The sequence below is a fragment of the Hippocampus bargibanti genome, linkage group LG14, assembly GCF_051943395.1.
Source record: "Hippocampus bargibanti isolate YZ-2025 linkage group LG14, ASM5194339v1, whole genome shotgun sequence".
Lineage (NCBI taxonomy): Eukaryota > Metazoa > Chordata > Actinopteri > Syngnathiformes > Syngnathidae > Hippocampus > Hippocampus bargibanti.
In genome coordinates this window covers 6,950,785-7,084,586 of record NC_142747.1, presented here as the reverse complement: position 1 = coordinate 7,084,586, position 133,802 = coordinate 6,950,785, and the positions used below count along the sequence as shown (strand labels likewise).

The window sequence follows — 133,802 nt, the reverse complement described above, 5'->3', positions numbered from 1 at the left end:
TAACAAATGTTACACTCTCTTCTTTCATCAGAAAAAAAGAGTTAATTCCTAATCCTAGTAATCCTAGTAATATGGATCTGGAGTTATTTGAGCTTGAAATGGAGGCAGCTGTACAAAAGGAAAATGGTGACCCCTTGTGTAAGTGAAAAACATGCCAATGGTCTGCCCCGCGCTTTATTGGCACCCCCTGCATGATAAACCAAAACTCGGACAAATTCGGGAATGGCGCTCCACGTCATATTTTGAAATATGGAATAAATTCTGGGGTGGCAGTGAATAAGTTAAAAAGGTTGTGGTTTTCCTAAGTGAGCAGCGGTTACAATTCAGTGGACCTCTCGCCATTTTGGGGTCTTCAAAACACAAAGTATCCACCTTTTCACTACATAAGTATAGTAGGTCCGCTTTTCTCTGTAATGTTTTTTTTTTGGTACATCTTTTTTCATCTCCATTTTTCAGAACCTGTAAAATACATCCCTGAAAAAAAACATTGATTCCCAAAATTATCAGATTGTTGTGAAAAGATATAAGACATTTTTCTTTCTATTTCCCTCCTCTCCCCCTCAACATTCACTAACTTTGTTTTCCGTCATTTACGGTACACATGGTAAGTATTTTTAATTGGCGTGAGGATTATGAGGTGGTCGGTGGTCAAATTCTCCCTTTTAACATTATGCACAGTGAACCCTCAGTTTACGAACCCCTTGGCTTACGAACTTTTCGGTTTACGAACTTTACATTTATGAAAATTTTACCTTGGCATACAAACTATTTTTCGGGATAAACACGGAGCTGCCACAGTGAGTGATGTGTCGTTCGTGAACGAGCCCGTTCTCCTAAAAACAAAATGGCGTCTTCGGTTAAAGCCACGTGATTGGTCAAGAACCGAGTAGTGGACTAGGGGGGGGGGGGGGGTGTTAAACATTAAAGAGACAGGCAGACAGAGAGAGAGTGAGAAAACACACACACGAAAGGGAGATGACAGAGCTTGAAACAAAAAAAAAACAAAAGTGTGAGAGTGTGAGAATAGTGAGAAAATGTAGTATCCCAGGCTCCACAAATAACCCGCACAAATAATCTGTAGACTTGATGCAAAAAGCTATCAACCCAGCTAAACAGATCACAATTGATGAAGAACTAGATACAATTATCACAGAGAAAGCACCTGCAAGGGATCATTCCTCAAGATAGTGAAAGAAGCCTATGTTCCTCATCAAGTGTTTAATGCTGAGGAAACCGGACACTCCATTCCATCAAGCCATTCACGACCATCACAAAGGTAAATTAAATGACTTTATTGTACAGTACAGTTTATTTCTTTAATCATAATACTATAGCACATTTATTATATGTAAAATAAGGTATATTTTGTGTAGTTTTAAGGCTTAGAAAATTAGGATATAGAAAATGATCTTTTATGGGGACCTGGGAATGTATTATTCTCATTTTAATGGTTTCCTATGGGAAATTAATTTTTGGGATATACACTTTTCACCTTACACACTCTGTCTGGGAACCAATTAAGTTCGTAAGCCAAGTCCCACTGTATTCAATTATGGTGTTGTGGTTGTTAGTACATGACATCCGTGGCAGGTTTTTCCGCCTTAATTCCAGCGTCCATTATTGTCACAGTGCGCTGGTTTTATGGCCCCTTGCCACACTTAAACGTTAGTTAACACTCCATCCAGCCTTTACTTCATCGTCAGTCATTAGCCAAGTGTGACAGGCTTGTCTTATTAGGCTCCGAGCTTCCCTGCACATGCTCTTACCAGCCCCTTTAATGAGCACTTTAGACCATCTCACCTCCTCCTGCTGATTTATGACTTTTTTTTTGAGGGGGGGGGGTGGGTTTTTTTTTGTCTCAGATGAGAGGCCCCTGCCAAGCCGCCAGCCTTTCCTGACTTAGGCAGCTGCGTGAAACATGGCGAGAGGTGTGAACCCCCGAATTTAATGAGCCCATGGCGCAGGCGGATTACACGGTGGGTCAGAGGTGAGGGGACGGCGGCCGGAGAGGCTGCTCCTAATATCCGTGAGGCAGATTAACGGAGAGGAGATTAAGTGTGTCAGTGTCCATGAGAATTCCATTCGACCGTGCTGAGAGGTGCTCGTCCCCACCCCGCCCCACTCCTCCAAAAAGTCAATAATCTGTGTCAGTAAATCAAATTCAAACTCAAACGTTGTCTCCTAATATGTGCTTCCATTCTGGAGTTATTGGAGTTCGAATTTTTTTAATATCCGAGTGTCAGACTCACTTTATGAATGGAGCCAAAATTGGTTTACTGGAGAGTGGAAAAATTCCAAATTTAAAGTCGGATGTCTCTATGTAGGGAGGAGACTGGGTCCTGCGTTATATGAAATTAAAAATCTGAGTTTGACTTGGAAGATGGACATCTGAAAAAAGTTATTATTATGTCTTATTTGTGTTTTTATTTACCATCTGTCATGTTTTGCTTTGCAACCAACGGGTGGCACGGTAGGGCCCCGCCTGCACCTGCACAGATGTTTTAATCTTTTTAATCAGTGGCAGTTAAAAGGACTCCCGGCACGACCATTCAGTGTCGGCTCATTGTTTGTTTCAACATGTCAGGTTTGTTTCATCTTGTCATGTTTTAACTCATGGTTTTGTTTGCTACTTTGGACCTTTCTGTTATGATGACTTTGTTGTTTGAGATTATGTTCCTGATTACAATATTTAATACAATGAATCAGATATATGATGATCCTACCTCCTGCCTATATTTTTGGGGTCCACCACCACCACCACCACCACCACTACCACCACCTTGCAAAGCGTGACACCGTCAAAACACTCAAATGAAATATTATTACAAATCTCTCCCAATTTTATGGCAGCACAGTTTGGCAGTCATTCAAAAAAAATATTTCAAATGTAAACTGAGATGACACAAAAAAATGAACGTTTACTTATCAACATTGTATTGTAGTTATTAATTAAATTTATTTTTTAAATAAATGTGACGTTCATGAGTTGAAAAACATCTTTAAAACTTCAGCAACATAAAAACTATCCACCCGGTGTCAATGTGACTCAGCCCATGGAGTTCCAATTGGAATTGGATTGGCAGGAAAATGGTTGAATCCAGAAAGTCTCTTTTCTGACCACGTTGGATTTTTATGACCATTTTTAAACCTCTTTCTGTGGTGTGATACATTCCAAGTTGAAAAATCAAAACATAATATTTTGCTGCCGTAAAGAAAAATCATATTTCAAAACTGTAATTCAAGACCAGAAATTCTGTTTCAAAATCAACAGATGTACCTCCACAGCTGAACAGGCAGAATTTACAGTAGCAAGATAAAAGAGATTGACTTTGAAAAGCCTCCTTCGGTCAAATTCCCAGAAGAGGCACTGCTTAAATTATAAATCTGCAGTCAGACGGCTAAGAAAGTATGAAGTACGAAATGAAACTCACCACAAAGGAGGTGAAGGAGCCAAGTTTGGCCGTAACTCTTCTTCTCTGACAGGGAGTATTTCTCACTTTAGGAAAAAAAATTGAAATAGCAGTCAGGCTAAAAGTCAAACTGCAGAGGGTGTGGTTATCGTCGTAATCCATCCATTTGTCGGCCATCACAAAATCAAAACACTGAACACATCTTTTTGTTTTTGTCTTTGCCTTGACACCCCCGTCTGCACACGCCCCCCACCCCCACACCCAGACTTGACCCCAAATTCACTATTTCACATACACACAGTCAACCTGAGCTTCCCGAAAGGCCCCCGCGTGACGTGCATCCATCTGCCGTCGGCACCTGCTCTTCCCCATCCGCATACTCTGTAAAGTTTGTACTAAGTTCATCCTGTCTACTTGATATCTAATTTTAAGCAGAATCTTTACTTACAGACAGTGTAGGTGTTTCAAATAGCTCACATGTTTCGGCGACTACTTCCGCCTTCGTCAGAGAGACTCTGTAAAGGGTTAACTCGGGAGATGAAGAGAGCGTTACCTTCCAAATTCTTGCCCTGGATACAATTTTCGGTGGGGTTGGCATCATCAATGTACTTTTGGTTGAATCTTCCTTCACATTGGCAGACAGATGGTTTTCAGACTTTATTTTGCTGTGGTTATCAAGTGTGACATCAATCAAGATTAGAGGGGCCCATCCCAGAAGAGGTCATGATATTTTTTTTCTTTTCTTTCCCCACCACATTTTTTGGTGCTGGTCTCTGCTTTTTGTCCAATTTCTTTCTGGCCTCCAAAATTTATTGTCAGAGTGGCTTGCATCTTATCGCGTGTGTTTGTTTTGTTCATGTACCATACATGGACTTTTCTATCCTCTGGCAGCTGTTGCCAATGCAAGCAGCCATGTGACTGTATTACTTTACCATTTACATCAAGTTAGCACAGGCTATGGCCCAATGTTTGTGTAAAAGCTGTGATTGCTTCACAGTTTCTTGATTTTAATCCACAAAGAGTCAAATTGGTTGATTCTACTTTGTAAAAATACATTTATGTATCCTGTCCAGGTGTACAGAACTTGAAATAAATCGTGAAACTGTTAAACTCAAGTGTTTTTAGCCTGCAGCAAAAATAAAGAGATTGGCCCCACTGTTCCAATATTTTTGGAGAGCCATGTAATTTTGGCTAATAACCCTCCAATTATTTCCATTGAATGGACCCATTGATTTTGTTGCAAGTATTTTCCTCTTTCAAAGCTGTTTGTCCTGCACGGTTACTGGGTTCAGTCCTCCATTTAGCTGGTAATATGCATCTCTCTCTGTCTCGCTCTCTCTCCCTGTGTCACGCTCTCTTTCTCTCTTTCTTTCTTTCTTTCTTTCTTTCTTTCTTTCTTTCTTTCTTTCTTTCTTTCTTTCTTTCTTTCTTTCTTTCTTTCTTTCTTTCTCTCTCTCTCTACCCCCGCCCCCCACCTACCTGAGGGGGGATATCTAGGTAGCCTGCTAACTGAATAACTAGGCAGCTAGCTAGACAGTTAGCTGGCTAGCAAGCTTGATGGTGATCTATCTACAGGTATGTATCCATGTACTGTATTTATATCTATTAGGTCATTTCCGACATTGTCGAAAAATATCCATGCACTGACAAAACGCTTTGACATTACAACTTTATTCTTTAAAATTGTGGAATTTATAGTTACATCCAGACCATGTTTTTTTAATAAACAACTTTTAAATGTCTTAGTACAAGGGATCGTTTTGTCCCATGTGTGAAGGGATGACAAATGGGTCCACTGTGTCCCCAATTTAAGACATCCTTGGTTAAAAGTTAGCAAACCAGTGCTTTTGAAGTTTATTTTTATCCACGTTAACAGGCTCGTAAAATTCCCAAGCGGGCGACCACCGGTCAACCCTGAGACAGTGACTTCCACAGTTGGGACAAAAGGGAAACAGATATGAATCATCTTCCTTTTGTCCAGTGTTTGTGAAACAGAAGCCTCTCGGTCAATTTTCAGCTGTCCCTCGCAGGCCTGAGCGATTTATGGAGGCCAGAGACGAGGCCCGGATCGAGCAGATTGTTCACGGAGCTCCGTTGTCGTCTCAGTGGCACAAGGACAGTGGCGAGGGAAGCTGGAAAGAAAGCCAGAGATCATCATGAAGACATCACTTGTCTCTGTCTTCACCTCACATCTGCCCCCGAATCTCCCCACAAAGCTCATCCTGTTCCGGGGAGGAAATCACACCTCTGGGATTAGACGAGCTCCAGCACATATCTTGTGTCTTGTCACTGACTTTTGCTTTGGCGTATTGTCAGCAATGCTGACGCACAGACAAAACACAGCGCAGGACCGTCGCCCGCCCAACCCCAATCCCGGCAAGGATAAGAAAAGTGTCTTTCTTTGTTGACATATTCCCGTGGCTCCACAGTGATTATCTGCTGCCGATTACGAACCCTGCCTCGTGCCAAATTTCTGAAGGAGCGCACAAACTATTGCGGTGTGGGGAAAGACGATGTATCATTTTTTTACTCACTTTTTAGGACTCTTAGAAGTATTGGGATGCAGCTCCTGATCCATGAATTACTCTGTCAGAGGTGAAACAGCAATTCTCGAAAAGTCGAATGATGATTTGGCTTGATAAACAATTTGATTGATTTATTCTTGTTTTGCCCTCCCATCCTTAATTCTGATCTAAAGTGCCTTACCTTGCCTTCACCGTGTGTGCGTGTGTGTGTGTGTGTGTGTGTGTGTGTGTGTGTGTGTGTGTGTGTGTGTGTGTGTGCGTGTGCGTGTGTGTGTGTGTGTGTGTGTGTGTGTGTGTGTGTGTGTGTGTGTGTGTGTGTGTGTGTGTGTGTGGGTGTGGGTGGGTGTGGGTGTGTGGGTCTGTATCGATACGCGTGTGTGTATTTAACTGTGATAGTGTGTGAGCGTTTGTATGTGTACATCTGTGTGAGTGTGCATAACCAACAACATTGCTTGTCGGTGTGCACGCAAGCAAACCATCTTAGCAGATATTCCGTCCACTCCTGCGACATCGATTCAAGCAGATGTATCATCGAGAGCCGAGCACACATCTGCAGCTTTTTTTATGACGGGAAATATATCTCGCCGGGTTTATTTCTGCGTTGTGAGGGATTCACGCTGACCTACGGTTGGTTTTCGGTTTTACTACGCATGAGCTGAGCAAGAATGCACATTGCGCTTTATGGACTTCACGTTTCAGTTTGGGATTGACTGAATTGAAAATTTTGAGTTTGAATTCTTTCATCCGTTCATGTCTCCTCATCAGTGTCACTTTTTGGTTTGCGACCAACGGGTGGCACTGTAGGACCCCGCCTGCAGCTGAACACGTGTTAGTTGTTTTAAATCAGTGGGAGTTGTCATTGTTATATTACGATTTTGTTTGCTACTTTGAACCTTTTTGTTCTGTTGACTTTGTGGTTTGAGTTTCCGCTGACTTTATTTAATACAATTTGCCAAATACACCATGCTCCTCCCTCCTGCCCGCATTTTTTAGAGTCCACCACCACCACCACCTTGCAAATCGTGACAGAACGTAAAATGCACAGGATGTCAAAAATACGCCGGGTGAAGCAGGATTGCCATGGCAACGGGATGCAAGAACCCAGCTCCCGTGATGGCTGTCGACTTGTGAATGGACACATTCCTCATTGGCGGGATGTCTAGGTGTTGTAGGGGGGTAGTGGGGGTGTTGATGGTGGTCGGCAGGGTGTTTACTCCCAAAGGGGTCTGTATAAATAGTAGCCGGTGCTGTTTTAAGGACTTCCTGTCACTCGCTATTCCATAAAAAGACTAGTTAAATAAACAATCGCTTTCCCATTGGGGGCCGGTCCGGTGTCTGCACGGGCCAGGGTTCATTCCAGGACCCCCAACATGTGTTTTTTTAAAGGAGTCATGGCACTCTTGCAGGTCGCCACACTCTCTTTCATTTCCACACACACACATGCACATGCACACACACACACACACACACACACACACACACACACACACACACACACACACACACACACACACACACACACACACACACACACATTTCTTGGTCATCCCTCATATAAGCTGGAGGCACTCGGAATAGATCAACGTTACACCTTGTCATTTTCCAAAGATAACCATGGTCCCTTATGATCAAGTGTGAATGAGTGAGACGTTACACACACACCAAAGGAATTTCAAGGAGCCCGCGACGGATAGTATGATCCCGCCGCAATAATGCAGAAAGCAGATGGGGAGAGGCGCTAGCTCACAAGACTCGCACACACACACACACACACACACACACACACACACACACACACACACACACACACACCTACACCCTTGTGTCCATATCATGATATATGTATATATATATATATATATATATATATATATATATATATATATATATATATATATATATATATATATATATATATGTAACGGAGTTGTACACTTAGGTTATTAAATTATGAAGGAAGTGACGCAACGGCGCACAGTGTGGCACTATGTCCCGCCCATAGTTTCCAGAACAATCTCGAGGAGATTCAGGGTGAGTCGCAATTTTCTGTTGGTCTTGATTAACGCGCATTTTCATGACAATATCTTATTTTGTTTCCCCTTTTTTACTGTCTAGTGTTATCTAATTAGTTCCCTTATTCATTCGAGTCCAGATTACTTTTTGTGTCATTATTTACTTCACGTTTTGTCGAGTGGAACTTAGCTTCATAGTGCTTTTCTATTGCGCAGTTAATCACAAGACGAAACCCATGCGACTTCACCCATCCCTTCTGCCATACTGTGTTGCAGGTAATAATTGTTTCATTTCGTTTTATTGAACAATATTTAGTTTCTTGTGTCGTGTCTCATTTGCCCGTGAGTGTCCGTGGCTGGTTGAACTGTGCGCCAGCCATTACAAGCGCACCGCGTGTTCTGCCGAGTCTCCGCCCATGATGCGTTCAGGGACATCTTGTAAATAACAGTGAACTTGTGTTGTATTCTCTTTTTCTGTAAATAACCACTATGCGATCACACGTTGTTAATTCTGTTTTGTTATCTACAATGTTTTGCATTTGAGAACAATCTCGAGGAGATTCAGGTTAATCACAAGACGAAACCCATGCGACTTCACCCATCCCTTCTGCCATACTGTGTTGCAGTGTTGCAGAAATAAAAGAAATAAAAAGACACATCCACGCGTCTCGTCTTCATTAATACGGCAGCATCGTGGAGATGAAGACAGTCACTGTTGTGACACCCGTCACATATATATATATATATATATATATATATATATATATATATATATATATATATATATATATATATACACAGTAAAGTCTCGTTATATCGATATCGGATATATCGATAGTCCCGGTTATATCGATGCTATTTCTATGCACGCACGGACAAAATTACATGCAAACAGGGTCGGATATATCGATAGTACCGGTTATATCGATATTTTTTCGGACTCCCTTGAATATCGATATAACGAGACTTTACTGTATATATATATATATATATATATATACCGCTTATTCCTCATTAGGGTCGCGGGGGTTGCTGGAGCCTATCTCAGCTGTCTTCGGGCACGAGGCGGGGTATATATATATACATACAGTAAAGGCTCGTTATATCGATATCGGTTATACCGATAGTACTGCTTATTACGATACTATTTCTATGAACTCAAGGAGAAAATTACATGCCCGCAGGATATATCGGATATATCAATAGTCTGGTTATATGATATTTTTTCCGACTCCCGAGAATATCGATATAACAAGACTTTACTGTATAGCCTCCGTGTTGAGGGATTTGTTGAGTGTATGCCGTAAAGGTGTGACATTTTCACACCGCGGCTTTATGTCTTCTGCTGCGTTGAGTCAAAATGGAAAAAAAAATAGATGTCCGCTTTAAACATAGCTCATAAGTAAAAGTTTCAGGACAAAAAAAAGTTTACAAAAACATGGCGCGTTGGCCTACAAATTCGCAGCTATAAGCAGGACCATGACGGTGGTGTATGTTGGAGAAAGATGAGGGGGGGTGTTATCTCTCCCAGAGTGTCTTTTAATAGCACTGGAGGTGAGGGAATGAGCTGCTGGCAGAGTCAACGGTGGGCCAGCGCTGTTCTGCTCAGATCATAAACACTCCGTTGACACTTTTTGCCAGCTCGTTATCCTCATGCCGAAGGACGGCCGGGTCGCAAACCGCAAGAACCTCAAATGGACTCCTGTAGACTGCCAGCACACTTAAAATACAAAACAAAGATCAATCATTTACATCACACTTACCACTTCATAATAGGAATTACCCATACTTCATTGGTTATGAAAGAAAAGCGTGGTTGAAATGGAACTTTTGTGACGGACAGTAATCATCAGGGAAGCATGGTTGTGTCTTGGTAAGCACAATTCACGTTCAGGGTTCAAATATGCCTGACAACGGGGTGCTCTAATTCGTCCGCACAATAAAAAATAACCCTGCCTACACGCTGGCTGTCACATTTGACTCCCACCCGCCTCGCTTCACAACCGTTCTCTCAATGACATGCACTCATGGCGGAGAACAAGGCACTCTAAACAACTCAAATACATTGTCAACGGACTGGTTTTCACGTCTGTATTTTATTTATTTATTTTTCCACATCTCTACTTGTCTGTCTTGTTGAGATGTGCACCCATGGCGGAGAACGTGAACAAGCTTCAATCCCCTGTTCGGATCCTGGCTGTCACGTCAGGCATTTTCCCACACCATGTTGGTCCACCTTTCTCTCTTTGACATGCATGTACTCATGGTTGATAATGATGCACTCTAAAGCAGCCACACGAGTAGAAATACCCAAAGAGGAGATTTGTTTTGGGGAGTGCAGGCATGTGATTTGAACCAAAAAAATTGATTCAAGTTGAGATGTTTCTGTTTTCTCTGAAGTCCTCAAACGCACATGAAAGTGCTGTAATCTGTTGACATGGACCAAACAAGCCTCCTATCACTTAAATGTGGGTCAGAGGTCCCAGCACACATACGTGAGTAAATACCGCTGAGATTGTGGGGGGTGAGTTGAGGGTGAGGGCGCTGTTTGTGCTGTCAGCTTTAGTTCCCAGCGGTGGCCCCTCCTGCACGGCTGGCCCCTCCCTGGCCTTTTGTGTGCGAACCCCAGCTCCCCTGTGGACTCTCTGGCCTTTCACGTGCGACTGTGTCCAATCACCACCACCCCCTCATTCCCCAAACTTCAGACGTCTCCAAGCGGCCCATCACACCGAGAGAGAGACGAAAAGATGAAGCACTCATAAAAACACGCCCCCCTCATAACCCCACTACAAACAAGTAGATACTGGCTCGTCATGTTTTGCAGAAACTTCCTTTAATGAATCACAGAAAAAAAATCCTGTTCAAGGTCACGGGTGAGCTGAAGTTTTTCCCTGTTGAGTTTGGGAGAGAAGAATTTTGTGCATCTCTCTGTGCCATGCCGCGTGATCTGGTGCGCTGAAATGTTTCCTTTGATGTGTGTTTGGTACACCTGACAATTTTGTGGCTGAAAATAAAATTATCGGGTAAATGGAAGTATTCTACCTCCTCCTTAACTGTTTCTCGTCTCTTTCCCTTTCCGTGAGACATTTGCTGTTCTGTTGTCTTTGGACCAACCGAGGGTGCACCTGCAGTCTGAGATGTGTAATGGCCTCTATGATCATGTTGTTGACTCATGTACACATGTACAACACATGCTTGTGTCGCTGCCCCAGTCGACCAACATTCAGTCACACTGCGGTGCCAAAAAATGACCCTCACCACACTCCATATTTAATGAGCCCAGTCATGAACATCATATTATTGTGTTTTTTTGATGATGCAAAACACACACACACACACACACACACACACACACACACACACACACACACACACACACACACACACACACACACACACACACACACACACACACACACACACACACACACACACATACATACATACATACATACATACATACATAGATACATACATACATGTACACATTTTGTACTTATGCATTAGTCACTAATGATTAGTGCAAACTTGTGTATTTATACATAAATCGAAACAATTAAGTGACATACGTTTTGTTTTCTATTATTAAAAAAATATACAGCAAAAATGTTATGCAGATGTTCTGGATCAGGGTGTTCAACCACAAGGTCTGTCATGCCACCAAAATATTCACTTAGATTCGCATCTCATTTTCCGTACCGCTTATTCCTCATTAGGGCGGCGGGGGTTGCTGGAGCCTATCTCATCTGTCTTCGGGCACGAGGCGGGGGACACCCTGAACTGGTTGCCAGCCAATCGCAGGGCACACAAAGACATACAACAGTCACTCTCACACTCACACCTAGGGACAATTTGGAGTGGTGAATCTGCCTGCCTGTTTGCCTGCAATCTGTCTGCCTACATGTTTTTGGAGTGTGGGAGGAAACCGGAGGACCCGGAGAAAACCCACGCGGGTCCGGGGAGAACATGCAAACTCCACACAGGGAGGCCGGACCGGGACGCGAACCGGCGACCTCTGCGCTGCGAAGCCGGTGTGCTAACCACTCGACTACCGGGCAATTCGCGAAGATTGATTGATTGATTAATTAAATTCCTTCTAGTTCAACTTGGTGTCCTTTGTGAAGCAGGTCACATTGGCAAATGTTAAGTCGTACAATCCATGCAGGCAACAAACTCCCTCCTCTGCCTCCTCGACGCTGTCCTCTTCATAAATTCGACCTTCTGTCTCCGCCTCCCAACGTCCCACTGTCCCTCCTCCCTCTCCTGGTGGGAGCAACGTGCGAGCGGGGCAGGGACATTCCAGCCTAGCCGCTGCTGCTATGATCCTCGGAGGTACTCCACACTGGCTTCAGAGGTGCGAGTGTAGCGGAAGACCGCCTCCGATCAGCGGCTCCTGACAAGTGAGCGGCGTGTTGCCAGAAAAGCGGTTTTTTTTTAATTCACCCAGTGGAATAACTAGTGAAAACTGCTCCATTTTCCATAACTAGTTCTTTTCCCACGGAATTTGTCACATTTAAACCGCGGAATTTGGGACTTTTAGGCTGAGCTGAGAGGCTCCACTCTCACCGGTGCGGTGGTCTCCGTGTCGCTCGCGTGGAATGGAGGGCCCCGCGTGGATTTTCCTCCGTGAGAATGCGTTTGGCTGCTGACAGGTCCGCCGGCAACCAGTGCTTCTGGAATAAAGGTAGGACATCGTCGAGGGGTGTGGGGGAGGTGCTGGTCGTCGGGGCACGAATGACCGGATGGCCGTTTGTTTGGCTAGCAGAAAAGTTTGGAGAACAGCCCGGGGAAGTGGTGCGAAATGGTCGTCTTAAGAACCGAAAAGACACCGGGGGAAAACTCGCTTCGTGGCCCACGAAGATTAACCTAGAGCCAAGGAAATTTTAGAGTTGAGGTTCTATGGAAGTCTTGTTGACAGAGCGAGCAGTGAATGTTTGCGATGGCCGTGGAAGGTTCACTCAGGCGCGGGCATAGTTAAGATGAGGCCCGGGGAAGGCAACCCTTGGTGACGGGAGTGTGGTCACGAAGCGGCCGGACAAGGCACGTTGAAGCCCAGGGAATGTTCTGACAAATAAATACCAGAGCAAAGATCTGGTTAGTTGAAAAGTTGTATGACTGGATTGATAAATGCATTTCAAGCAGTTTTTTGGAATAATTTGATATTGTCTCCACTATTTACCATTTTAGGTCAACTCAAGAAAATAAGGAAATATGCAGAAAAGATGCCAAAAAATATACATTGAGGATCACCTAAAATGACAAGGTGAAAATTACTTTTATAATGATTTAACACAACACAGGTAATCCTCATATAAACTTTTGTAGATTTTTTTTAATGATGAAATAAAATTTTAAAAACATATGCACACAAACAAAAACAGTTTTGGCTCTTCACATTGACATCAGATTACAACACAGTTACTTACGGGACAACTCAAAATGACTGAGATGCAGAAAAAAAAGTATTTTTGATCCAGAGAACATGTCTAAAAGTTGTTATTATTTCCTCAGTGGGCATGCAAACATGGAGCGTTGAATCATCACTTTGTACCAAAAGAAAACTTAGAGTTACACTTCGGGGAGCCATATTTCCGCCACATTAAATCTACCGCTGAAACATTTTGAGTTTATATCTCAGCTCAGAGGTTTGATTGTTTTAAATCGAGCATGTGACATGATTTTATGTCCAAAGAACACTTTTGATTGAGTGTAAGGTCAAATCTGAATGATTAAAAGTCAATTTATGTTAAACATTATACAAAAAGGTGCGGTTTCAACTGTGAATTTGTGTAGATGTCAACAATACTTGTCATATATTTACTGTACATCCAATTCATTTTTTTACTGGAATTCAGGGTAATTATGATAATCCAGTTTGACAGCTCTGCCCAAATCAGGAGAAATTGACCTTAAAATAATGCGATCCTTTATTTATTATGTTACATTCACATCATCACTGTTACAGTTTAAGTATATTGCGGGATAATGAATTGCCATTTACTTTTAATGTATTATGATTATTAGTATTATTAGCTTTTATTGTCAGCAAACTAAACAAAGAAATGATGGTGAACAAAGGATTCAATGAATGTGGAGCATCAATGCGACACACATGGCTGCCCGTGCATAAAAACCGACTGAGTTCAAATGCTGGCCGCCGCTTTGTGGTGTCAATAGGCGACCAGCAGACATTTCCGACATGTTTCAAATCCTTTCAGGGATCGCTGATATTGGCTAGTTGCTCTTTTGTCACGTGGAATCACACGGAAATCCTCATTATGAAGTTTCCTTTCATTTTCTTCCCCCTGAAATGTTGTTAAAACTGCCATTTTAGCACAAATTCCCTCCGAGCGTCTTTATCGTCGAATCAGAGCACCTCCTTTGTCACGTGCACGTTCATGCAAACAAAAAAATTAAACAAGGGCATTATTTGAAAATATAGACATTTTACATCTTCCAATGCATTTCTATGGAACACAGCTTAATAAACAAAAAAGTCAAGCAAAACGCATTTTCAATCTATAAATGCATCATTTTTTTCCCCGGCAAAACACATTTTAGGAATGATTTCTAGGAATGGTCTGATAAATAGGTTGATTTATTATCAGATATACTGTATATTGATAGATCAGCCTTTCCCAAACTTTTTAAGCCATGCCCTTTAACATCCCAACATAGTTGGAGCACCCCCCATACACCATATATAAACAAACAAAAATAGAAACTAAGACAAAAATATTTCAAAGCAAAGCCACTAGTGGCTCTTAAAGTCATCATGTTTAGTTACACAAATAATTGTTGAGTTGGTGCAACTCCTTTTCCTCTTCACTTGCCCTCAGAATTGAAAAACATCAACATTGCCATTCATGGCTGAGAATTGCGTGCTCTGTAGTCATGTAAACTTGCAAATAAAACAGTTCTCACACCTCCAGGGGTGCGCACCACAGTTTGGGGAAGCCCTGTATGGACCAAGTCAAATCCAGCATAAACTTGTCATTTTTAAATCCTCAAACTATCCATCACATATTTAATCCTGCGATGGTAAACATGTCCATTAGGAAGTCCTCCTGAATCCTGTCTTTTGTTTCTACAGAGGGACATTAATAAGTCATTAGCCAGCCTGACTCTTATCGTACAGGCCGACAACAAAGCACAACGACGCCATTAGGAGCGTGCATATCCACTTTTTGACTATTAGTGATCTCGCTAATGACAAACATATGTTGCCATAGCAGAGCTATGTTAAGTAGGCAATTTTCAATGCGAGTGTGTAATGGTACCGAGCTCACACAGGCACACATGCACATTAGAACCATGTTAGACCTTTAACGTCCACCCGCTGGGTTTCCATACCAACAAGGACAAGTCGTAGTACTCTGTGCAATCAAGATTAGTATTTTTCCTCCCCCCCCTACATTCACTTATCAAAAAGAAGACAAAAAAATATTTTTAAGCGTTTTCCTAGCAAAGTATGTTACTTGCTAATCACGTTAGCTTGTTAACGTGTCTGTTATGGTATGCTCATTCAGTTGCTGCTTAGCATTCATCTTAATAATTTGCTAGGTACGCCAATGGACTTCATAGCTTGCTAATCAAGCGAGGTGAAACTTCGAAAAAGGGCTGCTTGTTCTTGTTTTTTCTTTGTTTATTTAGCATAGTGCAAGAGAGTGAAGCTGCAAGTGCTGGAACAGGATTCCACTCCATTCATTTTCTGAATCTCTTATGCTCGTTTGGAGCCTATCCGAACTCTCTTTGGGCAGGAGGCAGGGGACACACTGAACCATTTGAAAGCCATTCACAGGGCACACAGATAGGAACACTCATCCACACTCACAGTCACAACTTGGGACAATTTTGAGTGTCCAATTACCCTCTGATAACATGGTGTTTCAGAAAGAGCAGAAAAAATACAGCCTGCAATTTGTGTACAGATTCGTGTCCAGGCGGTGCACCTCAGTTTTTAAAATCAAAGGCCTAAATCAAAGCATGACTCACTTGTTTATTTAAGCTCGCACTTGATTCTGTCACAGAGTTAACCTCGCCCTCAGAGAAGTCCTGAGAGTCATAAAAAACGCCGAGATAAATCTCCGATTTTAACTCATCACTGTCACAATATTTTGACATAGGGAATGACTGGTTCTCCAAATCACCTTCTGAATCCTAAATGGTGAAATGATTTAAATTTAGCTTCCCTACATTTTGACCTCTTCAACCTCTCAACCGAGCGCTGCTTGTTAGCTAACACCAGCCACTGTATATCAAGGCCCGGGCCCCTGCCGGGTGGAAGCTGTGGGGGGGGGGGGGGGGGGGGCACCGTGCCAAAAAGCCCCCATGATCAGGGAGCCTCCGGGTGTTGATTGACATCACCCAGCAGGCAGGAGGAGCAGAATGGGGTGGGAGGAGTGGGTATTTGTCGACTGGATATGACGAGCCATTTTCAAATTTGAGTCCACGTGATGGCAAGCTGGTGAGGGCACACTTTCATATAAGAAATTTAAACATTTAATCCTTTTATATCCCTCCTGTAACCTACAGTGGACAGCTTATATTGTTTAATAAGCTGTCGACTCTAGTAACTGCAGTCCCCGAAAGGGTAAAGGGACTTTGATGCTTTTTTTTTTTTACTTGACTCTCTTGAAGTAAGGGAAAAAATCAATCCATTACCTGAGCCGCTTATCCTTACGAAGATCGCGAGTGTGGTGCTTGAGCCTATCCCAGCTTTCTTTGGGCAATAGTGAGGTTATGCCCTTTGTGAGGTGGTTGCGAGTCAATCCAAGTGTTAAGAAAAAACGTTCGGCAAGTACTTGCGCAATGCAACATTGTATTTATGAAAAAACATTCCAAATTGCGAGGTTTGTGCTCTTTCTGAAATGCCATAAGATGCCGCAAAAACCCGATCTGAATGTGACAGTAAGCCAGTCATTGGTGACAAGGAAGTACATGGGGATGAAGTGTTTCAACTGAGAGACAAGCTTCGTTTTGTAATGTCATTTTGATTCACCCTATTAATATCGGCAATTATATAAAAAAATTAAGAGAAACATGGGCTGGGGCAATAGTGAAGGCAAACAAGCAACCTTTTTTCAAACAGCAGGAACAGATGTTCCGCAACAACCGCTGGGAGGCAGGGAGAGCGAGGCGGTACCGGTTGGATGCGGGCCCGGCTCGAAGGTCTCCTTCTTCTCTGAGGTTTTGCTTGTTCGTGTCATGAAATACAGACTTGTTCTAAATATACACAGAGAACGATAAGGGGATTCAAACCACAAACATACAACTCAAGAACTGATCGTGAAAGTCGATGTCAAACCAGGTCTTCTTCAACTCGTCTGAGCTGCCATGAAGCCGCCTCCTTAAGCCGCGCTATTTGAAGTGACTGTAAAAACAGATTATTATGTACTTGAAACTATCTGAGGGAGCGCCTTTTGGCGAGCCGGAATGTGCCGTATGTGCATCGAATATGTTTCAGAGCGCCACATTGACCAGACCGAGGTGAGTGAAATGGTGAGCGAAATGGTGAGCTTTGACGCAAAACAAAAAAAAATACATTCTCATTATCTGGGATGGTCGGGATTCATTGTGCCTGGTACTGACTCAAGCTCTTCTGCGCACTCAGCATCTTCGCGTTTGTGTGATTCCCGTCAGTGAGCCGACTAAATATGCCTCGGCGGCAGTAGATGTTGCCTTTTTTTTGCAATAGACCGCAGTTTTCTATTTCAAATGTTTCGAAAGCCAACGAGTCACATCTGAATTTGGTTTTGGCGGAGACCAGCAGGACTATATTCAGGCCAAAGCTCTCAGCCTTGGCGACTGATTTTTTTGTTCCGGCGGCCTACTGGATAGGGAAGTAACAGGTTCAACACAACATTGGTGATTTGGGAACAATCTGAAATATTGGTCTCTAGCAACAATGATTGATTCACTTGCGGTAAACGGTAGCAACTTGCAAGTTACAAAACCACACATTCTATTATGGTACCTAATTGTGTAATACTACAATATTATTTATTATATATAAAATATTATGTTCTACTTGTCTTTTTGTATGTCATGAATCTAAATAGTCGTGACCAAAATTTGAGCTGTTCCATATTCAGCCATTTTTCCTATGTACTCCCCTCTTTTTTCTTTACAGTAGCAGGCAGTAAGCATCAGACAGCAGATTCGAAGAGATAACGACTCTTGGAATTGCCAAATACGCTAGTAAAGATCGTTGCGACTTTAGACAATCATACCAACTGTGATATTTAGACAAAACTCAGTTTCCTGATCTGACTCCAACATAAGATAGTGTCTGACCCCCCAAATGTAAATAAATATTATATTAAGGCTGATACAAATGCCAGTTAGGTGACTGGTTCAAAGGGTTTTTTGTCCTTGGGTCATTGTCTTCTAAATGCTTCTAAAAGTGAAATGGAAATGTTCACCATTCTAGTTGTGCTGCTACGTTCCACAGTAGCAGCATACAAAACATGGCAAGCCTTACACGACACTGTGCGTTCTCTGTTATTATGTTTCGCTTGTTGTTGCAAACCCTTGTTATTTTTGGCCCCGACCGAAACATGTTGGACTTTTTAGATGTTCTGAACCAGTGCCAGAACTGAAGACGCGGCTGTTGCGTCTGTTTATTGACACCAGACGGTTTGTTTTGTGATCTTCCGATTGGTGCACAACAATCAAGAGCGGCGAGGATAAACATTTAGACAAACTATATGGAGTTTGCGCACCCTGTTCGGGAATGCATATTTGTCTTTGGGTGCTGGTTTGTTTGGGTTTTTGCAAGAGATTTGTGTGCTGGTGAGGAAGACTAATTATATTTAACCTCTTTACAAATGTTTATTTTTGTTCTGGCGGGCCAACCGGAGCGTTTGCAGAGCAGGTTCTCCATCCTGTAAATCCTTGCCCTCCCCTTGCCCTGCAATAGGAGCACCATGAATCCACGTCAAAAGGCCTATTTATCAGAAGGTCCTCCCATAATATGTTGTCTTTTGACTTTCTAAAAAAAAGAAAAGAAAACACATTGATAATATTTGTTTTGAACCTTTTTGGGCATCGGCCATGGATCTATCAGGAAGAGGCTAACCAGACACTGTTGTCTGACGCTTGTTGCTGCAGAGACGTGCACTGATGAAATCCAAGAGTAAAGGGGCATGTGGCACAGAGCAGCTGGCTCAGATCATTGCATGCCCAACACAACTGATTCCAACTCCCCTCGGTGAACCTGGACTTCCTGACAAACTTGATCCTCCCCTTGCATCAACGCCTTTGCCCCATCATCTCTGGAGTCAAGGCTGGCTCGCAGGAATGTCTCACCTGGCTCAAGGAATCAGACTCTTGGCACATGTCAGGGGTATTATAACACTCCTCGCGGGCAAGAGGGCCCACTTGAGCATTCCTCTCTTACATCGGAATTACCTTTTGGTCCGAGCAGGCATCCCGCTGTGGGCTGAAAGGCCTGTGAAGTCAGCTTCAAGGACCCCAAGCACTCCCACAAAGGCTCTAGGTTGCTTGTTACTTTGCAAAAAGTCCAGAGGTGGCCTTGTATGGCGGCGATACTCTGGGATCCGTTTCCCGTGTCCGAGGCCCTTATTGAGTTTCGTCACTGTTGGCTAATCCGCTCTTGGAGGACCTTGGGAAACGAGCGTACCTCCCACAGACCCCGTTCCACCCCCCTCACGGATTCCCAAGGGAAACAAGACATTGCAGAACAATCTCCAATTAAGAGCAGCCTCACATACTGTACCACCCAGCTGCGGTCTTGCCAGCCTCCTTCCCTTCTTTAGCCTTTCTGCGCCATCGGCCAAAAAGCCTCAGGGTACAATTTACGTTGTCTACCGAGTCTCAGTCCTGGCACTTTTGGGACAGATTTGGGAGGTGTTGTTGTGGGGGATATGAGATGATTGAAGTGGGAGACTGTGTATGCTTGGTCAACAGGGCCTTGTGGGATGTGACTGTTATTGCTTGTTCTTGATCCTGCATTGGATTGGATTGGATTGGATATGCCTTTATTAGTCTCACAGTGGAGAAATTTACATTTCACAGCAGCAAAGTGATGAAAGGAATGAAAGTAGAAAAACAAAATACATGAGCTGCTGGAAAGGCAGCCACTCTCGCGGCGCCATCTTGAAGTCAAAATAACACATGGCATCACAGCCATGGCTTCACGGCCGTGCCATCTTCGGGCCTCGAGACCCACCTAACCTCACCGTCACCCTTTGTGCCGCCGCAGTCGAAAACTTACTGGCCAGCACAACTATAGCTTTTGACATCACAGACACTTTACATGAACTTTCTCTTGGAATTAAACTTTTATGTGAATGTGTCACCACAGGATAGACACATTCAACAGTTCGTTTATTGGCAGCAGTGAGATGCTAATCAAGAAAATGGTGTTGAATGGCAGGAGGGCACAGCGGGCAATTGGTGCTTGAAAATTTTTCACCCTTCCGAACCCTCATCCCCTTCTACATCTTCCTGTCTTCTTGTTTTTGCATTTATCTCACATCATTGCATCTGCCCTTTCCGCTGGTTTTGCCTCTGTGTTGAGTTGAGGAATGTAGACTCCCTTTGCGCATCTGAGGGGCGAGTGCCGGCAGGTTTGGGGTATAGCCCGCTGGTCGGCTTATGCTCGCAGGTCAGATTAATCGACCGCCATACCAAGAGTGACATTAAAATCGTCTCTTAATTGCCTTTTCCCTCAATGCCAAGTTGTCTGACAATTGTCTGGATTTGGTTTCTGTGTCTGTGTCAGTGCGGTGAGGAGATTTGATCTCATTCCCACTGGCCCACATTGTTTGTCGTATGCTTCCACCCGGCTGTGGCGTCATGTGAAGCTGAGTTAAGAGCACCAGTTTCGACCTGTTTTGCCTCTGCCCCGCGGCTCTTTGATGCTCCACCGCATTGCCTTTTATTGTCCCTGTTTACCCAAAGGGACAGGGATATGGGCTGGGCCCACATGGGGGCTGATGGGGCTTTAAGGAGTTTGTGCAGGTGCTATAACACCCCCCCTAAATGCCCCCCCCTCCCCGTGCTACTCTTCTGCTTTCCCTGAGGGCAACCTGTCAGTGTGTTTATTTTCTCCTGTGTCAGGACCTTAGCTCCCTCTTATCCACTGGTGGGGGTTATGGATGGTGCCGTGCCTGCTTTGGGATTCCGTAGGACAGTGAATAGAAGGTGCTGTCTCTGACGGGGAACACTTCATTTTCATGACATGACAGCTTTGTTGGCAAATTGTATAAAAAATAAACTGACTTTTGCCCACAAAGAGATGAGATAACATTTGCATCTCTTTCATACTTTTTAGATCAGCCTAAATGCTAAGTGCTAACTTTAGCCTTTATGCTAAAGTTACATTTCAGAGTTACATGCTGTATCCGGAGCATTAAATTGCAGCGAGTTCACTCAGTACAAGTCACTTTGGTTGCCATAGCAATGCCCAAATATTACCTTTTAGTCTATAATACTTTTGGACATTCCTTCTGTGTTTTCATCCCTTAGCGTTGTTGCTAGTGCTGTATTTCACAGTTTTATGCCATATCTGGGCAATTAAATTACAAGGAGTTGGTCTTAAAATAAAGTGATTCTTTTGTTACCTTAGTAATGCCGGTGCATCTGCTTTGAAGTGCGCAACATTGTTTGGATCTGTATACCTCTACTCTGCTGTTCGTCTTAAGCATGCTTTACTCCTCACTGATAATGCATTGCATGCAGTTATATAGTAAAAAGAAAAACAAAATGACTATGACTAGTGCTGGTATTGTTGCTTCACAAGCTCCTTTCTGTTCTATACTGAAGGTAGGGCACTCCGAATATCCCTTTTGTTGCGCTAGCAATGCAAAGCAATGCGCTAGCATTGGTTTTGTCAGAAAATATAGTTGCAATAGACCGGTAGTGCTTGATGTTGAAATAATATGACGGTTTATTTTCGCCACAGTGGGGTGAATTCACTTGTCAACACTTGGAACCAAAACACAACAATTCCTGACTGCTGCCTTATCGTATCAATGGATGGTCTTGACGGGACAGGTTGCCTAACCCTCAGCATGCGTTGCCGCCAGCATCAGTCGGACCCACGCTAATGGGATTCTGGGGTTGACACAGGATATCTTAGTGTTTTATGTGTGTGTCTTCATGGTGACGGATATCAGAGAAAAGTCAAGCAGATAGCTGGGAAGATGGATGCCCCCGTGCATTTCCTTCGCAGCGCCAGATGGACGGCCCGATATGCAGCTGTGTGTGTGTTTACACAGCCATAGCGCTCACAGAAACTGAAGGCGGTTATCACATAGCGAAGACCTGGTGCAAATTTTTGTGCCCAAGGGCCACTTTTAGCTTTTTTTAAACTGACAGATGGGCCTGGTCATTTGCCGATGTTAACAAAAAAATATGTACACCAATGAGTAGTTTGAGTGAAATTGAAACACATCAACGAATTGAAACATAAACAATGAAAATGCATTTAATTCACCATTTTGATGAAAAAAGGGTGACACTTTCCCCACTCCCACTGTGAAATCCAGGGATCCCTCTTGTCTTATTATTGTTATTATATATCATGAAACCACCAAGCTGGGGGCCTGTCCCAGCATGTGGCGTGGCAATGCGGGTTTTGATGTGAGACGGCATAAAATATTCTTGACGCCAGATTGCACAGTAGCAGGCTGAAATCCAAACATCATTGCCTTTAGTGCTTGCGTTGTTGGTTTAAATACTTCTACACCTGTTTCCCCAGGAATGTGTATGTGTGTGTGTGCGTTTATGTGTTTGATTGTAATATTATACTATCACTGTTTTACAAAATTACTTTTAAAACACAGACTAACAGTATTGATGGTGAATAATCAACATTTGTCAGAAACAGCTTTTATGTAGCATCCCAGCAATTGCATTAGCTGTGCTTTAGGACACTCCCCCCAATCCTCCTTCTCACTCCCTGTAGGACTCCCATCCCGACACTTGTCATCTTTTTAATTTGCCGCCGCAGCTTGGCTCTTCCGCTGAAGCATTGGTATCAATATCACAGCTGGGCGGCCATTGTGGTGCACAAACCCAGGTTACCGTGCAGAAACCCCTGTGATCAAAGCCTGGCCCTGGATTACCCTCGGAAAGTGGAGGATAAGTGGAGGAGATGTGGGTGGGGCTTCAGGGGGGTGCTTGAAAAGGAACATTGCTTCTTATTCCGCCTCATTTTTTGGGTTTGGTCAAGCCATGACCGCTGGGGGACGTCAGGCTACAATGAACCTATGGGGGCGCAGAACAGTGTGACATGAGAGTGATAGAAAGAGAGTGGTCGACATTCCCTCAATTGTGATTTGTGCCAAGGAAGTACAGTCCTATTACCAGGACCTGCCTGTCACCCAAATTAATCTCATATATCACTTAATGGATGATCGATGTTTGTTAAACACCAAGTGAAGTGGGCCCCTCTCTTTCCTGTATTTGTTTTCTGTTGCCCCCAAGGTGAAAAAAACTATTGACGTCCTTGCCTCAGAGGCCGCCAATGGGTCAAGTGGTGCCACGTGAAGATTAGAGAGATGCTTTCCATTGTCTCCTATCGTCGCCGTGGCTGCAAGCTGGTCTCTGACGTCTTTTTTTTCTTGCTCTTCCTCTTCTTTCAGGTTGGCCAATCGGAATAGGGTGTGAACACCGGCTGATCACGGCTGCCTGCAGGGGTCCAAGGGCGCCATGGACAATGGCCTCAGGGTACTCCTGTGTGCTTTACTGTGTCTTAGCCAGGCCCTGCTCCTCAGCTGCACACGTCAGTTACCTTTTGTTTTAACCACACAATCACCTCATATTTTGATTGATTTTTCTTTCCAGTGCATCAGACTCTCTTGCATAAATACGTTCCGAGTGGTCGTTCGTAAGGTGAATTTGTTCATAAGTTGCTTCACTGCAATATTTTCATACTACTACTACTACTACTAATAATAATAATAATAATAATAATAATTTCATTTTAAGCGACTTTCAAAACTCTCAAGGTCACTTTACAGTCACAGGATTTTGTATGGAATGTATGTTTAAGTCAAAAACTGAACAGGGAAGTATAAAACACAGACACTCTACCAGGCGTAAAATAAATTCACACCTACTGTAGTACAACGACCTATATCTTTGGGTCTTCAGTAAGCCATTACTGAAGCTGCTGGCTTCAGTAATTCAGTAAAATAATCAAAATTAAAAATTAATAAATGGTTACAAAATAAATTGTCTTATTATTGGATTGGATTAGCCTTTGTTAGTGGAGCAAATGTACGCTTCTCAGTTCATTCAAGATGAAATGAAAAGAAGTAGAAGTCAAAACAACAGAAAAAACTAAATAATTAATGTGACACAACACAAAAGACACATTCAATCTTAAGCACTGTGTGCACCATCTTTGTTGTATGAAGCAGTTCTAGATGAAAGAGGAGCAGATGAAAGCGTCCTTTTCACCAGTAGATCAGGGACAACATGGTGGAGTGTGCACGTCTGCTACAAGCTAAAATTGAAAGCAAACACGAAGCTGTAGCATCCACTGACAAAACGAGATTGTCTCACATCTTCTGTCCCACGTAAATCCGCTTCAATTCCAAGTACGCTTCAGCTCTCTGTGATGAGGCTCAATTATAAAATCATTGATTGCAAATTATTTTATGGACCCCAACTCATGGACACCTACAGGTCCAGTGACCCCAGTTTGAGAACCACATTTGGCTTGTCAGTGTTAACTTGCTCTTCCTCTGATGTCTATTTATGAATCTGCCTACTCGTCCATCTAGTCAGGATTTACTGCATACCGGCAATGTGGTTTTACGGTTTTACTCCCTCCACTCATCATCTACTCTCTTTCCCTCCTCAGTTCAATATCCGTCTTTCCGCTCTGAGCCCGCCTCATTGGTGCAAAGTCCGGGTTCACCGGCTCGCCTACGCTGCGTCGCCGACCCACCTTCAGCGACGCTGTCCTGGGTCTTCCAGGGCGCACCCCTGCTGCCCGACGCCCTCCCCGACATGCAGCTGAATGGCGGGACGCTCGCCATCGCCTCCTTGCAACGTGCCCATGTCGGCGTCTACCAGTGCGTGGCGCGCTTGGACCACGGGCTGGCTATTGCCAGCCGGTATGCGCGTGTTGACTTGGCAGGTGTGTGAATTTTTCTTTCCACTCGTTAAAGCACACCTTGTACTTGAGTGGAACAACGATACATGTGTTCTAAATAAATAAATACAGAAATAAATAACACATTCTCAGTTTGGCACCAGCAAATTCACCTTTTTCTCCCTGATGCATTGTAAAATACATTTATTTTTAAATGATGTATTTTTTAATTTGCGGAGCCAATATGCGAAACACCTTATGACTGTATATATTCCTCTTGATTTAAAAAAATAAAACAAAATGTCATAAAAAAAACTATTAATCAACTAACCAATCGACCAACTAATCAATTAACTGATTAATCAATTAATTGGATTGGATTGGATTAGCCTTTATTAGTCTCGCACTGAAGAAATTTATATTTCACAGCAGCAAAGTGATGAAAGTCAGAGGGAAGTAAAAGAAGAAGTAGAAAAACAAAATACAAGACCTCCTGTAAAGGCAGGCACCATTTTGAAGTCGAAACAAAAAAAAAAACGAAAAAACAAATAATGTGACACAACACAAAAGACACAGACAGTTTTTCAATCTTAAGCACTTTCTGCACCCTCATTGTTTCTTAAAGCAGTTCTAATCAAAGAAGAGAGATTGAAGCGTCCTTTTTACCAGTGGAATGTGCACATCTGCTCCTAGCAAAATATTGAAAGCAAACATGAAGCTGTAGCATACATTTACAAAAGAGATTGTTTCACATCTCCTGAGCCACGTAAATCAGCTTCAATTCCAAGCCGCAAACAGTTTTACATAGGCACCGGCGCTCTGCGCTGATGCTCCTTTTCTTCTCATCGCGGGCGCCTCACGCCATGCATCCATTCAGCTGCAGACTGTCCAACAGCACCGACCTTTTCGTTGAACAAACCCGGGCTGTGAAAATGCTGCCCATGACAGGCACAAAAAAGCACAATTACCCAAGAGCTGTCCAGCGATGACAGTCAAATGGCATTCCTCCCAAATCAAAAACCGTGCTTGCATATTCGTGGTGCTGACAAGGTGCAACCTCTCAGCAGAGTCTCCTTTGTGAATGTGGTGGCCAAAAATGCTGAAAAACAATCCGTATCTGTTCCACACATCGCACATCATTTCAAATTGACACAAAAACAACAAAAACAGCAAGGCTCATGACAGCACTTGATGACGACTGCCTACACGGACGCCATCGTGGACTTCTTTTAATTAATTCTTACTTAATTAATCACCTGATTATTTAAAAATTCAGTGTAGTTGTGGTGGTCATCAAACTCAAAAACAAAACTCACTGTGGCGAGCCAGGAAGTTCTTTTATTAAACGGCCCGAAGACGGCTGCCGCTGAGTGGCGACAGGAAGGAAGCAGAAAGAGTTTTGACATCCTTAATGAGCCTTTGGGTTTTCCTTTCCCCAGTCATAACAGCACTTGTCACTTCCTAACCTTCCATCTCCGTTGGGCCATTCAGAAATCTCAGAGTACAAAGACAGCCGGCGGCGTTCGCTGTCCGTCCACGAAGGCGACGCGGCAATCATCGAGTGTCCTCTACCCGCTAGCGTGCCGACGGCCTTGCCCAGGCTACGAGTGAGAGGCGAGCGCGTGGACTTATCCTCAGGTTTCCCCCCGGCCTTGTCATGTTTCCTTCAAGTCAACTTCCAACTTGTTGTCCGACAGCTGGATTTTCTCTTATTTAGATGACTACTTAGTCCTTCCGTCCGGCAACCTGCTGATCCCGTCTGTATCGACGCGGCATCAAGGTGTTTACAAGTGCGGCTCGTACAATCCCGTCACGGGGGAAACCGTCATGCAGACCCACGGTACCAAAATCTCTGTTCGACGTAAGTCTCGTTGGAACTTAAATCCATGTATTTATTTATTGTTATTTTTATCATCATACATGCATACTGTACAAGCCTACTGAATGTTCTTGCTGTTTTTTTCTCTTTTTTTGTAAGCTTAGTCTTATATTGTATTATATGTTATATTATTTGTATTATATTATCTGTACTATATTATGACCATGTATATAGCAGATAATGTTTATTCAATTCTCAAATGTTCATTTATTCATTCATATCTTGTGTTATTTAGTTTCTAGTTTATATGAATGAACATAGCAACTGACTATTCCAGCCGCTTTTGTTTTCTGAACGATCCCCATTACGAGATTAATGGAGGCTTATTTTATTCTATTTAGATGCAAACTCCTCCTCCTCCCCAGTGCGAATAGTTTACCCCACCACTCCCAAGAATGTGACGTTGCAGCAGTCCCAATCGTACACGCTGGAGTGCGTAGTTTCTGGAAGTCCGGCACGGTCGTCCACGTGGTTCAAGAATGGTGAACAAGTCAGACTAGGACCTTCGCTGCGACACCTGCATGGCAATTTGGAATTTGTCTCAGTGACAACGGAGGACATCGGAGTATACGTTTGTGCTTCCGAGGGCAAGCAAGGGACAGTGATGAGCGCCAATTACATCATTAACGTTCTTGGTGAGCACTCAGAGTTTTGATCGTGGATCCTGATTTTGTGAACCATTGTCCTAAACGTCTGATGGGAGTCTTCCACCCTGTCCCTGTGCAGAACCCGCGGCCATCTTGGAGGGCCTCGTTGACCTCCAGCAGGCCTCGCTCGGCTCCAGTGCTCGTTTCAGCTGCTTGACTGCAGGCAACCCCGTCCCCCACATCAGCTGGCTCTTCAACGCCAAAGCCCTCACTGCTTCGCAGCGGGTACGAATCTCCGGAGGCCAGCTCGTCATCGCGGGTGTGGTGCAGCGGGACCAAGGCGTGTACCAATGTCTGCTGGACAATGGCATCGGGTCGGCGCAGTCATCGGGAATGCTGAGAGTGCAGTCGGGTATGTTAATCATCTCTACTGCCTTTTAACAGTAGCGGGCAGTGTATTTAATCGCTAGGGCTTCAGTAGTGCTACGTCTGAATCAATCCAGACTGAAAAAAAGTGTGGATTTACTAGTAAATACACTTTAGCCAGGAAATAAATGACAGACCTTTCTTAATGATGTCCATTTTATCTTGAAAAGTCCATGTTGAAAATGGCATTAATAATAAATATCCAACCAAATCAATTTCTTCTCCTTCAGCCATTGTCGGTTGACAAAACTGCTATTAAATCAACACAATGTATTTGCTTATGAAGCTCGCTGCCGTGTGCTTGCTCTGGCCAGAATGCTCTTGACACTAGTGGCTTGTGATCAAAGCAGCACTGACGTTGACCAGCGCCTTCAAGAAGGCGCAAGTTCCCCTTTTGGTCTGCCAACCTGAAATGTGATTGGTTAGAGCAACAGTTTGATTGACACATTTGATGCAACAGGGGGCGCAGAACTGATTGTGAAGGTGTACAGGTAGATTTCTGACCCTGGTCACAAATCATGGCTGAAATGTGATTGGTTCAATGCTTAAATACGAAAACACACATCTGGAAGCAGCGCAACAGGGGAAAAGCAATGAAAGGATGCTGAAAGAAAACTTGGAATTATTTAATAAGAATTCATGGACAAAATATAATTTAGATTAGTATGTGATTCGGCTATTTTTAGGCAGCAGAGAAGGCCTTGCAGTTCTTGATGGCCCACCACTGCTTTTTAAAGAGACCCACAATTCAGTGTCACAGATACGAAAGGGTAAAATTTTATGTTGCCGACCCCAAATGTCCAAAAATAAAAACAATACCTGCATTTCTTCTCCAAATATTTTGTTATGTATGATATGATGCATGTTTAACAAAAATAAAACAAATATTCAGGATTTTGTCATTAGGAGATACTGAACTCACACATGCAAAAACCTTCATTTTCAGACATTGTCAGGAATCTTAACACACATACACAACTGAAAATTGGATTTGCATTCTAACAGCAATTTTGAAATATTTTATTCCGAGTGACTTATTGGTTTATATGGATGCTTCAAAGAGTCTGAAAGCCTCCAATTGGGTGTTCAGAGTTACTTCAGGTCGATTGTACAGTGACGTACTCGGCGAAAGTCAACATCTGAGTTGAGGCTGTGCAGTAAAGAGTTAAGCCATCCACGTCTGGAGAGGCAGTGCTCACGCTTGGTGGGGTGGGTGACGGGGAGGGGAGGGGGGGCTTGTGTTGCGCCCAAGGCCGCCCTCCTTTTCCCCGAGTTGGATGGTGAGAGTGAGCTTTGTGCATGCCGCCCGGGGATAAGCCCCCATGGACGCTGGAATGCGAAGAGTGGCTGTGAAGGGTTAGGACTGGGAGCAGACCACCCGGCTGTCAACGTGCTACACAACCGCCTTGTATTTACACCCTCCAACCCCCCTTGCCCTCCCCCCCTCACTCCGCCTTCCATCCCTGCATTGTGTGTCCACTGGAAGATGCAACCAGAAAGCAAGCTGAGCTGATAGGGGGGCTTTTGTGTTGGTTGGTACCAGCCACAACCAGCGCGCTCATCCAGCATCATGAAAATATTCCACTTGTACAGACAAATTGCAAAAAATATTCTAATCTAACTGGAATTAAATACAGTAAAGTCTCGTTATATCGATATCGGATATATCGATAGTCCCGGTTATATCGATACTATTTCTATGCACGCACGGAGAAAATTACATGCAAACAGGGTCGGATATATCGATAGTCCCGGTTATATCGATATTTTTTCGGACTCCCTTGAATATCGATATAACGAGACTTTACTGTATTTCAATTTGAAGATACAGTAAAGTCTCGTTATATCGATATCGGATATATCGATAGTCCCGGTTATATCGATACTATTTCTATGCACGCACGGAGAAAATTACATGCAAACAGGGTCGGATATATCGATAGTCCCGGTTATATCGATATTTTTCGGACTCCCTTGAATATCGATATAACGAGACTTTACTGTATTTATTTGTGATCAGGCAGTCGTTGGGTGAGAGCATCTCACTTGCCTCAAGCATTTTCCAGAATCTTCTTAATATGGTATGACAAGTTATTGATATTTTACGACTGGGCATGTGTACGTTTAGCTTCAACTCATGATACTAATTAATTCTCGAGATGTAGTTCATGCCCATTGTTCCTGTTCTCTATTAAAATATTAGTCTTAAATTAAGTCTGGCTCGTTTCTTATTTTTTTCTGAAAGAGAAAGTTCATGTTGTGTGCGTTATTTTCTCCATGGCAACGAGATGTCACACGATTGGCCTTCCTGTAAGTCAATCCAACGCACTGATCAATCAAAGGACTGAACAATTGATGGGAGGAGCATTTTACTACGTTGACAAAACAGGGTGGGCATGACACAACTTAAGGGGAATGACATGTGATAAGCTGTGATTGCCACGGCTGCGGGGTCAAGAAAATATTATTTCCCAATGTGGATGGAAAAACCTAGTAGGCGATATTAAAACTGTGTGAATTAGAAAGGCACTCGTGGCATTTTAATTAATTTCAACAGGTTCAAATACATTATTTCACTTTTGAATACATATTTTGATATCCGAGCATAAAGTCGTACAGTATTATCTCAACAGACTTGGGAATCCCTCCTGGCTTTGTTCCCATTTTCTGACTTCAAAGACTTCCTGGAGCGTTGGCACGACTTCCTTGACGTCTTTCCTCTGGTGTGGCAGATCCGCAGGACTACATACAAAATCTCTCTCTGCATATTTTAATGGCCTCCGTTTGGAATGTGTGGCAGCTGGCGTCGTTCCCGGGAATTGGGTTTAGTGTTACCAGCTCCGAGCGTGTTTGTTTGCAAAGTGTTGCAAAGTGGCACGTACACACACGCACACACAAACACGCACTTGCACATTGTTTCTGACATGTGTCTTCACACCACAGGACATATTACTTTGGCATTTTTTTGTTTTTTGTTTTTGTTTTTTTTCGAAAATTTTCTACCAAACTGTTTTACTTCAGTTTTAACTCATTCACTGCCATTCCGAATTTATTTGGGAATGGAAAAGTGTGATGTTGAGCGCCATTCCTGAATTTGTTTGGGTTTTAATTTTTCTTTTTGGGGGTGCGAATGAAGCGCTGGTCAGACCTCTGGCAATTTTTTCCCTTACATGATGGGGCAGCATTTGCCTTTTGTCCATGTTAGCGAATTGTTCCAGCTTCAGCTGTTGTTAAAGCGCTATACTGTATAAATCATTATGTATGTATTGTATTGTATTTTGTACAGCCACCCCCATTTCAAGTTCAGATAACTCTAGACCCATATAACTTAGGAATTCACTCTTTTCTTCTGATGAAAGAAGCAAGTCTAAGCTTTCTTACGCCAAATTGAATGCCTATGCAGTCCTCAAACTCAATACTCTGTGGGTCCTGCAATTTGAGTGAATATGACAAAAACCTTGGCACTGAAGTGGATACATTTTTGCACTTCGCCTGGGGGTAAAAATGAGTTGAGTGGGGGAATGTCGATACGAGTTACAAAAATTGGCCTATTGACCGCAACTTTAAAAGCAGTGCCTCATTGTTATCATTCCACTGAAACATGTATCTTCCCAACCTTTCGCTGTCAGATTTGAACTCCAACGTGGAAGTTTGGCCATCACTGCTGCCCATGCAGAGCGTCGAGAGCAGCGACCGCTTCCTGGCGGAGGAGGAAGAGGACTCAAGTCAGCCACCGTCCGCAGGGGCCGGCGCCCATCACACGCCCGACGCGCCAATCATCACCAGCCCGCCCCAGACCCACAAACCCGACGTTTACGACCTAGAGTGGAGGGCGGGGCCTGACGGCGGGAGCCCCATCAACGCCTATTTTGTCAAATATCGTAAGGTGAGATTATTGAAAAAAAATCATACACCAAGAAGCAAAACACCATCATGGAGTTGATCTCCAGATGCCGTTCGCTTTAGTTGAAAGGCTGCTGTGAGCAGTTGTATCCTTTCCCGTTGTCGATCAGGTGGACGAGATGGCCACGTTGATGGAGAACTGGTTGACCATCCGCGTGCCCGGTAGCGAGCGCTCGCTGCGTCTCTCCGAACTGGAGGCATCCAGCTTGTACGAGGTGCTCATGGTGGCCCGCAGCTCGGCCGGCGAGGGTCAGCCAGCCATGCTCACCTTTCGCACTGGAAAAGGTTTGTGTTAGTTGGAGTTGTTGCAGTAGTTGTAACAGTCCCGTCCTCAGTAGTTTCAGTCATAGGAATTCTATCAGTAGTTGACCACAGCCAGACCAGAAGTCCAAAAGTTTTCCAGCACGGATATGATTATATGACATGTCACTTACCAAAGCGGACACCTACTCGCTGGTAAATATCCGACCCGCCCACAAAAGAGTTTATGTTAAGTTTAGCCCCGGCGACTTCACTTTATTACATTTTATCAAAACGACTCTCCATTCATTGTTGGGAATCCACAACTTCCTCAGTCTCTGCTCGCTGAGAAGAAGTTCCCATTGCCCAAAAAAAATTGCGGAGTGGGGTCAAACAAAGGTTATTTTAGCAAGTGTAAAAAGAAGTCAATCACCAAAATTGCGTGCATATCTTAGTTTGCTATGCCTCATTAAGTTCCACTTTTGGTTCTACAGCCATCATAATTTTTGAAATCTTTTTAATATAACAGAATAATTTTAACCATTAAAATACTAATGTTGCTTTTTTTTTTTTCATTTTTAAAAATTTTATTAGCCAATTATGTCCCAACATTGCTAAATGCATTTCAATGTTGCATTATTTCTGCATGCCCACGCCAATGCAAAACTCTTATCTGTGCTTTCCATTAACTTTGATGGGGCAGTCGTCCCTCAACATGGTACATGAGCTCTTGAATAGTTTGGTTCAATGGTGCTTCACAAGTGTGGTTTGAGTCCACTCAACACTACTTTTTATCCTTTAAATTCAGTGACCGTAGTTTCCGGCTCTGTTACATCGAACTTCCACTGTACATGGTCACTGAACTTTTTATAAACAAAGAAGTTTCTTTTCAAGGTTAAAACGGTGGCCGAAACCCGAGACTCCTCCTGATCAAACAAGGGTGGCTCAGGGAACGGCGTTCGAGTGCTTTAGCTGGTGGGGGAGAGGGGGGGGGCGAAACTGGGAACATGTGTAGGACTTTGTTTGGCTTACTACTTAACGCCTTCCTTCTCCTCCAGAAAAGAGCACCTCGTCCAACAAGAATCCATCCAACAGGCCTCCTGTCGTCCCGATGCCACCCAAAGTACCTGAGGACAAAATGCCCAACACGCACTTTGGAGTGGTGATCCACGACAGAGGTAATGTGTGAAATGCTCCATCTTTCTTTCTCTTTTTATGCCATCTATACACACACAGCTTTGATACTGTAACTTTGACCCTCCGAGCTTAGTTACTCACTCACTTGTTTGTAGTCTTGCAGCTTGAAAGGAAAGTGTAATGTCCTACTCATATCTTTGTTTATAGCTCTTTTAGCAATGGGCAGACCTCTGATATAACAATACTTTGAAGAATACATTCTTTATCCTCACAGCATCTCACAGAGGAGCTCAGACAGTTCCATTTAGGTTCAACAACAATGGGCATTAAATAAAGCCAAAAATTGGCAAATGTTGTCTTGATTCTTTCCATTCTATTTAATTATGTTATTGCTGTATATATTCATAAACTACAATTTTATAGAGTGATATTTATTTTCTTCAAAAGTAGATAACATTTTTTGGGAAGGGAATCTGGAATGCATTAATGCCGTATCTATTCATTTCAATGGGACAGGAGACTCTTTGAGCAGTTTTGGAACCGTTGGGAAGAAAACATAATATTTTTTATGATCTTTTATCAGACAATTCCAGTATGGATGTGACAATCTGACTAATGACAGTTACTTAACCTTCCGCTAACCCTTGTCTCGGTCTTCCTCTGCCGCCTGTCTGTGTGCCTCTCAGCTGCTGCTGTAAGTACGCATTCCTCCCATGATTTATCCTTTCCGCTTCCTCATCTCCTAATTCCTTCCATCCTTTGCGCCACATCGGGATAGGGCGATGCAGTTCAAAGGTTGACACGTCTTCTCGCCTTCACTTGACAGTTCCCGAGGCTCCCGATCGGCCCACCATCTCCATGGCCACCGAGAGCTCCGTCTACGTCACCTGGATCCCCAGAGCCAACGGTGGCTCACCCATCACTGCGTTCCGCGTGGAGTACAAGCGAAGCCGCAGCGCCGAATGGGGAGTGGCAGCCGACAACATCTCGCCGCTCAAACTGTCTGTGGAAGTTCGCAATCTGGAGCCCGGTGAGCTTCGAGTGGATTCCTTCTTCTGAGAGATTTTAAAGCCTGCTCAAACATCCTCACAACTTTGACTCTGCTCGTTTTTTTTGTGTCCACCATCCGTCCCCCAGGCGCCACCTACAGGTTTCGGGTAGCAGCGATGAACTTGTACGGCGAGAGTCCTCACAGCATGGTATCAAGGCAATACCAGGTGCCTCAAGCTAGCCCCCGCATGGCCGATCGGCCCGTGGTGGGACCGCACATCTCTGCCACCGATGCCATCAGCGATACGCAGATCATGCTGCGCTGGACTGTGAGTATGGGTGCGCACCTGCAACCAGTCTGGAAAAGTAGAGGCCAACATAAAAATGTCGCGATTTGCAAGGTGGTGGTGGACCCCAAAAAAGCAGGCAGGGTGAATTTGACAAATTATATTAAATAAAGTCAACAGGAAGAAAATCTCAAACAACAAAGTCATCAGAACATAAAGGTCCAAAGTACCAAACAAAACCATGAGTAAAACATGAAAAGATTAAACAAACCTGACAGGGTAAAACAAACAATGAACCGACACTGAATGGTCATGCCGGGAGTCCTTTTAACTGCCATTGATTAAAACGACGAACACTTGTGCAGCTGCAGGGGGGGCCCTACAGTGCCACCCGTTGGTCGCAAACCGAAACGTGACAAAAAAGGACAAAAAGCAAAGGGACTTCCCTTCTCATTCTCATTGGGATTAATTAATTTCGTTGATGGCCGCAGATAATTGCCGCCCTTTTCCCAACCTCCGAATGTCATTATCTCTGGTCGACTTCCACACAATTAGAGAGTGGACAGCTGATAGCAAGCTGTCCCATTAGTTGCTAGGGGAGAAAAAAAGCAAATTGTCATCTAATGTCTATTTTTCCCCCTATTCTTTTTCTTCCGCTTGCAGTACAGTCCCTCGAGTAACAACAACACTCCCATCCAAGGCTTCTACATCTACTACCGGCCCACTGACAGCGACAATGACAGCGACTACAAGCGTGACGTGGTCGAAGGTATGTCGAAATGCATGTTGAATTCTAGTAACACCCTAAACGACAAACAACAGACTGTGTTGGCTTCTCCAGTTATGTTTTTCCCGAATGGCTCCCAAGTTAATTGGCCGGAGTTGAAACACGAGAGTGGGCAGCAAGGCTACGGAGCGGCTCGGGTTGCCGTATGGAATGCAAACTAGCCCATTGCGCCACGGGAAAGGAAAGGACAGGACATGGAAGGAAGTGGTGGTGGCTGTGGTGGTGGCCGTGGTGGTGGGAGGGGGGGGGGGGGGGTGGTCTTAATGTGGGGCTTGGATGATCCATTTTACAGAAGGTCAGATTAAAGTCAAACCATGCTTCTATGTTAAATTTAGCCCTGGTTGAAGGTGAATTCCAATTATAGAATATCTCTAAATAGCACTCTATAAATGTAGACAAAGTGCTAATAGTAAAAATACGGCCATGATCAAGTAAGTCCAAATAAACAAATAGGACAATAATTATACATAAAAAACATAAAAATATCACAATGAATTATTTTTAAGTGATATAATTTAAGTCATGAAATCAATATATTACAAACAAATAAAGAATAGTAAAACCAGGCATCCATTCATCCGTTTTCCGATCTGCTTGATCACACACAAAAAAAATCCACACATGGTTGAAAATGTTGTGATTGTGTCTGGCTGCGGGTGTGTGTGTGTTTTATTCATGTGTATCTGTGTTAACACTGGAGTTGAGCCAGCACAAACACAAGCCGCCATATATGGAGCTAAACGAGAGTGCAGCAACTGTGTAAAGGCCCATGGGACTGACGAGACGTGTGTGTGTCTTTTCTTACTGGTGTGTGTGTTGTGCTTTTGTGTGCGTGAGATTGTGTAGTGTGGGGTGAGCGAAAGAGCACATGAAAGAACATGACCTCAGCCAAGTGGAAAAAATAATGACAGGATTAAAACCTCCACAAATTGCCACAGCCGCCCTCTTTCCAGAAAGTCAGCGCTTACTCTTCTTCTCCCCCCCCCCCCCCCCCCCCCCCAGGTGTGAAAGATTGGCACATGATCGGTCACCTGCAGGCTGAGACGTCGTACGACATCAAGATGCAGTGCTTTAACGACGGCGGCGAGAGTGACTACAGTAATGTCATGATCTGCGAGACCAGAGGTAAGAACAAGCCGGACAAACAAGGAATTAGCACTCAAAGATAACATTTCGATTAGTCAGTCGATTAATGTAAAAAAAAACAATGTATTAATGAAATAATTTCTTAATGCATATAACATTAACTCATTCACTGCCATCCCAGAATTTATTCGGGAATTGAAAATATGACGTGGGTGCCGATAAGCACTGGTTAGACCTCAGGCAATATTTTTCCCTCCCACAAGGGGGCAGCATTTGCCTTTTGTACAGCACCCCCCCCCCCCCCCCCACTTGCACCTCATGTTAATCCAGAACCAAATAAGATAGAAATAAACTTTTTTTCTGATGAAAGAAGATAGTCAAAGATTTCTAACGCTGTATTGAATGTTTATGTAGTCCTAAAATTCAATATTCTGTGGGTCCTGAAATTTAAGTGAACATGACAAAAACCCTGGCACTGCGGTGGACACATTTTTGCACATCGTCGGGCAGTGAATGAGTTAAAGATATGAATTGCAGGCATCACATTTGTCATTTTTACTGTACTTTGCCTTTTCGGATCTGGTTTACTTTACAGCTGAGAGAAAATTTGACAAAAACAGTGATTTGATATTTTTATTTTTTGCAAATTTTTAGAGGGGGGTGTTTCAATGTCGCTAACCTACTAAAAAAATCGAAAAGCTAATATCAGCCAATTAAATGAACCACACGATTAATTTGTCAGGTCCGACTAAAACCATCACCTCCTTGGCAGAGGTAATAGAAATACTGTATACCAACATGTTTTGTTGTGTGTGTTCCTCTTCTCCAGCTCGCCAATCTCCGGGCTCGCCCAGCCAGAGGCCAGTAACACCCCCGTGGCCTCACTCGCAAGAGCCCGCTGGTCCGCCCGGAGGTCTGCTGTACCTTATTGTGGGCTGCGTGCTGGGTGTGATGGTCCTCATCCTGCTGGCCTTCATCGCCATGTGCCTGTGGAGGAACAGACAGCACAACAACATGCACAGTGGGTATTCAGAATAAAACAATAAAATCAACAGTCAAGTCATAATTGAAGTGATAAAGCGACTGATCCAATGAACACTAGTAATCACTAGTGTTCATTGGATTAGCCTTTATTAGTCTCACAGTGGAGTGATTTACAGTTCACAGCAGCAAAGTTATGAAAGAAAGAGGAAAGGAAAGAAAGAAGCGGAAAAAAAATACAGGAGCTGCTGGAAAGGCAGCCTCTCTCGCGGCGCCATGGATCAAAGCGTCCTTTTCACCAGTGGATCAGGGCCATCATGGTGGAATGTGCACATCTACAACAAGCTAAATGTTGAAAGCAAACACGAAGCTGTAGCATCCATTGATGAAAAGAGATTGTCTCACATCTCCTGTCCCACGTAAATCCGCTTCAATTCCAAACCGCGACAGTCGCACTGACGCATTGGCGCTCTGCGCTGACGCTCCTTTCTTCATCTTGTGAAGGAAAGTAAATATAAAGGGAAACATAATGGGCCGAGAATTGAGCCTTGTGGTATTTCTTTTCTTTCTGCTGCAGAATACAACCCTCCAGGCTACTTGTACCAACCGGCTGACATGAATGGACATGTTCTAGAATACACAACATTACCCGGCACAGGTCTCATGAATGGCGGTGTCCATGGGGGCTATGGGCAAAGCGTGGGCGGTGGCATGTTGCCCTCAGGGTGTCACCACTTGCACCACAAACACCCCAATGGTTTGCCACTGCACAACGGCAATGGTGGCCTCTACCCGAGCGGACACAACCACGGTCACGACAGTACCCCGCCCCACCCTCACCACCACCATAATGTGAGTGCGGGACCCACAAGGTGCTCCTCAACTGTTTTTTTTTTCCTATTCCATTTTAAAATACAATTTTGCATTCATCTGTCCCAGAGCTATATTACTAAGAACTAAAACTTAGGACATATATTCTATTTGTTTAAAGGACAGTCGACGTCACTTTTTTGTTTCCTGACATCAGAAAAACGTTTTATAGCATCTAAAATACCCAAAACACGCAGTATGATATTTTTAGTCAAATGCAAAACACCAATTAAAATGACTTGTCGAAAATTTGAAACCGGAAGTGGTCAGTTTCAGAAGGCCCCATGTTCGTGGTGTCACGGCAAGACGTCTTGCCTTGCTCGAGAATCAAAACAATGGCTTCAGATTCAGAGAAGATGCTTTCTTGTTACTTATCCAGTTATGAATATGATTCAAATAGTTCTGAAGAAGAAAGCATACATATTTGCAATCGATTAAAGAATTTATTCCGTGTCATTTTGAGGCATCAGGCGTGGGAAATGTCGCACCCAAAAAAGGCAGAAAATGGCGACAAAGCCATGTAAGGAATTAATGAGCCCGTTTCCACAGGCTGATTAATTCCTTACATGGAGCTTTGTCGCCCTCTTCTGCCTCTTTTTGGTCCTACACGACGTTTTCAGACCAAAGTACAGCAAAATGCAATGACGTGATGGAAGGACTGCTACAATGTGTCCTTTTTTCGGTCAGGGGCGTTCCTTCAGTGACATAGGGTGAGGACTCGTCACCAACTCAAAAACAAGACTTAAAATATAGCTATATGCGGTGGAATGTTTGTAAAATACACTCAGTAAAAGTCATTTGAAGCCATTTTACACAAGTTGTCCGGGAACGTCGGTTGTCCTTTAACTCATTTAATTTTATTCGGGAATTTTAAATGTAACGTAGAGCGCAATTCCCGAATTTGTTCGAGTTTTGTTTTTTCATGCGTGGCCATTGCCTCTGGCAATGTTTTTTTCTTTTCCACGAGGGGGCAGCCTTTCCCCTTTTTTTCCATGTTAGCGCTTTGTTCCGGCTTCAGCTGTTGTTAAAGCACGATAAAAACCAATATGTATTGCATTGTATTTTGGACAGCCACCCTCATTTCAAGCTCATATAACTCCAGACCCATGTAATTTAGGAATTAACTTCTGATGAAAGAAGAGAGTCTCAGGTTTCTAGCGCTGTATTGCATGTTTATGTTGTCTTAAAACTCAATATTCTATGGGTCCTGGAATTCAAGTGACAATGACAAAAACACTGGCACTGCGGAGGACCCATTTTTGCACATCTGGCAGTGAATGCGTTAATATAAGCTATTTCTAGTGCCGTTTTCCCCATGTTTCATCCCAACTTTTTATTTTTAGGGAGGAGGCATATACACAGCTCTTGCCCAGACGGACTCTTCGGACTGTATGATCTGCCAGAATCTGTGTAACAATAACAGGTAACGTTTACAAGTTGTTGTGTGATCATTAACAACCACAATTAATTTTGGGGGGGCACAAAACATTATCTTAATTTCAAATCTATTTGTAGTATGCAGTAATGGGAAGTCAATTGAGCCTTGTGGAACACCTTAACTGGTGTACATTTGTGTCTTTTGCCTTATGAACAAATACTGTATGTGAACGTATTGTAGTTCTCATTTTGAACAGAACTTTGTACATTCAGTTCCGTTGGATGGTGTTACTGTTGTTAATTAGCCAACAAGCACCTGCTTCAGAAAGCTTTTTCTTTTAAAGCCCGCATTTTTATTTTCTTCACAGGGACTCTTCCATCGAGTCCATTTGCGGTGGTCTGTTTAGGACTTTGTCACATAGCGTGTCGTCGGGAGCGAGTCCATCTGCCTTTTGTTTCCGTCTTGCACTCCACATTTCCATGCTGCTTCCGTTTATGTGCTCAAGGCCCAGTGGCATCACAGTTTACCCTATGTGCAACCAGCCAACACATGGTCCGCGCTAATGAGCCTCCTGTTTATTTATTCACGCAAGTGGGAAAGAAAACGAGGATCGCCGTTGGGGAGTCTTATTCCGATAGCAGGAAGCGTGGAGAAACCAGATACTGCTCTTTGAATGGGATGCCGTGTTGCCTTTGCGGTCTTAGCAAGTGTCGGACGATGCAAAGAAGCTCCTGTGGATTTGAACGTAAACACAACGGCAGCCGGTCAGCAACCCGCAGACCGACAGACCCATTTTCACTGCTAAGTCGATAACGTAGAACGGAACACGCTTTACAATGAGCAGCAGTTTGGCAAACACTGAATGATTCTTATTTGATGCCACTCCCAGATGAGGATTTCACTCTTTAAACAACAGGTTCTATACAAACGATGTGTGTAGACAGACAATATAACTTACCGTCATATAGTCTTTATCCTCTGTTCTAATGTTCATACTGTGCTGATGAGCAGAAAGTTGTTATTAATCCCAAAAAAATTCAATCCAATGCAGTTGATTTGATGAGGATAGTTATTATTATAATTTTAGCGTGACACATTTGTATATTGCCCTCACACACTCGCATTTCCGTACGGCGTTCCAGGTGTTACAACAAAACCAACGGCGTCCTCTCTGGAGGGACGCTTCCCCTCATGCACAGAGTGGTCCCATGCCAACAGGACGGTCTGGAGATGGTTCCTCTGAATGGAGTGGCGACATTACCGTGCGGCCACCGCCGACCCACCACTGGGGAACACCTGCCTGATGACCTCGATGACCTTGAGGTCACCCACCGAGAGTTGCCTTCTCAACGCTCGTGTTGTCTGGATGGAGACAGCGCAAAATGTCTGGCAGATGACACAGGTGAAAATGAAAAAAAATCCAGAGCGTGTATGGGGGTGGGGGGGTAAACAAATGTATAATTATTTCAACCAAAAAAACTAACAGTAAATGTCACAGGTAAAAATGATTTCCTTGCGGGAAATAACAACAAAGTTTACTTATGTTACAATAAATGACAATATTTAACTTAATGCAAAGACGGCAATTTTATTTGAAATCCTAATTTCCAATACTATTTATTGGATTATTTATTTATTATTATTATTCTTGAGCTCATTCACCAGACGTGCAAAAATGTCTACACTCCAGTGCCAGGGTTATTGTCATTTTGACTCAAATTGCAGGACCCACAGAATATTTTTTTCAGACTATTTTTTATGAGTTTTAGGACTACATAAACATTTAATGCAGTGTAAGAATCCTTAGACTCTTTTCTTTCATCAGAAAAAAAAGCGTTAATTCTTAAATTATATGGGTCTGGAGTTTTCTGAGCTTGAAATGGGGGCGGCTGTTCAAAAGGCAAATGCTGGCCCCTCGTGGGAGGGAAAAACATTGCCAGTGGTCTGACCAGCGCTTTATCAGCAAGAAAAATCAAAACCCGAACAAATTCGGGAATGGCGCTCCACGTCATTTTTTTTCAATTGCCGAATAAATTCAGGAATGACAGTGAATGAGTTAATGTGACTAACTTATTCAGTTGTTATTTTCTTTTCAATGTATGCTCGTGTGCGTTTGTGTGCGCAGCAGAGGAGGATCTGGACTGCGTGCATCCAGAAGGTCTGGGGCTGTGCTGGGACACTCTGGGCCTTCCAGACTCGGACTGTGATGAAAAGCCCGGCTGGATGTCTCGTGGGGGTGAGCTGATCCAAGGCAGCCTCCAGGAAGTTTGAGGTCCCAATGGCGTGGCCTGGGGGCGGAGCTAGTGTGGTGATGTCACAAAAAGGACCTGAAAGAAGACAGTCCCAGGACCTGAAAAAAGACGGTGGACCTAATAGAGGACTTTTTCTGACAAAGACTGCAAAACTGTAATGGCCACCGAGACTGAAAAACAGAACTCCCAAAGACTCCTTAGATGACTTATTTATTTTTTTCAGTAGTAAACTATTAATTCATATGAATGTATCTGTGACAAAGAACAAATGTGTCATTTTTTTGTTATTATTTATGCTTTTTTTTTATTTTGCTATGCCTGCGAACTGTTCTGTGTGTTTTGGAGATTTAGCGACTTGTAAATTTTTGTAATAATATAAAGAGACGATAAGGAAGACTTAGTCAACCCACTGTCAGCCTTCCTCATATCACACCATGCTAAGTGAGAGGGTGAATTTGCATCTCTATGTGTGTGCATGTGCGAGTGTGTGTGCATGTGTTTGTTTGTGTGTGTGTGGTCATCATCCGTCATCCTCCACATCAAGCCTGATGTCATAGAAGGTCACCCTGGATGTGTTGTACAAAGCCTGGCAGGTGTATGTGCCCTCCCCCTCCCGCCGCACTTCCTCAACCACCAGGGCGGAGGTGTTAGGGGCCACGCGCACCTTCACCACGCCACCCGGGCGAGTCTGGAGCTTGGGACCATGACCGTAGTCATAGGCCAAAGCCACGCTGCTGTCCGAACCGGCTTGGGTGAAGCCCCAGATGAAGATGGAGGGCGGGTCAGCGCCGCAGTCCAAGTGGACTGTGCCCCCTGAGGTCACAGTCACGTTGAAGCTCATGTACTTCACCTCCTCGGGGTCAAAACGATCCGTAGCTGGGGGTACAACAACTTGGTGAGTCAGATTTATTGGTGGGTGAGCGAGTGAGTAAATATGTGAAAAGCAAGAATGGCCGTATTTTCTGGTGTATAAGGTCTACCCATAAGCCTTGATTTTCTTCAAAATATGACCTGTGCCTTATACACTGGTGCACCTTATATGTGAAGTAATATTGAGCCACAACAGGCCTCACAACTACTGTCAGCAGCCGCTGACTCCATAACGCCCCCCCCCTTCCCTGTAGGAGAAGTAGTGCGCATGCATGCTGGGATATATAAAACTGTTTCATTTCGGCAATCTCTTCTCCCAACTGATTTTTTTTTCTCGATTTGGCTAACATTTTTTCTTTTGGGGACTATCATTAGAAATGGAAAATGTTGCGCTTTTTTGCTCATTTTTTTATTAGGTGTCTAAAAAAGGCGTTTATTTCTGAAAATTTGAAGGCCAAATATGCCAGGAAAAAAACCCTAATTACAAAAAAAGTTTTAAAGAAGAAAGATTGCTAATCTCTGAAAATGAAATTTATTATTATATTGTTATAAATGCTGGTATAACCTTGGAATATTTTTGAGCTGATAAAAATGCAGGATGTTATATATGGAACAGCTATATGAATCAATTTGTATTGTAAAATATGTCATTCATTGAAGGTGCGCTTCATAATCCAGTGCGCCTTATAGTGCGGAAAATACTTTATTATTTTTATCTCAAAAATTGGCAACAATTTACCAAAGTTCCAACTACAGTATCAGAGTATTGCAATGACGTGCTGGAAATGGACTATTTATCTTTTTTGGCCTTCTGGCTGAGTGATAATGTTCACATGCAATTTATTATTAATGACATATTAATATGCATCTGTGCCAGGAGGCATCGCAGTTAGCCCGGAATGTGCTAATTCATTTGCCTCGGGCCTGTTGGATGTGTCCCGTTTGATCACCTTCAAGGTTTATCATTTCGACAAAAATGTTGTGTTGGAACGTGTTCAGTCGGTGGTGTGCTCACCCTGGAGTGGAAGAAGCAGAATCCAGGTGGCCAGCAGGCAGATTGGAGGAAACATCCGGAACATGTTGTCACACCGTGGTCACGATTTCTCTCCGTCGCTGTTTCTTTCTGAGGACTTTTTGAGCTGCCTGCTAAAATATTTAGTCGGGCAACAGATTGGTCGCGAGGGTGGAAAGCGTCGCGATACTTCATGTTTTATTCAAACCACTGCGACGTGTTGTGTTGCCATGACTCCAGGGAAGGCTCTCATTAGTCAGCGCTCACAGTTTGACTAGCTTTGGGCCAGGTGGGCCAAACTGACTATTTAAAGACAAACATGCTGTTAACCCAAATCATTTGCAAAAAATGGTGCACCAAGGGTACAGACTACAGACTTTACAGTTTGTGAGTAAGTTATTCCCAGGCTTTCTCTCTCTCTCTCTCTCTCTCTCTCTCTCTCTCTCTCTCTCTCTCTCTCTCTCTCTCTCTCTCTCTCTCTCTCTCTCTCTCTCTCTCTCTCTCTCTCTCTCTCTCTCTCTCTCTCTCTCTCTCTCTCTGTCTCAATATTTCTTTCTGTCTCTCTCTCGCTCTGTCTCAATATTTCTTTCTGTCTCTCTCTCGCTCTGTCTCAATCTTTCTTTCTGTCTCTCGCTCTGTCTCAATCTTTCTTCCTGTCTGTCTCTCTCTGGCTCTTTCTGTCTGTCTCTGTCTGTCTGTCTCTCTCTGTCTCTGTCTCTCTGTCTCTCTCTCTCTCTCTCTCCATCTATCCAGCCACCTACCTACCTATTTATCTGTATATTTGTCTATTTATTTGTGTTTATTTCTTTATTTGTTCATTTATTAATAAGGTAACTGGGTGCACATGCTGAAGTCGATTTATATACTGTATTTCCAATAGCTGTCTGGGATTTTAAGCCTCAAACCCATGAGCACCAACCACTGTATCACTGTGCTGTCACGATCATGTAACTTGAGACTTAAGACAAAAAATAATACGGATGAATTCAAATTTCTGGTGATATTTGCTTGTTAAAGTCAATTTCATATGTTCCGTACAATGCTACAGACAAACAAAGAAAATAAAACAACGAACCACATGTTTGTTTTTACTTCAGACCGCTGTATTGAATTTACCCAATGAAGACGTCAGCGCGAAAGCAGAGCATGAACGTCAGAAATGGAACAACAAAGGTATTGTGGAGCATTGTCTCAATGAAAATGAATCATCAGTCTGGCTCATTGATCACCATCACATGTCAACACTTGAAATGACTTCCAGATGAAAGCGAACTGGATTCGCTTGAACGGAGTCAACACAAACAAGCAGGAAAGATTTACAAATACAGTAAAGTCTCGTTATATCGATATCGGATATATCGATAGTCCCGGTTATATCGATACTATTTCTATGCACGCACGGAGAAAATTACATGCAAACAGGGTCGGATATATCGATAGTCCCGGTTATATCGATATTTTTCGGACACCCTTGAATATCGATATAACGAGACTTCACTGTACTTTAAAGGACAACCGACGTCTCCAGACAAGTTGTGTCCATAATTTGTAAAATGGCTTCAAATGACCTCTACTGAGCGTATTTTAATATGATTCCACCGCATATAGCTATATTTTACGTTTTAAGACTGAATATTCAGGAAGTCTTGTTTTTGAGTTGGTGACGAGTCCGTACGTGACGTCACTAAAGGAACGCCCCTTACTGAAAAAAACGACACATTGTAGCAGTCCTTCCATCACGTCAATATATATTGCTGTACATGTTTGGTCTGAAAACCGTGTTGCACCCAAAAGCCACCAGAAGAGGGTGTGCAAGCTCCATTTAAGGAATTTATCAGCCTGTGGAAACGGAGTTGGCCACAGGAGGTCGCCATTTTGTGCCTCTTTTCTGGTGATCGATCCCCCCCCCCCCAATGCTATAAAACATTTTTCTGATGTCAGTTAAGAAAAAAGAAGTGACGTCAGTAGTCCTTTAAGTTGGCGTCCAAGCCTACCTGCGAGGCTGTTTGACGTGCAAGTCTCTAAATAATGTGCTTGTTTCATATTTATAGTCCATTAAGAATTTGAAAAACATCGCCTGTAATGTTGACAAAGCCTTGAATTTGTATATGAAAACACAGCGTGGCACATTTCAGCCCCCCCCCCCCAAAAAAAAAAAAAAAAAAACTGTTGGAACTAACGCTGACACAGTACTCATCAGGTTAGCAACAAGCTAACTTGGAAACTGGTAAAAGCTTTCTGTCTGGGTAAAACTGAACGTTTTTTTGTTTTTGGCAGCAGATGAGAGAGCAGACTGAAATTCTCTTGACTGTATCTGCGTAACACATTACGGCCTCCCAACACATGTGATGCACTTTTGCACTGTCGTTGCACCAGGCAGGGACCACATGGGTGGTAAATGGGCGCGGCACAAAATCCATTGTCCCTACGTTGGTGCTGTGTAATGCTGTGATATTGAGCTGCGTTTTTAGTTTAGTTTTGTTTTTTAGTTTTATTTTATTTTGTTTTTTGGCTTACGAGGAAGAAAAAAGGTTTTCAATCAGCCCTGCCCCGTAATTCCTTATAACAATGAAGCGTAACAACCCTGTGTGTCCCTAATTGATTCTTTGGACCCTTTATTAATGAAAAAATATCTGATGAGTAGTTATTTTCTACCTTGAACCAACTGTAAGGATGACAAACATTTGGCGTAGAAGTCCAAGTAGGCAGCCGTCGGCAAGTTCTGTCGCAAGCCTTGTCTCGTTTTGTTGTTTTTGTGTTTTCTTTTGTCACTTTGTGTTGTTGTGCGGCGGATGTACCAGATGCGGTTTGTTTTTCAGCATTTTTGGCTGCGACATTCATCAAGGAGGAGACTCCGCTGAGGGATTCCGACTTTTAATCAGCACGAATATGCCAGCACTGTTTTTGATTTGGGAGGAATGTCGGTGCCATTTGACTCTCATTTCTGGGGTGATTGTGCTATTTTGCGCCAGTAATGGGCAGCATTTCCACAGCCAGGCTTTGTTCAGTGGAAAGGTCAGTGCTATTCGACAGTCTGCGGCTGGATGGATGCATGGCTTGAGGAGCATCCGATAAGAAGAAAGGAGCGTCAGCGCAGAGCGCCGATGCATATGTGGAACTTATGTTGCGGCTTGGAATGGAAGCGGATTTACGTGGGACAGGAGATGTGAGAAAATCTATTTTCGTCATTGGATGCTACAGCTTAGTGTTTGCTTTCAACATTTAACAGACGTGCACACTCCACCATGATGGTCCTGGGCCACTGGTGAAAATGACGCTTTGATCCTCTCCTCTTTCATCTAGAACTGCTTCATACAACAAAGAGGGTGCATGAAGTGCTTAAGATTGAATGACTGTGTCGTTTGTGTTGTCATATTATTTGTTATTATGTTTTTTTGCTGTTGTTTTGACTTCAAGATGGCGACGCAAGAGTGGCTGCCTTGACAGCAGCACCTGTATTTTGTTTTCTACTTCTTTTTCTTCCTTCTTCTTTTCACTTTGCTGCTGTGAAATGTAAATTTATCCAGTGTGAGACTAATAAAGGATAATCTATCTAATCTAAACATGAAAACATTTACAGCACAGGTACCCAATCACGAAGGAGGTCTGTATGTGTGTTATTAATATATCTTTTGTGTTAGTGCACACTGCACTTTATACCATACTATATATATATATATATATATATATATATATATATATATATATATATATATATATATATATATATATATATATATATATACCATACTATCAGTTTCACTTTTACAAATAAATAAATACATAAATAAATATATTTAAAAAAGGATAGTCTTACTCTCATTTATGGTTTCATCTGCAATTCACAGATGGCACTGGAAAATAATTTCTTCCAAGCAGTCAAATGTGGGATGTTATGAGGGCAATTTCTGCCTTTCAACGGACAATGAAATGAGTGTGCTGCACAGTTTGAGAGTGCAAGAAAAACTTTACGTGAATTCTGTTGATTTACGCTGTGGCATTTGCGAGAGACGTGGTGATTGATTTCACTGGTGAAGTTTTATGTGTAACGCAAATGTATTTGCGTTGTTTGTTTCGATCTGAAGGTGAATTAGGAACAGTAAATGAAACTCACAATACAGTAGTAACAACACGTTTTTGTTTGTGTCTGTAGCTTACAGCATTTTTTATTTTATTTTTATTTTTTGGAATGTGGAAGCAGTGTCTGAAACTCATGACAAAAAGTTAGCAGGCACCTGGCAGCCAACTCTGAAAAGTTGCCTGCCCAGACAGAAAGTTGTCTGTCCCATTTTTCACAACTTGAAACACAATAAGACGACTAATCACTAAAAAATAACCCACATTGTTGCAAAGTATAAAGGATTTTTTTAAATTAAGGAAGTACCTACCACAAATGCTCCCTTGCTTAATTTATGGTGAATATTCCTTGCTGAAGATTTTGCTCCAGTTGTCATTTTTCATCATAGCGCACAATGAAATGTTAGTGTTGCGTTGTCTGCTCAAATCAACATGGACTCCTCTTTCTAAGCTGCTTTCAAAACTCTCAAGTACACTTTTCAGTCATGGTGTAGTCCGAAGCACGAAACGGGCTTCTGATTGGCCTCCGGTGCCGAGTATGCAAATGACAATTTTGCATACTCCGCACCGGCAGCCAATCAGTCTGTTTCGTGCTTCGGACTACACTATGACTGAAAAGTGTACTTGAGAGTTTTAAAAGCCGCTTAAAAAGAGGAGTCCATTTGGCTTGTAGCGGTTTGCTTTTAGCTTTTGCTTTATTGAATAAAACAAATGTTTGATTTGAAAAAAAAAAAGTTTTTTTTTCTTGAAGTTGTCGGCCCCCGGGCCGAGACGTTTTGAAAGTTGCATGCCCGACGTAAAAGTTGTACGCCCCGGGCCACCGGGCAGACACACTTTACGTTTTCTTTCAATCTATTCCTCCGCCCCGGAAAACTAACTTGAACTTTTGAATTTCTCAAGAGTGGTGTCGGCATCTGGAAGCTGTAAGAAAAGAAGTCTTGTCTGGAAGATAAAGTAAGGAAGATATGAACGCCAATGTCCAGTCTGGGATCAATTACAGAGAAACGGAGTGGGCGGGGCCATGGGGGTTTGGGTGGGGGCAGATAGTTTATCTCCATGTGGATCCTCAAACACACTCAACGTGTGTGCGTGTGTGTGTGTGTGTGTGTGTGTGTGTGTGTGTGTGTGTGTGTGTGTGTGTGTGTTTTTTTTGGGGTTGGCCACACCTCTCCCAATGCCTCCTCAGCCATTTGACAAAAAACTTGTGACAGGTCCAGATGTGCAGGACCGCCACTGCCGCCGCCTGCTGTTCAGAGCCGCCAGAGTTGCTGCCTGACACGACCGCGTTCTGGATCAGTGACTATGCTAGTTAATTTTTGGTTTTGGTGCATTGGTTTGCCTGTTTGTGAGTGAGAGCGCCTGACCGACTGACTCACTGACTGACTCACTGACTGACTGAGCAAGTGAGTCAGTTTTGCTAGCAAGCGAGCCAGTTTTGCGTGTTTTTTTTTGTAAGCTCGTCTGGCAGCGAGTTAATGACGATGAGCTTGCAGTGGTGGGCCGTTAGGGCCTTCGAGGCCTTCTCTGCTGGCCTAAAAATATCTGATTCACTGAATGATTAATTATATTTTACCCATAGATTCTTATTAAATAACTACGAATTGTCCTTCAGTTTCCTTTCATGGCATTTCTCCTGTTGTGCTGCTTCCAGATGTGTTTTCGTATTTAGGCATTTAACCAATCACATTTCAGTCATCATTTGTTACCAGGGACAGAAATCTACCTGGACACTTCACAATCAGTTCTGCAGGCCATGTCGCATAAAATGCGGCGTCAATGACTCTGTTGCTTTAACCAATCAGATTTCGAGTTGGCGAAGCGCAGGGCCTGCTCGCAGGCCTGACTAACGTCAGAGATTTTGCAAACTATGATTGGCTAGTCACCAGTCAATCGTAGTCTCACCAGACCGCCCCACTGAAGGCCCAGGGGTGATATACACGGCACGCCACTGTGAGTGAGTTGTCATTTAGTGTGGTAAAAGTTAGCTAATTATTTTTTGCTCAGGGGTTAGTTACCACGTGATCAATGTGTTTTTTGTGAATTAATATGTTGGTGAAATTGTTTTGTGAATGAATCTCCTAATTTGTTCAAGTTACATTGTCACACTCTCGTCACACCGTTCTTTAAAAAAAGCCAACCACCCTCATTTTTATATTAATTTGGTAGTTATAAAGAGCCAGTCAGCTCATTTTGTCATTGGAGAGGGGAAACAAGCAGTTTTGTATACTGCAGGTTGAAAGGTAATAAAAAACCGCAAACACCAGTGCCCTGGTTTGGAATATAAACTCTGCTGCTATCTAGTGGCCACTAACGCTTATGAAGCAAAAACGAATGCGCACAGCTTTTTGTGAACTTTTTTTCGTTTGGGCGTGTCTAAGTGAGTGAGCGTGTGCGTGTGCGTGTGCGTGTATTGTTGTGTCCAGTGTGTGAGTGTCTCATATCGTGTGTCTTTACCCTGATTTTATTGTGAGGGGCGAAAGAAACTCCAATCTGTTACCTCGAAAAGTATAAACGATTTCTTCCTTATGAGGAAAAAAAGCATAGGAGACACGAACAGTCACGACTTTTAGTGTCTACAAATACATCGCAATAATATTTAGTTGTCATTTGAAATAGTGGGGAAATAGCGGGCTCAAATTGCGCGGTATTCAGACAAAACGAGCAGAGACTTTATTGAAGGTCACGTGACTCCGCACACAAAGGCAAATACAAGGGCAGAGCGTGTCACCATGGAAACCATAAGATTCTTCATCACCATCATCATCGTCTTCATCAACCAAAGCCAATACTCAGCAGGACACTTAATTATTCTTACCGATTGAAAACACGCACACAAAATCCATTTAAAATACTTTCAAATACATTATTAAAACTAACTGTTTGATATTTTATAGCATCCCTGGAATTAAACACACCCTTATTACCTGCTAGTTGAGTCGACGCACCTGTGGCTGAAGACAAATTGTGGGAAGGTGTACTTTCTGGAGCTGGATTTGACACCTTAATGACATAGGGGAAGCGGTTGCATTTTAGTTGTCGGAATATAAAACAAAAAAAGTAAAACAAATACAATCGGCCCTAAAAACGCGATTAAAACAAAGCATTGCTGATTAAAAATGTATTGATGAAATGACTAAAAGATCAATTCCAGATACTTTTGTCGACACAGTGGATGTCATTTCAATGGACTACCGCCCTAATGGACGCACCTCTGTGTTTATTTCCCGCAGCGACCATCATTGACATTCTTGTTTGTCCCTTCATATCCGTGCCAGTTTCCATGACAACATGACTTCACTCTCCCATCTTCTGCCACCGTGCATTCTTTTGACCTTCCATCGCTCCTTTCATTTTACTAACCACCACCCCCCCTTTAAAAAAAAGAGAGCGTGAAGAGAAATAGCGGTGCACCAACCTCTTCTCATTCCCCGACTCTAATTGGTGCTCACCGCATACCGGCGGGAAAAGTGATGGATGCACATAAACTTGATGACATGTTTATGATGACAATCAAATCTGCCTGCGGGCCATCTTCATCCTTCTCTGGCGTCTATGGTATAAGACACGATTGAATGAATAGAAATGCAATGAATCTGTTCTCGCCAGAACACTGCATGTTTTTCCTTGAACGCTTATTTTTCACAACATTGCACTCCACAGTGTCGCGCCATGATGAAAGCCTGGAGCTGCCGCGTAAAAATATTTTGAGTTGCGAATATGTTCAAACGTATTCGAAGGAGCATTTTAACATATTTAAACATGTTTGAACATAGTCGGTATATGTTCCAATGCAGTGGCGGGCCGTGGATTTTATCGCTCGGCCTTCAGTAGTGCTATATCTGGACCAATTCCTTTCATCTTCCTTTTTTACTATGCTTAGAATATCTTGGTTTTCTATCCTTTCACCCCCCTCCCCCACCCGCCCTTTTAAATTGCTGCGGTGGACTGCAAATTTCCCCATTGTGGGACGGTTAAAGGTTTTTCTTCTTCCTTTTCATAACTTTGCTGCTGTGAAATGTCAATTTCTCCGCTACGAGACTAATAAAGGGAAATCCAATCAAATCCAGACTGAAAAAAAGTGTGGTTTACTACAAAATCTGTAGAGGGTACCATTAGCCAGGAAATAACTGACCAACCTTTATTAATGATGTCCATTTATTCTTGAAAAGTCCGTCTTAAAAATGGCTTAAACAGTAAATCTCCAACCAAATCCATTTCCTCTCCCCCTTCAGCCATTGTAGGTTGACAAAATCGCAATTATATCAACAAAATATATCTGCTTATGCAGTTCGCTACCGATCAGTATGCTAAGCTCAGGCAACGATGCTCGTTACTAGCGCTTGCGATCAGAGCAGTTTTCGCAAAATATGATTGGATAATGACTAGCCAATGATAGGTTGAAAACTATGATTGATGAAGTGAGTAGCCAATCTTATTTTGCAAAAAGGCGTTGTACCCCTTTTGGGTTCTTCTATTCATTTCGGCTTTTTCCTTCAAGGGGTCGCCATCGCGAATCAGTGTCCTCCTTCTTCAGCGGTTTGAGTCACATGTTTTTTTGGCCAAACTTTTACGTCGGATGCCCTTCCTGACACTGGCTAGTGTCCCCTTGTGGCTACAGAACAAGAAACTCTATGAACTTAACAAAGATGAAGATGCTCAGTAAATGGCTCCCAAACACAAAATGGTCATCGGCACAGCAGCATTCAAGCAAAACAAAACTAGACTCACCATTTGAGTTGCCAACTTGAAATTTGATTGGTTAGAGCAACAGTTTGATCGACGCATTTGATGCGACAAGGCCAACAGAACTGATTGTGAAGGGGGTCCAGGTAGATTTCTGACCCTGGTAACAAATGATGGCTGAAATGTGATTGGTTAAGCGCATAAATATGAAAACACACATCTGGAAGCAGCGAAACAGGGTAAAAGAAAGCTGAAAGGAAGCTGAAAGACAATTTGGAATTATTTAATAAGAATTCATGGACAAAACATAATTAACATCAGTCCGTGATTTAGATATTTCTAAGCCAGCAGAGAAGGCCTTGCAGGCCTTGAAAGTCCGCCACTGTTCTAATGTATTCGCAAGTCCCGGTACTTGCGCTAAATACTACAAGCGTAACATTTTCCCCATAATGCCGAAGGGTATTTACTTGACATCTGCGCGTAAAAAACACATTTTTTTTTAATCGTTAGCATTTGACTCACATTACACAAAAATATTTTGGAAATTAGTATAAATTTTTTATTTGTAACATTATTGTTTTATTATGGCTGTAGGGTATGATGTATGTTTGGCATTTTTCCCCATAATGCCACTGGGCATTGACTTGCCCCATACAATAAATCATGCACTTCAGTCATAATAAAACCATAAAAATATGATTAAACAATGTTCATATATTTAATTTTCACACACATTGGTGCGATGCTGGCCCAATTTAAGAAACAATAGAACCTAAACTCCCCTCAGCTTGTCAGCGTGGCAGTAATATTGGCCATTCTTCTCAGAGGATAATGAAGATATGCAGGAGGGTGTATATATATCATCTGTCTACATGTGTTGCCTCACTGTGTTCAGATATCTGCTGCTACACTGTCACAGAAATGTTAATTATTATCCCGTGTGCCGATGAATCTTCTGTAAATTAGAATTAAGGTACAGGTTTCATTTATTGGCTTAATTTGAAGGTAACTTGTGTGTGTGTGGGGGGGGGGGGGGTGCACTGTGGGATCCAGTTCCACTCAGTGTCGGTGTGGATGTAGGTGTGCATGGTGGTTTGGCTGCACATGTCCCCTGCAACTGACTGGCGACCAGTTCAGGGTGTCGTCCTCCGCACTCTGCCTGAAGTCCGCTGATATCAATGCTGAAATGCTGCTTGTAACATCGGTGGAGTCACTGGCTCACCAAGCAGCGCTTATATCTCAATTCAAATGAAATAATAGTTCAAATAGCAGCCCCTATCATGTACTATCTGAAGGGGGGAAATTACAACTGAATCAATTTATGTATGTATACAGTTTGTTTTGTCTTGTGGTTGTGTGTGACTGCACTGCATCACAACAACAGCTGGTTCTAATATTTTTTTACTTTCAGGATGATGCAGCACAGACCTCTAGAACCGCAATAATAATAAACAACACATTTTAACATCATGACTTCAATGAGAGTGTCAATCAGAAGTGTGGAATATTATCACAACTGTTGCTCCATTGTAGGCTGGAGATGATTGACATACTGTATCAACAAGGGACCATTTACAGCTCGCACTGTTCTTTAATCCGGATGACCAAAAATGTACATCCTATAATGTCCTGTAATTTCTTTTTGCATCAATTTACAACTGTTTACCCCATGCCAGTGACGTATAGTGACAAAGAGAACATTGAAATGCTCTTCCACTAGATGGCAGGAGGTACAATTAACCTGGCCGGGGTACACCCACCTGTTGCCACACAGAGCAAAATAATTCCATTTGATGTTTAACTAAACACACTGAAGTGCATTCACGAAGTCCTTGAAGAGAGGTTATTTTTATTTCATCAGACTGATTTTCTTCTGACGTTTTTATTTGGTGACGTGCCGTGGTATTTTCCATGTGTGCTTTAGTTCAAGATTGCAAAAGTATTTCCTTTTGTAGTTTCCCTTTTTCTTTTCCTGTTTATGTATGTATTTATTAATTTATTTAACCGTGCGGTGTATGGGTGTACCTAATGAAGTGTCCAGAGAGTGTCACTGTTGGAAGTCCACCCCGTGTCACTAGTCCGTGACTTACGGATCCCCGTGTGGACATTCGCGTGATTGTGTACTGGAAGACACGAACAGCGGCGAAACGACGCGTCTTCGGATTTCAACCCAAACTTCCAGCCAGACGTGCCAAGCCGCGCTTTGCTAGCTGAAGGCTCCGTGGTGGGCGAGACTCTAGTGTCCCCCCACCCCCTCCCTATCCCCAGCCGCCCTCGACTCCAGCTAGCTGGGAAGCGGCTGTGGCTGTGACGCGGGCCGGCTCACGGAGCACTGTCGGCGGCTTCCACCCCCGGGGAATGTCGGCCCCTGACGTCGGCCTCCTCCTCCTCGGGTGTCACTCATCAGCCAAATGGGGTAGAGTACGCCGCATGTTTTACCACTAACTGTTGCACACACACGCGCGGACACAGGCACGCACACCTGTCTTTATTAATGAAAACTTTGCTCGTGTGGGCTAAATTTAATTAAACGTTTGATGGTGGTTAAGGAAAAAGTTTAGTGTTGCGAGTGCAGACGTCAATTAGCATGCTAGCCAAGTTAGCATCTGACGCATCCAGTTCGCCAGAGTGGGCTTCCGTGGCATCAGCCGTCGTTCCTCGAGAAAAGCCCCATACTCCCCCCTCGGGGAACGGAAGGGGCACTCAGCCGATTTCCACGCCTAGATCGGCGCATGGCATGTACCACACCATGGTTCGCAACCGCTACTTCGTAGTCTCCCGTCGGTGGCTAATTGGGCAGCCGGCGGAAGCGGAGGTGAAGCTTCGCCTAGCCGCGTGTAGTGACAGGCGGCTGACACTTCACTCACAGCCGGTGTGGGGCATACGTCGACTTGGCATAATATCCTTCACACCATTACACATTGTGACATTTTTAACGTGACGTTTAATTTATTTCACTTTTTGGTGGCGCAAATAATTAGTCTTGCCCAAAATATTCCACGCATCTTGGCGAGTAAGAACCGGTGTGGCGTGTTTGCTCGTCCGGTTCCTGGCTGGTTTTACCCGCCATGCGAACCAGTGCGTGCCTCATCGACAACGACAACAAGCCAGCAACAGCCTGTTGCATGTATGGTTGCCATAACGTTGCTGCTGCTGCAACGGCTTGAAGTGCACAGTACGCACAGGAACACAGACTGCGTGTTGGAGCTACCATATCCCGGCTAGCTATATTTAGCCCACTAACAGAGTTTGCAACTTGATCCGAATTGTCTTGCACAGCCCGGAGGCGGGCTGTGCATTTGCTACTTGGTCTTCAGTGGGGACTTACACGAATTAATCCACATTTTAATACCACCACTATCATGTTGCAATTAAAAAAACCATCAACAAAAACAAGTATAACAGCACATAAGTGTCCATTGCCCCCAGATCAGTTCAGAATAAAAATAAATAATACTGGGTCAATACAATAAAAAACATAATTATGATGATGAGAAGCGATACACCATATTGGGCTCCTACTTCTTTAATTAAAGGTATCCTTTACTAATAGAGTTTGCTGGTACCAACCATCAATACCTAAGAGAGATTTTTTTTAATAAATATAATATGACAGTTTGGCACTTAATTTATCTTATAATTAAATCACATCCGTAGATATGAAAAAAAATACTGTAGTGAACAATTACCTGGCTCAATGCGAGGGCCACTGTTTCCGATGAGGATTGACCACAATGCCCACTTTAATTTTTGATTCCGAATGATTTATATTTTTGGGCCACAGCCCACAGGAGAAGCAATGTCCATGATAAAGGTTTTGTTATTAACAGTGACCCGATCTCTCGTGGCTAGTATGGGCAACCATTGTCAGACATTCGCCTACCAATATGTATTGTATTGTATTGTATTGTATTGTATTGTATTGTATTGTATTGTATTGTACCTAACAGACGCTGTCTTGAGCAGACTAGCACAAATTTATAAATGGTGGTGAACAATTTAGTAATAATAACAATAATAATAACAACAACAACAACAATAATAATAATAATAATAATAATAATAATAATAATAATAATAATAATAATAATAGGCGGCCCGGTAGTCGAGTGGTTAGCACACTGGCTTCACAGTGCAGAGGTCGCCGGTTCGTGTCCCGGTCCGGCCTCCCTGTGTGGAGTTTGCATGTTCTCCCCGGACCCGCGTGGGTTTTACATTTCCGTATGTCTTTGTGTGCCCTGCGATTGGCTGGCAACCAATTCACGGTGTCCCCCGCCTCGTGCCTGAAGACAGCTGAGATAGGCTCCAGCAACCCCCGCGACCCTAATGAGGAATAAGCGGTGCGGAAAATGAGATGAGATGATAATAATAATAATAATAATAATAATAATAAATTTCATTTAAAAGCACATTTAAAAACACGAGTGGTCAATTTCAATTTGATAACTGTCTCTCAACTCATTCACTGCCAGGCGATGGGCAAAAATGTGTCCACTCCAGTGCCAAGGTTTTTGACATTTTCACTCAAAGTGCAGGACCCACAGAATATTGAGTTTTTGTACTACATAAACATTCAATTCGGCGTAAGAAATCTTCTACCCTCTTCTTTCATCAGAAAAAAAGAGTTAATTCCTAATTTATATGGGTCTGGAGTTATCTGAGCTTGAAATGGGGGCGACTGTAAAAAATACAATATAATACATACATATTGATTTATATCACATTTTAACAACAGCTGAAGCTGTAACAAAGCGCTAACATGGACAAAAGGTAAAGGCTGCCCCCTCGTGGAAGGGAAAACATTGCCAGAGGTCTGACCAGCGCTTTATCGGCACCCCCCCTCCCCCCCGCAAGGAAAACCAAAACTCGAAAAAAAAAATTGCAATGGCGCCCCACATTATGCTTTTGAATTCCTGAACAAGTTCAGGAATGGCAGTGAATGACTTAATGATTAACCAACTATCAAAATAATTTTTTCTCATGCAAATTAGTTATCCGGCATTGTTAGCGGCATCGCTCCTCAGGACCGAAGTTGTGCCATCTCGCTGTTATTGTTGTTGTTGTGCCGATATTGCCGTGTGACCATCTGCTCTCTGGTGTCGCACGACGCGTTCCGCCGAACGGAAATGCAATTCTCCAGCTGTGGAAGCAGACGGCTGCCTGCTAGCTCATCAAATTAGCGGTGGCAATGGGAGTGAGAAGTGTTCATCCCGAAAGCCGATAATTAAAAAAAAAAAAAGGAACATGTTTGTAAAGCAGAGTGCTAGGTTTATTTTCTTCCAGTCAGCCCTCTCGCTGTCAGTGATGAGGTTGCATTTTCATACATTCCCCTGCTCTAATTGGCAGGCTTCCAAGCATGCTTTACAAAGGATGTGACCGTTGACCCGCCGCGCAAAAATCAACCGCTACTTCCTCGTTTCGGAAGAGAGGCTTCGGCTTGAGCCTGGGACACGTGTAACCAGTTTGGGAGACCCCACCAACCCCACCCCTCTCCAAACATCACCGTGTGTTGACTGCTCTTTCTCTGCGTAACCCAACCCATCCATCCAACCATCCATTTTGAACCTGAAGAGGGTCGAGGTGGTCCCTGCAGCCTATAACCTAACCTCAGTTGTTAAATGAAAAAAAAAATCAACTATTTGCTGGTTTTGTGTTCCAAAATGCCGCAAGAAGACGTGAAAGTCCTCATAAAGTCGTAATTTCTATGAATGACTCATCGTTTTCTAAATAAGAAAAACTATTCTTTTCGTCGCCCGATTGTCAAGTGGTTAGCGCGCCGACTTCCCAGTGCAGAGGTTCAAGACCAGGTCCGGCCTCCCTGTGTGGAGTTTGCATGTTCTCTCAGCGTCTGCGTGGGTTTTCTCCAGGTCCTCTGGTTTACTTCCACATTCCAAAAACATGCAAGGCAGGCTGATTTAATGCTCCAAATTGTCCCTATGTGCGAGTGTCAGCCCGGATGGTTGTTTTTCTGTGTGTGTCCTGTGATTGGCTTACAACCAATTCAATGTGTCCCCCGCCTAGTGCCCAAAGACGGCTCGGATAGGCTCCAGCACCCCCCTAATTAGGATGAAGCGGTCTGGAAGATGGATGGAAGGATGGATTATTCTCTTGTGTGAAAGATGGAAAGCTCCCTCTCGCCTTTGATTGATTCGTTGACCAAGCGGAGTGTCGCCACACTTGAGTCCGCATCATCTTCCATCTCGTTCTACGTGTTTGTTGTTGTCTCCTGACATAATGTGTGTTTTGCGGCTGCCTGGCGCATTTGGAGCGTGTCAGAGGATGGTGCGCGAGGTTACCTCAGGTCACCGGGCCATGAGAACAGATGTTGTTCCAATGACACAGTCGTCTACTTTATCAGTTCCATCCTTGGTAAATTACTCGGCCCGCCGCTTTCGTCTACCAAGCCCCCATTCCTGTGCTTTTGTCGGTCGGGGGTTTACAACGTCGGTTATGGCGTGAACAACGTTAGCAAAGAGCTTTCGCGTTATAGGCTGTTTGCTGGTTGCCGTGGCAACACAAAAAATGGACGCTCGGTCAGTAAGTCCAGGGTTTGCGATAGGCGGATGGCTGCAACGTTATCGTTATCTCGGTGGTGAAGGGGGTGGGGGATGGGGTCAAAAGCATGAACGTCATGCAAGCACATACTGCTCCCTTCGCTTTCCTATCGGCAGGTTGCAACTTGCCCGAGACATTACTAGTCCTAAATGTTACACAACGACACCACCGCTGACCAAATAAATACGTTTTGACAAAAGACGCTCAAGATGCTGGGCAGTTATATTTCTGCTCTTCTTTCCGGTGATATTTTTGAACCCCCGATGTAACCTCTCATCATTGTGGCTCCCTCTCGCTGACATGTTTTTGGCTTCTTCTCCAAGAGTGTAAAAGTTGGCGCAGACTTAGTTGCTGGTTTGCTGTCAAAGCAGCAAAACGCTGCAGAGCTTGCATGTCAATCACTGGAAAACTCATCATGCGGACAGGAACATTTGGCGTGGACGTCTTGAGTGTAAAAAATAGAACTATCAATCAAAATATATTTCGTTGCGTCAACATTTTTGTACTTAAGAAAAAGCACAGTGTCCACTTACATCACCACAAGGATTAATCACACAGATTAAGTCCGGCTCAAAAATTTCCACTGGGTGGAGGGGGGGGGGCACTTTGTGGTTTTGTGTCGTCAAGGGTCATGCATGTTGTTTTGGACCCTTACTTATTTCCACCCCCCACCCCCCGGAGCCCATGTTTGGTAACGGACTGATTCTTTTCGGGGAAAAAAACGCGAAAACCTCCCTCATCTATGCGCTTGTGCGTCATTCTTTAGCAAGTGCGTTTATTTGTTTCCGTGTTCCAGACAGTCTCCGCATCGAGTAATCATATCCCGGGGGTTCCATATATAGTGAGGACCGCACCACCGCTTTTGGTGATGCAAACCCAGAAGGAATTTTCAGGTCTTAACCTTATTTAATTGAAATAACTGCTTTGGTGCCACCTTGTGGCTGTTACTAACCTTTTTTTGAGTGGGTGTTAATTACTGGCACACTTCCACAATTAGCCGCAGGGCTCCCCAGAGTTCGCACTTCCTTATTTGAGGCTAATTTAAAGCTCAGATGTGATTGTGATGTACCCTAATCGTTATCATCTACTCAAAAGCTGTGCTGATCTCAGAACCAAAGTGACACAACGCTGCTACCTACAGGTATCTGTTAGCCATAACAGCCAGAATTTTGACAGACAATCTCGGCGAGACCCCCCCTTACATAACTCTCCGTCCTAAGAGCAAACAGGCATTTTTTCTTTTCACTTTTTACGACCCTGATATGGATGAACGAAGCGGCTTGCGTCATCTTGTTGACGCCGCCGGCCTCGACAGACTCGCCTTGAAGCGAGCGTCTGCTTGCAATCATGCAGGTCGGGCCCAGATAGGCCCAATCTCATCTCGGCTGTCTAATTGGAGGCTGGCCGCCCATCGTGTGAGGAGTCTGACCCCCCTTCTTTGTACCCCCCACCATGCAATGCACAAAGCCGATGAGTCACATTTGTCAACAGGAGCGACGTCTGACCAGCCCCGCTAGGTTAATGAGTAATGAGGTCCTGGCGTACAAAGCGTGTTCCTGCTCTTGACTTTAGTTGGTTATTTAATGACTAATGGTGCTATTATGTCACTGTTTTGGGGAGATTTAATACTGGGTGGCATGGGGACACCGAACAAAAATATTTTATTTGCACATTCGAGTCTAAACTAATTTTTATTTTCAAAATGAACTATTTGCACAGCTTGCTCTTCGGAGACAAATCCCACTTTTCGTAATATGCGGCGAATGACTCAGAAGTAAAATGAGCCTTCAGTACTTGCAAATAATCTCCCTGCATCCATTTCCAACATCCAACACTTGTACATACTGTATTACAAAAAACATTTTGACTATGTTTACATTTAGATTTATTATCTGTTTTCATCTCCTACTTTCTCCCTTTCATAATTTTTGCGGCTGTAAATTCAGAATTTCTCCGTTACGAGAGAAATGAAGGCTTTCTGATCTTTTCTTATCAAACTACACTCAGTGTAAGGGTAAGTTAAAAACATTTGTTCTTGTTTTTCCGGTCTGTCAAAATGTACTTAAAACCAGTCCGTGGCAAAAAAAACCTTTTCATGGTTTATGTTGTTCATTTTTTATGCCAATCTGCAGTGTGCAAAAGTTCATGTGACTAGTTTGGAGGTTGCGGTTGTGGTTGACCTTGTTTGTCAAAGAATAAAATCATCCTCGACATAAAGTGTGTGTGTTGCTCAAAGGTTTGAACCATTTGGATCTTTGGAATCAGCAATACGGTTTTGAGGTCATTTCCACTTTTCCTGGAGATGATTTTTACTAGTATGGTTCATTGTATCCTGCCTTCACTTGGTTCTGTATGACAGAAAGAGGCAAATAAATATCTCGAGCATTTTTGCTCTTATGGGGTCATGTGTTCAAATGGGCTCAAAGCAAAACGCGTAATGCGTCAGGCATGCTTGTTTTGTGAGGCGGGTGAGTCCGGTATCGCGACACAAAGTGTTGCGGAATGTGCGGTAAAGATCTTGTGGACCCAGAATGCTGCAGAGCGACTTGGACTGCGACAAACTACAAAACCCCCAACCCATCTAACTCTAAATACAACAATTCTGCAGTCTCACTATTAAAGCGGCACCATGGTGACTGCACGAGGCCTTTGGTTCTCTTATCACTGTTCTTCTTTGTCGTCTGCCTCCCTCGTGGCGTCCATGTTTACACTGAGGCTGAGAAGCACGGCAATGATTGTCGAAATGACTCACCGTGGTGCTCTCTCTCTCTCTCCTTCTGTCCAGGTGTGAGTGTGGCAACTGAAGCATGAAGCGGGAGAGTAGCAATGGCGACGTCAGGCCTCATCTGCAACCAGAGTGATTACAATAATTGACAGGTTGGCTATAATGATTTTTTTCATGGCAATGTTGATATTTTTTGACAAGTCACTTCATTGGGAACAGCTGTACAATCATCCATACATTGCTTCTGACATTTTATTTATTTGTGCATTTATTTATTTTTATTTATTCATTTAGTCATTAATTTATTTATGTATTTGTTTATTTGTTGTGTGTTTCTTTGTTTCTTTGTTAATCTGACTTATTTTGCGGATGATTCCTTGTTTTGTCATTTTGCCCCAATTCGTTCTCCTCAACACGTGACCGCTGATTGACATAGCCGTACGTTTTAGTCCTGAGGGGAAATTTCATAAACACAACTGGCTGAAGTTGCACAACCGTGTTTCTCCAGTGAAGTAAAAAAAAAAATGCTTATTTAATTTGATATAGCCTTGCTGCCATGCGAATGAACACATTCTAATCCCTCCATCATTTGGTTAAGATAGAGGGCAAATCCACAAAACCATTGTGCACTTGGGATACAATACAATACATTAGATATTGATTTATATAGCACTTTAACAACAGCTGAAACTGAAACTTTGCAAATAATACAAAAATATTTTTAGATGACTTGCCGATGGTCTCACCCCGCTGAAATTTAGCCAGTTAACAGCCACACAGCTTGTCATTCACTGACTTCCATGTCACTCATCGGGCCCCACACACATTCAACATCCAAATAAAGATTTTGTGAAAAAGGCTGCCATGATCAAAGTCTAAAATAATGACTTTATTTGTCATGTCATTTCTCCTTTAGTGTTGCCTGATCGCCATGTGACCTCCGGCCGACATCATCTCCACACCTCTCCTCAGCCTAATTCAGCTGCCAATCAAATGCACACAAACAATAAACTGGCCAATCATGGCAAGCAAGGTTACCGGTGACGGGCGATCTCAAATGGCCACCGTAAACCTGCAGGCTCAGCAGCAGCAGCAGCAGCAACAGGGAGCCACTGGTCACCTGGCCCCCAAGAGCCGCGTCAGTGCCGGGGGTCATGCCGTCAACAAGAGCAACCCCGGGCCAAAGGCCGCCGGTCAACCGGCGAACAGCGTCGGCGGAATGCTCAAAACCAAAAGCAAGCGGGAGAGGAGCGTGTCTGTGGACTCTGGAGAAACACGAAACACTGCTCCTAAAACTCTGGAGGCTGATGCCAAAGCAGGTAAGGCATTTTTTTTATATTTGCATACAATTTACAAACATTCGAGTCACGAACAATGGTACATACGAACATTTTTGTAGTAACATATGTAGTATTCTCTCCAGTTGTACATGTACATATCTTTAGAGCATATATTTTATTACATGTTTATTTTTCAGTAGAAACAGACAGGGGACTGTACTTATCCAAGCCTTAAACATACTTGTATAACCCTTAGACATACTTATCTAAGCCTTAAACATACATTCCATCGAAAATATAGCACTGAAGAAACTTACGAACAAATTCACCTTACGAACGACTGTTCGGAATGTATCTCGTTCGTAAATTGGGGAGCGTGTGTACCACAAAGTATGATCCCAAAACAGCGGTAATTTTACATTACTCTTAAAAATTATTGGCTTGTAATTTTTTTTGTAATTAGAAAGACAACAATAAAAAACAAAAATGGATAGAAAAAAATATATATAAACATTCCTGTATGTTTTTTTACTGCAATTGTTTGTATTAAAGAAAACATATTTTAAACTTTGCGAGTAAGCCTCGGAACACCACATTTCAGTTAATTTATATCATACACATCCTCACACCAAGTTGTGAATGTTATTTGGTCATAACACATGAACTGTTTGAAATTGTGAGGAAAAAAAAGAAACATCAAATCCGCCTTCAAGAGTGCCAAAGGTCTCCATTTTGCCTCCACTATCCGTTTTAATCAAGCAAAAAACCATAGATGACATGCCTACTTCACCTCCACCACGGCAGGAAGTGAGCGTAATAGCACAGAAAATGCCCCGACCTTTCAGCGAAGCGGCAGAATTTCCTCCCTCCACTCCCCCAAGGCTTCTGATAGCGGCAATGACGTGTTTCACATAAAAGGCGTCGTGTCCTTTCTTACAAGGTCACGAGTCTGTGTGAGTTCCCCTGGTTGAAAAATATGAGTACTCGTTGCTATGGGTGGGGGGGCCACATGTAACTCCGTGTACACCAGTAAAATGCTTCAAATGAGATCAATCCTTTTCTGGATCGCTTTCGCACATACAGATGTGTCTTAAGATAGGAGTTTCGCTAGCTCAACCATTCTTGGACCGTCGTGAAGAAAAACACTTGCACCGCAAATCTCTTTACATTTAAATGAACCCTACCAACAAATGTAAAATAACACTATAATATTGTACTTTATAAAAATGTACAAGCATGACAAATAGAATGTGAAGGAAAAAATGCAATGTTATTTGCTTATGGTGTCATGAACTCAAGGATGAATTGATGACAGCTTTGCTGCTGTGAAATGTAAATTTCTCCACTGTGAGACTAATAAATGCATATCCAATCCAATCCAATCCAATGACAAATCGAATAACATACCACTAATATACAGCACTTGCTTTTTCATTGCCTCTACCACAGCTCGTGATTTTTGGAGCTGTCTCAGCGACTGTCGAAATAAAATGAAGCACATCACTATACTGCAAAAAAAAGAGAGAAGGCCAATGACCAAGACAAACACATTGGCTCAATGACTTTACAGCGAAAAAAGAATCCCGTTGCCATTGGCAACATAACACTGGCAGGAAAGCAAGCTATCACTGGCGTTTAATTGGCAGGGGCTCTCTCTGCTGTCTTTTGTTTGTATTGCACCTGGAATTTTAAGAATCCTCAAATTAATAATAATACATTTCATTTTCAAGCGCCTTTCAAAACTCTCAAGGACACTTTACAGTCAATTCACACATTTATAAATACAGTAATGGTAAGAAATGTATGAAAAATCCAATACAAAGAAAAACTCCTCACCCTTTGAAAATTATGAACGCAAACAAAAGATTGTTTGCGGCGTCACGCTGTTTATGACACTATTTCGTGATAAGAGAATAATGACTATCGAGTTGCCGCAATCAAAAGATTGTGGGCTCTTTTTCCCCCAAAAAAGTATGTAGGCTTTTTTTCTGTTCAGGAAAATTGACAACTGTTTATTTTCTTCAGCATTTAAAGTGGGACACTTTGTACACACTGGTTACCGTATTTTCCAGTGTATAAGGCGCACCCAAAAGCCTTGATTTTCTTCCAAAGATGACACTGCGCCTTATATGCTAGTGCACCTTATATGTGAAGTAATATTGAGCCACAACAGGTCTCGTAACAACTGTCAGCAGCCGCTGACTGCATTTCCCCCTGTAGAAGAAGTAGTGCATAACCCCACCCTCTACTGTAGCGTGGAAAACTTTTGAAAATACACCATTAATTGTGGGTGTGCCTTATACTCCGATGCGCCTTATACACTGAAACATACTCCTATGCTCCATAGCTCCTATGTTTTGCTTTTCTACTTTCATTTCTTTCATAACTTTGCTGCTGTGAAATGTAAATTTCTCCACTGTGAGTCTAATAAAGGCGAATCCAATCCAATCCAATCCATACGATGCATTTCACCAGCATAGGATGAATATCTTTGGCATCAGAGTTTCTCTGAGTGAGAAAGTTTGAAGACAATATTCCCACATCTTTTTCTGTATGGGTGTTGAAGAGGCTGTGACACGCAGTAAGCGTCGTTGCGTCCTGGAGAAGAAGCAGCCGTACAGTGGAGATGAGTGGTGCTCCGGACCTGATACGGAGGATGACGAAGACAGGCCACATTCGACGACACAAAGTGAGTCAGGAATCACCAATATTTCATTTGGACTTAACTCATTCACTGCCAGATGTGCAAAAATGTGTCCACTCCATTGCCAGGGTTTTTGTCATCATCAGTTGAATTCTAGGACCCACAGATTATTGAGTTTTAGCACTACATAAGCATTCAATGCAGAGTTAGAAACTTTAGACTCTCTTCTTTCATCAGAAAATAAGAGTTAATTCCTAAATTATATGGGTCTGGAGTTATATGAGCTTGAAATGAGGGTGGCTGTCCAAAATACAATGCAATACATACGTATTAGTTTATATAGTGCTTTAACAACAGCTGAAGCTTGAACAAAGCGCTAACATGGACAAAAGGTAAATGCTGCCCCTTGTGGAAGGGACAAAACATTTCCAGAGGTCTGGTTAGCACTGTATTCTCACCCAAGCAAGAAACAACAAAACCCGAACATCTTCGGGAATGGCGCGCTGCGTCATATACAGTAAAGTCTCGTTATATCGATATTCAAGGGAGTCCGAAAAAATATCGATATAACCGGGACTATCGATATATCCGACCCTGTTTGCATGTAATTTTCTCTGTGCGTGCATAGAAATAGTATCGATATAACCGGGACTATCGATATATCCGATATCGATATAACGAGACTTTACTGTATTTAATTCTCGAATAAATTTGTGAATGGCAGTGAATGAATTAATGGAAAAAAAAAATCATCATTCAGGAGCGTCATTTTATATTTAGTTGGTGTGATTTTGTGACTGCAGTGGTGCGGCTCAATCTGACAAAAAAACATCCGCCAAATAATTTTTTGCACCATTTTTTCCCCATGTTTTTGGTTTGTGGATGCACTCCTCCTTGAATCAATGTTGTGTTTTTTATCATTTATCATTGTATACACTTGTGTATTTTGAATCGTTAGGATATTGCTCCAAAGTGTTTTTTTTCAAGGGGAACGAGTACTGCCGGGACCCAGGCAGGGGCAGCCTGATCATCCACCTGCGGTGTCCGTCGGGTCGAGGCCTGCAATGGCTTGTGGACCTGGACCTGGACCTGTACTGAAGCCAGGTCCACTTGCACCTCAGTCCTCGCAGCAGTTGTTGTACGTCTTCACCACCACAATGGCCAACAGGTAAGCCGCCATTCCCAGACGTAAAAGCACATACATTCCGATTCATTCTTCGACATTTTGCATCAACAGTGCTGCGGAGGCAGTAATGAAGGGAAAGATGGAGTCCATTCTTCAGTTTCACCAGCAAAATGTTCCACAAACTAAGCTAGAGCAGGTGAGTCAATGACAAATCAATCAGATACAGTTGTAATTTCAAATACAGTGAGACCTCAGCTTACGAACACCTTACCTTGCGAACTTTTCGTTTTACGAACGTCAAATTTATGAAAATTAAACCTTGTTGTGATGCCTCAGTTTCATAAGATCTTACAAGTCTGAAAGCAACAGGTGTCAATTAAGAGCCATCAACGACCATCACAAATGTAAATAAAGTGACTTTATTATATAGTGACTAGAAGGTTTCTTCAGCCGTCATCTGTACTTTTTCAACTTCGCTTCGTCACCGTTCGCTGACAGAGCCTCTTGGATAGGAGGCGAAATGTCCGACACCTTCAAAAAAGTACAGATGACCCCTGACGTCTGCGTTTCCCATCGATGGACCACTCCTGTACGACTGAGAGCTTACACAGATGTATTATACAGTGCAGTGTATTTCTTTCATTACAATACAATAGCACATTTATTATACAGTAAAGTCTCGTTATATCGATATTCAAGGGAGTACGAAAAAATATCGATATAACCGGGACTATCGATATATCCGACCCTGTTTGCATGTAATTTTCTCCGTGCGTGCATAGAAATAGTATCGATATAACCGGGACTATCGATATATCCGATATCGATATAACGAGACTTTACTGTACATCGAATAAGGTATGTTGTGTGTAGTTTTAAGGCTTATTTAGTTGAAAATTATATTTTATGGAGACCTGGGAACGGATTATTCTCATTTTAATGGCTTCCTATGGGAATTGTTTTTGGGGGATACACACTTTTCGCCTTACACACTCTGTCTGGGAACCAATTAAGTTCGTAAGCCAAGGTCTCACTGTACCTGTGTTGGACAAAGTATTTAAAGGTTTGAAAAGAAAGTTTCTGATGCAACCTTTTGGGCCTCATTCTTGTAAAACGTCATAAAACATCCGGTATTTGAGGAAGCAATCATCAATGAAAGATTATTTCTTTTCGTTGGAAACAGGTTCCCGCACTGTCGAGTAACACGGAGAAGATGAACTCGAGTGCCTCTCCGAGCGGAGGCACCCCCAAACTTAAAAGCGGAACCCCGCGACCCAACTCAGCAGGAAGCGGCCCCCCCTCGCTTGCGTTGGAAACGCAGACGTCAGGGGACCACCCGGACAATGATTCCCCACGGAACAGACATGGCGGGCTGTCCGTTAGTAACTCAATTCTCTGCCGTAGACCCGAGGGAGATGGCAGTAACACCTCTTTAGACACCGTCTCAGGAACCGCACATGGTGAGTGTCTTCCCATAGCTAGTTTGTCTCCATCGGGGAGTCCATCCATCTTGTCTGCGCATTTACAAAGCGGCACGGGACATCGAAGCGGCCCCCGGAACGCAGGCGGGCTTTCCAAGGAGCAGTTGGAACACAGGGAGCGTTCTTTGCAGACTCTGAGGGACATCGAGAGGCTATTTCTTCACACTGGAGCGAGAGGGAGCCCTCATGGCGACACGGGGGGTTCCAACAGTAACCTGACAAACAATGCTTCCAATGTAATGAACAACAGCGGTGGCAATCGAGGCGCTGTTCTTGAGGACGGCGAAAACGGTGCAAACACTGGCGATTGCAGCAACGGTAGCGTGGCGTTGTCAATGTTGGCTACTCTGAAGAAATTTGAAGAACCGCTGCAGTCCATAATTTCACAAACGCAGTCACTCAGCGCTGCCGCGCACAGCCCTGAAATGGACCCTCACCATAATCTCCAACAGCACCCTCATCATCAGCTCTCTTCACACAGCTTGGACATGGGCCCCTTACTTGGACCAGAGGGGCTGACCCAAGAGCAAATTGCGTGGCGGAAACTCCAAGAGGAGTACTACCAGGAGAAACGACGGCAACAGGAAATGCAAAATCCCCAGCACTTTAGGATGATGACGGAAATGGGCTTGCACCGAGGTCCCGTGATGATCAGGGGACCCCCTCCCCCGTATCACAGCAAGCCAGGAGATCACCAGTGGGCTTCTGGAAATATGATGGGAGCAGGCTTGCCTGGAAATGTACGAATGGCGGCCATGCACCAAGAAGTACCTGGACGTTCAAAGTTCCTGGCCCATGTGCAGAGAGGGCCTCCGGGTGGATCGGGGTTTCCTGGCAGTCCGGGGGGGATGTTATCCATCGATGCTCTGGGACCCCAAAGGCCTACCAGACCGGGGATTTGGCTTGATAACATGCCCAACAACATGGACGGTGGAGGTCCATTCCACGGTTGCTATCCTCCTCAACACTTGCAGGATGACCCAGAACTGTTAACTCGTGAGGAATTATTTCGCCTTGCGGAGAAACGGCAGATGCAGGGTCTTCCTCGGTTTGAACTTGACCGGATGATTGCACAGCAGCAACAGGGCAATATGGGATCAAGAATGATGGGAAATCCCGGTGGTCCAGACATCTCCAATTTAGGTATGGGCAGAGGTCCGCCTGCCAACCAAGTGGATCCTATGGACTTTCCCGGTTCACGGGATATGATGGGCTCTCCTGGTGGAGGTCCTCAGATAAGAGACTTAATCGACGCCCCTCTAGGGAGCAACCTGTCAATCAACATGAACCCACAGATGAATATTCAGCAGCAGCATATGACTCTGTCGCAAAAACTCCGAAGGGGCCCAGGAAATGGGGGAACCCTAAGTGACTTCTTCAGCCCCGCGGAGATTGCGAGAATACGATCGTCGCAAGATGAAAGAAGAAATATGGGATTGGTTTCAGGTTCTGATGGACCCTTTCGTTTTCCGACGCCGAGCCCTTTTTCCGGTGGACCGGGTGAAGGGCCATATCCCCAACAGCCTGGTCCCGAGATGTTTGGGCCTGAGCATGAGGCTCGTAATCCGATGGGGAGTACGTCAAGGCTCAGTCATATGCCAATCACCGTAGAGCTCAGGGGACCTGGTCTTGGTCCTCGGCATTCTACCGACCATTCCATCAATGTTCACCCACTGACGAATCCTGCGGTCCAGCATCCACACCAGCTCAATTCCCCATCACTTCATCGAGAGCCACCGGCTCATCTTCCCTCTCCGTCTACTCCGGGCCAGAAGTCGCCTTCAATTATTACCCCCGCAGGGCCCCAGCCTCCTCTTCCCCCTGCTTCTGGCGCGGGAACACCTTGCTCTTCTTCTTCCATGAAATCGCCCCAGATTATGGCGTCTTCAAACCCAGAGTTGCACTCCCCAACTATCTCACCCAGGCGACTTAAGTCCCCAGCTACGGCTCTCGGCTCTCCTGCATGGATGTCTCCGAAAACAGAGCCTTTGAGTCCAGGCGGTCTAACGGGTGTGAGGGCAGCAGGCAATGGAGGAGGTCATTCTGAGACAGGTGCATTCACACACAGAAAAAAACGAATCACACACATCACCTGAATTCGTAATTTGTCCTGTATACTTTTGGTGACTTTTTTTTTTTGCAGGGCGTTCGATACACCCCAGAAATTCCAACTCCACCCCAAGTAGCCAAGCAGGCTTGATGAATCCTAGTATGACATTTGCAACGTCGCCCGATGCCTCCAAAACACAGAATCCATTATCGCTGATCATGTCTCAGATGTCCAAGTATGCCCTGCCTAGTTCCACTCCCCTTTATCATGACGCAATCAAAACAATAGCAACTTCTGATGACGAGATGCTGCCCGATCGACCTCTTCTGCCCGGTGTCAGCATCGGAGGTATGAAAAAAAAGACACAGAAGGATTACATTTTCAATTATAGTGATACCTCGGCTTACAAACGCTTGAGCTAACAAACTTTGCGCTTTGCAAACGTTTAATTCGCAAGAATATAATCTTGGCATACGAACTAATTTTCGGGGAACACACGGAGCGCTACAATGAGTGATATGTCGTTCGCAAACGAGCCAGTTCTTGGAGCTCCTAACAAGGAGCTGAAAATGGCAGCCAGCTTTTTCTTCCTCTATTCCCTGCCCCCAGTCTTCGGTTAAATCCGCACGTGATTGGGCAAGATCCGTGGTTGAGGATGGAGGAGATACACGCAGCAGGACACACGCAGCAGAGTGGGACGGAGGGCTTACAGAAACACACGCCCACACACACACACACACACACACACACACAAGGGAGACAACAGAGCTTGAAACAAAAAAACAAAAGTTAAAAGGTGAGAACATGGATAGAAAACACAGTGAAATTTGGACTCGTTTCAACTTTATTTATAGTTCAAAAGCAGTGTGTAGACTGCAAGGTTAAAATAGCCCATCAATCAGGCTCCACAAATAACCCGCACAAGCCATCTGTATAATTTGAAGAGAACCTACAAGCAAGGGAACCAGCTATTAATGAAGTTTCTAGTGTGTCTGTCTGCATCTGTTGCTGTTGCAATATCACAACTTCTAAGATGTACAACCCAGAGCTCCTTGAGACGCTTTATGCAAAAAGCTATCCATTCCATCAAGCCATCAACGACCATCACAAAGGTAAATGAAACGACTTTATTATACTGTACAGTTTATTTCTTTAATTACAATACCATAGCACATTTATTATACATAAAATAAGGTATATTGTGTGTTGTTTTAAGGCTTATTTAGTCGAAAATTATGTTTTATGGGGGATGGGAACTGATTATTCTCATTTTAATGATTTCCTATGGGAAATTAATGTTTGGAATACACACGTTTCACCTTACACACACTTTCTGGGAACCAATTAAGTTCGGAAGCCAAGGTATTACTGTATGTGGTTTGACTCTTGGAACTTGAACCACTGAAAGAGTCAAAATGTGGAATTTGACAACAAAAATCTAACTAAAAAAATCAATTCAAAATTGGCCAAGGTTTGGGTTTAGGGTTATGGTTCAGATTAGGGGTTAACGGTTAAAAGTTTAAAAGTTAGGTTTGGGGTCTGATTGTACTTGGCAGTAAGGTTAAGATAGTTAGGTTACAGTTATTTTTAGGAATTGAGGTCGGAAGAAATATGCATGGTAGATGACTTGAAGATGACTTGAAGTCTCGGAATGATTGTGAGTGTGAGTTCTCAAGGTGCGGTCTACCTCTCTCTAGACTAGCGGCAGAGGTCTTCGTGCTTACCCTACTCGACTACTCTTGGTTACGGTTCGTTAGATAATCCAAACCCTTCTCATCGTAAAACACTGATTTTCCTTCACCAACAGGAAACTTGGGGAACCCGCCTCCATCCCAAATGTTGGTCTCCCAGAGTTCCATCGGTGCCCAAAGTGACTCTCAAAGCCCCGTCGGAATCCCAAGTCAAGGTCAGCAGCAGCTATCCCATGATGTCTCAGGACCCGTGCTGTGTTCTCCAAACCCACTGGGCCTTCCTGTCATGAGTTCCACCATGATGGTCGGAGGAGGGGATGACCTTGGTCCTTGCAATGTTTCACCGATCTCTCAAAACCAGATGGCAGCTTTTCCCCGTTTGCAACCGTCGTCTCACGTCCGTATACGCTCACCCATCAGCAGAATGTCACAGAATTTCCCTCAGCCCGGCGAGGATCTTCTCCCACCTCCGCAGTTGCACCTGATTGGTAAAGACTCCCATCAACGCCACGCTCATCCCTCTGAGTCCTTTCCAATTCTTGTCATGGGCGATGGTCCGGATCTAAGCGAAGTAATCCGACCGACCCACTCCGGGATTCCTGAGTTCGACCTGTCCCGCATCATTCCGTCTGATAAGCCCAGCAGTACTCTGCAATATTTCCCGAAGAGCGAACCTCACCAGAATCCAAACAAGGGGCTTGGGTCTCAGCCGCCGCCTTCCCAGCAGCTCCTCAAACACTTGTCTTCCTCTGGTCCTCCACACATCTCATCATCCAACCCCCACTTGGCCAATTTACAGAACATGATGGCTGAACAGCAACTGCCGCCTAATCAGGGGCAGGTCGGACTCGGCCACAACATGGCCGTCCTCCAAGGGGACGCCAGGGGTATGGTGTCCGGCACAGACATCGGCCCCGTGTGCCCCCCGGGACACATGTTGGGAAGGACAGGCATGGTTCCCCAGCAACAGCAAGTCTTGATGGCCAACAGTTTTCTTCACCATCCCTCCGGTGCCTACCCGGGAATGATGTCACCTCAACAGCACCAGCACAATTTGATGGCGCGGCAAAACGTGATGATGATGCAGGCCAAGCAGCGCAACATGCCCATCCCGGGAGACCCTTTCGGGCCCCAGAATGCTTTAATGTCCCCTCAGGGTGCCTTAATGGCCCCATCCCACGCACAGACTGCAATGATGGGACCGCAGTCCTTCAGACAGCGGGGGATGTCTCTGGACAGCCCCATTGGTTACGGTCCTGGCGGTATGGCAAACATGCCTTTTTGATCCACCCAACACGGTCTGGACAAGCGTATCGATTATGTTCCTGTTGGAATCCATGTATCATTCGTTCTTTCCGCTTTAATTGGCAGTCAAACGTTGAAAAAAACAAGAAAAGCATTCATTAGTTGTTGACTTTTTTTTTAGTTTAACAAAAAAACAAAGGAATTGATATCCCCCTAAAAGCTTTTGAGTTGCCAATATTAACTTTCATTTCCTTGATGACGAATTTCAAAATTTAAGCCTTCACAGATAATACATTACATAATTTTCCCATGTTATAATATCAGCAACAGATACTGATCATGGTCTGGACATATAAAGTAACAACAAACAAGCCAAGGTATCTTTTTTAAGTCATGCTTGTTACCACATGTCCATTTCTTGAAAATTAAACCAATTTACTACCGTATTTTCTGCACTATAAAAGACTTTGGATTATAAGGTGCACCTTCAACAAATGGCCTATTTAAAAAAAAAAGTCATACAGTGTAGGGTGCACCACATTATGAGCCGCGGGTAATCGAAGTTGCAACTGCGGTTGTCGTTTCGCTATGCATCCACTAGTTAGTGCTATCTTAAAGGACAACCGACATCTCCGGACAAGTTGTGTCCATAACTTGTAAAATCGTTTCAAATGACTTCTACTGAGCGTATTTTACAAAGATTCCACCGCATCAAGCTATATTTTACGTTTTATGACTCGCGCTGAATATTCAGGAAGTCTTGTTTTCGAGTTGATGACGATCCCCACGTGACGTCACGTTTGGAACGCCCCTGACCCAGAAAGCGACACACAATGCATTTTGCGGTACTTTGTTTGGTCTGAAAACTTTGCGTTGATCCGTGTTGATGGCGAAATTAGAAGGAAAACACATAAATAACGCGATGGTCAATTGTTGTGTGTTGCACCAAGACAACTATTTGATATTCGCTGACACAAATTCCAAGCAGACAAATCAGCCCATTTCCAACGGAGTTTGGCGCCATCTTCTGCATTTTCTGGGTGCTACATTTCTGTCCAGATGCCTCAAAATGACAGGGAATATCTTCTTTAATCGATTGCAAACATTTATGCTTTCCTCTTCAGAATTATTTGAATCATATTCATAACTGGATGAGTAACAAGAAAGCATCTTCTCCGAATCTGAAGCCATTGTTTTGATTCCCGAGCAAGACAAGACATCTTGGCGTGACACCACGAACAGGAAACTGGCCACTTCCGGGTTCAATTTAAAGTAGTTTTTGGACACTTTAAGTGATTTTTATTGGTGTTTTGCATTTGACTAAAATATCATCCTGCATGTTTTGGGTATTTTAGATGCTTGTCCTTTAATAATACAATACAGTATAATACAGTACAATGCGGCTGTATTAAATATAGAGCAGTGTTTCTTAAACTTGGGTTCAGTCCTGAACGAACTGAACCCAACAAGGTCAAATGCATATTCGCCGACACATTATTAAAAATGAAAAAAAAGTTATAACAATTGGATTGGATTTGCTTTTATTCGCCTTGCAGTGGAGAAATTTACATTTCACAGCAGCAAAGTGATGAAAGGAATGAAAGTAGAAAAACAAAATACATGAGCTGCTGGAAAGGCAGCCACTCTCGCGGCGCCGTCTTGAAGTCAAAAGAACATACATCCATCCATTTTCCGTACCGCTTATTCCTCAGTAGGGTCGCGGGGGGTGCCAGAGCCTATCCCAGCTGTCTACGGGCACGAGGCGAGGGACACCCTGAATTGGTTGCCAGCCAATCGCAGGGCACACAAAGAAAAACAACAGTCACTCTAACACTCACACCCAGGGAAAATTTGGAGTGTTCAATCTGCCTGCCATGCATGTTTTTGGAATGTGGGAGGAAACCGTATGACCTGGAGAAAACCCACACGGACCCAGGCAGAACATGCAAACTCCACACAGGGAGGCTGGAGCGGGACGCGAACCGGCGACCTCTGCACCATGAAGCCGGCGTAACAAAAAGCCTCAATAAAAAATATGACAACACAAAGACAAACAACACAAAGACACCTAGAGTCATTCCTTCTTAAGCACTTTCTGTACCCTCTTTGTTACATGAAGCAGTTCTAGATAAAAGAGGAGAGATCAAAGCATCTTTTCACCGGTGGATCAGGGACATCATGGTGGAATGTGCACGACGACTACAAGCTAAATGTTAAATATGTATACATAACTATACATTTTTTAATTGTGCACAAAATGAACCGTACATGACATACATTCATGACAGTAACAATAAATACAAATAACATTACAAATCAAGAAATGAAAGTTATGAAGACAATTCATTCAACAAAAAGGCACACAAACCTCCTTGGCTCACTTCCACGAGGGGTGAAATATCCTTGCTTGTATCTTTTTTCATTTTGTAAGTAGTAAGCCCGGCTAATAATTAGAGTGAGACATGGCATTGGAACATAAATATGGAAACAACTCAATGGGCAATTTAAGGAGAGTTCGATTCTCTTTATATTAGGCACATTTTTAAGAAAATTGAATGCTTTTGGGTGCACTTTGTGGTGCGGAAAATACGGTACCTTAATCATACCTCAGTGTTGTGGCCCGTTTTCTATATTTATCCGTCACCTAACATTCAAGTAGGAAAAAATCCTATTGTTTTGCCGCTTTTTTGTATTACCCCAAAAAATAATGAATCAATGTTTTGGATTGCCATTTGAAAATGAATAGAACAAATTTTGCACGGATTAGCGTGCCTATGCATTTTTTATTTTTTAATCTTGCTTGGCTTTCTTTTGGGGTGGGAGAGGAGAAATTACAGATATCAGAAACATGCTTTGCTACTGATTTATACATTGAAATATTTAAGAGCACTGTAAAATGGTTCGATACAAAAATTTGAAGAGCATTTCTTATATAAAAAAGGAAAAAATGTAAAGTTTGTACATTTCTGAGATGTGCTTGTTTGTCAAGAATCATATTGTAATAGGTAAGTGTGTGCGCGTGTGTGTGTGTGCGCGCGTGCGTGAGACCGATTGAGGCGAAATAATATATACCTGCTGTATATAAGATGCAATTTGTGATTGTTTGCACTCGTTATATGTAACTGTTTTATTGGACGTCGAAAAGAAATGGAAGCGTGAGAATCTCTGGTGGGTTTGACTTGGGATGGATGTTACTGTTTGATCAATGGACAACGGGACACGGTTGCAGTCCAATAAATGAAAGCCTTTATAACCTGTGGTGTGAAGAATTTTCTGGCCAACATCCAAAGAATGAACACTTTGAAACAAATGTAAACCATCAAATTCAAATGACATGCAGTCCAAGAGTTGGATGGAAAAAAAAAGAAAACCACTTTGAGAAGTCTGATTTTAAGTGGGACTATCAGACAGCGATTCGTTTAACAATTGGATTACAACACAGAGAGACAAAGATGGTAAGGACCTGCAGCAGGTTCGGGTGATGAAGGATTGAGATGCAATGTATTAACAGGTGCCAGTAGTGTGTTGGCAAGATGGAAAGAGTACTTTGATGAATGAGGAAAATGAGAAGGAACAAAGAGTAGAAGACATGACTGTTGTTGACTGAAGAGGATGAAGGGGGGAAAGGCACTCGGGCCTGATGATTTACCAATCGAGGTATGGAAGTGTCTTGGACAGGTGGCGGTGGTGGTCCTGACTGGGTTATTCAACAAGATCTTAGATGGTGAACAGATGCCTGAAGAATGGAGACGAAGTGTACTCGTGCCCATTTTTAAGAACAAAGGAGATGTGCAGAGTTGTACTAACTACAGAGGAATGAAGTTGATGAGCCATACAATGAAACTCTGGGAAATAGTAGTTGAAGCTAGACTAAGAGCAGAAGTGAACATTTGTGAGCAGCAGTATGGCTTCATGCCAATAAAGAGTACGACAGATGCAGTGCTGCTTTAAGAATGCTGATAGAGAAGTAGAGAAGGTATTGCGTCTTTGTAGATCTGGAGAAAGCATGACAGAGTGCCGAGAGAAGAGCTGCGGTATTTCATGAGGAAGTCTGGAGTGACCGAAACGTATGTCAGAGCGGTGCAAGACATGTATCATGACTGCAAGACAGTTGTGAGGTATGCTGTCGGTGTGACTGAGGAATTCAAGGTGGAGGTGGGACTCCACCAGGGGTCAGCTCTGAGACCCTTCTTATTTGCTATGGTGATGGACAGGCTGACAGACGATGTTAGACAAGAATCTCCTTGGACCATGATGTTTGCAGATGACATTGTGATCTGTAGCGAGAACGGGGAGCAGGTGGCGGAGAAACTAGAGATGTGGAGAAATGCCCTGGAAAGGAGAGGAATGAAGATCAGTCGCAGCAAGACGTAATATATGTGTGAATGAGAGGGATCCAAGTGCAAGAGTGGTGCTGCAGGGAGAAGAGATTAAGAAGGTGGAGGATTTTAAGTACTTGGGGTCAACTGTCCAGAGCAATGGAGAGTGTGGAAAAGAGGTGAAGAAGCGTGTCCAGGCAGGCTGGAGCGGCTGGAGAAAAATGTCAGGTGTGATGTGTGATAGAAGGGTTTCAGCTAGGATGAAAGGAAAATTGTATAAAACAGTGGTGAGACCAGCCATGATGTTTGGACTGGAGACACTTCCACTGAAGAAAAGACAGGAAGCAGAGCTGGAGGTAGCAGAGATGAAGATGTTGAGGTTTTCTTTGGGAGTGACCAGGTTGGATCGGATCAGGAATGAGTACATTAGAGGGACAACTCATATTAGAGGCTTTGGAGAGAAAGTCAGAGAGGCCAGACTGAGATGGTTTGGACATGTCCAGAGGAGAGAGAGTGACTATATCGGGAGAAGGCTGCTGAGCCTTGAACTGCCAGGCAGGAGACCGAGAGGAAGACCAAAGAGGTGGTTTATGGATGTGGTCAAAGATGACATGAAGGCAGCTGGTGTGAGAGAAGAGGATGCACAAAACCGGGTTAGATGGAGGACATTGATTCGCTGTGGCGACCCTTGAAGGGAAAAGCCGAAAGGAAAAGATCGTATCAAGTTTCTAATTCTCTGAACTGCTTGTTTGGAGAACCTATGATAATTAACCTAATTTTAATGGTTTAAATGACAAATGAACATTTCCAATCTCTCTCAGTGACATGAAACAATTATATGCTCGTTGATAAGATAGCAAAGGTTACATAATTAATTGGAGCATACACAGAGGTCTCTGCTTTTCCTTTCGGCTTTTCCCTTCAGGGGTCGCCACAGCAAACCAGTGTCCTCTATAGTGATGGGAATTCTGGTTCTTTTGGATTAGCTCACCAAATGGATCCTCAGTTTTTTTGTTGCTAAAATTAATTTACTTCCAAAAAGAATTATATGTTTAATGGATTACTAATGGAAAAAATATACAATACACTGATACCTCAGCTTACGAACGTAATTGGTTCCCAGAAAGTGTCCGTAAGGTGACAAAGAGGACATGAACGTAGCTGGTATGTAGTGAAGTGCGGTGAAGTTCATGGCTGTTGAGGCACTGACGTCATCACAGTCAGATTTACAAACTTATGAACTCCACAGAGTAGCTTATTCACCATTTGATTGGCAACAGTTAACGCGTTTTGTTTAAAATGTCATGTCAGCATTCTTTATATACTGTATACAAACTGAAGCATAGAAAAAAATAATTAAAAATTGTTATCGTGTTACCTTTACTTATAAAGTCCAAGTCTCTCTGTCTCAATGGAGATCACTGCCAGTGAAGAAAGTCATCCTTGATCAGTCCTGTTCCGACTGTATACATGTTTTCAGTCTTTTGTGCTGAGAATGACCGCTCCACTGATGTTGTAGTAGCTGGAACAATGAGCACGTGCTGGAGCAACTCTGTCGCTTCAGGAATAGTTTCAATGAGATCCTTCTTGGCCAAAAAGCTGAGAAGCTGTCCAGGAGATTTACATCCATTCCTCACCGTTTGTGAGCTATACAGTCCGGTGTTGGCCTTCCTTTAATTATTATCTCCTGCTTCGATTGAAAGTCCAGTCTCGAAAATCCTTTCAATTTAGATATATAGTCCACCGTTCTGAAAGTAAGGCCAAGCAACACGAAAAAAATGACTGGATGGTTGCACTTAACTTGCTAACTCTTTACTGTAGCTTGCTGTCACTAGTTCTATTTTTCTGCAGCCTAGGAGTCGCAAGAAGAATCTCTAATCACCAGCGCCCCCTGTCACGAGGCAGGAGAACTGTGTGCCTCACCGAAGCACACAGTTTTGATTAAAATAAAATAAACACTGTAGTACAGTGTTTATAATGTACAGTGACTGTACATTATATACACCAGCTAAACTGTAGAAATTCAGTTCATATACTTAAAGCTTTTGAACACTTTAATAGCGACATGCAGAGGGACAGCAATGCGGTCTCACTGCAGAGCAAGCCAGCACAGTTAGCATAGTGATTGCGCAATTCATGGTGAGGCACTGCCGCTTCACCGCTCGTCTCCACTTAGTATTTGAACGGTAAATGTGAAAATTCGGCGATTTTGAAAAAAAAATCCAAAAATGGTGAAGTTAAATGGAAAAGAACGTTAAAGTGAAAATCATTAAATAAATATAACTGTTTAATTTATTTTGTCATTTGATATTTCCATGATGACAGGTGAGGCTGTGCCTCACCTGCCTCCCCTGACTGCACGTCAATGCTGGTATGAGAGAAGAGGATGCACAAAACCGGGTTAGATGGAGAACACTCGTTCACGAACGACACATTACTTAATAGTGTCCTGCATCTTCAGAGGTTTGATTCGCATGTTTAGTTTGGCCAAACTTTTACGTCGGATGCCCTTCCTGACACTATTTATGATCTGTATTGCGCACCGCGGCGCTGACATGTGAACGCCTTTGAAGTGCGCCTTTCCACCCTTTGATGTCTTTTCAAGTAAGCCTGACTCATTCGCACGCAGGACAGAGATTGGGGGAATCACGGGGCAGAACCACTTGGACTCGGACTCCGACTCACATGTCAGACTCGCAGAGACCCGCACAGCGTTGAACGGAGTTCACAGCACGACTTGCTCGACTCCACGCCACAATCAAGCTCTGGGATACATCTGCGTGTCACTTGCCTGGGAGATCGGACAACGAACCTACTTACGATTAAAGAGAAACATCAAACTCTTTAGGACCGGCATACACAGGTAGTTTTAAAAATAAATCATGTGATACTATGTCTTTTTTTACGAATTTAAAGTACTCTTGGATTGATTATTTGGGAAACACTGGGCGAGGGTAACTACTCAAGTGTCCTGTGACAAGTGCAAATTGGTGAACTTTAATGGGGACATCTTCAATGTCTTGTATGTAGCTCATTAAAAGGGTAAGAGGATACATTTTTAAATTAAAAGTTAAATATTCTGGAAAGCGCTTTGTTACAGCTGCGGCTGTTGCGAACGCACTATGTAAACAACGATATATTGGATTTAAACCTATTGTGTGACAGTACAGTGCTCAGTGAGCACTGCTCATTGACGTTTGGTGGTGACGTCACGCGTATACGAAAGTGTAAATAAAATCCCGGCGGCTACATTGGACGAGTTACATTTATGAAGAAAAAAAGTGAAATATTTGATAAATTGGACTTATAGAACGTATCCTGTAAAAAATATATGTTTTTTAAATAGATTAGAAATGAAATCAGCTGATCGTGGTGGTGGGAGGCGGGCTCAAATACGAGTGGACGCCATCTTGCAGGCTCGGATAAGAAGAAGCCCCATTTGCGCTTACTGCTACCATTTGACAAAGCTTAAAAAACGAAAAACGACGATTTACTTCACTTACCCGAGGTATTGAGTGGCTCAATTTTTGTTCTGTGTGTTGAATCCTCTGGTGGACGATCGAGTCGCACATACCGTTTTGTTTGGGAATATTTTCTGTCGTATTTTGCCGTCATTAGCCGGCCATCTGGCTAGCTTGCTAACACTCTGTGACGTTGAATGATAGTGTTGCTTAAAAAAAGACGAAAGCGCAACCCTAATGCCTGCCAACACCGTATAACACGCATCGCCGATTTACTATTGATAAATACATATAAATAGTGTTGTGGCGATTTTTCCAACATCTAGCATGTTGGAAAAATCGCCATTGAATTTTCCGGTGTTAGCGGCTCCTAAATCAGATTTTTAATTATTCCGACTCAATTCTAGCTCCAGCATTTAAAAGCTTTCCGGGTCGAGGCCCGTTTTGGATCTTCCGAGATTTTCAGGTTTTAACGCTGTCGTATGAATGTCCGCGACTTTGTTTTTCCCCACCCCCACTCTCCCCCCAACGTTGAGGGATTCGCGAGAGACGCTAGCTGCTAACTGTAGGACGTTTATCGTAGATACAATTCACGTACTGGTCAAACGCCTTTTACTGATTGTTTCAGTTAGTAAAATAGTATGCATCGAGGCAGAGTTTTGCCTGGATGATTTTGATTCGCTCTAATGTAATTGGATATGATTATGCTTGCTTTGGCTAGGCGAACAGAACTCCAAGTCGTTTGACAATTCACATTAAATGGCTCCGGCTCGCAAGATATTTTCTAAGACCTATTCGTTTTACTTTTAAAGCACTAATGTGCGTGACTGTATATTCCTTGTAAGAACTTCGTGTCATTTTCAGCTTTCGACGTCTGGAGGAAGGTCGTCCTTCTCTCCCTATTGACTTGTTTTTACTTTACGTGCTGGAAGACTGACAACTTATTTGCTTTAGGGTCGAAATAAATCAGACGAAGAGGACGCAGCTGTTCAGAGCTCCCCGAGATGGCCAGCTTGACCAAGCCAGCCCGTTATTGAAAAGTCAACTAAGCCCTTTCGGAGTTTGGATTCCAGACTTTTGCTGTCAAACTTCAATCTCGCTTAAACTGAACTGCTCAAGGTCCCTTCATTCCGAACAGAAAACTTGAAAAACACTGAGGAGAAGTTTTTGCTTCATGTTCCAGAATCATCAATATTGTGTTATTGGGAGTGATATTTGGACACATTGTACAGTACACACAGCCCCAAGAGGGTAGGACTACCTTTTAATTGTGAGTGTTTCCAGCTGAGTGGAATCACTCCTCACTTGAGGTTTATCGTTACTGGACTGAGAAGCTAAAGAGGAAATATGAGCACTGCCAGGACGGAGAACCCGGTCATCTTGGGCTTGTCGAACCAGAACGGACAGCTACGCGGCTCGGTGAAGCCAGTCGGTGCGCCCGGTGGCGGAGGCGGTGGAGGAGCCCCCCAACAGTCACTGAACCAGATGAAAGGCACAATCAACAATGGTAATGCCCAGACAGCCCCCACGACTAACTCTGTCATCAAGTAAGTTGCACATCAGCAAAATTTAAAATAATTGATAACACGACTAGTTTGTGCTTTCATCCCATCAGTTCTTACAAGAGTTTGGACTTTTGCAGGCCTGGCGATGACTGGAAGAAAAGTTTGAAGTTGCCCCCAAAAGACATGAGAATGAGAACTTCGGTTTGTATTTTTTTATTTAATGTGTTTATTGCAATCCTCAAACTTTGTATAAACACCTGGTGGACATTCTTATGGAACTTCTATTGCAGGATCCTTATTTCAAATTGAGTCCCAAAGTAAATTTATGAATTTGAATTTCAAAGTCATTTGACCCTTAAAATGACTTGAAATTAATTAATATAATGCTCTGGAAATGTTTCCTGCTTCGACTAAATCAGGGAAAACCTTTTTCCTCCCCCAAATAACAGCTTGTCTCAGTTGAAAGGCATCGCTTCAACGGCCTTTTTGGATCATATTGCAGCCATACAATTTAAAAGTTCATGATATTTTTACTACTATGGTTCAAATACAGATATGTGCTGAATTAATTTGGTTACATATTGAGTGTCCTGAGATGCGAAGGTCACATTTACTGGCGCTTCTCAGGATGTGACGGCAACAAAAGGCAACGAGTTTGAAGATTACTGCCTAAAGAGGGAGCTGCTCATGGGCATCTTTGAGATGGGCTGGGAAAAACCGTCTCCCATTCAGGTGCAGTTCCTCCTACGCTTGACGTCATCTCAGTGCCGGCTGACTCATCAACATATCAATGTTCCCTGCTGCTCTTAGGAGGAAAGCATTCCCATCGCTTTGTCCGGGCGAGATATCTTGGCCAGGGCCAAGAATGGCACCGGGAAGAGTGGAGCCTACCTCATTCCCTTACTTGAACGCATTGACCTGAAGAAGGACTATATACAAGGTGGGCATCTCTTGTCAGTTGTGGGTACACAATATTCACCACTTGGGTCTTAAAGGACAACCGACATCACTTTTTTGTTTCCTCACTGACATCAGAAAAACGTTTTATAGCATCTAAAATGCCCAAAACACGCAGTATAATATTTTTAGTCAAATGCAAAACACAAATAAAAATGACTTAAAGTCTCTAAAAAGTACTTCAATTTGAAACCGGAAGTGGCCCGTTTCAGGAGGTCCCGTCCCCTTGTTCGTGGTGTCATGCCAAGACGTCTTGCCTTGCTCGAGAATCAAAACAATGGCTTCAGATTCGGAAAAGATGCTTTCTTGTTACTCATCCAGTTATGATTATGATTCAAATAGTTCTGAAGAGGAAAGCATACATGTTTGCAATCGATTAAAGAATTTATTCCGGTCATTTTGATGCATCTGGAGAGAAATTTAGTGACAAACTCTTTAGTACTCACAGTACCCAAAAAGGCAGAAGATGGCGACAAAAATTGTCTCCTGGGACGTTTTGTAAGCGAACATCAAATACACTGTAGAAGTCTTGATGCAACACATGATTCACCATTGCGTTATCTGTTTTCCTTCTACTTTCACCATCAACACGGATCAACACGAAGTTTTCAGACCAAACAAAGTCCCACAAAATGCATTGAGGTGATGCAAGTTATGTCCTTTCTCAGTCAGGGGCGTTCCTTCAGTGACGTAGGGTGAGGACTCGTCACCAACTCAAAAACAAGACTGCCGGAATATTCAGCGCGAGTCTTAAAACGTAAAATATAGCTATATGCGGAGGATTCTTTGTAAAATACGCTCAGTAGAAGTCATTTGAAGCGATTTTACAAATTATGGGCACAACTTGTCCGGAGATGTCGGTTGTCCTTTAAGTGTCCCACACTGAACATTGACATAAAACTAATTAATTCAAACACATTTCACTCATTCACTGCCAGACATGTGCACACTTGTGTCCCCTCCAGTGCCAGGGTTTTCCTCATTTTCATTCAAATTCTCGGACCCACAGAATATTGAGTTTTAGGACTACATAAACATTCAATGCAGCGTCGCAAACCTCAGACTCTCTTTCATTAGTAAAAGTTAATTCCTAAGTTATATGGGTCTGGAGTAATATGAGGTGCAAGTGGGGGCGGCTTTATAAAAGGTGTGTGCTGCCCCCTCGTGGAAGGGAAAAACACAGTCAGAGATCTGATGAGCACTTTATCGGCACCCCCGCAAGAAAAAACAAAACCCGAGCAAATTCGGGAAGGGCGCTTCTCACGTCATATTTTCAATTCCTGAATAAATTCGGGAGTGGTAGTGAATGAGTTCATTTCCTTATTTTCTCCATTAAATTATTTGCTAAGTAATTTACACATTTCTTTTTAATTGATTTAATTGATTATGGTGTCACTATAAGGAAAAATGTGCATGTCTATTATGTTTTTGGATTGCATGTGATTTGGATTTTGTGTTAAGGGATAACAAAAGACAAAAATGGAACATACTTTTTTTCACGTGATGGCGATATGAAAGAATGAGTATGAATCATGAAGAAAAAATTCCATCAAGTGAAATTTGCAAATTCATTTATTGCAAATAGGATTTCTGTTTGTACCTGTTTAACTTCTATAAAATGGTTGCTTTTCTTTAAATAATCATTTTTGTTTGTTTAATTTGGGATTTTTGTTTACCTTAGGTTTAATTATAAAATTCATCTCAAATTGCCAGTACCCCAACATTTTCCATATAGTAACTTTTTCCCCACTTTAAAATATAGTACTGTCATTGTCTTTTTTTTAAATTGAGTCAAAAATGAAATGATATTTGTAAACATGAAACTTGCCCTTGGGTGCAAATATTTCCCAATTTTGGAATGTGTGAGGAAAACGGGTATTTCGGTCTTCCAAAACATATGAGCGCAAGTCAACAAAACGTCTGTCTTCTCCTTTCCAGCACTGGTGATCGTGCCCACCAGAGAACTGGCTCTGCAAGTCAGTCAAATATGCATCCAGGTCAGCAAACACATGGGAGGAGTGAAGGTGATGGCTACCACGGGTGGAACCAACCTACGCGATGACATCATGAGACTGGATAAAACTGGTAACACTTGTTGTCACTTTCTTGGATTGTGTTAGCATGGGCGTAACACTTCCTCCCCTACCCCAGTTCATGTGGTCATTGCCACCCCCGGGAGGATTTTAGACCTCATCAAGAAAGGAGTGGCCAAAGTCAGTCAAGTGCAAATGATTGTTCTGGATGAGGTAGGATGGGGCTATTCATTTTTCTGTCAGGCCATTTTTTAAAATAATTTTTGTTTTTGACGCTGTTCTTCATCTCGTTTGTCAACAGGCTGACAAACTCCTGTCTCAGGACTTTGTGGTGATGATGGAAGAGATTCTGGGCTTCCTCTCCAAACAAAGACAGATTTTGCTCTATTCTGCTACCTTCCCACTCAGCGTGCAGAAGTTTATGGTATGTTCACGAATGATCGTCTTATTGAACGAACGAGTTCACGCGCGCACACACACACACACACCGCAGGGTTTATTTTAAAAATAAAAGCAGGGCTATTATACTACATTAGGGATGGGCAATCCCAGTCCTGGAAGGCCACTATCCTGCATGCTTTCCATATCTCCCTGTTGCAACACACCAGATTCTAGAGATCAGATCATCAGAGCTCTGTGGATGCATCTGGGCCCGCCCGTGCGCCATTTACACATGTTGACAGCCACTGGCGCAACGTTGGAATTCCACTGCACCAGTGCAAGTCTATTACCATTAGCACATATTGTGACGTGGTCTGCGCCACATATGACATACTTCTGTTACAATAGCTAAAGAAACAAATTCAATTAAACAGCAATTGAAAGTTATTCATTTTCCTTCAGAGGTTTTCTGCTTTCGTCGTCGACCATCTTGCAATACCAATATCTAGTCATAATCACCTTGCATTTGTTTCGGTGCCTTCCAAATTCGTGGTAGAGGATATCTCGGGCTTTGCCGGAAACTGCTGAAAGAGATAATCGAATATTCATTTACCCATGGTGCATTGCAGTATTTACATCGACATCAATGGGTGCAATGTGGAGCGTGAACATGAGTAAAACTATAAAATACATTAAAAACAGGCAGCAAACAAACATTGTTTTTTTTAAGAAACAATCTTCTTCAGGGATCTTAGTGACAATTCATTGCAGCAAACTGGTGTTAATAATTCAAATTTAGTGGATAATGGGAATGATTACAGAGCTTTTGAGGCACATTGATAAACTTCAAAGCAATTTGTTGAAGTAGACAATAATAAATATTGTGCTAAGTCCCTTCTCCTTGTCTTCTCTGTAATACCGCACAATATCAAAATAGCACAGTGTAGTAACTGAATAATAGGAACTACAGTAAAGTGTCGTTATATCGATAGTACCGCTTATTACGATACTATTTCTATGAACGCAAGTAGAAAATTACATGCGCGCAGGTTCGGATATATCGATATTCCGGTTATATCGATATTTTTTCGGACTCCCGAGAATATCGATATAACGAGACTTTATTTATTTTATGTATGAATAAATTGACTTGAATTAATTGTTGATATACAGTAAAGTCTCATTATATCGATATTCTCGGGAGTCAAAAAAAATGTCGATATAACCGTACTATCGATATATCCGTCCTGCGCCGAACTGCATTAAAAGGGGCGGGGGGGCAATACGTAAATGGGGGATCTTTGATATAGCATGTAATTTTATCATTGGGTTCATGGATTGCGTATCTAGCATGCTTTTTGTACAGTAGTGAAGTGTAATATAAACTTATGCATACAATAAAAACATCTTTACACTTTTTTAATGACTATTTCCTTTCAAAAATGCAACCAATGCAAAATCCTCACGTTGTCCTATGCACACGAAACCACGAACGCCAGCATGTACAAACATATGAAAAACAGTGATTGTTGCAGGCGATAAAGATATCTGAATACATCACAATTAAATACATGTATGGAAAACGAAAACTGCAACGTTTACATTACTTACGTTGATGAAGTATTCTGCGGCACGTCGAACTCTTTCGCGATTGATTTGCTCCTTGTTGGATTCACCTCGACAGCCACTATTGCCTTGTACTTCGTTCCGAGATCACAATTCGTACATTTCCCCATGGTTTAAATTGGTGTTGAACAACATTACTGTATATATGCTCTGCTACGCCTTTTTTATTGTGCTCGCGTATGACAGTTCAAAACACGGAAGCTGGTAGAAAATGGCGTCTGCTACACTGCGCAAGGCGTGGGAGCTGGTCACATGACCACGTGCCCAAGTCACGTGACCAGCTCCCGTGCCTTGCGCAGTGTAGCAGATGCCATTTTCTACCACGTAACGAGTCACGTGACCAAGCCATGTGAACAACGGCGGGACCGATACAGATTTCGATAATGGTGGTACTGTATAGAAATCCCTAAGCAAATATCGATTCACCTTAAGTATCTTTTGTATCGATATAACCATAGCAAAATGGCCGGCGGGAGATGAAAAAGAGCACCGTAGTAACCGGATTATCGTAATAACCATGAATCGTACTAAACTGAACTAATTATTCATAAAAAGACTAGAAATGTGCACGGGAAATGAAAATAGTATCGTAATAAGCAGTATTATCAATATAACCGATATCGATATAACGAGACTTTACTGTATTAGAAAAACAAATTTTACTCTAATGTTTTTTTTGTTTGTAATTTAGAAATATCATGCTCCAATGAATGCATTTTGGTCTATTTCAATCAGGTTTTGTATACTTCAGCAATCTAGTTAAATTGGACCCAGAAATTTTAGAATTTGGCCCCTTTTTCAGACAAAAGGGGGCCAACTACCCCCCTCTTTTAATTTCCCAGATGCATCCCTACCCGTGCATGACATTTTCCACTTGAATTAATTTTTCATCGTGTTCACAGAACTCGCACCTGCAGAAGCCCTACGAGATCAATCTCATGGAAGAGCTCACGCTGAAGGGTGTGACTCAGTATTATGCTTACGTCACAGAAAGGCAGAAAGTTCACTGTCTCAACACCTTGTTCTCCAGGGTAAGGCAGATTCTTCCGGTTCGACCCATTCCACAAAAAAGAAACGAACGAATCATTAATACCCGTATGTGAGTGTAATGTGTATGTCCCTTGTCTTCTAGCTCCAGATCAACCAGTCTATAATTTTCTGCAACTCCTCTCAGAGAGTGGAACTCCTTGCCAAGAAAATCTCACAGCTGGGTTATTCGTGTTTCTACATTCATGCCAAGATGAGACAGGTTGGTTAGTTTTACTTCGCACATATGTTAGGTTTTAAGCTGAGGCCGCCTTTTGGGAGGCTTGTCAATCAGTCTTAAAGTTGCTATTCTGAGTTATTTTTTTATTCCTGTTCCAGGAACATCGCAATCGCGTATTCCACGACTTCCGAAACGGCCTCTGTCGAAATCTCGTCTGCACTGGTGAGAAGAACAACCCACTTCATTGGCTTAAAAAAATCCGAACATCTCGTGTCATGTCACTTAATGATCATGCAGCAACAGCTGTCACTCTGCAAAAATCTCGCTGCTCAAATATTTTCTTTTAAGTTTAAATCAGACCTTTTCTTGTTCCTCTTAGACCTCTTCACAAGAGGAATAGATATTCAAGCTGTAAATGTTGTGATCAATTTTGACTTCCCAAAGCTGGGAGAGACGTACCTCCATCGCATCGGCAGATCCGGTGAGAAACTCAACCGTCACCTCCATCTTGTTTATGTAACACAAAAAAAGCAAAAGCAAGCACATCTTAAAACCTCATCGTTATCCCTTCAGGCCGCTTTGGACACTTGGGTCTGGCCATCAACCTGATCACGTACGACGATCGCTTCAACCTAAAAGGCATTGAAGAGCAGCTGGGAACAGAGATCAAGCCCATCCCTGGCATCATCGACAAGAGCTTGTATGTGGCCGAGTACCACAGTGAGACTGGCGAAGAAGTTAAGCCATGAGCCAGTGAGTATACACCCGAACCCTCCCTTACTCTAACTAGTCCGAATGTATCATATTTTCCGGTGTATAAGGTGCACCCAAAATCCTTGATTTTCTTCAAAAGATAACCCTGCACCTTGTAAGCAGGTGTGCCTTATATGTGTAGTAATATTGATCCACAACAGGTCTTGCAACGACTGTCAGCAGCCACTGCCACTACTTCCCCCACTAGAAGTAGTGCGTATCCCCAGCCGCTACTTTAACGCCTTATAATGTGGTGTGCCTTATATTTGTAAACTATCTATTATCTATTTATATATTCGGAAAACCTTTTTCTTTTCCAAATATAAGCCATACCACATAAGGCGCTACAGTAGAGGGTGGGGTTACTCATTACTTTTTCTACAAGTGGAAATGGAGTCATGGCTGCTGACAGGAGTTGCAAGACCCATTGTGGCTCAATATTCAAATATAAAACACCCGTGTATAAGGCGCAGGGTCATCTTTTGAAAAAAAAATCAAGGCTTTTGGGTGCACCTTATATACCGGGAAATACGGTACACTTTTATTGACAAACATGCAGTTGGCCAGTAGCTGAAATTTTTTTTCCTCTCTTGATTCACAGATAAGCCCATCCTCCATTCTCCTTTGGACCATCCCCTACCCCTGCCTGAACTTTTTTTTTTTTGTTCCCTTCAGCAGGAATGTGAACGTTTTTGACTGCGTTTTGGAAGAACTCTTCCCCTTTCAGAGGGGTCAATGCTGCACCGCTTGCACCGAACCCCACCCCCTTTCTATCACATCATCATCCCTTCCGCATGAGGAAAGTGCGCCCCAAGTGGACTGGATATCCCCGCACGCAGAGGCGACTGAACATGAAGCCAGCACCCCCCCCCCCCCCCCCAAAAAAAAAAAAACCCACCACCATTCGCCATTTTTTTTGTCCTTGGAATCATTTTGTATGAAGTGCCTTAAGAAGCAGTCCAACTCGTTGTGAAGTAATAACCCTCATCATCAATCGTAACCACTTTTTTCATTTCTGTTTCTCTGTATGGGAGGGGGGCCTGCTGTGCTGAACATCGCCGTTTTGGAAACGGCCCTATGCTGCCCCCGCACTCCCATCCCTGCCCCCGACAGACAGCGCTGCTGGAGTTTTTGTTTGTCTGAAGAAAAAAAAGCCAGACTGTCCGTGATTTTAACTTGTGAACGTTTGCTTCATGAAGACACTTTCATCTCATCTTCAGCAGCAGAGCAAAATTCGCATGCCGGTGCAGCCCAACAACAACAGTCCTGAGGATTCCTTAACCAGTGGAGATTTGTCGCCTTTTTTTTTTTTTTTTTTTTTTTTTGTGGTCCACCTAGCTCACCTTCCTATGGATGGCCGTACTTAACTCTGTGAGCCTGTGTATATATAATCTTCATTTTAAGATTATTTTAAGAGAAGTTACCAAGAAGGCTGGCTGCAACACAATACCAACCCCCCGCTCCCCTCACGCATATACTTGTCACTGGAGGGACCGTTTGAAGTAACTGCCTGTTGGCTCGTGACTTTATTTATAGTTTTTAGTAACGGCAGAATGATTTAGAATCAAAAGCAAAAGACCCCCTGTCCCCCATCCATGTGCATGAAGTGCCATTGAGGCCAAGTGTCATAATTGAAAGTTGCACTTAAATTGATTAGTCTTGCAATTATTATTTTTTTTGGGGGGGGGGCAGCTTTGACGTGACACATTGGACCACATCCGACTCGCTGCAGTGCAGATTTGCCTGGTAGATGCTAAGGTGCCCCCCCCCCCCATCTCCAACTTACCCTGACCTGTCACGTCCAGACAGACATACAAGGACAAAAGCAGCAGCCAATTTTTGATTTCAACAAATGTCCTGTGGAAAAGCATCAGTCTTACCTGAGGGAGGGGGAACAAATGTAGCAGGCTTTCACGCTGCACAACAACACGTCCAAAAGAAATAACTTTTAAAAAAAAGCAACTCTGCGCAGGTTTTGTGTTGAGGCAATAACACGGATGGCTTTTTCTACCTGCTCAGCCAACACAGATGGACAGGATGCTCGGAGGAGATTGCTTTACAACAAGAAAAACAAACAGGGGAATGGCTCTGATGGATGACAAATGACTTGGACTGAGTTTACTGGCTTACACTTCTGTCCTTTGTTTTTTTTGTGGGTTGGGTTATACGTCAATATAAAGACCCAATTTTTGCATGAAAGCTCTTTGGAGCCTTCTTGTAAAGTTTGGGTTCCCTCTTGAGGCAAGATGTTCTTTCAACTCTTCTGACCAACATTGACGTTTTCAAAATGTTCTTCATACGTCCTTGTTGTTTCAGAACAGCATTTTTTTTTCTCTACCCGCTGCTCACTCACTTCTGAGATTGTCCCCTGAAGAGTTGACTCATTGAATTTGGCCAATTGGGAGGGAGGGAGTTCTTTACTTTTAAAGAAAATATTCAAGCTAACCAAAAAAGAAAATACAATTGAGTGAGCGAGTGAGTTGGGCGGAGATTGAATCTTTGCAGACACTTGGCAGCCGTCTGCGGCCTGGCGACTTGTCGGCAGTACTCCGGCTTGTTTTAGTTTTCGAGGAATGAATATGATGAGGAATGAATATGATGGGATGCAGTCTACTGCCGGCGGCCGCCATGTTGAGAACCTTAAAGACTGAGACTCGAGCATCTTGCCAGCCTCTTTAATTGGATTTGTTTAATAAACCAAAGTGTCTCATTCTTTAAGGTCGCTTTAAATTGTGGGGGGTGGGTGAATTGGCTTTCTTGCTGCCCTGATGCACACAAATCCTCCTTGATAGTGTGAACAATTTAAAAGCAAATGACACCCCTTTTGTGTCCTAATTCGACTGTTGTCACTTTCTGTCCAGGAGGATGCTGCTGATGCATTAGTACACAGGGGGGGAGGGTTGCGCCTGTTTGCAAGTGAATGGAAATGGGTCAAATGAAAAGTTGCCCTTGTTTACTTTTTGGTCTTTATTTGCCCAAAAAAAATCCAGTTCGGAAACTCCAAATTTGAAGTAGTTTACTTTTCTTTTCATGGAAATTTGGTCTGCATTCAATTGGCCGAAATTTCAGTGAAGCTAATTTTACAGAGTTGCGTTAAAAAAACACAAATGAAAATGGCGTACATAATATTGGGCTTAAAAATTCAAAACATTGGTTCAAAATAAAGCTCGCTGAATTTATTTTTGGCTCTGTTTTTCTTTGTTTTTATAGGCAAGCTAGCTTTGTCACATTTTACACCCAATGTGCCTCACTTTGAACCCACACCTGTCATGTTTTGAAAACTGTACTTAAAGGACAACTACGTCTCCGGACAAGTTGTGTCCACAATTTGTAAAATGGCTTCAAATGACTTCTACTGGGCGTATTTTAATAAGATTCCACCGCATATAGCTATATTTTACGTTTTAAGACTCGCTCTGAATATTCAGGAAGTCTTGTTTTTGAGTTGGTGAAGAGTCTGTACGCAACGTCATGAAAGGACCGCCCTCTGACCGAAAAAAGACATTGTAGCAGTCCTTCATCAACGTCAATGGATTTTGCTGTACATGGTGTCAGGAAGGGCATCTGACGTAAAAGCTTGGCCAAAACATGCGTATGATACCTCTGAAGATGGAGGCTACTGATTCGCTGTGGCGACCCGTTGAAGGGAAAAGCCGAAAGGAAAAGAAGAGTTTGGTCTGAGAACCGTGTTGCTCCCAAAAGCCGACAGAAGAGGGCATCCAAGCTCCATATAGAGAATTTATCAGCCTGTGGAAGCGGAGGTGGCCACTGGAGGTTGCCATTTTGTGCCTTTTTTGGGTGAGACATCTCCCCTCAATGTTGCCTCAAAATGGCACATATAATTCTTCAATCGAATGCAAACATGTATGCTTTCCTCTTTAGAATTATTTGAATCATATTCATAACTGGATGTGTAACAAGAAAGCATATTCTCCGAATCTGAGGCCATTGTTTGGATTCTCCAGCAATGCAAGACGTCTTGGCGTGACGTCACGAACTGGGGGCGGGACTTTCTGAAAATGCCCAAAACAGCTCATTTTTTTTGCGGATTTTGGACACTTTAAGTCATTTTTATTGGTGTTTTGCATTTGACTAAAAATATCATACTGCGTGTTTTGGGTATTTTAGATGCTATAAAACGTTTTTCTGATGTCAGATAAAAAACAAAAAATTGACGGCGGTTGCCCTTTAAATTGAGTGACTTGTCCTCACTCATCACTTTCAATACGCAATCAAATAAGCAACTAGAAAGTTTGGTCCAAACAGACCCATCTGCCTAATAAGCCCCAGGTACTTTTTTCCCCGTTTTAACTTGCATAACTTAAAATGTTGCATTTTGATTGCTTCAAACCTTACTCTCATTGCAAAATAGAGGATGCTGAATGGAATTGATGATCAATGGCTAACGATCAACTCTAAGCATTCATCATGCGTGGCAACAAGGTATTTTGCCCCCATCTTAGCTGTTTCTCTGACACTTTGGGGCGCAAAAGGGTGTTTTATACGTTTGTTGAAATGATTTATTTTCGAGGCAAGCAGCTTCCCCACTTTGCCCGTTGTGTTGTTATTCAGAAAGACCAACAGACGGCGGTGATGTGCTTCCACGTCATCCGTTACACAGGAAGACAAGCAGAGGGCGCTAATGTACTTCATATGTCATCCATTGATACTGTGTGGCGTGCTTCGGTTGAAGAGGTCAAGCTTAGTGCAACACAGGGCCGGCTCTACCCAATTTGGTGCCCTAGGCGAGATTACATACCGGCGCCCCCAATACAATTCAATGACAACAGCCAACTGAGCAATCACGGCGTGGCGGCGCCCCTCCAGCAGATGGCGCCCTAGGCGACCGCCTATATCGCCTATGGCTATGCCAAGAGCCGGCCCTGGTGCAGCAAATGCAATTGACATGTTTTTTTTCCCCTCCAAATTACAGTTGATGCTCGTTTGTTAGTATAATTGTGTTTTATGTAGCACATTTCTCTTAATCCACAGACATTTGGGAGGCATGTCGTAGTCTGATTCCCGAGTGATGAATGTGTGTTGTTTGATTGTACATATCTTAAAGGACAACCGACGTCTCCGGACAAGTTGTGTCCATAATTTGTAAAATTGCTTCAAATGACTTCTACTGAGCGTATTTTACAAAGATTCCACCGCATATAGCTATATTTTACGTTTTAAGATGTGCACTGAATATTCCGGAAGTCTGGTTTTTGAGTTGGTGACGAGTCCTCACCCTACGTCACTGAAGGAACGCCCCTCACCGAGAAAGGACATATAAAGAGTTTGATGTTTCTCTTTATTTGTAAGTAGGTTCGTTGTCAGATCTTCCAGGCAGATGATGCGCAGAGCTTGATCGTGGCGTGGAGTCGAGCAAGTCGTGCTGTGAAACTCCGTGCGATGCTGAGCAGGTCTCTGCGAGCGGTGCGTCTGTCTGGGTCTGAGTCCGAGATGAGTCTGAGATGATTCTGCCCCGTGGTTCGACCAATCTCTCTGTCCCGCGACAGCTGCATTTATACCATTTTCAAGCGTGTGCTATCCGTCAGGGTGAGACGCACATCAAGGAGATCAACGAATTGAAAGACATGAAATGGTTGAAAGGCGCACTTCAAAATCATACACACGTGTGACGCCACAGGGCTCCCCTCCTGGATCCGAAGTCGGTGAAAGCGATGAAGGAAAAAGAAATAAAAACAAAAGTCATTCTGCGACATGGTGAGGCCAGGCAAGATGACAGTCACCGGGCATGGCAGGCGTCGGTGGGGTGGTTGCCGAGGAGGTTTCATGGTGTCTGAAGTCGTTGTACAGGAGCACGGCAAAGAGTGCTCTACGACTGCCAGTTTGAGTCGATCGATGGAAACTTTCCTCGCGGCCGTCGAGTCGATGCCGGAAGGTCTTCTCACCGTGAGTTGTTCGGCTGGTATCGGTCAATTCGGAGAATCGATGAGGGATTGTGAGGACGAAGGTGCGTGGGGTTGGCCATGCTGCCGGACACAGACAGGCCGGCCATCGGCGACGGTGGCGATGATCGCGCTGCCATGGCGCTCTACAGGACGCTGAGGAAGCACGCTGACGTCGGCGGCCGTGTCGGCCATGCAGCGTGGACATAAGCGATGTCGAACGATGTCCGATCGTGGACATATACGATGTCCGATCGTGGACATAAGCGATGTCCAACGATGTGCGATCGTGGACATATACGATGCAGCTAGTTGCAGAGTCGCCAGGCGAATTGAACGATTTTGGCCATCAGGGTGCAGCAGGTTTCACGGACCTTGCATCACCTCAATGCATTTTGCGGTACTTTGTTTGGTCTAAAAACTTCGTGTTGATCCATGTTGATGGTGCAATTAGAAGGAAAACACAGAAATAACGCGATGGTGAATCGTTGTGTGTTGGGCCAAGACTTCTACTGTGTGTTTGATGTTCGCTTACAAAACGTCCCAGGAGACAATTTCCACTGAGTTTTGGCGCCATATTCTGCCTTTTTTGGGTACTGTGAGTACTAAAGAGTTTGTCACTAAATTTCTCTCCAGATGCATCAAAATGACCGGAATAAATTCTTTAACCGATTGCAAACATTTATGCTTCCCTCTTCAGAACTATTTGAATCATATTCATAACTGGATGAGTAACAAGAAAGCATCTTTTCCAAATCTGAAGCCATTGTTTTTATTCTCGAGCAAGGCAAGACGTCTTGGCGTTACACCATGAACAAGGGGGCGGGACCTTCTGAAACTGGCCAATTCTCGGTTCGATTTGAATTTTTGACGATTTTAAGTCATTTTTATTGGTGTTTTGCATTTGACTAAAAATATCATACTGCGTGTTTTGCGTATTTTAGATGCTATAAAACGTTTTTCTGATGTCAGTTAGGAAACAAAAAAGTGATGTCGGTTGTCCTTTAAGTAGGCTCATTGGTGATAAGAAATGAAGACAGGTGGCGCACAGGGTGGCAGCCAGAGGGACATGCAAAACAACAGAAGCAGGTTGGCGCTGACAAAAAATGTGGAAAATGACAGATGCATGGGTGACGTGCAGCAAAACAGGGCAGACGCAGTGTTTCATGTCGTCATGTTTGGGCTCGATTTGGGATGTAACTTTATCAAAATGTCGCAACGTAATATGAACTTTACAATGTTAACCATTACGAGATTGGTCGTAAAAAAATAAAAAAAGTGACAGTCTGGTGACCAAGGTGCCAGAATGGACGTAGCGTCAAACAGCTGAAGCTGCTTGTGTCCACCCACAGACACGATGGCCGTTCGACTGAACAGTTTAGAAAGCAGTGGGTACTTTGATCAACATTCTGTATTTCATAATCACACTGGTGGTTGAAACAGGATATGACTGAAAACGAGTGGGGGGGGGGGGGGGGTTGAATATTTTAACGTTGATCCTCACATTTTGCTGCAGTGTTGGATTGTGCTAAATTTTGCAGGCAGAGATTACAGCAGAGACATTTACATTTTACACCCCCACACACCCCATTTAGTGTGTGCTTGTGTGATCCTCTCTGAACTCTCCCTCATTTGCAAACGAAGCTGTTAGAAAGAGTCATGAGAATTTAATTACGACACATCGTGAATGACGACCGTTCGCAGAGGTTAAAATGACAAATATGTGAGTGGGCTAATGAATGCACCTTTTGACACAAATTAGTTTTTTCACGATTGCCCACATTACTAGTTTACTTTGACTTACAAATGAACCTCCCTATACCCTTCAAAGCAAGCTTTTACTGATTTTTTTGAATCACCTTGAATGGGCTAGTATTTGATTGGAGATGCACACCCTGTCAGAATTGGCCGCATTTAATCATGTCAGATAAGAAGTAATGTCTGAAATAATGTATTCATTGGGTGGTAGAATATCTAGAAAGATTTCAGAGGTCAAAACTCAATATTTGCACAATGAATATTACAATACAATACATGTTGATTTACATAGCACTTTAACGCCAGCTGAACCTGCAACAAAGCGCTAACATGGATAACTGTATACAGGAAATAAAGCAGCCAAAAATATAGTAGAAAGCACCAGGGAGTAAAACTAAGATCAAGTCTGAATCATGTTAATTCGAATATCAAAAAGTACCCCCTGCAATTTTATATTTTACTAATTTAACACATTTATTGCACGCTATTTATGCTAGTAGTAGTATTTGGTAGTGTGTGCGTGTTGTGTGTGTTGTGTGTGTGTGTGTGTGTCTGTGTGTGTGTGTGTGTGTGTGTGTGTGTGTGTGTGTGTGTGTGTGTGTGTGTGTGTGTGTGGCAAAGAAACAATGTGTTGTTTTCATCAAATTTATTCTTGAAACTTGCTGGTCTATGTTACCGTATTTTCAGAACAATAAGGCACCCCTTCAATGAATGTCTTATTTTTACATTTTCACATTTCATATACACAATATTACTTGACGGCAAATTGGTCTGTAGCGTCAAAAAAACGTCGAACTGCACCGATCGATGCTTCTGAAACATGAATGACAGCACAGTCGAGATTTGGCGTGCTTGTGACCTCTAAACGGGAAGTGTTAGCCTCACACATGCAGTAGATATGAGCCAGCTTACTGCTATTGATCTTGGGCTCTTTGAGGAGACATTAGGTTTGTTGTCATCAATAGCTCTTCTTCAGGTGCCATTCCCTCGTAATTCCTTCTGCTTAGAACAAGATTTTAAAAAGCCTTTAAAAAATCATCCAATCAAGCGGAAGGTAGCTAGAGAGAAAGTGGAAGAGCTCGATGTCCTTGAACGTGAAGAAAATGAAATTAAAAGACGGGATGATGTGAGGGAGGGTAGGGCTCTCGAGCTTTATTCAAACAGAGATCATGCAACCATCCAGAAATGTATCAACATCCAGTATGGCTTTTACACGGAACCCAGCAAAGGCCACACCATTCAATTTGAGACGATACTTGACATACGGCTGCCCTCAATGTGAGTTTTTGGAGCTTTTGCATCATTGCTATGCAGCGGATAGTGACCGGCTTGACCTGCAAATTGCAAAAATTTACATATCTTAAAGAGGATTTTGTTAAAGAGAAAAAAGGCAACTTCCCATCACCATTTCCCCCCCCCCCAAAAAAAACAAAAAGAAAAACAAGGATTAACCGCGCCCCTAAAAATAACAATGTTAAAATATTTAAAAAAAATGTTTTTTAACTCATATGCGCATATGTTTATATAAAATGATACATACAATCAGACCACAAATGCGACCATCATTACACTTCCTAAAACAAGTCATTTCAGTGCAGCTAATTTGATATTGAATGACAAGCTTGTTCCTCACAAGTCAAGGTACCACTTGTGTGTAACGCGTGTGTGTGCGAGAGTGTGTATTTTTTTGTCGAAAGGCTTGCTTCTTCTTTCATAGCAAGAGTTTACTCATTTTGTCTTTTTCCGGCCACGCTGTCAGGTTGATGGATGTTAGGTCAGCGCAGTGATGAAAAAAAAAAGACAGACATTGCAACCTCGCCATAGTCGGCTGATGCTGCCAACAGACGGAAGGACAGATGGACAATCCAACCAACGCTGGCACAGACGAGCTCCTTGGACGGCGCGTTGAGCAGCTTTTGGGATGAGCATCTTTGTTATACTTTGAGGGATGGCCTGGTGTCAAGGTTAGCCGAGGAACTGCTAAGGTTGCAGGTAAATGAAGATGTAATGTAAAGTCGCGGCCTGGTTTGCTCGGCTTACTATTTAAAGGGCAACCAACGTCACTTTTTTGTTTTTTAACTGACATCAGAAAAACGTTTTATAGCATCTAAAATACCCAAAACACGCAGTATGATATTTTTATTCAAATGCAACACACCAATAAAAATGACTTAAAGTGTCCAAAATCTGCAAAAAATTGAGCTGCGAATTGGGCATTTTCAGAAAGTCCCGCCCCCAGTTGGTGACGTCACGCTAAGACGGCTTGCATTGCTGGAGAATGCAAACAATGGCTTCAGATTCGGAGAATATGCTTTCTTGTTACACATCCAGTTATGAATATGATTCAAATAGTTCTGAAGAGGAAAGCATACATGTTTGCAATTGATTAAAGAAGTCCTTCCGTGTCATTTTGAGGCATCTGGACTGCAACGTAACGTCCCACAAAAGAGGCAGAAAAATGGCGACCAGCTCCTGTGAGGAATGAATCAGCCTGTTTCCACAGGCTGATAAATTCCTTCCATGGAGCTTTGACTCCCTCTGCTGGCGGCTTCTGGCGGCAACACAAGGTTTTCAAAAAAAAAAAAAAACAGTACAGCCAAATACATTGACGTGATGGAAAGACGCTACAATGCGAGGAGGAGGAGGAGGTCCTTTTCTGACGTCACGTACGGACTCGTCAACAACTCAAAAACAAGACTTCCTGAATGTTCAGCGCGAGTCTTAAAACGTAAAATATAGCTATATGCGGTGGAATCTTATTAAAATACGCCCAGTAGAAGTCATTTGAAGCCATTTTACAAATTATGGACACAACTTGTCCGGAGACGTCGGTTGTCCTTTAAAAGGAAATGTACCATCATTGGGGAGGCCCAAATATTTATTTGCCCAAAATAGACAGAGGACAAACAATTACAGATCTAGTTGTAAAACAATTTCACTGTGGGGTGAGTCCAGATCTCTCGGAACAAACTAATCAATTCGCCAAAGAATGGCATCAATGGACTAAAATTGCTAATTATCTGAATGACGAACATTGACAACTGCTTCACTCAGTTTAGCCAGATATTGTGGACGTTAGGTTGGTTAATTAAATCAGTTGTCATGACTCCGTTTTTCCTATCCATCTATCCATTTATGTACCTATCTATCCATCTACCTTATAGTGTTTTTGGTTGGTTCGTCAAATGGTTTCTAAGTTGGTCACGAGTTATCTAGTTGTCGAATTGATTGGCCCTTTTCGGTTGCTTTGGTTCATTACAATATTGGTCAGTGATAAATTCTCAATTAATGATCTCAATTGTTTCAGTTCATCAATGATTTTTGACATGATGGGAGCATAAATCATTTTATTCATTTTGCCCCCTTTGCAGGAGCCCAAACATTAATTTTAATGAGTCCCACAAGATGGCTTCCTGTTGCGTCTTTCACAGTTTGTCACCGCGTCCTCCCCGGTGACTGTGATATTGGCCGTCATTTATTCCCAACTCCTTTGATGAGATGGTCCGGTGCTCTGCTTGACGGCGAGCCATGGGGGGGCAAGGGCCTGGTGCCGGGTTGAAGTGGGTTTGCTTTGGGGTTGGGCGCTCAGTTGTCCCAGCGGTGAAGGGAGGGAGCGTCGCTGCGGGAGGGTCTCGCAAGGTTATGTTTGGTCGACTCGCTCGCCCACGCAACTCAATGGGGGGAACGCGTTTCTTGGTGGCGCTGACGTGCTCCACCTTAGTCAACTTGATGGTAGGACCCGATGGGGGGGTCCATCGTCGTCTCTTTGGGATGCTAATACAGTACGTTTGCTGTGTACGTTGAGGGAGCAACAGCATTAGTCAAATGACGTTATATAAAAGCAACCCAAGGCAAACGTATTTGAGTCAAATAATACAAAATGAAGGAAAACAATACAAAATAAAGTAACCCGAATCTAAAACATACTAAAACTATAATTTAGTCAAATAAATTACCGGTACAATGAATTGAAAGTGGAACGCAATATAGAATACAATTTAAATACACATCACTGGATGAAAGGTAGAAAGCAGAACAGTCTAAAATGAATGAAAATTCAAGCAAGCAGTTGAAAATTGAGTCAACTCCCAAAAAAGGGTGTGAGTGTGAGTGTTTGTGTCTTTGTGTACTGTTTCTTCTTCCTTTGCTGTATCTTAGATAAGTCTGGCTGTTGCTCGATTTACTGCAATCTCGCAAATTTTTGCTGGCTACCTCGCAGTTAAGCTAGCTAGCTATTGTTGAAGGAGAGAGCTGGCCTTACTCTTGCTCCTCGTGTTCTTTCAATTTAGGACTGTGAGGATGTTGGTTTTCGAAATACAGGCTGGAAACGTTGAACACTACGTTTGAAGGTTTTTATTCTTTTCTGCAGTTACGAATTGATTCAGGCTCCTGAGACTTTCCGATTTCGACAGGAAAAGCAAAGGAAACAGACACATATATTATATACTGGGATCAAATGTTAATGAGAGGCAGGCTGTTCTGCCCCCGATGTAAATGTCTAGAAACAAAGAAAGGTTGATGAAATTCTCCTGGTATGACAAGAGGGGTCCAGACTTCCTCCATTGCGCGTAAATCCCGAGATAAGACTTTCATGTCAGGGGAGCTTGACAGGCCTCAAGGACTTTCTCGAGGTAGGGAAAAGAGAAGAAGATAATTATGGGGTGTTGATCACTCATGATGGGAAGTGGATACAAACGTAACACTATAGTCTTTGTTTAACAATTTTAAACAGATGGTTTGGGGAGAGACTGGTACCTGTAATACTCATAATACGGCTACATTCATCAAAAATCGCTAGCTAGATACCCAGCTAGCTGGCTGACTGTGAGGTAGCTAGATATCCAGCTATCTAGCTAACTTAAAATCGCCCAAATTAGCCACCCCTAAACCAAAACTGTTCACTCAGTTATTAGATAGTCAATTAGCCCTATTCACCCCAGAGTTAGCTAGCTAATTTTATGAGTCAGTTATGTCCTTTTTTGGTTGATTTATTGGCTCGTCCATTTGTCGGTTAGTTGAGTGTTGTTCAGCGGAGCACTAAAGTTGGCTAGTTCATTAATAGGTTTGTCATTCTATTAGTTTATAGAAAATTACTTAATTGGTTGCTGTGCCATTCAAAGCTTGTTGAATTTAAATGTCTGGTGTCAACACTGCCTTTTTAAAGGGCACGAATGAGAAATTGTCCAACTATAAAAGTGAAAAAAAGCTACAATAGTTCGTGTATGTTATCACAGCTTACATTTTACAGTCTGCCAAAATCCGCTTGGCATGAACATTTATTGTGGCGTTTTTATCTTCCGCAAACTTGTGTTTCCCCAATCTGTTTGCTTCCAGTTCTCCTTCTGGTACCAAGCACACACTTTTTGTCACATTCATTGGGATTTTGTAGTTACAAAAAGCTTTTCTTGCATCTGGGTTTTGGCTTTTTCTGTTTTGAAGAGCCCCGTGTTGGAAGTGAAAGTTAGAGTGGTTTTCAAAAGTGTGAGCAGCCCTTGTTTTTTTCCTCCACAACGTAAAAACCTGCCACAGCATTACACGAGTTGGCCTCTAGATGGCAGCGTGCATCCACATTGATGGTCACCCACCCCACCTGGCTCCACCTCATCTCCTCCGCCTGGTGCCTGGGGGTCTCGGCTCATCTGCTCGCTTGCAATGTGGCCTCCAGAATGGAGAGCCTGACACTTGTGGTGTCCTCAGGATTGTCACAAGTGCTCTGTCAAATCAACACCCCCCTGCCCTTGCTCAAGACCCCAACACCCCTAAGCGTCCCACTCAAGCGAGTCCGCCAGCCTCCCAGGAAATGAAGTGTTGGCGCAGGGGGAATAGAAGACAAGCTTGTGGAACAGTCTGGGTCAAAAATAAAAAAAGTAATGCTCAGTTTCAAATGGCATTCCTTTAACCCTACGAAATCTACACTATAGTTTCACAATAAGTAAAATAAAAAAAATAATACAAACTGTACCACATGTCCTGAAAACAATCAAAACTAAAAATACAAATCAAACATAAAACTAATAACTATTGAATCGATGATGAAACCTGGACTGACCACAACTCACCCATTTTTAGTATGCTTATATAAATATTTTATACATATATTTAACAGTGGCGAGCCATGCATGTCATTCCGAGGTTTTCAGTCGTGCTACGTCTGAATCAATCCACAGCTGTGACTGTAAAAAGTGTTGTGTGATTTATTACACGTCCATTAGAGGGTACCGTTACAAAGGAAATAACGTGTGAAGATAGAAATACTGTCATTCAACTCTTTTTCCAATATGAATATGTGGATTCATGATATGGGGTCAAAAGTTGCTCTTTCATATCGCAGAGAAGAATGAACCAACATGATGGCAACACATCAATAATAACCTCGTAAAATTGCAATATAATCTGCTATTTTTGCCAGTTTTGGAGCCGTCCGTGTGTTTCCCCCATCTTTCTAAATGATGTCTATCTTTTATTGAAAAGTCCATCTTGAAAATGGCTTTAACAGTAAATCTGCAACCAAATTCATTTCTTCTCCTCCTTCAGCCAGTGTGGGTTGACAAAACTGTTATTAAATAAACACAGCTTATGCTAGCGCTGGCGGCATGTATTAAAAGCAATTTTCACAAACTAAGATTGGCAAGTGAGGAGCCAATTACAGTTTGCGAAAACTCTGACGTTTACCAGCGCTGGTCAACCTTTTGGGTTGCCAACTCGAAATTTGATTGGTTAAAGCAACAGTTTCATCGACACATTTGATGCGACAGGGTCAACAGGACTGATTGTGAAGGCGTCCAGGTGGATTTCTGACCCTTGTAACAAATGATGGCTGAAATGCGATTGGTTAAATACTGTATTTAGGTACAAAGCACATCTCGAAGCAGCACAACAAGGGAAAAGCAACGAAAGGAAGCTGAAAGATCATCCATCCATTATACGTACCGCTTATTCCTCATCAGGTTCGCTGTGGGTGCTGGAGCCTATCCTTGCCGTCATCAGGAATGAGGCGGCGGACACCCTGAATTGGTTGCCATCCAATCACAGGGCACACAAATACAAACAACAGTCACACCTAGGGAAATTTGGAGTGTTCAATCAGCCTGCTATGCATGTTTTTGGAATGTGGGAGGAAACCAGAGGACATGGAGAAAACCCCCGCGGGCCCGGGGAGAACTTGCAAAGTCAACGCAGGGAGGCCGGAGCAAGACACGAACCGGCAACCTCTGCACTGTGTAGCCGGCGTAATAACCACTCGACTACTGGGCCGCCCAGAAAGGCTATTTATATTCATGGACAAAATATAATTAACATCAGTCTGTGATTCAGATATTTCTGGGCCAGCAGAGAAGGTCTTGCAGACCCTGACGGTCCACAACTGATATGTATTGATATAATTTTTCCTTCCTTTTATAATTTTGCTGCTCCATTGTGAGAAGAAATAAGGTTTTCTTATCTTTTTCTGGTCTTCCCCCCAAAAAAATAAAGCAAACAAATGATGCCAATATGAAACCAAACAAAGCAAAAATGTCTACGATAAAGCAAAAATACGCAAGCAAAATGAAACAAGTGAGAAAGAAACAAAAATGAAAATAAACCAACCATACATGATGCATCTTCATCAATAAAAATTCAAACCATCGCCGTTGGCACGACATAAACTGAACGTCCGCCAATGAGCGCCCGTCAGTAGAAAAGTGGTTCCTTCGCTAATGAAGCCCATTTATTTCCAACTCTTCATGAACTTTGAAGAGGTCAACTCTTCACACGTAACCAAGATGGCGCAGCGTGCGGCGGCCGCGCTCGTCACCGCATGGCGGCTCCCTGGAATTTATTGCCGCTCGCTATGAGTTAGTTTCCATTAATTCCTGGTGTGTCACCATGATTTTTTTCTTTCCAATTAAGACTTGACTTGAGCACGCAAACAGCGGTTAACTTCTTTTGACACTTAAAATATTTGTACTTGGCTTTATTTTGGCCTGATTTTAACGTTGACATTTCTCACGCATAATTTTACATTTCACGTGATTAACCAAACTAGCGCGTACAGATACCAGAGAGTGAGAGAGACACTAACCCCCAGGTACACATACCAAAAATAATCCTGACTATTGACCGCATTGTGAATTGAGTTGAGTACTTTTCATTTTTAAAAAGGGGCTGAAGAGAAGCAATTTCATTTCCTCCTCCTGATGGAAGACTCCCCATCCGTTTGTTGATGACTGTTATTATTTCATATTTCTGTCAACATGGCATTATATGCAGACACTCCGCTGTGACTGATACCACCTGACCTCAATTTACCGGCAGGCCGCCATGAATATGATTAGTGGGCCACGCAAAAACCTGACTGAAGTGTCAGGTTGACTGACGTGACACGCGTGCGACACTTTTGTGTATCGTTATAATTGGATTCACTCACCGGCCACTCCATTAGGAACAGTGGCATTTTTTTGTGTCTGTCAAAAAACAAACGGGAAATTCTTATTTTATTCTTTCCGAATGGACTTCTGTGTAAGATCTCAGTCAGACATGAGTGGTCCATCGATGAAAAGGTTTCTTTACATTATGAAGTCACCTGTACTTCTTCGAGGCTGTCGGACGTTTCGCTTCTCATCCAAGAGGCTTCGTCAGTAAACTAAAATTTGCTGGAAGCTCTGGCCCTATATATATATATATATAAATAAATTATCCCTACTTTCCAGAGATGGCGGGGCCAGACCTCTGCTTAGATAGGTCCCCGCACTAAGCTTGGGGGAGCAGATGATTATTCCCTGAGGCTGCACTGATTACTTCTATTGTCCTGACTGATTATGGTATACGACTAGCCTGATTGCCCCATTCACCCTAGTATCACCTCATCAGCATGACTAAACCTACGTGGTAACGATCTAAGTAGTCTGTTGTAAGCACGATCCAAATTAAACCTCACACCACCATGGCGATTTAGTGAAGAGTTTTGCTGTTTGATTAAAATAGCTTGTTTTACTCCCCTTTCACTCGTGGGCCTCAAACATATGCAGTACATATGGGCCTCGATTACGCACCAAAATGGGACATCGGAGTGCGTGCGTGGGGCACAGGCAGCCCACGAGCCGCTAGTTTCTCATCCTTGCATGAGCAGTTTGTAGAATGAATGAACGTATTGAACAATCATTAGCAGGGTTTAATGAAAAGCAGCACATCCCCATCTAGTGGCGCACACCCCCTCTGCCCCTAAATGCACAACGACCACTAAAATGCAAAAGTATACATTATGCCTAACACACACTGCAGGAAAACATCTGCTGAGCCCACGAGCGTCACGCGCAGCACTCGTCACGTGACCAAGAGGCATTTGGCGGCACGGCGGCGATGAATATAAAGTATAAACACTCCTCGGAATCTTGCACCTCTGGCCTCAATTTCACGCCATTATCTCAGCATAATAAACACATTAGCTTCTCCCTTCCCGAGATGAAGCTTCTTCCCGCGCTACATCAAATCATTTGCCCATGTGAATAATGCATGAAGCCCCCTCGTGACAAAAGCCCCCCATAACCGCCCCTCCTGAGATCTCACTGGCTAACTCGCCACAGGAAGCAGACCATCGACTGGGATATTTTTTTAGGCGGGGAGAGGCAGGCAAGGGGGGTGATGCATGGCAGCTCATGTTCACTTGAAAGGACGCTTCCTCACCAGACCGTCACATCGTGTTGGGCTCAAGCACCTCACTGAACAAGATTTTCATATTTATTTATTTATAGCCTTCCAGCAGGTTTGAATGCACAAAATTCGATAAAAGGGGGGTAATAAATGTGATGGAGTGGCAATGAAAATGACAATAAAAATGTAGAATGAAGAGCTAATGAAAAAAAAAAAAATCTAACCATTCATCATGCAAAAAAAAAAAAACCTCAACAAATTTTGCGGGTGGTACAGAAAAAAAGTACTTTTAACTCATTCACTGCCAGACGTGCAAAAATGTGTCCATTCCAGTGTCAGGTTTTTGTCATTGTCACCTGAATTTCAGGACCCACAGAAATATTGGGTTTTAGGACTACATAAAAATTCAATGCAGAATAAGAAACCGTAGACTCTCTTCTTTCATCAGAAAAAAAACAAGTTAATTGCTAAATTATATGGGTTTGGAGTGATATAATAATAAAATAATAATACATTTTATTTCAAGCGCCTTTCAAAACACCCAAGGACACTTTACAATAAAAACACTAAAACAAAGCACATAACAATAAAACCATAAATAAAATGATACATAATAAAATAGCAGATAGAACTAGACATTGAAAGCAATTTTAAACAAGTGGGTTTTGAGGTGAGCCTTGAAAATAGGGAGGGTGTCAATATTACGGATGTTGGGTGGAAGTGAATTCCAGAGTTTGGGAGCAGAGCGGCTGAAAGCTCTGCATCCCATCGTGGTGAGACGGGCAGAGGGCACCTAGAGGTGAAGGGAGGATGAAGATCTGAGGGGCCGAGAGGGAACAGAGATTTGAAGCAGGTCAGAAAGATAGGGGGGGCAAGGTTATGGATGGCTTTGAATGTAAACAGAAGTATTTTGAATTTGATACGATGTTTAACAGGTAGCCAGTGGAGTTGCTGGAGGACAGGGGTGATGTGGTGAAAGGAGGGGGTTTTAGTGATGATCCGGGCTGAAGAATTTTGGACGAGTTGGAGTTTATGGAGAAATTTCTGATTGATACCGAAGAGAAGTGCGTTGCAATAATCGTTGCGGGAGGTGACGAGACTGTGGATAAGGATAGCAGGTGTGTGAGGGGTGAGCGAGGGACGGAGACGGTTAATATTACGGAGGTGGAAATAAGCAGACCGAGTTATGTTATTTATATGGGACTGAAAAGATAGTGAGCTATCGAGGATGACACCCAGGCTCTTGACCTGAGGGGAGGGGGACACGGTTGAACTGTCAATGGTGAGAGAGAAACTGTTAGTTTTGTGGAGGGTGGATTTGGTACCGACAAGGAGAAGTTTGGTTTTGTCACTGTTAAGCTTGAGAAAGTTATGGGAAAGCCAGGATTTAATTTCTGAGAGGCAAAGTGAGAGGGATGAAGGTGGAAGAGAGGCGTCGGGTTTGCTGGAGAGGTAGAGTTGGGTGTCATCCGCGAAGCAGTGAAAGTGAATGCCAAACTTACGGAAAATATTGCCAAGAGGAAGTAGGTAGATAATAAAGAGAAGTGGCCCCAGGACAGACCCTTGAGGCACACCAGAGGACACAGGAGAGGACCGTGAGGTGAACGAGTTGATTTGGATGAATTGTGAGCGATCAGAGAGATAGGAATGAAACCAGCGGAGTGGGGTATGTGTGATGCCTAGGGTGGAAAGTCTGTCGAGCAGGATAGGTTGGGAAATGGTGTCAAAAGCTGAGGTCAGGTCGAGAAGATGAGGATGGAGAGTGAACCGGCATCGGCTGCCATAAAAAGATCATTCGTGATTTTTATGAGAGCCGATTCAGTACTGTGGCGGGGGCGGAAACCAGACTGGAATTGTTCGTACAGGTTATTGTGAGTGAGGTGTGATTGAAGCTGGGACACAACTGTCTTTTCAAGAATTTTGGCGATGAATGGGAGGTGGGAAATTGGACGTAAGTTATTGAAATCGTTTGGGTCTGAGTTTGAAATGAGTTTGAAATGAGGGCGGATGTCCAAAATACAATGGAATACATACATATTGCTTTATATAGCGCTTTAAAGGACAACCGACGTCTCCGGACAAGTTGTGTCCATAATTTGCAAAATGGCTTCAAATGACTTCTACTGAGCGTATTTTAAAAAGATTCCACCGCATATAGCTATATTTTACGTTTTAAGAACAACTGAAGCTGGAACAAAAAAAAAAAATCCCTTTCCATAAGGGGGAAATCCTGCCCCCTTGTGGAAAGGGAAAAACATTGCCAGAGGCCGGGGCCAGCACTTTATCGGTACCCAAACAAGAAAAACAAAACCTGAATAAATTCAGGAATGGCGCTCTATGTCATATTTTCAATTCCCGAATAAATTCGTGAAGTGCAGTGGATGAGTTAAAGTGACATGAACTCAAATAACGAAAAATAAAGTTAAAAAATGTGCTAATAGGTGCTAACAGTGCTATTTTTAGCTTGATCGGGTATCAGTTTCATCTGGATCTTCTTCCTTTCCTTTCAGCTTTTCCCCGAAGGCAGGGGTCTCCAAAGTCGGTCCTCGAGGGCCGCTGTCCTGCCTGTTTTCCTGCTCTCAGAGGAGCAAGACACCTGATTCAAATGATCACTCATCAGCCAGCTCTGAAGCAGCATCAAAATGGTCCTGATGATTCGAATCAGGTGCGTTGCTCCTGGGAGAGCTGGAAAACAGGCATGACAGCGGCCCTCGAGGATCGACTTTGGAGACCCCTGCCCTAAAGGGTTGACACAGCGAATCTGTGTCCTCCATCTTCAGAGATTTCATTTGCATGTTTGTTTTGGCCAAGCTTTTGCGTCGGATGCCCTTCCTGCGACAACAGTCTGTATTTATACGGGCTTGGGACCGGCACAATAAGACACTGGCTTGTATCCCCCTGTGGCTACATAACAAGCAACTCTATAAGCTTAATACTGGATGTCACTTGAAAATAACAAATCCAACACTCAATATTCTGTGGATCCTCCAATTTGCGTGAAAATGACAAAAACCCTGGCACTGGTGTGGACACATTTTTGCACATCGTCTGGCAGTTAAGAAACATTACATCAAAATTCCAAATGGATCCTATGATACGGAAAAATGGGAAGTCTTTAGCCAGTATCACTACCAAGTCAGAGGCGGAGAAAACGAGATCAATTAGCCAAATAATTTGACCAAAATTCCAAATGCTTTAAAATTGAAAATAACGGATCTTCACCCGGCCTAGCTGATTTCAGAATCAGAATCAGAAAACCTTTATTTGTCCCACAATGGGGAAATTTGCAGTCCACAGCGGCAATTGAAAGGGGATAGGGTGGGGGGTGGGGGGGGGTGGTGGTGGTGGTGAAAGGATAGAAAACAAGATGTTCTAAGCATAACAAAATAAAAATGTCAACTGTATACTGTGCAAATGTAAATGTGCAAAACCGTTTCATAAAAAAACTGTACATAGTGCGAGTATTGAAAAATATGAAAACTTTTCTCTGTAAATCCAGAATCTCAGAACTGTCATCTGTACTAACGTCTTTGGCCACAAGGTTCTTTGTTGCATGTTCGTAAAATGTGCTTTTGAAAACATCGTTCTGTGTCAAAAGTTTTGCAGGAGGAGAAATCGCAGATCAAGTGTTGCCAGACGACAACGTCGCAATTTGCCGCAACGCCGCCTGGATAAGGCGCTGACAAGTGCGATTACGACGACAGCTGCTGATGAACGGTAATGGCCTGTCACCGGTTTTTATCTGGTGTCACATTGGGATGTTACAGGAAGTGGTGAGCAATCATTTAACGAAGAGTGGAGGGGGAGGAACAAAAAGTCGCAGACACCGATGCGTTGACCAAAAAGCCGACAAAAATTGTGACCGCATTAGGATGTTAAGTGATGCAACAATGGCTCGTTTAGCAGCAGATGGAGGTTTGTTAACAATATACTTCCCCTTTCATGGAGGATGAAATGCAAAGATGACGTGACAGTGGGTAACAAAAGTCTACACACCCCTGGCCAAATTGTTTGTGCTGTTGATATTGTGCAAGATAAATAAATTGATTGCGGGACATATGACGAGTTAACTCACTTACATTAGGGCAGTTCAAAAAGGCCTTCACAAATGAATAAAACATAAAAATAAAATAAGCATTTTTAGGGTGGGGAGGTGTGTTTTGTCTCTGTTTGTCTAATTTTAGAATGAAAAACAAAATCCAAATCTTCCATGGTTGAGACTGTTACTATCAATACTATGACTGCCAATCTGTCCATGGTTGTAGATCGAGTAGTGATTCTGAGATGCTAGCCATATGCATTGTGTGACTTGCTTAATCCAAGCTGTCAGCAGTTTTCTCTGTGATGCTGTGCGATCGGCTTGAGAGTGCGGAGTTTTTGCAAAGGTTGTGCCTATCGCACTGGTTCTGACTGGAGCATCTTGATTATAACTGTGTCTATCATCAGTTAATGTGTTGACGCCATTCATATGATGTTCGTAGGCATTTAACAGCTTTCGATAATAGACATGAGCTTTGATCGTCATACTAGAATATTGTAAGTTGACTCGTGATGCAGTCATGGCTCTGCCCTCATTCCATGCAAGTGAGTTAGTCCTGAGCCTCTGATGTTTCTCTTCTCATGATGTTCGTCCAATTCATCTGAGATATCTTAGCCAAGCATGGTTAGTGCCAGAGATCAGTATGTGGTTCATTGTATAAAATCCTCAATCTCGTAGCTTGCTCATAATCCATTCAATTTAACAAATTCGTTAGACCAATTCGCAATGTTGATGTTCTGATGTACTTGAATCGTATCGATGATGGTCTGTACCAAGGCTACATATCAGTCGATCTGACTGACTTGCTTCTATCCATGGGCATCAAGTTTTCGGCTATGACGTCTATGATTCGATTTCTGATTCACCGCTGACCTTAATTAGTCGATTAAGCGCAGTGATATTCGAATCCCATTGATTGTAGAGTCTTACTATCAATTAGGAATGATTACATAGTGGCTCATGCAATTCTCGAAGTATTGATGTAGTTTGTTCTTGTCTCTTTCCCCAGCCAACATTCTAGGTAGCTAATAAATGCATTGTTGGCCGAGAACACTGTTGAGAGGTTTATGTCATTTTCATTGGCTGCGAGTTCATGTTGCTTAAACATACTTATCGAGCAAGAGTTGAATTTTCGCAAATTAGGCACATGTTAAGGGAGCGCATAATTCGAATCTTGAATGACATGCTTTGGTTATTTAATTCTCGCGTTACTTGCTGTGTGACTGCACGAACTTTCAATGTGATGGCATGCTGAATTGAACTGAATTTCGTGTATGTATGTTATGAAAATTTCGTTTGAGATAACCTAAATTTGTAGACAGAACTCAAAGTTCGATAATCTGATAATAGAGAATTTGACTGACGGCTTAACTAAGGAAATTAAAGCAGACTGAAATGAATGTTTATATGACTATCTACAACTTTGGCGGACTTCAATGTGCAAGCACTTGGGTCAATCATCAAACCAAGCATCTGTGATATGGCTACTTTTTGCTGATAGAGTCCTCAATTTTATGACCACTAGCTCTTAATGATCTCCGACAGCTATGTTACGGCACGAAGAGGCTGTCTCACTGCTGTGATTGTCATTATCTTCTGAACTGCCTGCTTTGTAAAACCAATCACTCATTGCACCGCTGATATGTCAGCTAACTCATTGCCTAAGTTTCGTCTGATGATCCACTTCGATGCTAAGCTAGATCAGGAACGCATTTACTGCAAATTGAAGACTTGCATAGCTTTCGTCAGAGTATGTGTTTCTAGGTGGCAAAATACATCATGAGCACTTTCGTTATGGCAGATTAAAGCCATTTTAACGAAACGGTCCAATATCAATTGCCTTGAGTAGCGAAACCAGACATTGGTGCATTTATTGCAACCATTCGAATTCATATTGTACTTGAAGAAATTCACAAGCATCAGTGTCTTAGAGGGTCAAGTTGCTTAGCTGGTCGGTATAAATGCTCCAGACACATGTGATATGAGGTTACAAGGCATTTTTTATTCCAGAAGTAGATTCTAACTGATTCGTCCTAAGCTCAAGGATGATTAATTGGTTAAGCCCAGTCAGTCAAATAACGACTGATCGTCGAAGTACAACAGCTACAGTATTGAGGTTCGAATACTAGGTCAACATTGATGCATGTTAGATCGTTTTCGCATTCAGTCTTAAAGACTAAGCTGGTATATGCTGGCATTATCCGCAGTTTATCCGTGGATAATTCGGATCAGTTCATTTAACATATTCGATCACGTTAGGTATGATTAAGGTTTATGTGTGCTTAAGATAGTATTACTATCGTAAGTTGTTGATTCAGTTAGATAAAGGAGTTAGGATCATTGAAAATATGCCTGCAAAGGTATGACAATTAAAGTACATCAGAATGATCTTTCAATTTTATACTAGCATTAACTCTTTAAATCTACATATAGTCTCACTGCAATTATATGCAATATCAATACTCAGTAACACTGAAATCATATGTCTAGTCAATTCATACAAGCTAACAAATGTCAACTTCAAATAAGAAGGCATTATTTATAACGTAATCATAATCTGCTCATGCAGATAATTTAACAGATCTATCAGATGATAACGACAGTTATGCAAAATGAGCTATAAGTCAATTAAATAATGCAATATGCAATATAACGTCGCCTTTATAGATAACTTAATGTCATGACTGGACTTTATTAATTTCATGACATATCTTTCTGCGCAACTTTCGATTAATGCAGCGCATTCACTGTTAAGTGCGTCGGTCGACATGCAACGAGCAGTTCAGTTTCAATTTCTTTCTGAGACCTTCTGTGATGTCGTTCAAATCCGAGTAATCTGGATCCGAAAAGAGCTGAAGCAGTAGGCGGCAGAAACTATCCGTTATCATTCATTAAGGGTCGACAACTGTTAAACGTTAATTGACGTATGCCAAAATTCAAACACGTCGTGCGATTCGAAACAGACTTGCAAGTAATTAAGTTACTACTGTGAACTGACGTCTTGCTACATTGGATGGATTCAGAGCCCAAATTATGACACCAACTAGTCTTAAGGATGATACAAGACAATCGCGATGCATTTCCTGATTAGTATGTCGATTATCAATGTATCGACCAACACTCAGACAGCAGCAATTCATCTGATTGTTTCGACAGATGATTTTCGCGACTGTCATCAGGCATTGCGTAGTGTATTCGCATTAAACACTCCTGTCAAGCAATTTTTGAAATTGCTAAGATTCCAATTCGATGCCACTTCGTGCTGACTGCTTTATAGTCAGCTTTGAGACGTACATGAATGTCCCGCACTATGTTGGTCGTGTATTCCAAGAGCTCTGTTACGCTAAAATTGCACAGCATCAGGCCTTGGCTCGTGGTAAGCGAACCACTGAGGAAGAAGCCATTTCAAAAAATGCAGCAACATGTTTGTCCTAAACATGCCGCCCCTTGGTTCAAGCACGTCGTTTAGTCAAACTGAGACTCAGAATTCGAGCAACTTGAGACTGTAAGAAGAGATGGGTCTGTTGCCATGGTAGAGTGTCAGCGTGTGTTGCTGACGTGGCTGGGAAAGTGTGGATGTAGTCTGTGAAGTCGAATTAGAATAGGACAGAGAAAAGATGAGAAAGGCTAACGTAAATGCACTTTAATGATATCATAAGCAAAGCTATAGCTGTAGCTTATAATCACGATATAGCCATAATGCTTAATCCATATCAAACCGTAAGTAACACTAGAAATACAACCTGATCCAGGAAGACCAGGAGGCACTAGATCAAAAGAGTAGAAAGCGTCTCAAATCTCGTGAACGTAATCTCGTGCACCATTCATAATCGTAAGCACATGACACATACCGTATTACTAACATATATTCTTAGTAACATACATGTATTAGTCTTAGACCAATAGATTGACAAGGACTAGGCAGCTAGCTAGTAAGAATGCCATTGTCAGTAATGGACCTGGGAGTTAATTCTTTGCAAAGTATCCGAACGTAGATAGTTGCATTGCTCATATTGCACGAATTTGAAGCCAAGTCAGGAAGTGTAAACTACATTTCAACGTCAAATTGATAAGCTTAGTTGAGAATAGTTCGTGCAAACATCAAAATATCACAAATTTATTTTAAGTACTATGAATATGTCAGTTTAGAAGTCGAATTCGAAATATTGTGTGCCTGCAAGTCACATTCATTCTGCACCTTGGTAATTAAAAAGATGTATTTTTTATGCTGGAGAGTAAAAAAAGGTCTTAAAGCAACCACCACCAAATTAACTCCACCAGTCCCTTTCTCACTCACTCACTCACTCACTCACTCACTCACTCACTCACTCACTCACTCACTCACTCACTCACTCACTCACTCACTCACTCACTCACTCACTCACTCACTCACTCTCTTACTCTCTGTCTCTCTCTCACTGTCTCTCCCTCCCTCCCCCTTTCTCTCTCCTCCCTCTCTCCCTCCTTCTCCCTCTCACCATTTCTACCTCTCTCTCTCTCCCTCTCTTTCTCGCTCTCATTCTTCTTCTCTGTCCATCCATCCTTTTATCCAATTATTTTATTTATTCATTCATTTATTTGTTTATTTATTTATATTTTCCTGGAAGTCATATTCATTCAGCACTTTGGTCATTAAAAATATATTTTATGCTGTAATGTCAATAAAAAACATTTTTTTCAAGCAACCACCACCAATATTTTGTTACACCGCAAAGCAAGACAGCGACAAAACAATTTTGAAGGGGCCTTGTAGGGTAAAGGTTGGCAATTGATATTCTCATCTACATCTAGTGGTGTGTTCAAATACCAGCGCAGCATTGTCAAGCTCATCCTCGCTCCATTTTCACTGGTGTAACCTTCTTCTTAGACCCCCCTCCGTCCCCACCCACAGTCACCTTTTCCCATGTCGAAGGTCGGCGTTTCGCCCAGCTTTGCGATACGCACGACCACCTTCACAATAGCGACGGAGCCGACAAGCAGCCTGCGGAAAAAAACAAGTTCTTAACTGACCTTTCCAACGAGATTCCCGCAGGAGGTGTTTAATCCTCCTCCTGAGCATCAGTTTGACGTGAGGCGGTGCGATTAGTGGGAATCTGAAACCCGGACCAAGAATTTCGCAAGCTTTGGACAAGTTCGGCGCCTCGGAGTTGCTGATTTAATTCTTCACTTTTCACACGGGCAAGCGCAAAAGCTTCACTGTGTACCGCTGCAAGGTGGCGAACTCTGGGAAAGTTTAGCTCTACAAATTATACTGATGTTGAAAAATTGAAGTATGTCTTCCGTGATAGTTTTTTTTGTATACATGATAGTTGTGCTCCATGTACGGCAATTTGCATTGAATTAAGAAGAGTTTGAACATTTTTTGTCGCAGTCCGTCGACATCTCAGCTCCTCTCTTTGTTCATGAATGCGTCACAAATATTTTTCACTTTTTGCAGAGGATGAATAAAATGATAGTGAGCACTGTTATACTGCCACTAAAAGACTGAACGTTTTTTTTCATCCCAAACTTTCTAAGGGGTGCCATGAGTTTTTTTTTTGGTGGGGGTCAGGGGTGCGGAGGCAAGTATAGGTGATTATAACAATTTAGAGGGATTTGTATCCCAAGGCTCCACACGTTCGCTTGGCTCATCAGTCACAAAAGTCACACTTTGGAATGATTCCGTGGTGTCGATCAGCAACTTGGGGGTGTCGTGTCTTTCTTGTCTGAGCTGATAACATACCTCGCAGCTCCGCCGGTCGCGCTACCAATTGGAGCGCAGCCTCCCACCTCATGTCTTGCGTGCCGCCCCGCCCGCCACCTCTTGATGCGCAACACCCATCCCCTTGCCAGCAGTCGCACCCGCCCCTGACTCAAACGTGCGATTTCTAATTAAACCTTCTAACTGAGGTTAAGAGGCAATTTCATGCAGCCTACTCTTGATAAATAGGGCAGGCGACCCCCGTCATTGCTCCCCCAATTCTACGGTTAACAGTCTTTCGTCGGCAGAGTTTGCTCTCCGACGAGTCCGAATGGTGATCACATTCATTTTGCTTTTTTTGCCCCCTCCACTCACAAGCTGTTGCAACTGTCGTAAACCACATTTCTGCAAGTACCACGGGGAAGGGGTCCAAGATGTTTGTTCAAAACAGCTTGGCAACGTTAATGCCCCAAGTATTCATTATGTGAACTCTTGAGAATCATTGATTTGCCCTGATGGAATTTGTAAGATGATCTGAGAGTGAGAAACAGAAGGGGGTGGAGAGGTGTTAAGGAAAAAAAAGCAGCATTATTTTCTGAGGGTGAGGGAGAAGAAGCCAGACACATTGATTAAGGTCGGGAAAGGCTCGCTTGGACGGGGGATTAATTACCGTCTTTGCTCAGGCAAAGGAAACATTGATCTGTGCGAGTGAGGAGGATGAAGATTAATGACAGGCGGCTTTATGGTGATGAAGATAAAGTGCTACAGTGGAGAGGGAGAAGAAATATCCGCCAATGCGCGGGAAAATCGGTCGGCGTGTTCCTATAAGGCCCGATAGAGGTTCCAAATGCTTTAGAGGTGACATTTTACACACCGTTAGTACAGCGAAACTATGCTGCTGTACCTATATCAGAATCATCTTTTTGTGTGTGCATGTTTTTATTTGTTTCTTTTTTTAATATGTTTAGTATGACACAGGAGTTTGGTTGGGAATGCCATCAGTGCAGTACCACGCTCTGCCAAGCAGCACTGAGCTGCAGAGGAAGTAATGCAGCCGAAGCGAGCTAATCTAAGATTAGCCTAGCGCACATTGTAATGTCCCGCAAGAGGCACTGATGCATTTTGAATTGCTTCATTCAACAAATAATCAGAAAACAAATCGGTCCATCATCAGCACATTCACGCAAAAACTGCTGATGGCCACAACTCATGCCGACTCTCTCGCCTCGTAGTCCAGCTAACATGGGAGCCAAACCCTACGGCAGGGGTCCCCAAACATTTTCCTGTGAGGGCCACATAACTTTTCCCTTCTGTGATGGGGGGCCGATGTCAGTTTGTAACAGAAAAAGTGTGACAATCGTAGGGGAGCTTAAAAAAATGTTTTCCATAAAGCCACACATAACCAAATAACCCTTTCTTTACAGAAAAAAAGGAAACAAATAATAACACTATTAATGAAATAAATAACTAAATGACCCTCTCTGAGTTCTTCACAGAGAAAAAAATCAGGAAATAAATAACACTATTTATGAAATAAATAATAACTAAATAACTCTCTGGGTTCTTCATAGAATAAAACAGGAAATAAATAACACTATTTATGAAATAAATAATAACTAAATAACTCTCTGGGTTCTTCATAGAATAAAACAGGAAATAAATAACACTATTTATGAAATAAATAATAACTAAATAACTCTCTCTGTGTTCTTCATAGAAAAAAAGCCATGGACGAGTCACGAACAAGGGGGGCGGGACCTTATGAAACTCGCAATTTCCAGGGTCATTTTGAAGTAGTTTTTGGACACTAACTCATTTTTAATCGTGTTTTGCATTTGACGAAAAATATCAGCCTGCGTGTTTTGGGTATTTCAGATGCTATAAAACGTTTTTCTGATGTCAGTTAGGAGACAAAAAAGTGCTGTCAGTTGTCCTTTAAACGCATACGCACGAAAAGGTAGCCCATGCGAATGCCCGCTCCAAATTAATTAACTTCAAGCTGAACAATATGATGTATAACATCTAATTTCAAGAATTTGATTTTTTTTCAAGTTAATTTGGTTAGCGATTTATTTGATGGGCCAAGCCAAAGTACAGTGAAATCTCGGTTTACGAACCCCCTTGGCTTACGAACTTTTCGGTTTACGAACGTTACATTAATGAAAATTTTACCTTGGCATACGAACTATTTCTCGGGATACTCACGGAGCTGCCACAATGAGTGATGTGTCGTTTGCGAATGAGCCCGTTCTCCTAACAAGAAAATGGTGGCCGTATTTGTCGTCTATTCCCCGCCCCCAGTCTTCGGTTAAAGCCACGTGATTGGTCAAGAACGCAGCAGTGGGGGATGGGGTTACAGACAGAGAGAGAGTAAGGCCATTCTCCAAAAAACAAAATGCCGTCTTCGGTCAAAGCCACGTGATTGTTCAAGAACCCAGCAGTGTGGGGGCCGGGGGTTAAACATTAAAGAGACAGGCAGACAGAGAGAAAGTGTGTGAGAAAACACACACACACGAAAGGGAGATAACAGAGTTTTAAACCAAAAAACAAAAGTGAAAAAATAAAAGAAAAAAGATAAAAAAGGTTAGAAAATGGATAGAAAAGGGTGACATTTAGACTTGTTTCAACTTTAATAATTCAAAAGCAGAGTGTAGGTTATAAATATCCCATCAATCAGGCTCCACAAATAACCCGCACAAGTCATCTGTACACTTGATGCAAAACGCTATCACCCCAGCTAAACAGATCACAATTGATGAAGAACTAGATGCAATTATCACAGTGAAAGCACCGATAAGGGATCTTTCCTCAAGATGGTGAAAGAAGCCTATGTTCCTCATGAAGTGTTTAATGCTGGGGAAACCGGACACTCCATTCCATCAAGCCATTAACAACCATCACAAAGGTAAATAAAATGACTTTCTTGTACAGTACAGTTTATTTCTTTAATCATGATGCTATAGCACATTTATTATACATAAAATAAGGTATATTTTGTGCAGTTTTAAGGCTTAGAAAAATAGAAAAATAGAAAGTAGAAAATTATGTTTTATGGGGACGGATTATTCTCATTTTAATGGTTTCCATATGGGAAATTAATTTTTCGGGATACACACCTTTTGCCTTACACTCTGTCTGGGAACCAATTAAGTTTGTAAGCCAAGGTCCCAATGTACCTGGAACCAAGTTTATTTTTGAGAAGCGGGGCGCAAACACTTTATTTCTTGTCGTCATGCTCTGAACAAGTAATGGCCGCAGGAAGACAAGCGACCTTTGCCATGAAGCCCGTTATGGGGCTGTGAAAATGCTACAGGTGTCAATCACACTTCACAGCCCTGGTGCCGCTGAAAGGAAGTGCTGACACGGGGTTGGTGGTAGCAAGGTCGCTGCATGAGTCACAATTGATGGATAATGATGGAAACCATTAAGGAGGAAAAGTTCTGAACCAGCTAAAAGCGGATGGGTTATTTCGACCGTCGCTTTTTCATGAAGGCCATAGCTTTATCTTGTCTGTCCCTTCTGATGACTTGATTGCCTTTTTTGGGGGGAGGGCGGGGCTGGGGGGATGCGAGTGGGATTTTCTGTTGTTGGCATGTCTAGAAACGCACCAATTTTCGCAAGCAGCAGAATCCTAACATGACATGCCACACTGACTCGGTCGCGGCTTGGTGAAAATGAGTCCAAAAAAAAATGCATTTCAGAAGAAAAAAATGTTTTTGTGGCATGTATTAAAAATTATCGTCCAGCTACCTACCCGCACCGGAAGGTTATTACAATTTAGGTGCAGCCTAGGAAAAAAAAAACACCTCAACTTTCCATGTGGACTTTGGTACCTTCAGGAGCAGTTTCTCGGCTGACCTGAGGAGCTGCATTTGAAAATCAACTCTTAAGTGCACCAGCAGCCGGTGAAGGAAGGGCTAAATTGAATGACACTAAATGTTTTTTTCGACTTGTTTGTGTTTGAATGCCAGCTGCAGTATTTTTGGACTTTTGAGGGAGGACTGGCTGACTCCAAAGTAAGTAAATTACAGTAATCCAGCCGAGCTGTGATGAAGGCGACAGTTATTATTTCAAAAGTGTCGCTGTGGAAGAAAAGTGCACGGCCATATCATGCCTGAAATTGTCCAACGTTTCATTTTGCGTCCAATTTTCCGGTGTATACGGTGCACTGGAGTATAAAGCGTACTCCCAATGAATGGTGTATTTTCAAAGTTTTTACATATACGTATAAGGCACATCACAGTCAAAAGCGCACCTCCAATGAATGAAAAACGTTTTACAACATATAAATATATAAAACGTTACCAGGGTGGTCCGGTAGTCGAGTGGTTAGCACTCCGGCTTCACAGTGCTGAGGTCGCCAGTTCACGTCCCGTTCCGGCCTCCCTGTGTGGAGTTTGCATGTTCTCCCCGGGCCACGTGGGTTTTCTCCAGGTCCTCCGGTTTCCTACCACATTCCAAAAACATGCATGGCAGGCAGATTGACAGTCCAAATTGTCCCTAGGTGTGTGTGAGAGTGACCGTTGTTTGTCTTTGTGTGCCCTGCAATTGGCTGGCAACCAATTCAGGGTGTCCCCCGCCTAGCGACCGAAGACGGCTGGGATAGGCTTCAGCACCCCCCGCTACCTTAATGAGGAATAAGCGGTCCGGAAAATGGATGAATGGAAATCGTTACCAAATATAAGGCACACCACATTATGAGGCACTGCAGTAGAGTCTGGTGTTACGCAGAAATGGAGTCGGTGGCTCCTGGCAGTAGTTGTGAGACCTGTTGTGGCTCAACATTACTTCACATATAAAGCGCATCTGCGTAAATGGCGTAGGGTCATCTTTTGAAAAAAAAAATCAAGGCTTTTGGGTACGCCTTATACACTGGAAAATACAGAAGGTGGTTGGTTCGAACAAGACTCAATCTCAGAACAGGTGTGGGTAATGTTGAAGTTGTGGCATCAATGTTTTATTAACTGGAATATGATCGTCAAGAATCGAGATACATGAAGCCACGCAAGCAAGAATTCATCAGGACGTTTGGCAATTTGCGCTCAAATCCGGCATTCAGGGTGAATTGTTGGGAATTGGCCCATGTCAGCTCTGTTTTGAAAGCATGCACGAGACAGATGTGCAACACTAAATATCAAAGTCTTTGCCAACGTCATTTGGGGAAGTGATTTGGGGAAGTGATTTGATGTCGCTGAATTAGTCCAAAATATTTTGGATTCACTTTGGACCGGATAAGCTCTTCAGATGGTGGACCAATAACACATCATAATGTGGTTGCCTTTGAATCCTACAAATGACTTTCAAATTACTCCATTTTTTAAATATGGCTCCAGCTTGAATGTAAAAACACACATTGGATTTTTAATTTATTCCTTATGTATATATATATATATATATACAGTAAAGTCTCGTTATATCGATATTCAAGGGAGTCCGAAAAAATATCGATATAACCGGGACTATCGATATATATATATATATAAAATCCTCATCTCACCCACCATGGGTGGTGTCTGTCCCCCATTTTAGTCCTCTATTAGAGGCCAGGAAGCTTGAGGCTTCTGCGCAGTATCCGTCCCGTTCCTAGCACTGCACTTTTCTGGACCGAGATATCTGATGTTCTCGGGATCTGTTGCAACCACTCGTCGAGTTTGGGGGTCACTGCCCCGAGTGCTCCGACCACCACAGGCACGACTGTCACCTTTACCTTCCAGGCTCTCTCCAGCTCCTCTGTGAGCCCTTGGTATTTCTCGAGTTTCTCATGTTCCTTCTTTCTGATGTTTCCATCTCTCGGAACCGCTACATCCACGACAACGGCTTTCCTTTTCCCTTTATCACGATATCTGGTTGGTTGGCCATTACCATCTTGTCAGTCTGTATCTGGAAGTCCCACATGATCTTTGCTCGGTCATTCTCTACGACATTGGGAGGTGTTTCCCATTTTGACCTTGGGGTTTCCAGTCCATACTCCGCACAGATGTTTCGGTAGACTATGCCAGCCACCTGGTTATGGCGCTCCATGTAGGCTTTCCCTGCCAGAATCTTCCCCCCTGCAGTTATGTGTTGGATTGTCTCGGGTGCCTCTTTGCACAACCTACACCTTGGGTCTTGCCTGGTGTGGTATATCCGTGCCTCTATGGTTCTGGTGTTCAGGGCCTGCTCTTGAGCAGCCAGGATGAGTGCCTCTGTGCTGTCCTTGAGGCCAGCCCTCTCTAGCCACTGATAGGACTTCTTGAGATCAGCCACTTCAGTTATGGTTCGGTGGTACATCCCATGTAGGGGCTTTTCCTCCCATGATTGTCCCTCATCCAGCACCTCATCCTCTGTTCCCCATTGTCTGAGACATTCTCTTAGTACATCATCCGTTGGAGCCTTCTCTTTGATGTATTCATTGAGCTTGGATGTTTCATCCTGGACAGTGGCTCTCACACTCACTAGTCCGCGTCCTCCTTCCTTACGGCTTGTGCACAGTCTCAGGGTGCTGGATTTGGGATAGAACCCTCCATGCATGGTGAGGAGTTTTCGGGTCTTAACATCCGAGGTCTGGATCTCTTCCTTTGGCCACCTTATTATTCCTGCAGGGTATCTGATCACTGGCAGGGCATAGCTGTTTATTGCCCGGGTCTTGTTCTTGCCATTGAGCTGGCTTCTCAGGACTTGCCTCACCCGCTGGAGTTATTTGGTCGTAGCCGCTTTCCTTGTTGCGAGTTCGAGGTTGCCATTGGCCTGTGGTAGACCGAGGTACTTGTAGCTATTTTCAATGTCTGCTATTGTTCCTTCAGGGAGTGAGACCCTTCAGTGTGGACTACCTTGCCCCTCTTAGTCACCATCCGACTACATTTCTCCAGCCCGAATGACCTCCCGATGTCATTGCTGTAGATCCTGGTTGTGTGGATCAGGGAGTCTATGTCCCTTTCGCTCTTAGCATACAGCTTTATGTCATCCATGTAGAGGAGGTGACTGATTGTAGTTCCATTTCTGAGGCGGTATCCATAGCCTGGCTTGGCGATTATTTGGCTGAGGGGGTTCAGTCCTATGCAGAACAACAGTGAGGAGAGTGCCTCACCTTGGTATATGCCACATTTGATGGACATTTGCGTTAGTGGCTTGCCATTGGCTTCAAGTGTGGTTTTCCACATCCTCATTGAGTTTGCAACGGAGGCTCTCAGAGTCCTGTTGACCTTATACAACTCCAAGCATTCAGTGATCCATGTGTGTGGCATCGAGTCATATGCTTTCTTGCAATCAATCCAGGCTGTGCACAGGTTGGTATGTCGGGACCTGCAGTCTTGTGCGACTGTTCTGTCAACCAGCAGCTGATGTTTGGCACCCTTAGTATCTCTACTAATGCCTTTCTGTGCTTTGCTCATGTATTGATCCATGTGTCCACTTATCTTAGCCGCAATGATGCCTGACATGAGCTTCCATGTTGTGGAGAGACAGGTTATTTGCCGATAGTTGGAAGGAACTGCACCCTTTGAGGAATCCTTCATGATCAGGATTGTTTGCCCTTCGGTTAGCCATCCTGGGTGCGTCCCATCCATCAGCAACTGGTTCATTTGTGCTGCTAGGCCCTCGTGGAGTGCTGTGAGTTTCTTTAGCCAATAGGTGTGGCCTGGTGCCGTCCAGTTTTTCATACCTGAGACTCTTTCTTGTATGTCTGCCACGGTGATGGTAACTGCTTTCTGTTCAGGGGGCTTCAAATGACGTCTACTGAGCGTATTCTACAAATATTCCACCGCATATAGCTATATTTTACGTTTTAAGACTCGCGCTGAATATTCAGGAAGTCTTGTTTTTGAGTTGGTGACGAGTCCGGACGTGACGTCACTAAGGGACCGCCCTTCACCATAAAAATGATGAATTGTAGCTGTCCTTCCATCACGTCAATGTATTTTGATGTACCCGTTTAGTCTGGGGACCTCCTGTTGCACCCAAAAGCCGCCAGGAGGCCAGAAGAGGGCGTCCAAGCTCCATATAAGGAATTTATCAGCCTGTGTAAACAGAGGTGGCCACAGGAGGTCGCCATTTTGTGCCTCTTTTTTTGGGTGAGAGATTTTCCCCCAATGTTGCCTCAAAATGGCAAAAATAAATTCTTTAATCAATTGCAAACATGTATGCTTTCCTCTTCAAAAATATTTGAATCATATTCATAACTGGATGTGTAACAAGAAAGCATATTCTCCGAATCTGAAGCTATTGTTTTGATTCACTAGCAATACAAGACGTCTTGGCGTGACGTCATGAACTGGGGGCGGGACTTTCTGAAAATGCCCAATTCGCAGCTCAATTTTTTGCAGATTTTGGACACTTTAAGTAATTTTTATTGGTGTTTTGCATTTGACTATAAATATCATACTGCGTGTTTTGGGTATTTTAGATGCTATAAAACGTTTTTCTGGTGTCAGTTAAAAAACAAAAAAGTGACGTCGGTTGTCCTTTAAAACTACACACAACATCCCTTATTCTATGTATAATAAATGTGCTATTGTATTATAATGAAAGAAATACACTGCGTTGTATCATAAAGTCACTTTATTTACATTTGTGATGGTCATTGATGGCTTGATGGAATGGCGTTGGAGGTCGAAGGTCAAAGGGGCACATTACATGAGGACTGTAATTAAAGGAATAAACTGTGCTGTAAAATAAGTTTTACAGCAGTTTTATTTACCTTTTTGATGGTCGTTGATGGCTTATGGAAGGAGAGTCACCTTCCATGAGGACTGTTGGTAACTTAACCTCTGGTGTGGCTTCTCTTCTTTTTTCTTTGGAGACTCCTCATCATTTTTGCTGATTAAAAACCTCTTAATTGACACCTGTTGCTTTCTGACTTTTAAGGTCTTACGAAGCTGAGGCATCAGATTATCGTTCATCATGTTGATGATTGTCATAGCCAGTCTTTTCTGGATTTAACTGTTCGATAAAAGCCTGCCCATCATTCCACTTTGCCAACATTGCCTTTATGAGCTCACTTGATGCCCTAGCCATCTCCTCCTTGCCCTCAGATGTTGTTGAATGATCCGTTGCTGGCTTTAAAATCCTCAATAAGCGCCAAACTTCCAGGTTGGCGGATGGCGATATCGGCGTGAATTAGCCGTGCTTTCTCGCATAAAATAGCCATACTCACGCAGTCGCCGGATAGCTGCTTTTCGTTAATCCAAATTAACAGAAGTTTTTCAACTTCTTCGATTGCCCGAGACCGTCGCTTTGAGAGCACAGAAACACCTTTTGCAACAGACGCACCTTTGATAGCTTCTCTGTTCCGGAGAATGGTAGCAATGGTTGACTTAGCATAGCCGGGCTCGGCCATTAAATCACACAAATGCACACCTTGTTCGTATTTTTCAATTATCTCCTTCTTCTCAGCGACGGTGATTTTATTTTGTTTTCTTGGCATGAACACGAGCCGCTGGTGTCTTTTTTTTCAATCCCATCATAGTAAAATTATCAGCAAAAAGCTCCAAGGAGGCAATCGACGTGTGCATTCAATGAGAGGGGGTGTGGAAAGTAGTGCCGGCTGGAGCGCTGTTCGGTCGTGTGCTTCCGCCAAAGATCACTTCGCCAGATCCGAAGGTCGTGTGGTTTGGTGTTCTTCCGCCGAAGATTACTCCACCAGCCGTGGTGGATGTGTATTATGAAAATAGTGGGTATTATAAGGTTTAATTTTCATAAATTTGATGTTCGTAAGACGAAAAGTTCGTAAGATAAGGTGTTCGTAATTTGAGGTCTCACTGTATATATATAAATGCAGTTTGTATCGTGAATTGCCTTATCAGTGGCGTTCTGCCGATTTCAACAGGCTGCCATTCCAGCAGCTCCTGTATTTTATTTTTCTCCTTCTTTCTTTCCTTTCATAACTTTGCTGCTGTGAAATCTAAATTGCTCCACTGCGAGAATAATAAAGGATAATCCAATTGAATTTTAGTCTACCCAGTATGAATATAAATGGACATATAGGTCCATACCAAAATATGTTCAAAAATCTCCCAAAATCCTCAAATACACACTGAAGGTCAATCTTCAATTAAAAAACAAAGAAAATAATGTTGTGATGCTTCTGCTAGCTGTTGCATGGCGAGATTTGTTCATGGAAATTCCGTGACTCAGTTGAACAAAGTTTGGGAAAGAGTGATTTGAACTCTGCTGCTCATCAACCCTGCTGAGCCGACGCACAAAACTTTAATGAGGAAGGTAATATTTAATTGGAATTCATAAATATCATCTGTCTGCACGTGCCTTTAACTTCAAGTGCTCGGACTGCAGCACCACGTTTGTATGACGCCGCAATGGCAGCTTTTGAATTTTATCTCGGCAGCCAGCTATTTGCACATCGTTACACGGCGGGCGCGACAAGAGCGTCTGCAGCCCGCCACCGCTTGGATCTTTGTTTGTTTGTTCATTTAAATCTCCCGCCGCCGCCGCTCATTTGGGACGCCAACAAACTGGTTCAAGGTTGCCGCCGGGGGACGCGAGGCAGTGCGGAGAGCGAGCAGAGCGTTCCAGTTTGCTTTGTTTCTGGGCTGGCGAGCCCCACTGGATATAAAACGTTAATTCTGGAGAGGTGACGCACAAAGAGCTGCCAAAACAAGCGCGGCTGCGATATAAAAGGGGGCAGCGGCAAACAAATATAAAAGTTGAAAACTGGAACAGCGCAACTGCACGTCTCATGGGGAACTTCGGACCGAGTTCAAACCCCAAATGTGGCCCAAGCCAACTGAAGGTTTAGGCGTGTAACTTAAAACAACAGAGGGCATGTTTTGGATTGGTATTTGTATTATTAATTTTTTAAATCTTCCAACATCAAACCCAAAGACAACCAAGCCACTCACATTTTCGGACGTCCAATTTCCTGATTTGAATCGGTCAGAAATGTTTGTTCGGACACTGTGAACAAAGGCTTGAACACAGGCAGATTGTCTTTTACTGCCAGCAGAGGGCGCAGATTTCATGCAGCCACTTCGTGTCCGCTAATTCGACCGATGCCCGACTTCTGTATCCCCTGTCCAGCTATTTATTGAGAGTACAGTGATACCTCGATTTACGAACCCCTAGTTGAGTGGTGTGTCGTTCACGAACGAGCCTGTTCTCCTAACAAGAAAATGGCAGCTGGCTTGATTTGGTCCTCTATTCCCCGCCATCAGTCGTCGATTAAAGCCAAAAAACAAAATGGCTGCCAACATTTTTTGGTCCTTTATCACCCGCCCCCAGTCTTCGGTTAAAGCCACGTGATTGGTCAAGAACGCAGACGTCAGGAGAGCTTATTTTGAACATTAAAGAGACAGACAGATGTGTGTGTGTGTGTGTGTGTGTGTGTGTGTGTGTGTGTGTGTGTGTGTCTGTGTGTCTGTGTGTCTGTGAGTGAGAGAGAGAGAGGGAGAGAGAGAGAGAGAGAGAGAGAGAGAGAGAGAGAGAGAGAGAGATGACAACTTTGATAGAAAACAGAGAAATTTGGACCTGTTTCAACTTTGATAGTTCAAAGGCAGAGTGTAGACTGCAAGGTTAATATATCCCATCAATCAGGCTCCACAAGCCTACACTCTGTCTTGATGCAAAAAGGTATCAACCCAGCTAAACAGAACACAAGTGATGAGGAACTAGGTCAAATTATCGCAGCGAAAGCACCTACAAGGGATCATTCCTCAAGATGGTGAAAGAAGAAGGCTTCGTTCCTCATCAAGTGTTTAATGCTGATTAAACCGGCCACTCCATTCCATCAAGCCATCAATGACAATCACAAAGGTAAATAAAACGTACAGTTTATTTCTTTAATTATAATACCATAGCACATCTATTATACATAAAATAAGGAATATTTTGTGTCATTTTAAGGCTTAGCAAAAGAAACTAGAAAATTGTTTTATGGGGACCTGGGAACGGATTATTCTCATTTTAATTGTTTCCTATGGGAAATTAATTTTTGGGATACACACTTCGCTTTACACACTCTGTCTGGGAATCAAGTTCGTAAGCCAAGGTATCACTGTATAGTGATACCTCAGCTCACGAATTTAATTGGTTCCCAGAAAGTGTGTGAAAGGCAAAAAGTTCGTCTGCCAAACATTTATTTCCCAAAAGAAACCATTAAAAATGAGAATAATCCGTTCTCAGGTCGAACATAATTTTCTCCAAAACTACACAAAATATACCTTATTTCATGTATAATAAATGTGCTAATTTATTGTACAGTAAAGTCTCGTTATATCGATATTCAAGGGAGTCCGAAAAAATATCGATATAACCGGGACTATCGATATATCCGACCCTGTTTGCATGTAATTTTCCCCGTGCGTGCATAGAAATAGTATCGATATAACCGAGACTATCGATATATCCGATATCGATATAACGAGACTTTACTGTAATTTAAGAAATAAACTGTACTATATAATAAAGTCTTTTTATTTACCTTTGTGATGGTCGTTGATGTAGCTACCTCTTGATGATATCCGAGTGAAGTTGCCATGCTTTCTCGGCGATAATATCCTCATTCACACGGTCCCCTGCTAGCTGCTTTTCATTAATACAAATCAACAGAAGTTTTTCAACCTCTTCTATTGCCTGAGACCGTTGCTTTGACCAGTGATTTTCAACCACTGTGCCGCGACACACTAGTGTGCCGTGAGTGATCGTCAGGTGTGCTGCAAGAAACTATCCAATGCCCCTTTTTCAAATTAAAAATTTTACAAATATTTATTAATTATTTTGTGCCAATATTATGTCATTGACCTGTGTCCGTGCTGAAAAGACTGGGAGGGTAATTTAATATTCGTCTGTGTGGCAACACGTCACTGATTGCCTCTTTCCTGCGAGATGGTTCGTGGTGTGCCGCAAAAAAATTCCAATGTAAAAACACGTGCCCTGGTTAAAAGAAGGTTGAAAAACATTGGCTTAAACAACACAGAAACACCCTTAGCCACACGTAGTAATGGTCGACTTACTGGTACTGGGACGCTAAGCCACACAAAGGCACACATCGTTTGTGTTTTTCGATGATGCCCCTTCTTCTGCTCGATTCATTCAGTCATTTTCTTTTGTGTCCTCTTCGGCTTAACACTAACCTGTGGTGGGGTCTTTTTCGCAGCAAAAATATTCCACTTGATAGCAAACCATGTCTGCACTGAAACAGAGGGGGTGTGGAGAAAATGTCCGCCAGCCACCGTGGCGCTGTTCGACCGTGTGGTTTGGTGTTCATCCGCCGAAAACCCGTCCCCCAGCCACCTTGGCGCTGTGTGGTTTGGTTCGTCAGCCAAGACTATATGCTCACGAATTTAATGTTCTTAAGGCGAAAGGTTTGTGAGCTAAAGCATTCTTAAGATGAGGTATCTTTGTATATGCAAACTTAAAGGACAACCGACAACATTTTTTGGTTTCCTAACTGACATCAGAAAATCCTTTATAGCATCTAAAATACCCAAAACACGCAGGCTGATATTTTTAGTCAAATGAAAAACACCAATAAAAATGATTTAAAGTCTGGTAACGAAATCCCTTCCTCACTCCACCAAATCGGACCCCTCGTTATTGCCACGGAGACCCGCTCGGCCCTTTATGCAAAACACTTTCTGAATAGGGGAGCCAACATCTCGGTGGAATATTTCAGGCCCTATTTTGGCAATGCCGCAGATGTCGGAAGGCGACAGCCACGCTCCGGCGCCTCTTGTCCCGTTGGGAAACGGCCAGCATTCAGAGTCGTTTCCCCCAATGTGGATGACCGACCACCCGTGAACCGGTGGAGGCGTGTCTGCTAAATTGTCGCTCATATGCAAAGCTCATGCGTCCCCGGTGCAGTGAATTAGCATTGCTAAATGCTAATTTCTCAAAGCGAAGAATATGGCCATGCTTGAGGTATGAGAAATGAGCCAAGCAGAACAGAAAAACAAAGGAATTTAAAAAAATATCACCAAAACAGTTAATTTTAGTATTTTCTCAAACCGTTTAGCAATGTGGAGGACACATTGTTGTTAACTGGTTGAAGAGCTTGTGTAATCGATGGAACCGAAATTCAGACGAAGCACAGTCAAGAAGGTATGTTGGAAAGTGAAATCCTGATTGGCAAAGACGAGGGGAAAAGTAGTCTGGGTTGTTCGAAGATGCAACAGGGGGTGCCCACTGCTTTTGACTTCAAACTTGCTGTGTGAGATTTTGGCTTTGGTGAGAGTCTATTAAAATTATGGTATTGGGACTGGAATTTTTCAGCAAGTTGCTACGGAAACGTACTTTTGCACGAGCAGCATTTAGACAGTACCTGGGTATTTGTGGTTGGAAGTTGAGATTGACATAAGAACTGACGTGTTTTATCTTTTCTTTTTGTATTGGTGACAAGGGGTCGATGCAAAGTAGTGGTTGGTGTGAGTGTAGCCAGACAGCATAGGTTGGTGGTGTGTAGGATGACGCTGGCAGTGAGGAAGATGAAGAATCCAAAGGCTGAAGTGAGGACAAAATGGTGAAAGTTGAACAAGGAAGACTGTTGCATGACATTTAGGAAGGAGGTAAGACAAGCACTGGGTGGGCAAGAGGTCCTTCCAGATGACTGGCAAAGTACAGCGAACATAATCAGAGACGCAGGTCGGAAAGTACTTGGTGTATCGAGTGGAAGAAAGGTAGATAAGGAGACTTGGTGGTGGAATGGGGAGGTGCAGGAGTGTATACAGAGAAAGAGGTTAGCAAAGAAGAAGTGGGACACTGAGAGGACGGACGAGAGTAGACAGCAGTACAAGGAGATGCAGAGCACGGTTAAAGTAAAGGTGGCAAAGGCCAAACAAGAGGCCTATGATGACTTGTATGCTCAGTTGGACAGCAAGGAAGGTGAGACTGATCTTTACAGGCTGGCGAGACAGAGAGACAAAGATGGTAAGGACCTGCAGCAGGTTCCGGTGATTAAGGATAGAGATGGCAATGTATTAACAGGTGCCAGTAGTGTGATGGCAAGATGGAAAGAGTACTTTGAAGAATTGATGAATGGGGAAAATGAGAAGGAACAAAGAGTAGAAGATGTGACTGTTGTGGACCAAGATGTAGCAAGCATTAGCAAGGATGAAGTGAGGAGGGCGCTGAAGAGGATCAGAATCAGAATCAGAATCAGAATACCTTTATTCGTCCCGCAATGGGGAAATTGGGGAAGGATGAAGGGGGGGAAAGGCACTCGGGCCTGATGATTTACCAATTGAGGTATGGAAGTGTCTTGGAGAGGTGGCGGTGGTGTTCCTGACTGGATTATTCAACAAGATCTTAAATGGTGAACAGATGCCTGAAGAATGGAGACGAAGTGTACTCGTGCCCATTTTTTAAGAACAAAGGAGATGTGCAGAGTTGTACTAACTACTGAGGAATAAAGTTGATGAGCCATACAATGAAACTCTGGGAAAGAGTAGTTGAAGCTAGACTAAGAGCAGAAGTGAACATTTGTGAGCAGCAGTATGGCTTCATGCCAAAAAAAGAGTACAACAGATGCAGTGTTTGCTTTAAGAATGCTGATAGAGAAGTACAGGGAAGGTCAGAAGGAATTGCATTGTGTCTTTGTAGATCTGGAGAAAGCGTATGACAGGGTGCCCAGAGAAGAGCTGTGGCATTGCATGAGGAAGTCTGGAGTGATGGAAAAGTATGTCAGAGCGGTGCAAGACATGTATCATGACTGTAAGACAGGTGTGATGTGTGATAGAAGGGTTTCAGCTAGGATGAAAGGAAACGTGTATAAAACAGTGGTGAGACCAGCCATGATGTTTGGACTGGAGACAGTGCCACTGAAGCAAAGACAGGAAGCAGAGCTGGAGGTAGCAGAGCTGAAGATGTTGAGTGACCTTGGGAGTTACCAGGTTGGATAGGATCAGGAATGAGTACATTAGAGGGACAACTCATATTAGAGGCTTTGGAGAAAGTCAGAGAGGACAGACTGAGATTGTTTGGACATGTTCAGAGGAGAGAGAGTGACTATATCGGGAGAAGGATGCTGAGCCTTGAACTGCCAGGCAGGAGACCGAGAGGAAGACCGAAGAGGAGGTTTATGGATGTGGTCAAAGAGGACATGAAGGTAGCTGGTGTCAGAGAAGAGGATGCACAAAACCGGGATAGATGGAGGACATTGATTCGCTGTGGCGACCCCTGAGGGGAAAAGCCGAAGGGAAAAGAATACAAGGGGTCGATGCATTACCCCGGTCAACTGTGGTAATTTTCTCCATGTTGCATTTAAACCGAAGCCCCTTTTCATTTTTCATGTATTTATTTTTTTGCATTTAGACCGACGTGGGATCTGCCGATTCGCCTTCAGAAGACTTTGGCTGTCATTCTCGGAGAGACGAGCAAGGAACCAGCATGACATTTTGCGAAGGCCTTGCGCAAAGCCCCGAGGATGAATCTTAATGAAATGACCAGCATCAACCAAACTCGTTGACATTTGTTTGCCTTGACAGCAAAACGTCGGGCATTTGGGATGGATCGCGATGGCGGCGATGGAGGGGGTGGGAGGAGACTCAGACCGATGAAGGTCCAAACGCTTCCAGACTTGACGCCTAGTTTTGACAAGTTTCAGATGTTCAGATTTTCTTCTCAGTCTTGAAATTTGCTACAACCCAGTTAGCAACAACTCGCCTTCACACCCGTCGTGCTGTTCTCGAAGATAACAACACTAAAAAGTACACGATGAAAAATCCAAATTGATCAGCACAGCCGCAAATAACATCGCGTGAGCGCCTCACAGGTAAACCTGAGCCAGAGAGCGCGTGTGCTGCGCCGGCGCCGATTAGCCTGACTGACAGAAAAGGAAAGGATTAGCGGGAAACGATACTTCTGAGCGGCGAGCGTCTAAATTGAAATTCCACTCTAGTTTAAGGGAACATATTAGAATTTGGCTGCCGTTATTTGGAGACGCTAAGCTCCCGTGCGACATTAGCATTTAGCCCGACCACACACCGGCCGCCATTCCCTCTGGAGTGTCAATCAATATATCAGTCAATGGACAGATCAATGGAGGGAGAGGAAGGAAAGTCGAGTCTCGTCCAATATTTGGGATTCATTTGAATTTGACAGATCACAATTAGCCACATGAAAGGAAATAAAAAAAATGTATTAAAATAAATGCGCGTGAACATGTCAGCTCGCGCTTTATAAACCACGAATAAGACCCGCGCAACAAACGATGACATGCTAGCAGCGTTATAAATGGAATGATGTCGTTCATCAAAATATTTTTTTTAATCCCCAAAATGGGCTAACAGTTTGAATCGGGCCACTTTATCCTTATGCACTACATGACATCAACAACGCCATTTTACTTCAACAACGTGATTCTCAA

At 43.1% G+C, this 133,802-nt stretch overlaps 4 protein-coding genes across 9 annotated transcripts; 3 read left to right on the top strand and 1 right to left on the bottom strand.

Moving 5' to 3' along the window:
* Positions 1–12,233: 12,233 nt before the first annotated feature.
* cdon (cell adhesion associated, oncogene regulated) lies at positions 12,234–42,220 on the top strand. Of its 5 annotated transcripts, none has more exons than XM_089013872.1 (20): positions 12,236–12,631; positions 13,135–13,210; positions 23,562–23,701; positions 24,788–25,066; positions 26,513–26,659; positions 26,739–26,882; positions 27,242–27,535; positions 27,627–27,899; positions 31,543–31,799; positions 31,927–32,101; positions 33,115–33,234; positions 34,020–34,223; positions 34,331–34,512; positions 35,134–35,239; positions 36,260–36,382; positions 37,173–37,364; positions 37,902–38,176; positions 39,538–39,617; positions 40,715–40,974; positions 41,698–42,220. In XM_089013872.1, exons 3-20 carry the CDS (start codon positions 23,629–23,631, stop codon positions 41,841–41,843), a joined length of 3,330 nt encoding a protein of 1,109 aa, XP_088869998.1. In that variant the 5' UTR covers positions 12,236–12,631; positions 13,135–13,210; positions 23,562–23,628; the 3' UTR covers positions 41,844–42,220. The 5 variants fall into 5 exon arrangements, with proteins under 5 accessions (XP_088870001.1, XP_088869999.1, XP_088869998.1 ...); XM_089013874.1 differs by having other exon boundaries at positions 12,237–12,631; positions 23,562–23,646; XM_089013873.1 differs by lacking the exon at positions 13,135–13,210 and having other exon boundaries at positions 12,235–12,631; positions 41,701–42,220.
* A 113-nt stretch (positions 42,221–42,333) lies between these two features.
* On the bottom strand, positions 42,334–44,814 carry LOC148888118 (uncharacterized). The gene is made up of 2 exons (XM_089013876.1): positions 43,710–44,814; positions 42,334–42,700 (listed from the first exon to the last, which is right to left on the bottom strand). The coding sequence occupies exons 1-2, from the start codon at positions 43,771–43,773 to the stop codon at positions 42,345–42,347; spliced, it is 420 nt and encodes a 139-aa protein (XP_088870002.1). The 5' UTR covers positions 43,774–44,814; the 3' UTR covers positions 42,334–42,344.
* Positions 44,815–54,287: 9,473 nt separating this feature from the next.
* bcl9l (bcl9 like) lies at positions 54,288–76,516 on the top strand. Its single transcript, XM_089013638.1, has 9 exons — positions 54,288–54,882; positions 61,807–61,898; positions 62,663–63,065; positions 65,593–65,715; positions 66,658–66,838; positions 66,908–66,992; positions 67,980–70,329; positions 70,421–70,675; positions 72,135–76,516. Exons 3-9 carry the CDS (start codon positions 62,768–62,770, stop codon positions 73,301–73,303), a joined length of 4,461 nt encoding a protein of 1,486 aa, XP_088869764.1. The 5' UTR covers positions 54,288–54,882; positions 61,807–61,898; positions 62,663–62,767; the 3' UTR covers positions 73,304–76,516.
* A 4,449-nt stretch (positions 76,517–80,965) lies between these two features.
* On the top strand, positions 80,966–92,684 carry ddx6 (DEAD-box helicase 6). 2 transcript variants are annotated; one of them, XM_089013779.1, is made up of 14 exons: positions 80,966–81,090; positions 81,998–82,590; positions 82,686–82,749; positions 83,176–83,280; positions 83,359–83,488; positions 85,444–85,590; positions 85,657–85,751; positions 85,840–85,962; positions 88,448–88,576; positions 88,678–88,794; positions 88,911–88,974; positions 89,132–89,233; positions 89,326–89,505; positions 90,181–92,684. In XM_089013779.1, the coding sequence occupies exons 2-13, from the start codon at positions 82,391–82,393 to the stop codon at positions 89,499–89,501; spliced, it is 1,452 nt and encodes a 483-aa protein (XP_088869905.1). In that variant the 5' UTR covers positions 80,966–81,090; positions 81,998–82,390; the 3' UTR covers positions 89,502–89,505; positions 90,181–92,684. The 2 variants fall into 2 exon arrangements, with proteins under 2 accessions (XP_088869905.1, XP_088869904.1); XM_089013778.1 differs by having other exon boundaries at positions 90,107–92,684.
* The last annotated feature ends 41,118 nt before the right edge of the window (positions 92,685–133,802 follow it).

Bases quoted from the DNA above. Each gene is read 5' to 3' on its own strand.
- LOC148888118 (XM_089013876.1), bottom strand. From the start codon at position 43,773: ATGTTCCGGATGTTTCCTCCAATCTGCCTGCTGGCCACCTGGATTCTG. The intron at 42,701-43,709 runs GTGAGCACACCA...TTGTACCCCCAG, and splicing joins TCTGCTTCTTCCACTCCAGG to CTACGGATCGTTTTGACCCC.
- bcl9l (XM_089013638.1), top strand. From the start codon at position 62,768: ATGGCAAGCAAGGTTACCGGTGACGGGCGATCTCAAATGGCCACCGTA. The intron at 65,716-66,657 runs GTGAGTCAGGAA...TTTTTTTTCAAG, and splicing joins GCCACATTCGACGACACAAA to GGGAACGAGTACTGCCGGGA. The intron at 70,676-72,134 runs GTATGAAAAAAA...CTTCACCAACAG, and splicing joins GCCCGGTGTCAGCATCGGAG to GAAACTTGGGGAACCCGCCT.
- cdon (XM_089013871.1), top strand. From the start codon at position 23,629: ATGGACAATGGCCTCAGGGTACTCCTGTGTGCTTTACTGTGTCTTAGC. The intron at 23,702-24,787 runs GTCAGTTACCTT...TTCCCTCCTCAG, and splicing joins CCTGCTCCTCAGCTGCACAC to TTCAATATCCGTCTTTCCGC. The intron at 25,067-26,512 runs GTGTGTGAATTT...TGGGCCATTCAG, and splicing joins TGCGCGTGTTGACTTGGCAG to AAATCTCAGAGTACAAAGAC.
- ddx6 (XM_089013779.1), top strand. From the start codon at position 82,391: ATGAGCACTGCCAGGACGGAGAACCCGGTCATCTTGGGCTTGTCGAAC. The intron at 88,975-89,131 runs GTGAGAAGAACA...TGTTCCTCTTAG, and splicing joins TCGAAATCTCGTCTGCACTG to ACCTCTTCACAAGAGGAATA. The intron at 89,234-89,325 runs GTGAGAAACTCA...TTATCCCTTCAG, and splicing joins CCATCGCATCGGCAGATCCG to GCCGCTTTGGACACTTGGGT.